Raw genomic sequence first — 143800 nt, forward strand, 5'->3', positions numbered from 1 at the left:
CAGGAGTATTTCATGTGGATTTAATTTCTGACGCAAACTGTTTTTTGAGCTGTGCAAAGGCAGTCATCAGCTACAGGACGGCCTGCATGTGTCATTTCTGCTCATGGAACAGGTATTTCCATTCCTTTCAATATTCAAAGGCCTGTGCATAGAAATAATAACCTTACAAGATTAAACATGTCCAGCATTTGATTCTGGGCTCAATGGGGAACAGTCCATGGGGAAAGATTCTTCTGCTTTTACATTGTAGAGGGATGCTGCTTTTGCCAACAGGGATGAAAGAGCTGACATTCCTGACTTATAGTACCGACTCAGGAAGAGCAGGAGCAAAGTGCTGAGTGAGGCAGCCTCCAGAGGGAAGTTGTTTTTGGGTGAACTATTGAAAATTAGAGTTTGACTGCAACCTTAGCTCCACAATAGACTCCCAAATCTCTGCTAGAGAGAGATGAGTTTTTATCTCTGTATGAATTTGGGACTGGCTTGCAGACACTGCAGCAGCAGATAATGTAACCAGCACACAATATAACCGCGCTCCTCCTGATTAACGATTTGGCTAATAAGGGTGAGATAATGGAAAATGCTAATGCACTGCCTTCGGAAAATCCAATTAGAATATAACCTCATTCAATGGGAGCTCCCAGCAGGTGACCAGCGCTGTGGGCAGAGCACCCCATGCTCAAAGCCGCCGGGAATCCCCGGAACAGACGCGCTCTGTGTGCTCGGTGTGGGGGCAGCCACCCCGCTCCATTCACTGCCGCTCTTTTCCCCAACCATCCGCGGAGGTTTGCGCCGGCCATTCGTGGCGCTTAACTCATTATCTGACAGCGTTAGCTGGCTCGAAAGAAAGATTCAACATGAGCTATTCACAGGGAGAAATTGGTGTTTGCAGGGCTATCTTTATAGTCACAGGCTTTTAATGTTTGTCAGGCTTGGGCACAAGACTGTAAACTTTGGCTCATGCAAATCCTAATCACGCCAAGCGTGGGGTATTCCTGGTGTTGTATGATAGAGACTTTGTATCTTTTAAAATGCACATAAAATGCCTGGAAGTTGCTTTTCCACTTGATTTTCTTGGAATGATGTATGTTCCCCCAGTGCAGGTGCTGTCATCTGTCTGAATTAGCTTTGCCAGGCTCAAATACCCCCAAAGGAAATGCTTTCTGCAGTGACCCAGACAACTCTGAGGGGGTGTTATTTTAGTTAAAATCAACCATAGTGTTCTTAATAGGGATTTTTTCCTTCCTCGAGCTGTGCCAAAACTGGATATCAACACTCCCAGTTCTCCCTTAAAAGCTTGGGGTCTTTTGGGAATTTTTATCCCTTTTTTTTTTTCCCTGTGGAAAAAAATTTGATTTTATACATAGTCTCATGAATTATTCCAGCCTCCTACAGTCACTGCTCAGTCATGACAGCAGTTTCTGGGGGGATCAGGATTATGGGGTACCCAGCATTTCTGGTCTTCATCCCCTCTCTCTCTTTCAGTAGTCTAGAATAGAATGAGGAAAAGCAGGTGGTGTATGACCATGCCATTTGGTCAAGTTAATCTCAGCTTCCCTCTATAATGGATGGGGAATATACCATGGAAATTCTACCTTGCCCATAGCACCCTGTGCTGAGATGAGAAGGTAATTCTAATCAGGTTCAAGTTCTCTTTCTTATTTTAAAAGAAAGTAATCCTGAAGTCTAAAAATGGTTTCTGTATTTTAACTGTTGTAAGAATGACAGAAGAATTTCTCTGATTTGTGCAGATGCAAGTTTAAAGGTCTGCAAGACACCATGGGGTGGAAAGCATTTTTCTGATTAATAAAACACTTTCCCCCCAGGAGCCAGGATGCTGGTTAATGCTGTGTTTTCATTTAGATCAGCAACAGCCCTGCTTCCACCTGCCCTATAAAAGGGCAGCACCCAGGTGCTTCCTGTCCAAGGGCTGCTTTTGTGAGAGCCCAAGGCCCATGCTGCCCATGGGCTGGCAGTGGTGAGAGCAGGGCTGGGGCAGCCAGGGAGGGGACCTGGTGGGTTCCTCACAGTCTGTTGATCAGTGCAGGAGTTAAGACCTCTCAGTGAGGTCTTAGTGAATCTATAGTGAGATTGTAGATTGCAGCTTTGGTCTAGTGGGAGATATCAGCCCAAGGAGGGGTCTGAGGCTCTTCCCAGGGCCGAGGGAAAGGATTTGGAGAAGGGAAGTCTTGTGGAGTGAAAGCAGGATGTGTGCTGCTAGTGTTTGTAGGACATGACCTGATGGATAGAGAAATGACAGCTCTGGTGAATGGTAAAGCTCCTTTGTTGGCCTTTTTGTCATTTAGGTGGTTCCTTTCATTTAGTTGCTTGGTTTAGCTGGGAGAAGAGAGAGAGGTGTTTTCATTTTCTTGGAGGAAGTTTTCCTGTTGTGCCTTCCTGTGTTCAGGCATCCTGTGTGTCAGCTGTTGGTCATGTTAATCCCATGTTAATCCACTTAAGACAAGGACATTACCCTGTAGGGCTGGCACATGCAGAGATGCTTTGCAAATCATTCACCAAAACAGCTCTCTCTTTGATTAAATGTAGCAGTCACTTAAAACTCTCACTTAAGGTTAGGCACAAAGCACCAGCCAGATTATTACCCTATGCTAAAAGTTAGGGAAAACTGCAGTTTTCTGAAGGTTAGAGTGAGAGATGCTCTCTTTTCAATTCCTATTCTTTTTCCCCCTCTTTCTCCTCAAGGCCAAAGTTGCAGTCTGTCCTTTATAGTCATACCCCAGCATGGAATCTGTAGAAATAATGTCAGGAAAAACAATCCTAATTATGGAATGGAGTGGATTAGCAATGATACCAGAAAAACACGGTCATTGACACCAGGATATTTCAAAGAAAATTATTTCTGTGTAAGTGACCTGTTCAGACATTAAAGCAGCTTTGGAGGGGCAATCAATCTCCCCATATTTCCAGCTTTCTTTTAGGAAAGAAAAGCTTAACAGCTGATCTCTTCTGAACTGGAATAACAGTACTCTCTTATGTTGGCAGTAGCAAGAGAGGGATTAGTTTATTCCCTGTTAAAATTCCCCTGTGGTCAAGAATTAACTGAGGGTGGGGATGCCAAAAAGGGGACTTGGAGCCTCCAATGATGTATCCAGAAGGGAAGGGAACTTGCTAAAATCAGGTTTGAGGCATAAATATTGCATTACAGTTAACTAAAAGCAGGCTTGACTCTGGCTTAGTAATGCCAGCAAAATTGGTTGCTCACAGGGTTCTTAATCCATAATAGTGATAATTAAAATTCAAAGCTTGTGTGTGATGTTGTTATCTCACTGCCCATGGCTTCTGAAGAGACATCTGACTTCCCTGAGGATTTGGGTGTGGTTGGGTCAGAGCACTGGAGCTGTTTTCTATTCCTGGGTAATAAAATAATAACACAGTACTTGGAAATACAGCTCAGAAAGAGCTGCAAAACCAGAAAACCTCCCCACCAAATCGAACCCACTGCATTACAAGATACCTGTTGGGCAACTGAAAAAAAAAAAATTAAAATCCTCAGAAAAAAAAAGGCAGTTAATCTCAATGTGCTGTTAATTTAATAGTATTCCCATGTGGAGTCTTAGTGCTACTGTCACAAGCTGGCCATAACTTCCTGCTGTTCCACAGATGCTTGTGACAAGTTCTGCTTTTCATGCTCATTTCTTTTCAGCCCTTCACTTTGCAGTCACAGCAGACCATCTATTTGTAATTTGTTTTCTTTTTTTTTTTTTTTGAGTCAAACGAGGTTTGCAGAAAGTAAAGTTCCCATTAGAAAAGAATTTAGAAAGGTGCTGCTTTACTACCAAGAACTTTTTTCCAAATAATTGAGTTCTTATTAATAGGCATTTTCACTTTGATGAATGCAAACAGTCAAGCTATGGCATGCTGTGTGGCTTTCTGTATCTGAAAGCACAGGTAAGAGATTTGGGAAATGCAAACAAAAAAACCTGAGTAGTACCAGGAAGGGGGAGGATATTAATAAGAAAGAAATATCCCTTATGAGTTCCTTGTTTGGTTTGTTCATATTCGTTCAGCCTATTCTGCCCAAATTTGTTTAGTTTCTATATGTAAACACCACTACTGTTTATGAGCAGTGTTTACTTCTGGTTTGGAGCAGCTTCAGCTTATGACAGCTGTCAGCCTTCCTCCTTCTGAGAAGAAAATGATGCAGGCATTGTACCTTGATTTGTGTGTGCTGGGAGGGTGTGACACTGGCAGGATGTTTCAATGGCACTCCTGAGCAGATGCCATTCATCTTAGTCAACTGCTCTCAAAAATACTACATTTCAGTTGCAGGCATCTAAATCCCCATTAAATTCTTCAGGCTACTTTAAACTCTGACATATTAGCCCCTGAAAATGTGCAGACATTGTGCCTCTGAAGTCCCCAGAGGGAGGGCTCTGCAGAGCCCAGACTGAGTCTGGCTTTGCTGAACTGCATGGATTTTCCTTGCTCCGTAGGAAAAATGTGTGTGGAAAACTCAGGTTCTTCCAGGTGGTCTAGGGTCTGTGTGTGCAGGTGATGGTGTTTGTGCACAGCCTGTGCTCCTGTGTGCATTTGCATATTTCTATTATATACATAGAAAACAAGTGTTCCCTTATGAAGTTTTGAGTGTAAGACCTGAATATATCTCTACATGTTCTCTTCCCTGCAGGAGAGGAAGCTCCTAGAGGTTTAGCAAGGTTGCTAAAACTTTTAATCTGGCCATATAACAAGAGTCAGTTTCCCCAGGGTAGAGTGTTGTAGTGAGAGAAAAGGTTTCTCTTCAGCTTGGAGTTCAAACTTCACCAGGGTCTGATTTTTAAAGTCTTCCCAGACTTAGCAGCTTTGCCAGTGGTAGTTGTTGGATGTGTTGCACTCAGGGCTGGCAGAGCCCCATCCCTACCACGCTGCTTGCTTCCTCAGTGCAGGCTTTATGTTTATCCTCTGCTGAGGGAGAAGTTGTGTTTCCATTGGGTTTTATTTACTCTTTTATAAGACTACTCCCAGTTTACTGCTAGAATTTAATTGGGCTCCAAAGCACTCTCTCCTGCTCACAAAACTTTGCTGTTGCTCTGCTCCTGGTTTTCCTTTGGTGATGAGGGGCCTCTGGAGCTAAACCACTGTCTCCTCCCTGCCTGCAGGCTGTGGAAAGGCTCGTGGTGCATCTCTGGAATGGGAATAGGTGTGGACACCTTTCCTCTCCTCAGCCTCTTCCACCCAGCAGTGTGTGGGGTTTCACCAGGATGGAGAAGGTCAGTGCCTCCCCAGCAGAGCTGTGCTCACAGCTGAAAGTAAGGATTTTTCCAAAATGATATGATTTTAGACCAGCCTGAAAAACCATTCCTGGCAATTTAAACACTCCTCTTTTTGCAGAGAGAAAGTACAGTACAAAAACTGCCTTCCCCAAAGGCTCCCTGGGCCATTTCCTCACCTCACAGAGCTGGTTTCCTTCTGCAAGGCACAAACTCTTCATTACAGGGAACAGAATACTTTTCGGAGCTCTGGGGAAGGGACCCAGGCAGGGCAGGTCTGTGCTTTTTGCCTGGTTTCCTACACTGTGTCTTTCAGGCCTTCCCAGTGACTTTGCATCATCTCTGAAATGTCAAATTCGATACAAAGCCAGCAGGTTCCAAGGGTGTTGGTTTCCTAGAGGTGGCAGGGGAAGATAGGGGAACCTTTTAGCTCAAGGAAATATCAGTGTGCTCTCTGGGCTTGGTGGACATCAGAGAATGAAGGTGGGAGGGGCAGGTGGGACTTGTCCCCAGAAGTCCCAGCTTCAGTGAACGAGGGCCACCTGTTTGATCTCCATCCCTGCCTCTGCAGGGTGCAGGCTGGGGAGGTTTTTCTGAGGGGAAAGGCAGGCCATAACACTGAAATGTGGGATGTGTGTTACACACTGACAAAGTGTCAGTGATACTACATGCACATGTGTGTATAAGTAATAATCAGGGTGTGTTCAGAAGATGGAATCCAACCTGGCCATTTTCATCAGTGGGAACATTGTCTGAATAAGGGTGTCAAAATACAGTCACTGCTGTACAAACTCATCTCTGCTTTGGAGACCTTTAAGTTCTTCAAACAACTGCATGTGTGATTTTGCACTGGGCAGGATCTTCTTTGACTCTAGAGGGAGCGAGCACGTAAATTGTGGGACATTTGTAATCCAGATCCAGGCCAATCCAGAGGAAATCTGCAAAGCTGTCAATAAAGCAGGAGAACATTACGAAGCAGGATAAATAAGCTGATGGGCTGGCAGCTGATCCCATCAATACATTGAAATGTCATTGCTGGTGCCAGGCTAAGTGCTTTGATGCTGGTCTTCCCTTGATTTGGCAAAGGGGTTTTTGTGGACATGGTCATTATCATCATCTTGATGGTTAAACAGAGGAACCACTCTACCTTCTCTGGAAAAGTGAGACATATTAAGGAAGCACCTGGTGCTAAAGCCACCTCTCTCTTTAGTGCTCCATCTTTCTTCTTTAAGAGGAGTAAACTGCAGTACATTTGAAAACAAATGTACTGCATATACCCTGCTTTCAAACATTGTGATTTGGAAAATTAGTGGCTTCTAAAATGTGTGTTTCCTATTTGGCTTTTGCCTGGTTTTAAAATGCTATTTCCTTTCCTTTTCTTGCTGGGCCAGCTCTGGCAAATCTTAGAAAGGAACCCTGGAAAACTCAGTTTTCTCAGCAACACTGGGGATATTGCCAGGTAGGGCACGGCCTTATTTTCTTGTCCTTGGACTTGTCCATGGATTTGTCCTTGGGGTAGATGTAACAGATTGTTGGGATGTTTACAGAAAATAAATGCCAGTTCTGTGTGGAGAAGGGGGAGAAGAAACTGGGGCTGGAAAATATTTCATCAACTTGTACGAAAAACCTTAAAGCTGGTGCTGAGAAAAATAATTATCTTTAAGCAAACAATTCCACTTGGAATAGTAACACCCAAAAGCATTTCCAGCCTTAGTTCAGGGGCGCTATTTCCATGCTCTCTGATTCAGTTGATTCCCTGTGTTCCTCCAGCTGGAGTTGTAAAAATGACAGGAAAGATTAATTAAATGTATCCCATCAATTCCTCCTTGGTCCTTTGGTAGTCTGCTTTTCTGTACAGATTTCTTGATGTCTTGAGGCAAGCCCCATGAGCTTTCTGGGGGACCACACACAGACACTCAGGTTCTTCTGGCATTTTTTTCTGCTAATTACCCACCTTCTAACAAGAAGCTTCTCCAGAGTGGCAAACAACTTCCTTTGAATAGCTTGGATGTGCTCGGCTACCGGGGAATGGCAAATCAATAGAAGCGTCTCTGTTGTGCCTTTTGCTCCTCACAACATGTGAATGCTGTGAAAAAAACAGACACACCAGTGGGGCTGGTTGCCTCCAGATGCATGTCTGAGGCTGTATCCATATGAATCCTGCTCCCCTGCCCAGTTTGAGGAGGCTCAGACCAGGAGTGAGTGCTTCCAAAGGCAAACCGGTTACGTGCGTTCCCACACGCCGTGTTCTTGAGGCAGAGACAAATCCCTGCAGTTACATAAGATGTTGGGCTTGAAGCTTTGCATAATGGCGTTCTCTATCATTTCAATCTCATGTGTTTTTAAATTTTGCTTTCCTGGCCAATGCAATTTATTACAATAAACTTGTAATCTGCTGCATTCGGCTTTATCATCTCCTCACTTGAGATGGGAAGCAATTATAGCTCTCTGAAAGAGATGTCCTACTTAGACACAGCAAAACGTCTTTCCCAGGACACCATGTTTTATAAGAGGGGATTTAAAACTGTGATAAAATCCTGGAATGCAAACTTAGGAACTTTGTCCTTCCTGAGCTGTTCTGTCTCCCATCAATGAAGCTCTGTGCAGTAGCTGGGGCAGGTGCTGAGGGGTTGGGGCTGCTCTCCCTGCTTGCCATGTGTCACACCTGGCTCATTTTGCCATCTAAAAACAGGCATCTGAGATGCCACTGGGTAGCCAAAACATCTGCAGACATGTTTTTGGCCATGGAGGTTTTACCCTTCGGTACAGGGAGCTGTGACCAAACAGGACCCCCAGAGATGTCTCAGAGGGTGTTGGGTGCTTTCTTCAGGAGACTGAAGCAGCTTTGATTTCCAAAGCAAGACCAACTCTGTGGCAAAGGGCTGATGCTGGATGGTCGGTCCTCTGAGTTCTCCTTGGAACTGTTTGTACCTCTGGGTTTGACCCCGAGGACCAAAATCAATCCCCTGAAGCAAGTAATGGCTGGAATTCCCATCCTGGGGCACGTGTATTTGGCCCCGGGGAGGGCTGGATAGATGCTCCGACTTTTTGGGAAAGCCCACCAGATGGAGCTCGTGTTTGAGGGATCAAGCTCTAGCGACGAGATGGGAAAATAGGGCATAGACCTGTTTTTTATTGGATTGTTTCTTTGGATTGTAACAGGGGTGAGTTGAGCAAGCCTGGCTTACTAAGCTCTTGCTTGTAACAGGAAACGTTCAGTGCTAACGATGTGGAAAAAGGAAATGTTTTTGCAGTTAGAAGTGCTTGGAGCTTTCACTGATGTTTTCATTTTCTTGTCACTGTCATATTTTGCAGAACTGTTTTAACACTCATTCCTTCAAATATATCTGTCCCTTAATGTGCTTCTCATATTTAATTATAATAACTACACCCCTTAGTTACTAAATCCATGTAAAATCAAAGCAGTGGAAAACTTCCTTAGTGGTCTAAAAGGAAAAAAGAACAAACATTGGGGAGTGGAAAGGAAAAGTATTCAGCCTTAAACTTAGTTACCTAAAAGACAGCTTATAAAACTTTGGAGTGTGGCAAAGAAAGCAGAATTAAGCATATCTTAGTCTGCAAAGGTGTAATCCACGAATTCAGAGGTCCAGCAACACATCATTCCTCTGCTAATTTTGGTGTGCACGTCACCTCTCAGCCTTGTGCTTCAAAAGATTTTAAAAACACATTTTTAGAAAAGCCCATTTGTTATTCATGTAATCAAACTGCTCCAGCAATACATCAGGGAGCAGTGTAAACACTCTGGCTATGAGGATGTGGTGCTTATCTTCAGCATGGGTGGTGCAGGCACCGGGGCTTCGGCCCCTGCTCCACGCACAGCCCGATGTGGCCACGAGTCACGTTCTGTGTGGAAAACACAGCAAATGGATGCCACTGATTTCACCTCCTGATGAGACAGACAAGCCCTTGCAGCACACCTCTGTTCCCTGCCACCCATCCTGGTGGCACTGGGGACATCCTGGGAGTAAGGTGAAGCTGAGTTAGACACGCTTGCTATCAGATTTATTTTAAGCTTCACCAACCAACCAAAAAACGCGTTCATACTGAACAGGCTTTAATTTCAACCAGCACCAAGTAGGGCCTCCTGCCTCATGCCATGGGATTTCTCGCTTTGTGAGACAAAAACCAGTCAGATGAGCTTTTATTCTAAATCATATAGGATAAGCTTGCCTTCAGTAATGCCTTTAGAAGAACCATTCTGTAGCTGGCCACCCCGCTCTGTCACTGCCTGGAGCTCTCCTCTGCTGTGTGCATGTGAATGCCAGCACACAAAACATCCCTGGTAATTGCTGAGTGCTGCTGGGTACACTTGGGTAGGAAAAAAGGAGCATATGTGCTTTAACAGAGCTGGATGTGTGCTCTGACTGCTGGCTGTAGTTCTGCAGTAGCCAGATGTGGCACCATGCTTAATTTAACCTCTCTTTGTGTTGTTACAGCCTGTAGTGCAGACCTTGAAAATGGGCAAAGTTGGAACCTGGAGCTCCCCAGAGAAGAAAGGTTTTTTCTCTCATTGCTCCCTGTCAGTAATGACAGAGCATCAAATCTTAGCTCTGCTGTGTTTCAGGTTCTCCCAGTAATGGCACCACTGGTCAATGAGTGATAATTTACCTTTTCTCTTTCTTTCTTTCTTTCTCAGTGTTTTCTGTCTATTCAGTAAATTGCATATTCTGGTTTCCTGAGAATCCTGGGTGCCACTGGTTAACCAAAAGGGAAGAAGCTGAGGATGTCCAAGGCTGGTCCTTACTTTGATGGAGGAAGGAGAATTAGAGGAGGTTGATGCTGTGGATTTCTCAGTGGCCTGGAAGGAATTAGGACATTTCAGACTTCCCTTGTCTGTCCTGAGTAAAGGTAAAACCTTCTTGATCAGTAGCCATCACATAAACCCAAAACCAGTTCTTCAAATCCATTCCAGTCTTCTAGGTTTTGCTGTCTTTTGCATTTCACAGACAACCATTTATGGAGTCCTCAAATTGGCCCTAAAAATTGCAATTACTGCTCTTGCACCAAGGATTTATGAGCAGCAGAACATCCTATTTGCCCACACACATGCACAGCTGAAGGTAAGGGCATGTGCAGCATTAAATAAAAAAAAAAAATTAAAATTTAGCATTTAGTTTCAAGTGCCATTTTTGAACAGCTGATTCTTGTTGCTCCATTGTGTGTGTGTGAATTGTGGTGAGAAAACAGTGACTTAAACCAACACTTTGCAGTGACATGTCTGAAACAATTCTTCTTTCAAGACAGGAATATAACAAGAATTTGGGTCTGGGCTGTGTCTGTGGAAACACCTTCACACAAGAATTAAAGCGTATGTGTTCTAGATCAAAGTAGCCTGTACTTCATAATAGGTCTAATTACCATACCAGTCATCTTTATTAAATTCACTTGTTTTAATTAAAAGAATAGAAATTTGGCATCAGAGTTTATGGGGTCTGTTGGGCACTTGAGATTAAATCAATGGTTTGTTAATAATTTTATCTGGAAAGTAGATTAGATTATTTAAATTATGCAAAGTAGCATCGTTTTTCTTTCTCAGTAGAATGAAGTTATGATTAAGAAATAACGCTTGGAGCATGAAAGCTCTGCTTGTCATTATTTTTCACATTCATGTTTGGGATTTTAGAGTGAAGTTGTTCATCTGCAAACTGGTTTATAATAATATATCAGATTTGGTAAAATAAAACAAGTGCTGCAGTAGTGTTTAACAGCAGGTGTTTTCCAATGGTGATATGGAAAAGCCAATACTGGATTCTTGATTCAATTGGACCATATTTTGGATTTGTATTGCATTTTTGTGCTGTTGAAGCAGTAAGTCTTGTTAATCAGTTCATAAAATAGTAGGATTAAAAAAATACACTGAAGGTGTAAAACAGTCAATGCCAGAAGAGTTTCAAGAGTAGCTTAATAAATAAAACATAATTGGATAAAATGGGCAAGTAATGAGTTGAAGGCAGCCCAAATGTGTAATTTCTTGGGGTCATTGGCAATGCATTAGCTTGCACTGCAGCTGGGTGCAGCCTGGAGGTGTTGTGGAGTTGTACTAATAGGGCAGTGCTGTTGGGGTGCCTCATTTTTTCCCACTCCTGCAGCACTTCCAGGAGGCAAGGCACAAAAGCTGGGTTCATTTGTGAGTGGTGCACCAAGGACTGCATGTGCTTTTCACTTCCCTCAGGAGAGAGGAAGGAAAATGCCTCTTATTAGGAAAAGAAAACAGGGTTAGGGCTAGCAGGGAGCCAGCCATGTCTGCTGGGCATGGTGCTCTGTGCCTGGCTGTGCTCATGGAGCAGCAGCACCCAAGGGAAGGTGTTGGCTCAGGCCCGTGCTCTGCCCAGCCCCACAAGGCTGTCACTTCTGTCACAGATCACTGCTTCAAGCAGAGCCCACGTTTTCCCAAAAGGGCAGAAAAAAAAAAACCCTCTTCTTCAGATGAAACCTGTAGGCAACATCAGTATTCCTACTGGAAGTAGGAGCATGGTCTCCATGTTCACAGCATTCGGTTTTAGCCCTTCCTGGGCACTGTTGCTGCTCAGGTTCCACCTGGGCACTCGTGTGTGTCTCCTCTGGGGAAGGCAGTGGCAGCTCCCAAGCCAGAGGCTTTCAAGATGCCTCTGGAGGCCCCTGCTGTCCTGCCCACCCCTCTTCTGGAAGAGTGAGCTCTGTGTGATGCTGCATAACTAAAACCCATCACAACCTGGGTTATCAGGCAGCATTGATCAGTAAGGCTGGGTTAGCACCTCAGTTTATGATGTTAAAAAATAACAATACCATCTCCCAAGTAATAAATGCTAATCAATGGGCTACTGATAACAGATCTTCAGATCTGCACCACAGTGAGAATCATATAATTGGGCAAAGAAATTGTATATATACAAAATTAAGCACACACACAAGCTCTCCCAGTGTCATCTGTCTTCCATACCAAATGTGCAGCAGTGCCGGCTCCTAAAACTTGCAATGAATTATTTATATGATGAATTATCCTTCTTTCTCCTCTCCTAGGATATCCAATTGCCCGTTTCCATTTTTGTTTGGGAAAGATTTATTATTCAGGATTTTTTTCACTGGATAGCTTATTAAACGTTTCCTGCTCTTTTTCTCCATCATATATAGCACGCATCTTGTTTCCTGGTAGCACCTATCCGTCCACTCTAACGGGGCCTCCCAGTGTGTGGAAACTGTGAAGAGTGCAGTTTTCACCCAGACAGTTTACAGCCCTCCTTGGGATCCAATTAGACATGTTCAAAATTTGGGATATTTATTTGCTCACTGGAATCTAAGCTGTTTCAGCCCCCAAGGAAGTGATGCATGGCTGCAGACAGAGGTTGAGACTGCATGTGGATGAGTAATTTGGTTACTCAGTTCCCTGGAAGCCTCTGAGAGGGTGGGAGGAGAAGGTGAGTGCCCAGAGAGAAATCATTTAGAGGTTTGCTGCTCTTCTGTCCCTTTAGTTTCTCAGTTTTACCCCAAAGACATAAGGAACAGCATTTTACACTTGAGGACTTCTTGCCTTGGGTGTTGTACATGACCATGCCTATTCCTGTAAATGATTGTGAATCAACTCTGGTTCCAGGGGGGAGTATTTCAATGCCAGTTTTCTGGGAGCTGGGATAGCAGCTGGGACTATCCCAGCTACTATTTAATGGATTTCAAAGGAATCACCTGCATGAGAGAATTTTCTGTGTTTGGTTTTCATGGCTTGGTTTCCATTTAGGAGGCTGCCCCATCACCTTCCAGACATTCCTGTAGTTTCCAGCATCTAAATCCCAAATCTGCTTCCTGTATCTGCATTGAATGTTTTTGTACCTTATAAATTTTGGGAGAGCTGAATCTTGTTATGGAAGTGCTTTGACTGTGCCTCTGGCTAGGAGTCTTACTCTGTGCTGGGCTTTAAATCACGATGGATTTTTACAGCGGCAATAGAGGTGGAACTGCAGGCATCCAAAACAAGAGTTATCTGTGCAGAAGAGCTATCTGTGCACACACCCCTGCAAATAACATCCCAGGGATGTCACATTGCTTCCCCTGGAATCACAGACAGTGATACCCCTTAAGAACAATAGCACTAAAACTGTCCTTGGCTTCAAAATAATCAGTTTGCCTGCATGTGAGGCGCACAGTCTCCAGAGCTCTTTGGCTGGGCAGCAATATTTTACCTCTAATGACCTCAAACCCGAGCCAGCCATCTTTGCAGCCTCTACAAAACCCTGTTGTGCCATGAATTGCACCCGGAGGTAGCTGCTGCCTTCACCTGAGCACATCCCTCCCTGCTGGCTCCTGCATGCTCCAAAGGCTTGGGGGAAAGCTTGTCAGAATGTACCAGGTTTTCCTCACTAATTTCAGCATTCTCATTTAGTCAGCTTCTCCCATTTTTGGATGATCAAATCTCTGCGTCTTCTGCATCAGAAGAGGAGCACATGTAGTTTGGTGAGATTTTCTTATTGAGGTGTTGCAGTTGGAAGCAAACGATCCTCTAGGAAGGGAAGAAGTTGGGAATGCTGTGTGCAAATACCAGGTATTTTTTGGTTCTCCTTAAACATGCATAAATTTATCTTAAACTTGTGTCTTTCTCCCTTCCCTAAACTCCTACCCTTAAAATCTATTTGAAAACGATGAATAGAGTTGTTAAATGTGTAAAAATAGGGACGTGAAAACAGAAGGATAACTGGATACGGGCTCCCACAGGGCTCTTTTTCTTAATCCTGGGTTTCTTTTGGTGAACTTATATTTCTGAGCAGACCCTTGGGCAGAATACTGGCTGGCTGGACCCTGCTGTTCTGTAAGTTGACAGTGCAGGAGGTAAGTGGCAGTAACTAATGGCAATTAGCAGAGGTCTGGACAGCTGCGTGTCCCTGAAGGCATGAGCTCTTCTGGGGGTTGTATCTTCACAGAGTGGAGCTGTTTGTCACCCTACATTGTCACCCTGCAGAATATAACAATTTGCATCCCTCCACTGAGGCTTTGCTGTCAGATTTGCTCAGCTATCTTGCAAGAAAAAAAAAAAAAAATAGAGTTTATTTAATTTTTGCTCCCCAAATATGTTGAAATAATAGGGCAGGAATGATTAGCTTCTGAGACTTACCCATTAGCTGCTATCAGTAATAACTTGTTTAATGCTTATGTAACACTTGACGTTTTCATGACTGATGTGCCAGAAAGGAAACAAAAAGAGATGAGTTTGTTTTTAAATGGCAAAGGATAGTTTTTGTCTTTTCATTGCAGCTCTCAGGTGATAGTAAGAAAATTGTCCCTCGGCCTCCAAACCTGAAAGTTGCCTCTGACCAAAACGTGATGAGGGACAAGGTGAGAGGTTGAAGCTTCGAGACCCGTTTGCTCAGTTGCAGGAGAGTTTAGTAAATCCCATTTCTCACGCATCCTTGACGGTCTCTCCTGCCTCCATCGCTGTTGGGATGTTCCGCAGCGTTCCCGCAGCCCCGATCGATTCAAGCAGCGGCCGCGTGAAAGAGAGGAGCGGGAGCGCCGCGTCCTCCGGGCCCCCCGCAATCCCCCGTCCTGGCTTTGCTTTCGGGCAGGATCCAACCCTCCAAGATGGATGTTGAATAGGCTCTGGCAGCGCAGCCGAGCGCGGCACAAAGCCGGGCGGGCCGGGCTCCCGGCGGTGCCGCGGGCTCCCCCCGGGCCCGCCCCTGCGGTGGCGGAGTGGTGGCGGGGCGGGGCGGCCGCGCCCGCAGGGCACCCCCTGCCCGCCCGCCCCGGCGGTAGCAGCGAGAAGCGCCGGGCGCCGCCGCTCCGCGCCCCCTCCGCCAAACTTTTGCCGGCGCTCGGCCGCCCCGCGGCTCCTCCCGGGAGGCGAAGCCGGAGCCGTGCCCTCGCCCCGGGCAGCGGCGGGTCCCCGGGGGGTTCCCGGCTTCTTTCCTCAGCTTTTTATTGTTTTTCCTTCTTTTGGGTTTGTTTGTTTTTTTTTTCCTTCCCCGCGGGGAGGGGTGGGGAAGGGGCTATAAAGCGCGAAGGGACGTGCGCGACACAGTCCCCGCTGCAGCCCGTCTCCACCGGAGAGGGGGCTAGGTCAATACCCGCCCCCCTAAAAAACAACCCAAGCCTCCCTCGCCGCGGGAGGGACAGCACGGAACGGGACGGGACCGGACACCGCAAGGTAAGGCACCGTCAGCGGGGTAGGGAGCGGAGCCGCCCGCGCAGCCCTCTCCGCTTGCCCCGGGGCGGGTGGGGGACGCGGTGCCCCGACCCGGCTGCGAGAACCTCGGCCGGAGTGGGGCCGGGGCCGCGGCCACCCTGGCGCCGTCCCTGCAGTCGCGCCTGCGGCGCTGAGCCCGCGTCCCGGCACCGATCCGCCGCGGCTTTTGCGGGATGCTGCCGGGAGAAACCTCGGCGCCCTCTCGGATCCCTCCCTCGCCTTCGAGGTTTATTTTTTCCTCAGCGATTTTGCCCTCTTGCAGCCCGCGGCGGCTGCCGGGAAGCCCGGCTCGTCCTCCGGCGCTGCCGCGGAGCCGGTGTGTGCCAGGCAGGCAGCGGCTCCGCCAGCATCATATGCCTTTCTCGGGGAAAAAAAGTGCCTACCAAAAAAAAAAAAAAAAAAGGCAGACAGAAAACTCTGCGGTGGGACGTAAGTGCTGAGGTTTGCTACCTGCAGCCTTGGTTCTGTTTTTATTTCGACAGTGCAGAGACAATGGCTACAAAACGCTGTTTAATCACTTGCAGATAGAACTTTTATGTATTTAAACCTTCGCAGTTAAAGGCTAGCGCAGATTTTGAAAAGCTGTGATTCTCTGAGCGTGTTTGTTCTGGGTGAATTTAACACTTGAGCGGTAGCATGCCCTGGTTCCCCGGACGCATTAGCGTGGTGCCCGGGATGAGCGTGATCATGTCTGTGCCATGCCGCCCGGGGCTGCTCTGGAAATCATCCCAGTGGAACCGACCTGGACTAGGCAGCCTCTGCAAGGCTGGCTTCAGGCAGAGGGTCCTGAAGCTTGTAGCTTCCCTTGGATTTGCCCTCCCCGCCAAAGGAGCTAGTTAGCATCTAGTTACAATGTTAATTGGAACAATTAAACAGTATCTCTGTTCTTGTGGCTCGACTGAACTGCAGGAGGCGAGCTCAGAGCGGAGGCAAGGTCCCTGCCGTAAATTCCCGGACCTCGGTGTCCCAGCTGGCTGTTTGTGAGCAGCCAGAGATAGCAGGAGATGTTCAGTAGCACTGTCTCCACTGGAGTATCCGGCAGTCAGGCTGCTCTGGCAGCCCATCCAGCACTGAGGCTGGGCTCAGCCTTGATGCACCCATTTCACGCTTGGTTGAGACAGTGGAGTTGTGCCTGTAAAAGTGGAAGGGGCGAGAGTGATGTGAGGGCAAATTCCTCCCTGGGCGGTTGGCAGCGAGTGATTTATGGTATCGGTGACCCTGGCCAGGCACCGCTGGCTTGGTCATAACCTGGTTTCCATAAAAACAGCACTGTGGTGTTGGACACCATCAGCACCCGTGAGGGAGCAGGGGGAAAAACTTTGTGTTTCTGCTCAGCCTACTTTGAAAATCGCTGAATGTGAACTATTTTAGGAATGGTATTTCGGATTGCTTCTCGTCAGGAATGCCTCATCCTCCTGGCCACGCTCTCCTGCCTCATAGCAAAACGCGTACCTGCAGGAGAGCTGCCCAGGTCAGCTTTCTAGTGCCACTACAACTCCCTGAAGTACTTAGAGCAATGTCTAGAATTTAAAACTTGCTGATATTTGAAGCAGAAGAAGACTTTTTAAAACACAGAGATTTTTACCTTCTAGTTTGACCATTAAGAATGTGGTGAGATGTGCAGTAGTGCACATATGGGTACCGTGTGGGTGTATCCAGGGTCCTGTGGCTGTGTTTGACCCTGTTTTGAGCACAGTGATACCTGTTCCTCGTGGGCTTTCTGTGTCAGCAGATAATGAGCCCTTCTTAATTTTGTGAGAGCTTTTTAATATGTCTGCAAAATTCCTTGTCACGTTTCCATGATGAGGACTGTAGGTGCATCCCACTCTCCTTGTCTCCATGCAGCCCTGAACAGAAATCCTATTGATTTCTGTGCTGTGGAGGGTGGGCACCACAGGGTATCATTGCAACCCTCCAGTGAAGTGACAAAATATGCATGTCCCACTCCTGAGTGGGGACATGCCAGGCTCTGCCAACAGCTGCCTGGTGCCAGCCACACCTGGCAGGCGGTGGCACATGTGTGTGATGTGCCACTGGTGTCATGGGCCAGCAGGTCACCTCATGCCCTGGCTGCCCTGGAGAAGGTCAGGATTTGGTGGTGAGGTGAGAGAGAATTTGAGCACTGTGTGGGATGCTGATCCCACCGAGATGACTCTGGGCCCCTTTATTTAGTTGTGAGAAGTTTGTCAGCGAGACGAGGCAGAGCTGTGTAGGATCGCCCTGCGCGCCTGTGTTGTTGTGGGTGAGCACTTCGGAGACGCGAAGGAAAAGCTCTGAGGTTTCCCCAATGTTTATAAATACAATCTGGTGCAAACTGTCAAGCAAGCTGTTCAAAATCACGTCACGCCTGCGCTGCCTTCCCCGCTCGGCTTAAATGCCTTCGCCACAGAGCCAGTGTTCATCTGTCGTTCGCAACTCCCGGCACGCAGCTCCAGCCCATCTGTGGGGCTTTCCCAGCACCCCTCTCCTCCTCCTGCGAGCCAGGCTGGGGATGCAGTGCTGTAGGCAGGGTCGGTGCCGTGGCTCCGTGTGCAGCACCATCCACTCATTGGAGCTTGAGCATCCTTCAGTGCTCCAAGAGCCCAGGCTGCCCCAAAGCAGCCCAGCTCACAGACCAGTCCTGCGTGCAGGGGCAGAAAGGGCATCTTCAAGTCCCCTTTGTCCTCCTTAGAAGGTGTGCCTACCTTAGATGCCCCCTAAAAATGAAGGGATAAACCCTTTCCTGAAAGCTCCACCTCTGCAGTGGCCTTCTGCTCCATCCCATGCCCTCAGTAGGGCTGGAATGGAGGCTGTTTGCTGGATGTTTCACTCTGAAGTGTGCCAGGGTCTTCTGCCTTAATATGTATAAAAAGATGAGATGTTTATTAAACTCAGACCCTACTTTTTCTTCTACGATTTATGTCCCGAGAGGCTGGCGTTAAACAGTTTATTAAAAAGAAATCCTGATTTATTTCTGCAAATGCTTACATTTCAAGCTAGTACCAAATGGTTTTGTAGGAGACCACCTTTTATGCTTCCCATGGCAGTTGAAAGGATTGCTAGAAAAACAGTCCAAAATCTAAGTAGGTTTGGATAAAGGCAAGCCAGGACTGTACATCAGGGTATGTGGTGCTTTTATGCAGCAAGGCAGTGGATTTTACCACGGAACATCTGGGCACTGGCTTCAGTTACAGCACAGATTTTAGTGGGATAACAAGTCTTGCTTGGCTTTGCGTTCATTTTGAAGTCACTAAACTTTATATGAATAATAAAACTGTAAGCCCATTACTTCACTGTTTGCAAGGGCTGTTTCAGTCCCCCTTTGGGGTCTCACATCTTTCTGGGGCTGGTTTTATTTTGCTGTGCTAAGTGGATATTTATCTTCTTAGTGCCTGGCTCGCTTTCGCTGGAGGCAGCTTTGCTAATTTGTAGCGATGGCCACTCCGGGAAGGGCGGCAGGTTTCCATTCGCCCCCGCCAAACACGCACGTTTTCTGCATTAGGGGCAGCCTGATGAAAGCTGCGCATTTCTCCTTCATGGCACTTGAAGGGGCTGAGGTTGGTAACCTGGAGGGCGATAGAGCTGCTCAGGGCTACCAGCTCAGCCACTGGTGATAGTTAAAGTAACAGGGAAGGGTTTGCTTTCTTTTTCTGTTTGATTATAAAATACAGAGGAGAATAGACTGGACTGAAGGAGGGAAGGGCCACCTCTTTTATAAAAGAAAACAAGTTTGAAAGCCCTTACGAAGGGTACACATACTGCTGGGAATGCCCCAGCATCAGGGAGGATAACCCCAGCAAATTTATAAATCAAGGAATACGTGTTTGGAATATATGTTCCATGTGACAGTGTAGAGACAGGACATGAGACCGATGTTTACGTTGATCATGGAGCACCTGGTGTGACACTGAGCACTGGTGAGCTCTGTATTTTGGTGTCACTGACTGTATGGGCAGTAAACCAGAAGAAATCAGAATTACATCCAAGGAAGGAGAATATCCCAGATAAGACTAGTGAGAAGGGACTTAAGTACTGCTTGAGTTCTGCTAACTCATGAGTGGAGCAGTGAGTGAGCGAGCATTGCTTTGGGGAAAAGGCAGAGTGCAGAAACTGTTGTGTTTCACATAATGAAACTTTTTGCCACTTCTGTGGCAAAAATCCTCATTAGATCAAACAGGGATAGTTTCTGCCTGAGAAGATGACTCGAGCTCGTGGACGGATGGAAGGAACTTTGAAGGCTGAGGAGATGTTATGTTTGAAAACTTTAACAAGATATCATTAGGAGAGGAAATATTTGCCCTTAGATTGGGAAACAGGTCAGGATAATAAATCATAACTCCAGGAGAATGTGCTAAAAGCTGGAAATACATTCAGATGGGAGAGAAAAGCAGTAAATATTAGAAAGAAGTTTGTTCTCTCAGAATTAATTTTTTCATTTGCTGCATGCAGGGACACCCATTGAAAAGGAGAAGGATAAATGTTAACACAGAGCTGTAACAGGAACCAGCTGAAAATCTCATGACTGCGTGGATGGCTTTGATTGCTCCGCAGGGAGCACGTCAGTCATGTAGGACATGTCAGAAACAGGCAGTGTGTCATGTCACCTCATGTGTGAGGTAGCTGATAGTCCAGCTTCAGCAAAAACCTGATGGGGGGCATTTTACAGGATGGGTTTTAAATGACACTGGAGTAATCAGCCCCAGGAGCGGCCTGAGAAGCCAGCCCCACTGCACGACTGCTTCTCTAAACACAAGCATGCCTGAGTTACCAGAGGGGAGCAGCAGATCCTGCCCAGAGCATCTCACAGTGGGCTCTGCCCTCGCACCCAGGCAGGTACTTTCAGCATTTCTCATAGATTTCTCAGGGTTGTTCAGGTTTGGCCTGAACTGGGACTGCTCTGGCTTCAGGGTAATTAAAGTCAGGGGTTAGAGAGATGTTTGTTGCTTGTGTGACAGCTGAGATAGGAAGCAGTGGGTACTTGCTGCTAGCACCTGGAAAACTGAAAAGCAAAAGGCAATAATTTATCTCTCCTACCTCATTCCCTGCTCCACGGGTCCGGATATGAATGCCCCTCCAGTGTGACCCTTGCACGCTCCCAAGGTGACACAGCACCGAGGCCAACACTTCCCCTGTGATTTACAGGGGAAAAGCATTGTTTGCCTAATTGAGCCTATTTAATTTTTCTTTTTTTTCCCCCTGTATTATTTGAGAAAACACAACTTTGTTGAAACTTTATTAGGGGGTGAGAAAAACGATGCTTTTCATCTTTCTCACCTTTAACTTGTTCAGTACCAAGACAGAGCAGCACCAGAGCAGCCAAGGCACGGCGGGACCACAGGTTCCTCACGTACATTTGCAGGGATGGTTGAACAGGGAAGATGCTTGTACAAAGCAGCCAGAATAACGTGAAGAAGTGAGTGCTCCCTCTCTTTCTCTCTACTTTGTTTAGGTGCAGCAGATTTACTGCTAATTTGTTTTTAGTCAAACAGTCTAAACATGCCTCAGCATTCTGAAATCCAGAAACCTGATGGAAATTTAGCAGTTTACAGATCAGGATGATGATGGTGTGGGAAAGCCAAGTGTCTTGGAGCTGCCAGCTGGTCTCTGGATGCAAAGGAAAACGTCAGTGTGCAGCATTAACAGTTTCTAGTCCCCGTTCCTTTCCTTCCTTTGGCTGCTAAATCTGTGTTTAATTCCCTGGGGGTTTTCTCTCCTGGGTAAGAATTACTTACTTGAGTATGATTTGTATGACTAATAGGATCTTATCCTTATTTGGGGAAGACCCCGGGGGCTCTTTCAAACTGATTTTTCAGTAATGAGAAATAATGAATAAAAGTCTAATAGTCCTAGGGGGTATTAAAGTTACAATTTTGCAGGGAAGATTTAATATCAGTCAATTAAAATTTTTATAATCCTTTTATAGTACAATAGTCAGAAAAAAATAATAAGAGGAAAAATAAGTGGGTTTTAAGACCCTCTCACATCATGTGAATAAGTCTAAATTTAATGTTTGAATTAAACAGGTATTTTAAAGCAAGAGTCTAAGACATCTCTTGCAAGTGTGTGATAGCAGGGTGGCAGGCTCAGGGAAAGAAATGTGCTATGTTAATTTACGGAGCACATTCTAATTCCCAGTCATCTAAGAAAAAGCAGTTGCAAGGTGTTTATGAGAAAATCCAGGCAATTAGGGCTTAAACTAGAAAATGCAAAATTCATGGACCTCAGCACAGTGTGTTTCCAGTAGCTCAAAACATGCTCTGGCTCAGCCTGTTGCTCACAGGGTACGTGAGCCTCCCCACTGGGCACTGTGGGGTCGCTGTGGGTCTGCTCACCCTGGGACTGGGCAGACCCCAGCTCGTGGCCCTTGGTGAAAGGTGTGGGAGCAAAGAGGGACCCAGAAGCATCGTTCCCATGGGCAGAGCCCCCACATGGCCAAGCCGCTACTGAGATGCTTTGCGGGGACAAAGCACCAAGGGGCAGATACTGTTTTATGAATGTACAGCTTTTTGGGTTTAGCAATGATCAGCAGTGATGCTGGAATAATGCTTTGTCCTTTAGCAGTAGCTTTCATCCAAGAATGTTGTAGCCATTTCCAGTTGCTGGCAGAGGGACACCCCCAGAAGGCAGCACTGGATCCCATACCAGAGCTCTCACCACGTCTTCCCCCTTTGGGAAAAGGAACACCTTTGGTGTGCATTTCAGTCATCTCTGAATGCAGAAACCCCTCCCTTCTTCTCCCTCCTTTCCTGCTCTGTCAGCCTGGGATGTATGGTTGCCATAAAAAGGCCGGAGGTTTTGGGGCTGTTTGGATGTTCGCTCACCCATGACAGCCCAGCCTCCCCGCCTGCACGGGTTCCCTCCACTTTTGTTGGCAGCCAGCACATAAAGGGCTAACCTTTCCCCTGCCAGCCTGCACAAATAAACACTGGCCCAGCAGCAAAGTGGAGCTGAAACCAACCCTTGCAATAATCTGATTTTTCAGACCCTTTACCACAGCTCTGCAGGTGACCCTGGCAGGTTTGAACCTCTGGCGCCACATCCCTTTGGAGCACCCATCCCTTTTGTACTTGGGAAGGACCTTCCAGCTCGGAAATGCACAAATCCACTGCTTAGAAAACAGAAAAGTGCTGGAAGGAAGACTGAAGACTGGCAGCTCCTAAACGTGCTCCTGTCCTGCTTTGGTGTGATGGGCTGGTGCTGGTGAGCTGTGGCTGGACTCGTGGGCTCTTAAAGCCTCTCCAGAGAGGTAAGCGTGTGTCAGCTCACCAAGGCAATCTCCATGACTCTGCCTCACTGTCTCCCCATCATTTTGTCCTTTGAAGTCAAATCCTTGCTCTGTCATGTGGCTTCTTAGCACTGGAGGGGTTGAATGATGCTGGGTGAGCAGCTGGGGGAAGTTTGGATTTTCTCTGGAAGCAATGGGAAGTGTCAGGCACCATGGTGGGGACAGCGGGTAGCTGTGTTGAGAAATTTAGAGCAGCTCATGCCCTCCACTAACAATTTTCACTTATTTATTGAGCTAATTTCACTAATTTATCTGTAGAAATCTGTGTCTTTTTTAAAAAAGTAGGATGCTGGGGAGGTAAACACAAAATTTAGGCAGTGTGAGCATTCCTGCTGTTTCTCGTACCTACCCATGTCCTGTCTAAAAGCGAGCATGCAGAAAAGGGAATTTGCTGAGTGACACCCAGGATCAGTGCTGAGGCTGGTTGTGCTCCCTGGGATGTGGTTCATTCAGGATGAGCCATCCTGTGCTCTCAGCCACTGCAGCCCCTCAGGAACCAGTGCTGAGAAATGGTGTGTGCTACTTCCTGGGGATGGTGAGGATCCATGTGGGAGACAATATCCAGGCTGGATCTTGGAATCTTTGCTGCTGTAACCGTGGCTGAGATCTGCTAGGTCTAACACTAAGAGTTGCTGGTAGAAATATGTAAATATCAACACCTTCAGCACTACATTTGATACTTTCCATTTTCAAACACTTGACAAATGTTTACATATTTTCAGCAGCCCTTTTCCAGCCAGGGAAAATGAGACACAGCATCTGTGAATTACTCTGATATGCAACAAATCATTATGAGAGAGCACCTTGAGGGTTCATTAAGGACTTGGAGGGCCTTTGCATACTTTTAAAGCTGAAGGCAGAAAATACTACAACTGAATCCAGTTTTGGATAGTAAGTACAAGAAAGATTTGGAATCAGGGATTAGAAATTTTGAGGGATCAGCTATCATTATAACATGTACTACTGTGATTACAAGTAATATGTACTGGTCTCTACTCCCAAATAGAAGTGGAAACGGCCTCAAGCTGTGCCAGAGGAGGTTTAGGTTGGATATTAGAAAAAAAACTTCTTCGTGGAAAGGGTTGTCAAACACTGGAACAGGCTTTCTAGGGCAGTGGTGGAGTCACCATCCCTGGAGGTATCCAAAATATGTGTAGTTGTGGCACTTGGGGACATGGGTTACCAGTGGCCTTGGCAGTGCTGGGTTAGCAACTTCACTCAAAGGTCTTAGAGGGCTTTTCCAACCTAAACAATTCTCAAATGGGCCAAACTCTGAATTCAGTCGAAAACCTCATAATTTCTTTGGAGTCAGCACTGCTGCAGGACACCTTTCTGGTGGCAGAACAGGGATGCAGTCTCTTCCCCAGGTATTGCAGATAAGCCCCATGCATTGTTACTGCTGCTGTTTTGCTCCACTCTTCCAGCTTTCCGGAAAGCTGCTGCTGTTCTTCTGTGCCGTGGCAGGTGAGAAACCCTTGGTGGTAATAAGAGCGGTGTGATAACATGGCAAAGGAGAATTCCTGAGTCCCTGTTGTGGGAAAACTGTGTGTGTAGAGGAAGGGAAGTGAGTGGGAATAGCAATGCCTGTGGACTGGCTGCGGTTTGTAATCCTGTGTACATGTGTGGTGGTGTTCCTGATGCTGAGGGAAACTGCATGTCTGATGGAAGCTGTGGGAATCAGCCCCTCTGCACTTGACAGGTTTTCCAATCAATATTCCCTTTATTAATCACCATCCAAAAAGTAGAAGGGGAGAAGTGCATAAGGAATTCCAGTGTGCTCATGGCACAGCTTTCCCACAGAATGTGAGTGCTCAGGTTCTTCTTGGAGCTGCTGGAGATCAGCTTCCCCAGCTCCTGCTCTGGGAGTCACTCTGGTGACCTACAGCTCCCTGCCTGTCCCTACCTCTCCTGTGGCTCCCTGCTCTGTGCAGCCCCTTATGTTCTCCCCTTTAGCAAACACCTTGTTGGCCAGGAGCAGCTGCCATGCCAGCAGTATTCCATAAGAATGGCTCAATGGCTCAAGCGACCTTAACTCCTTTGGTAGTTAATGAAGTTAATGACTCTGGGTTTGTGTTGTAGCACCTTTTCAAGCCTTCCTGCCCTGGCGGTTTGAGGATGCGACAGCAGGATGCAGATCGTGGTTCTGTTCCTGCTCTGTATCATACCCCGACATTTCATCCCCATTCCTGGAGGATTTTGGCGAGGGTGCTCATTCATAATGTCATCCTGAAGTATTCCAGAGGAACAGTGGGAAACTCTGTAGCAAATACCAACATGCTGGTGTTGGTTGTAATTTGTAATTGTTCATGTGCTCCTCCCTGCTAATCCCCTTGCTGAAATTCATTACAGAGAGTGAGCAACCTACACCCAGAGAGCTGTGCTGAAGGCGGAATGTCTTGGCCAAGGAAAGTAGCTATTGTTTTATGATTAAAGGAAAGGATTATATTGGGATTTCCTTGAACAAGGAAAGTCTCTGCCCTACTTTTATTGCTTGTAACAAGGGGATAGTAATTACTTTCCATTATAAAACACCCCTAGCGCTTGTGCTGAAAGATTTGTGGTAGAGCTGCGTGGCATTCAGGACTGGTTATCTGAAATGGCTTGGAGTTGTGCAAACTGAGACTTCTCTGCCTTATTTCTCCTACTGGGGCTCAACCCCTGCTGAGATTATGGAAAAAATTCCTCTACTCTGAGTTGGGTCAGACTCTCTGCGTGTGACATATTTTCCTCTGCAGGAGCTGGTACCAGTCACCTATATCATGATGCCTACCCTCTCCAGGAGTGACATCCAGCCACCTGGAGGTTCTCTATGGGCTTTGGGAGGATGAGCAGGGACAGCAGCAGGGATCCAGCCGGTGCTGGAGTGGCCAGGGGAGGTAACATCTTTCTTGGGGGGAGGGCTGCCAGCTGGCTGCCGCCCCGTGCTCCAGCACATCCTTGCTTCCCGTGCCGCTGCCACCCCCTCATAAGGAGAGGCACAGAACAAACTGAGCATTGTAACAGGGGTCACCGGGGACGCGCTGTTTGTTTGGGTTTGACACTCGGCACTGAGTCTCGTGGGCAGAGGTGGCTGTGAAAGAGAGAAGCGCTGGTATGTGGTCTCTGATTGAAAAAAGGAAAACTATGAGGCATTTCCTTGAGTGTCCCAAATGGCATCTCCTGGCTCAGCTGGTTTTTGAAGTGTCCAGCTGCCACCAGCTCCAGGGTGACGATTTTGATGTGATCAGGGTTGAATCTGTTTCCACTAAAAGTGGAAAAATAAATAAGTCTCAGCTTAGAATCAAAATAGTCCATGTAAAATTTGATTTTTTTGATACCGTATGTCCCTGAGTATGTTTGCTTTTCAACATGTCTAATTTGAGACAGCTCTGCATTTTCTAATGGTGCCCCTTTGGAGTTAACCTCTCCTCCAAGCTGTAGCTCACTGCCACTGTTGTCCATTAAGATTTGGAAGAAATGTACCCTTATTTCTTCAAACCTTCCTATTTTTACATGGTTGTATTTTTTCCCTGTAATGCCATAGTGATTTTGCTTGGCTAAAGCAATAATTTTCCCAGCAAAGGAAAATTGTGTGTTGAATTGGAATTGCAAGAGGCGCTTGGTTAATCGACAGATTATTGACATGGTGGACCCTCCATGCTTCAAAGTCACCATTATAGTCCATCATATCCCTGCATACTTAGGGAGCTTTAATCCACGGATTACAGGTCCCTAAGAGCCCCTTCCCTCCCAGTTACAGCTGCTCCTGCCAACAGGAGCTGCCATGTGAAGCACTACACTAAAAATTGGTCTTTAAAATCCACGGAGACAGTGATACACCCTTGCATCCCCATCAGGGCTGCATTCCTTGTCCCAAGCCCATGGAGAAGGTCCCACAGCCGTGCCTGGCCCATGCTTTTCCCCAGGCACCAGGCAGGACCAGACAACACATTTTCAAAAGTGATGCTTTAAAAAAAAAAAGGAACCACAAAAAAGCCCATATGAAAAGCATACCAAGCGTTTTCCACATCCTTTAGGGAATAGTCAGCATTAAAGAGCAGGCCTTTACTTTTCCCCTCTGGTCTCCCCCTAAACAAACAAACTGAGCAGCTCCTAGTAAATGCTTAAATTGCAAAGGCATTATTTTTTCCTTGTTTGCACATTAAAAATAACTTGCATTACAATCCAAATTTATAAGTACTTTTAAACTCCTCTGTTGCTCAGGTGATAACTGTGTGTGCTGAGGTGCATGTATTTGTGGCATATATCTCAGGAAATGGAGCATATAATGGAAAAGCTCATGACCTCTTTACTTGCAGGATTCCTATAATAAGTCAAAGAAGTCACACAGTGCCCTTTTATTTCCAAAGCTGGACTTAAGTCACATTAATAAATCTGCAGACTTATTATGAGATGCAGCATGGGTAATGTAAGCAGAAAAAAACCCCACCCCCAGTACACCAGAGTTTAAAAATAGGATGTAAAGAGGAGAAAAAGTTAACTATCCATATAATAAAAAGAGATGCAACACAAGAGTGCTGTGTCAGGCAGTGCCTTGAAATTACCCTCATTAAATTACAGTCATGCTGTTCCAACTCTCTGTAATTAAAGGAGGGTTTGTTTATTCCAGACACATTTGCTCCAGGTAAACCCAGGTCTTTTTTGTTTTGCTATTGTAAGTCCTTCACAAGTCTCAGTGACCTGCAGACAGTTGAGGAGCAAAGCAAATTATTTCCGTAGATCAAGGAAGATGACTGTGAACAGGTACCAGTTTTGCATGTGGTGAATCCAGTACTTTGCTCCCTTTTTCCACAGCTTAGGCGTGTTTAGTGAGATTGAGCCTTCCTGTGAGTGTCTGTGTGAAATAAATGCACAGTGAAGCCCAAATAGGAGGACACAACTGTTTGGATCCCCAGCAGCCAAACAAAATGGATTCTTGGCTTGCTGGGTGGGATTTCTATGGTGGGATGTAGGCAGGGATCCTCTGATCCCTTAAAGAGCATACCCCACACAGCTGTGTTTCAGTGCTGGGAAAAAAGGTCAGTAAGAAAATACCGTAGGCTTGAGCAGGGAAATCAAGAATGGGGTAATTTCATTTGTCCCCAAGGCCACCTGTTTCTGGCTTGGGTTGAGGATGTGCCCACCCTGCTGAGCCTGTGGTAAAACCCCATGAGGTGCTGCCACAGCTTCAGCTAATTTGTCCCTTGACTCAGAACCTGAGCCAGCTGTAACTCCCATTATCCTCTCCATTTCTGGTTCTAATTGCAGTTTACCTGGACATTTGCAGATGGAGTTATTGTTACCCAGAGGTCTTAAAGGCAGGACAGAAGGCTGTATAGGGCTTTTGTAGGTGGGATTTTGGAAAGGTTTGGTAAGGAGATTATTAAAAAGATAGGAATGTAATTGTCATAAAACCCACAACCTGACTTAATGATTATTTGCATGTATGTGCTTATAACTCAAGTTTATAAAATGCCATTTATAAAATGGTTATTTCTACTTTGTGAAAGAAGGAAAAAGCCTCAAGCCTCTGGCAAGGTGGTGAATTATGAAGTGTTTAAAGTCATGTATCTCCCTCTCCAATGTACAGCATGTATTTTTAATCTGTTGATCTTTTCAGGTAAATACAGCTGGGTTCATTAAGCAAATGTCTTCTGAGGTGTGGCTCTTGCTACTGCAGTGTTTGGGTAGCCCGGGAGCTGCTCACCTGGGGACGGCACTGCCACATTCCAGGTTAAAATCCAAGGAAACACTGGCCACCTGCCCTGGCATCCCTCAGCCTGCTCAGGTTTAGTGTCCTGGTGCCTGGCAGGCAAAACTGAGTAGCCTTGTCCCCTGGGAGCAGCCCTGCCTGGGAGGAGATGGGACCCTCTGGATGCTCCATGCTCAGTCTGACTCCCCAGGTCAGTCAGCCAGCAGGACTTTTCCCTCTGTGTTTAAGGCTTAGTTGAGACAGTGTTTGGGGAAGAAGTGAAAGGTAAAGACGGGCCATTAGAGGGCACTTTTGCAATCCTGGAGAAGGAAAATGGTGCTTATTATTTCACTTAAGACTGTTTATTTTGGCACTTTCTTAAATTCAGTGATAAACAGCAGGAAAATCCCTCCAGTCAGCAGGAATATATCAATAAAATATTGACTCAGAGTTTAAAAGAAAAAAAAACAAGACAAACTTGTAGAGAATGGAATACAAGACATTTAAGGAGGCAGCACAGCCTAGAGAACAAAAAAATCACACAATGTATTTTATGTAATTTGTGTGGCTTAGCAGCACAGTGCTTAGGCCTCAGCTTGTACCTGGCTTCTAAAAATGAATCCGAGACAAGAAAACTGGGTTTTGGGAGTTTCTGAAGGCTGGGTGGCAGAGGACGAATTCACAGGCTCACATCTAGCAAGTGCATTTTCTGAGGGACTCTGTCAAAGTCACTGGTGAGCTTGCCCAGAAACAAACATGGGATGAATAAAAGGGCTTTTTGCTTTGCTCTTGATGTTTTGCATGAGTAAACTACAGAGGGTTTAGTTTGAAACCCTGCCAAACTATGAGTGCACTGAAAAAACTAAAATCTGTTTATTAACTGGTGTGAAAGGGTGGTGTAACACTGACAGCACAGCTTCCAAAAACTGTGAGCAACGTTTGGATGCCTCTTTGTTGTTGTCCCCTTTTTGGAAGTGTCGTGCATGAAAACTGGGCCCATTTTGAGCCTCTGAGGTGAGATACATGAAAATGAAAGCACCCAAAATTCTAACAATTTGTCAAAGAATAGAGATTATAAAAGTTTCCTTTTTCAGTAACAGTTGACAACTTTGTAAGGTATTTCATGTGTGGGACAGGCAGGGATATAGAACTAAATTGAATGCGTCTTTTTGGAGTTATTTTTAAGCCAAAATGCTTTTACAATTAGATAAAGAAATTGGAGACAAATCTGTACCTTGTCACTGCTCTGTAGCTGTTAAGGGGGGCAGAAACACTTTATGGGAGTTTTTAAAGTGCATTAGCTAGTGACATTATTTAAGAAGTGAAGCTTAGCCTATTATAATCAAAATGGTTTATTTTAGTAGAGGTTACATTGCACTAGAACTGACTATGGGAATACACAGGATTGCAGTTTCAGGGGGTTCATGTGGAGGACGCTGTCTACAGAAAGCGTCAAAGTTTCTTACCTAACCAAATAATCTGCTGTAACTGTTGGGATTAAGTTGGAAGGAATTTCATCCCTGTTGGCCAACAATAATACTCGAAAAATCAATAAACAGTGTGTTAGAGCACACAAAACTCATCGTGCTTTGTGTGAGAGGAGCTTTCTGCCGGCTTCAGTGACTCAAACCAGCAAGTATTTTGACTTATGATCTTTGCTCCAAAAGGTCAAATGTCTTTAACTTCGCTAATCAGACACTTCAGTCTGATTTTGAGGAACTATATCCACTGTCATCAAAAGCTAACTCAGGACCTGTTTGGGATAAATTTTGACAAAAGCTGGGAAAGCTAAATCAGGATTTACCTCTAGGCAGCAATTGCACGTGTTGGGTAAAGCCCTGGACTCTTTTCCCTTCTGTAGAGCAGAGCACTGTAGTAAGCTGTCATTAAACCATCACAAATGATAACAGAGCACATCATTTGAGACCTAAAATTGCATCCTGTGAGGGTGCACATCACTCCTGGTTCATGGATACTGCTGAGTTTGCCATGTGTTTTCCCTCTCCCATCACCAATTTCAATGGGAAAATAGAAAGATGAAGGAACTGAGCTGGACAGCAGGAGTTTTAGAAAACAGTAGAAAGGGGGGAGGGAACAAGCTGATATCGGGGGAGAGCAGAGAGGAGGGGTGAGTGGGGGGGACCTACATGCTGGTGGAAGGAATGATTAAATAAAAATGTCAGAGGCAGAGGAAGCAAAATGAAGGTGAAAATAGCCCTCCACAGCCTTGCTGATTTCAGAAGCCCTGCTGTGCAGCATGTGGGTGGCTGTGTTTAGCTGTCCTGAGAGCAAAACAGGCACAAGGGTAGCTGGAGGCAGCAGGGAGGGGGTTTTAGGAAAAGCAGTTTTAGTATGGCTTGGACTACAGCGTGCCACTTCTCAAGGAGCTTTATATTTGCTACTTTTACATAAAATATTAGGGATGGTGGGAAAAAGAACTATCTCAGCAACAGATTTGATCTTAAAGTAAAAGAAAAGTTTGCTATAAAGTAGTAGCTGCTTCACAGTGCAGTACCCAGAGCAGTGCATGACTGCACACTCAGCCAAGGGACAAGATAAAACTGTTCCTGCCAGCTCAGCTTTTTACCATGTTTCTCCCCAAATCAGTGCTAACACAGTTTAGATAATGGCCTGAATTTTTTTCCCCTTCTCTGAATTTAAATTATTAAATGATAACCATTTTTAACTTGTACCAGATATACTTGTACCAGAAATGGGCTGTTTCCCCTTTCACCCCCATCCCAGAGCCATTATAGATGAGATCACCTACTGTACTGAAAGGAGATTTCCAGCCTGTTCCAGTGTATATGTTAGGGTAGTCATTTCTGACCTAGTTACAGACATAATAATGAAAGGCTGAGATTATGAATTATTATGCCTAATTTGTAAAGGATTCTCTGCTTTTGTGTTTTGCAATTCCCATCAGGCTTGAGGATTAAGCCCTGCTGAATTGCATGCTAATACCAATGTGCTTTGAATATGTGTGGGTTTGTATCACATGTTTTCCTAATTTGCTATTTTTGTCAAGAACAGTTTCACTGGAAATATTTGCTTTCCAGAGGATTGTTGGACACCGAACCAAAGTCTCCTAGGGGAAGCAAAGCCAATGTACCCTCCATCTGCTCTGTGCTTACTGTAGCTCCCAAGGCCAGTGAGCTCCGTTTCTGCTGTAGCAAAACATCAAAGTGTAACTCACCAAAGCACATGGAAGGCTTTTGCTCTTTAGTAGCAATTCCAGTCTGAAACCAGTGCCTGGGCTTGCTTCATTCAGTCACAGCTCAGGATGGGAAAATCTTGGTGCCACCCTTGATCCAAGCACTGTGACAGTGCAAGGTCGGTCTTTACAGCGAGTTCTCCTGCCATTTGTATGGCAGTGAAGGTGCCTGCAAAACACAAAGTGCATGCGAGGTTGTTGTAGGTGTGCCCACGTTCCAGCACAGATGAGCTGCACATGGTGCCCCTCATGAGGTGGGACTCCCTGTCGTTGCTGCAGAATGCTCCTGCTGCGCTGCCTGCTGCCGCTCCTCCTGCTGCTGCTGCTGCCGCTCGACTCCAGGCCCCAGAAATTGCCCACCAGGGATGAGGAGCTCTTCCAGATGCAGATCCGGGACAAGGCGTTCTTCCACGACTCGTCAGTCATCCCTGATGGAGCTGAAATCAGCAGCTACCTCTTCCGAGACACCCCCAAAAGGTATTTCTGTCTGGCCCAAGTGAGGAAGCTGAACTTTGAAGACAGTAGCTCTGGTTGCTGGGTGCTCTGAGATAAAAATTTGATCCCAAACAGAAAAATACAAATGCCAGTGTTCTGTTTGGTGAAGTAAACATATGAGCCTCCAGCCCAATCTGGCCTCCCCAGCTGAGGGTCTGTCCAATTTATTTGATTTCTGGGATAAACCCAGAGCTCCCCCAGACTGCAGAATTTCCCTGAAGTAAGGCCACAAACCATATCTAGAGGCAATGGGAGAGGGAAGGAAATTAGAAATTACAGGCTTGACTCACCATTCTTGTCCCTCTTCATTGTTCTCTACTGTGCTTTAAAGAAGCAGTGTTAAGCAGCCTGGTCTGAACTCCCCACTTCCCAAACTCCACCCTATGGGTCAGAAAATATTGAGGGTTAGATTAGGGATGAACCTGAGGCTCCAGAGAGTTTAGGGAAGAGCTGCATTGCCTCATATCACATACTCCCTCCAGCCTTCATTGGTGAGGAACATTTTACAATAGGTGATGTGTGGTGCCTGGAGAGATGTGGGAGGGCAGCTGGATGTGTGTGTATCTCTATGTGCTTACCAGGATACAATGTAAAATGTATGTCCTGCTTGGAAGAGCATATCCCTAAGTTCCAGGAGAGATCCTGTTTCCCTCATTTATATCTCTGTCATTATTTGTATCTAGGTAGTATAGGGATAGAAAGTAAAGCTGCTGGAGGGGAGAGCAGGAGGCCAGAAAGCCCTCTGCTCTGCTGTGACACAGAAGTGAACCCTGCTCCTTAGCTCTGGCCCACCAGCCTTTCCACACTCCCTCTGCCTGCTGGTAACACTTTCGGCTCTGTGGCCTCACCAAGACCATCCCTAATCATGTCAAGTCAATCTCTGCCAGCTGGCTGCCATCAGGAGTTCCTGACATGTGGGTATGTTAACCTCCCTCTAGGTACTTCTTCGTGGTTGAAGAGGACAACACTCCCTTAGCAGTGACAGTGACACCATGTGATGCCCCTCTGGAGTGGAAATTGAGTGTGCAGGAGCTCCCAGAGGAAGCCAGTGGGGAAGGATCAGGTAACAAAGCATCAGAGACTTCCCCTGTCCCCTTCTCTGCTTTTCTCCAGGATTTAAGGTTCCTCAAACACTGAGTCTCACAGCAGGGCCTGTCTTTAAGATCTCCTGCTGTTTTGGTCTTCCAGTGCAGGAGACTGACAACAGGCAGCAACATGAAAAGGACCGCAAAGAAGTAAAAGCTGAGGTTACTGTCACAGGGGTCTGGATGCTGCAAACTGTGTTTGCCCAGAGTGACTCAGTTTAATGGGGACTTTGCTGTGAGGTGTTTACACAAGATAAGAACTGGGGAGACAGGGCTGGCACTGCAGCAGGACTGAGCTCACCCCTTGGAGCGGCTTATCTCCACACACGGAGCCGTGTAGCTGCTGCTCAGGAGAGAAAAGGGCTGCCAGAGCCTCTGACACACGTGTTGGACTGTCACACACCCACATGTTATGGCAGACATACCTCTGGTCCCCACTGTGTTTAGCAACAAAATTTTAGTGCGGCTCAGACGGCCAAAGCCAAGGGTCCACATCCAGGAACAGGCAGGTGAATGAGTGTCCCCTGGAGAAAACTGCATGGCAAATCCAAGTGGGATGCCTGACACTCCAGTGGAAGGTGTTAGCTACCATTCATGAGATTCCATTAATGCTGTCAAGTGGAATTTCTTTTGTGTTTGGGTTTAACCTGAGCACCAAACCATCTTTCCTCTCTGTTTTGAGAGAAATGTTGATCAATTACATCTTTCTCAGAAGACAAAACCTTCCTTTTCCATCTCCCGTTTGTATTTTATGTCATAAAATGTGCCTGTTAGAGCTCTGTTTTTTCACATTTGCAGAGAGTGTCTGTACAAATGTTTTTTTCTGTATGTATTCTAGGCGATCCAGAGCCCCTTGAGCAACAGAAACAGCAGATTACCAGTGAGGAAGGCACGGATCTCTTCTCCTACAAAGGCAATGACGTGGAGTACTTTGTGTCCTCTAGTTCCCCGTCTGGGCTGTACCAGCTGGATCTGCTGTCGACAGAGAAAGACACCCATTTTAAAGTGTATGCAACCACGACTCCAGAGTCGGACCAGCCTTATCCTGAGTTACCTTACGATCCCAGAATCGATGTTACCTCTCTGGGACGTACAACGGTGACGCTGGCATGGAAACCGAGCCCCACGGCCTCCTTACTGAGACAGCCCATCCAGTACTGCATAGTCATCAACAAAGAGCATAACTTCAAAAGCCTCTGTGCTGTCGAAGCCAAACTCAGCTCTGACGATGCCTTCATGATGGCTCCAAAACCAGGTCTGGATTTCAGTCCCTTTGACTTTGCCCATTTTGGCTTCCCTGCAGACAACAACTCTGGCAAAGAACGTGGTTTCCTAAAATCATCCAAGTTTGGGCGGCAAACGTCCCCAAAGCCAAGAGTTGACCTGCATAGAGTTTGTATTGGGAACAAGAACATCTTCACTGTGTCTGACCTGAAGCCAGACACGCAGTACTACTTTGACATGTTTGCAGTGAACACCAACACCAACATGAGCACCGCCTATGTTGGAACCTTTGCCAGGACCAAGGAGGAGGCGAAGCAGAAAACAGTCGAGCTGAAGGATGGCAAAGTTACAGATGTGTTCATCAAAAGAAAGGGAGTCAAATTTCTACATTTTGCCCCTGTTTCATCTCACCAAAAAGTCACCTTTTCCATTCATTCCTGCCTGGATGCTGTTCAGATCCAAGTTAGGAGAGATGGAAAACTTCTCTTGTCTCAAAGCGTGGAGGGCGTGCGGCAGTTCCAGCACCGGGGGAAAGCAAAAGCAAAATACCTTATTAGGCTGAAGGGCAGCAAGAAAGGTGCTTCCATGCTGAAGATCCTGGCTACAACCAGGCCTAACAAGCAGTCATTCCCTTCCCTTCCCGAAGACACGCGGATCAAAGCCTTTGACAAGCTCCGCACGTGTTCCTCGGTCACTGTGGCATGGCTGGGCACGCAGGAGAGGAACAAATTCTGCATCTACAAGAGGGAAGTGGATGACAATTACAACGAAGAGCAGAAGAAAAGAGAGCAGAACCAGTGCTTGGGTCCAGACACGAGGAAGAAGTCGGAAAAGGTTCTGTGTAAATACTTCCACAGCCAGAACATCCAGAAAGCAGTGACCACAGAGACAATCAGAGGCCTGCAGCCTGGCAAGTCCTACCTGCTGGATGTTTACGTGATAGGGCATGGTGGGCACTCGGTGAAATACCAGAGCAAACTGGTGAAAACAAGGAAGTTCTGTTAGTGTCCCTGGACAGAGGAACACAGGGAACTCCAGACTGAGCATTATCCTCTTTCTGAGTATAGGGATTGACTACTTGCACAGCTGAGAAGTTGTGACCTGTGTTTGTACTGTGTTGAAAAGATACCAACTTGTATATTTGTTTACATAAGTCATTGTCTGGAGGAACTGAGGCTGGTACTGTCTGGTAGCACCTGGCAGCGGTGTTATCATGTGTCCAGTGACCCACATGTGATGCTCAGTAGATGTCCAAGGTAGCAGAAAACCTCGGAGGAACTGGCATGCCTTTGCTTTCATATTGCATGAATTGCTTCTAAATTATTTTATACTTTTAAGAGGCTGAGATATGTCATTTTTTCACCTTGTTACTCACATACACAACTCACAGACATATGCCCTTTCTCTCAGTGTAGATGGTAGGGTTTCTGTAAATTATTTTATAGAGTCTTGTTTTAAATGTTTATGTTTCTATGATTGTAAACTATTAAAATCTCCCCCCAATAAAATACAGATTTAAACTAAGTATTAACTGGGCTGCACATGAAGCAGTTTCATTGCTAATGTAAATTCCTACCTAGCTGATTTTCATGTTTAAATACTGTATGTATTTCATGTACAAAATTGCCATAACGTTATATTCCTGTACATAAAATTAAAAAATATTAGATTATATATTATTGACTTCTTGTTGGCTTTTTTTTTTTACATTCTAAGTGGGCAGACAGATGTGGGGACAGAAGAGACATGCTGAAACTTGAACTGAATTCAGTTTTCCTGTTTCATCGTGGCTTGGAGTCTGAGTTAGAGAGGCCATGCAGATCTTTTGTATGGTCATTTGTTATTTTTTTGTTAGATTATCGTTGGAAGCATTTGCTTTCTGGATGCTGCTGGGTTTGACCACAGTAGTAAGAAGCTGAAAAGATAGTATTTTTTGCATTGACAAGAATGGCAGTGCTACCAAAACCCCAGGTACTTTCATTTAATTTGCAATTATTTCCATGGTGTAGATTTCTTTAAGATATTATATTTCTAGATATCATATTTTCTAAATTGTCTTCTTTTTTTTTCCATGTCATCTGCATTGACTCAAAAGCCTGCCGAGAGCTGCTTAAGAGAAAACACTCATCAGAGAAGCAGCTTGGCCAGCCCCATTTCAAGCAGTGAAGGTAGGAGGGAAAGGGACCAAAATTCATATATAGACTGAAAGCAGGTTCCTCTTAGGCTGCTGACAGGGAAAACCAGACCTGTCCATTCCTGCAGAGGCGAGCTCCAGTTTTCCTTGGCCCCGCAGTGTTGAGCTCCTGATATTTTAATTTCTGCTGCCCCCAGCACTGGTGGGTGACAGGAGGGTTTTGTGGCTGTGCAAGCTCCTGTGCCATTCCACGTGCCAAGTTTGTTGTGATTCTACTCCCCCAAAAAAGTAGGTACCATATGAAGACTGATCAGAAGACACCTGCTGTGTTTAATGTGGTTATATAATAAATGGAATAATGGGAATTCAGATTTCTCTGGAGATGATCTCTCTGATTCCTTAAAGGAACTTACAAACACACACTTGGTGGATTACTGTGCCAGGGCACAGAGGAGCAATAGGTCACTCCAGCTGGAAATTCTCAAGAACAGGACAGTGGTAGCAAGGTTAGATCACCAGTTGCCAGAGAGATACTTTCTCTGTATTTCACAGTCTGGAAAGCTACTGAATCCTTAAGCTAAAGACAAATTTTTTAAGCATTTGTGTGGGGATCAGTACCCCTTCCACTGGCCTAGTATGGTGTTTACTTCAAAACATGTTTTATCACAATTCCAGCTCTGCTTGTTCCCTTTGGCCAGATTTCTCTGTTTGGATATTCACCCATCTCACTTGGCTTTTCTGCCTGCTAACTCCTTATGTTTGCAGCATGTCACAAAATCAAAAAACTCTCCAAGATGCATGCAGCTTCTATTTCTGAACACCCTGTTTTCAAAGAAAAATGTCACAACAGTTGTCTTTATTTCCCACTGGAATTCTCCCTTTCCTGAACAGCTAGCTCTATTTATTCTTCTGGATGAAATTGAGACCATATTGGTACCATATCTATTAATCATCACATTATTATTCATGTTTTAATGATCTGAAGCTGTTCTTTGAAGGATAGAGTTAAAACAAGGGCACTGTTTTATACAGTGCAAATATAAGTGAGCCTTTAACTGAGAGGTGACTGAAGCAGGTGTTAAAGTAGAATAGGACTCATCTGCTGGGAAAGCTCCAGAGTGAGTTTTTGTGAAAGTAGAGAGCCCATGTGAAAAGTCATAGCAGGAGCAACATCAAAATATATATCAAAAGAATTTATAAAGAAAGTAATAGGTGGATACCTGGTGTAAAAGGTCCAAAAAAAGCCAGTATATCATATATATATATAAATATACATACAAATATACATAAGGGCTTTTTTAAGCACAAAGCTGGCAAGCTAATTAAAATAGAAACCTAAGCTGGGAAATGGAAGGTTAAATGGAGTTCATACTGATGGTATGTGTCGCTTTGGGACAGAATGCCATGCTGAAACTTGCAGCTGAGGAACACACAGGGCTATAGGAAAGCAGCAGAGGTGGCTCACAGGGATGGCAGCACTTCCTTAAGGCTCATCCATTGAAGGACTGTAACAGAGAAATTCTCTACAGATGAGGATTGTTTCAAAGCTGCTAAAGAGTCACTGAGCCATTGTGAACCACAGCAAGATAATCTTCAACATCTTCATCAGTGAAAGGGGGCTTACTTAGTTTTACTGCTTTACGCACTGACAAATGTGGCAGCTGCCTTACCACGGAAGCTTCAGGGAGCCCAGAATGGTCCATGAGTTATGGAACAAAAGGTTATGATGGTGGCAAAGCTGCAGACTAAATCCATCAGTGGTACACACAAAATTTTCAAGAACTCCACTTGTAGCAACAACAGATGGGTCTCAGAGCCATATTTCTTTGGGTTTTATGTAGCAATTTTAAGACTGGTAACATAACGGGGATAGCAAATCCTTATTTTCAACAGCAAACCTTAGCTTAGCACTTGGCAAAAAAATGCAATGGTTGTGGTTTCTCAAAGTTCTTTGACTACTTAGGGTTAGGGTTACCATGTTTGGGTACACTCAGTTAAATGGGATGTGAAAATACATTTTATTTAATTCAGTACATAAGCCGTGCTGGGGAACTATGTACCAGGAACCCTGAACTCTTCTTCCTTTCTTTGCCTGGAAACCTATTCAGAAACCTTTGTGCTAGCAGAGATCAGCCCTCAATTTTGTGGCAATACATGAATCTGGTCTGACTGAGATTGTCCCAGTGCAGAGCACAGCTGGTAACTCATGCTCTCAGCTCTGCAACTATTCAAATTCCCATTTTCCTTGATGTCCTCTTCCATTTGATACTGTTTGCTATTACTTAAGAGGTGTCCTGGCATTCCAGTGATGTTAGGAGGCTAGAGGAATATGATTTTTTTATTCTTGACTATTACATGATTTTTTTTGTCTCTTACTTCTTGCTCCTGGTTTTCTTTCAAACACTTCTGTGTAAAAGGTGCAGGAGAATAAGATGCACAGTTTTGCCCAATAAACAAATTCAGAGCAATTTCCCTTCCACTTCTGGGAGGCAAGTAAAACCAATTGTGTTAAAAACCATGGGGCTGTGGCACAAAGGCAACTGAGGCCATAGAAATCTGAGGAAAACCTTGCAAAAATGCCTTTCCTTGCTGGTTTTCCCTCTTACATGGACATTTTTTATGGCAATATGGCTGAAAAATAAAACTGCTCCAAAGGTGGCTTTTTCCATCTGCTTTTACCCCACTTCCACTGACTTGAGCAGTGACACAAAGTGCAAGCCCATTCTCCAGGCAATCATCACCCGGAGCCCTGGAGGATGTAGTTGGGCTTCATTAGCAGCCCCACCAGTGGAGCCAGATGACCCTGCTTCCTTTAAGGAGCCTTTGCACAGCAACTCTGAAGATGCCTTACCTTCCCCTGCCGTAGGAGGACAGCAGTGTGTTCTTAGAGGTAGGTAGGTAGTCAGTCTTTGCTTTTTTTAAAGTCTGTTTCTAAATAAAAGGAGAATGCTCAGACCTTCCGAGGATTTGTATTTCTATTTTAACTCTGCCAGAGAGGGTTACTTGGTTTTGTATTGTGATACTGGTATTTCAGACAGTTGTTTGTGAGGGGTTAGTAAGCATGGCACTATTAAAATATATTTTTCCCTCTTTTTCTCTCTTTGTCTGAAAAGTGTGAAAAAAGCCTGTTTCCTTGTATGAGGTCTCCTGAAACTGCTAATCTTGTGCATAAGATGTTTTAACTTAAGCTATGATGTCTTACTTCAGAGAGCAAACAAAAGAATTATTTTTTCTCTTCTCTGAGCAAACAGCGAATAAATTCTTTGTATCCCAAATGCATGTGGATAATATAATGGCAAAGCTGCTGAAAGGCTGATAGAGAGGAAATAATTAATTGCTGGCTTTTGAGGGTTTTATTGCTGTATTGACACACACTATGGCTGTGTCTCAATTCTGGGTTTGGATATTCATGTAGGGGTAACACCTGCTAGAGGTAAGCAGTAACATGTTTAATTGTTTCCCTTGATTTAGAGAAATGTGTGCTTGTAGCAACAGGCAGCTAAAATGATTGTAAATTTCTGCTCCAATGCTTTAGCTTAAATGAATGCTGACAGGATTATTAAATATTAGTCTTATAATGCATACCTTGCAAAGAGACGTGAATTCTTGTTTTAACTGTGTTAAAATCCTTTTTCTAAGTCTAGCAAGTGTGGTAGTGAAGAGTTTGTCTGACTGTGTGAAATTTGGTTGTAAGGTGGGAGTAACACCACAAAGGGGCCAGACACAGTGTTGTAGCTTACTTTGCTTCTAGAATGGAAGGTAAGAAATTATCTTGCTGATTCTCAAAGTATAGATTTTTTTGGTTGAGGGAGAAAGATCAGAGTCTGGATTATAAAATTATATGATTCTGGTACTCAGGAGTTAAATTTAATTCCTAATTAATACTGGTTTTACCTGTGCTGTTCTACACTCAGAATTGCACATTATTTCAGGTGAAAGAGGGATAGAATATTTTGTGAAGTAAATTATTTTAGTCCCCTCCCCATTCTGCCTCCTGATTTCTTTAACTGTTAAGTAGAAATGAGTGTGTTGTAAATATTGACTTCCCCACTCCCTGCCTTTTTGAGCCACTGTTTTTCAAATATTGGATTTTCTCGTTGAGCTCCAGCAGCTGTTTCTGGCTGTGTAATTTAATCCTATATGTAGAGGAGAAGCTGAGCTTTTCACATCATTTCCATATTAAACCCTTTCCCCAGTAGCTCTGTGTTGGTGAGGAGAGCCTTTCTTCGGTTGTCTTGAGGAGCTTCCATGGATTTCAGAGTCCCTTCAGAGTTTCAGTGAATCCATGAAAGGCTACGGCAGCAACTGACACAATTCAGGGATGGTTTAGTCTTCTAAATAAGTGTTTAGACTGGTTTATAAACTTGTGGTATTAATCCTGTCAGGGAGACAAATTCTTACTTCATTTCATGTGTTTGATGGTTCCAAACCCTACTTTGGAAGAAGGCTTTTATCTCTTCTCTGGAGTCCACATCACTAGCTATAATAATCATAATCCTCAGCTTGCCTAGACAGCCACTGCTGATACCAGGCTGTAGGGAGCACCCTCCTTTCCCTCTTTTTTAGACCATTTCTTTTAAAGAGAACTGTTTATAAATGAAAGCTTAAGTGACCCAGTAACACTGATAGGTTTTGTGAATGCAGCTAGTTGTTACTTTCCAGCACAATTTGTCTAACAAAAAAAGGAACTTATCTATCTCAAAATAGGCACAAGTGAATAGTGAATGTACAGCTGGCATCTAATCCTGCAGTCATTGTGTATTTTGGAAAGTCAACTGATTGACAATTTGATTTCTGCCACTGAAAACTGTAGAGTTGAGGTACCCTTTGATGAACTGTAAGATAAATGTTTATCGTTCACTTTACAAAGAGAGACTCTTTTCCTCCTCCTCCCTCCCTCCCTAATCCCATTTACAGCAAAGGAAACTGAAAAGGAGCAGGTGGAAGTGTTGTTACTCAAATATTTGCTCTTTATGGACATCAAATAGCATGGCTGTTAAAAAGGCTGTTACATCTCAAAGGCAGATAGCATGAGGTAGGGATGATGGTGGGAGGGTGTCTCAGGCAGTTAACTACGGTCCTTATTTTGCTCCTTAGTGGAATCAGGACTTACCTCCTGTGTCCTGGGAAATGAGTTAATTCTTTGAGGACACAAAGAATGGCATGAGGACCCCTGCTGAGCACAGGCAGGGCTCACACAAGGCTGTGGGCACTCTTGATGTTTTTCCTCCCATGCACCCATGCCTGTGCCAGCTGCAGTCCTGCCTCATCATTATTACTGTGCTCATTCTCCTCCATTTCCCATGGCACAACTGGGGAGCTCAATGTGAAATAAACACAAATACATTTACTTTTATTTGCTTGGCATGGTGGTATAATTAAAAGATAGAACAAACTCTCTCCATTTATTCAACAGGGATGCATTGTTCCTCCTCCTGGTTTTTGTTTTCCCAAGTACTGTCTCTTCATGGTTACTCTCTCACAGACTGTAAGTTTTTGTTTTGTTTTTTTTTTAATGTTCAACACATTTAAAAGTAATGGGCAGGTACACTGAGCTAATGCAGAGATTGTGTTGTTCTGGAGAGCTGGTCTGGCCTGTGCTGAGAGCAGAGCAGCTGCAGACCGCCTGCAGATGTGGGCTGGACAGACAGTTGCTCATGAGTGATTCCATTATATTTCCTCAGATCCCTCTTTGAGCCACGATGGGCAACTGCTCCCAACCTCTAATGGCTTCCTTATGTTCTTTCCCATTCTCGTTCAAGCTGTGCAGCTGGCTGCCGGGGGGACAGCACGGTGACAAAGGCTGCTGCAGCACGCTTGGCAGACAGATGCTGCCTGACAGGGCATGGACAATGCAGGGGCTCTGCTCTCTCTGTAATTGGTGGCTGCTGAGTGCCGGGTAATTGGGCTCATGGCCTCTCCAGAGCGGGTGGAACAGGCTACAGGACACGGAGAAAAGGCTGCTTTGGTGGGAGCAGTGGGTTAAAGCAAGACACAACTGTTTCTGGATTCTGGGTAGTCATGGTTCCCTGTTGGTACTGACAAAGGCCCTTTTCTCATTGTGTTTTGGAGCTGTTTGATCACTGTCCTCTGGTCCCGCCCGAGAGGCATCACAGCTGATTGTATAATAACTCAGTCTAGTGTTCAGGACAGGCTTTGTAGGAGGCCTGCCCAGAGCTTTTGATCAGCAGCTCCTCGTTCGGATGGAGCACAGGAGAAGTGGAGGAAGACTGGAAAGTTATGAAATCTTTTTAACCAGAACTTAGTGCTGCCTTTATTTCCAAGTGTGCAGGAATTGCTTCTGAGATCCTGGTTGTTCCTGAGCTCAGACTGTGCCGTAGTGCACAGTTTGTGGTGCTGGCACCCACTCACCCTTCTCTAAGAGGTGAAACTTGACAAAGCCACTACTTCTGTGCTGCACATAGCAGCCAAGCCTTTTTCAGCATAATGAAATGAAACACCAAAATACCTCTGTCATTAAAGAATACAAATCTTTGACACAAGCACTGAGGTAGGTCTATCCAGAGCTCTTCCCTCAAAGAGCTTTTCAACTCAAACCTCAGGTTTTCTTTGAACAAAGCTTACATCAGACAAACCTCTTGCAACAGAGATGAGAGAGAGAAAAGACAGACTAGACATGGGGAAGGGTTTATAAACAAATCCCCTGCTGCTCACTTTGTCCCTGCTTCCAGTCTTGCTTTCAGTCAGCTCTGTGGCTTTCTGGGCTGAAGCAGACTGCAAGCTCACTGTGGTCCCTAGGGAACTTTTCCCATTGTCACTGGGGCTGGTTTCTGGCTTGTCCTGCTGCTCTCAGCTATCTCCTGAGCCTGAGCTGTGTGCCTGTGTCTCCTTGATGTTTGCTTCCCCCCTCTTAAGCACACCAAGTAGCTCACACATGAAGATATCATATCTTTTCCCCTGCAGAAAGGCCCACTTGGCTGTGTTGTCCCCTTTAAAAGAATATGATATACCAAGAGAAACAATTCAATTGGATACTCTGTCCTAGCCCCTAACCCAGATATTTTTCTGGAAAAGGAATAGTTTGTTGTGATAAATGTGAAATGTGCAATATAAATACTTTGCTACTTTTAACTCATCTGTTAATGTTTCCTGCTATCTTTTCAAAGTTGTTTGTGTGCTTCTTTGTATGATGGAAACATCATGCAATACTGTTCTTTCCCATCTCAAAATAAAAACCATCTTTTTAAGTTCTCATATAATGGAGAAAAAGAGCAGTTGCTCACACCTCCAGTTTGTGCAAGGTTAATAATTGGGTGATCTATGTGACTGTCTTGTATTTCAGCTGAAATTTGTGCTTTCAGATCCTTAGTTGGTTATTTTTGGTGGCCTGGGCTGCTTATTTCTGCCAGTTCAGGAGATGTGCTTATAATGAAGAAATTGGTTTAGTATTTGGTGTATTTTCGTCATGGGATGGATAATTCTGCTCCCATTTTCTGCTGTTGTAGACCTGTGTGAATGCAAGTACAGGGGCTTTGATTAAGAGGAATGTTCTGATAGGTGATGATCTGATGAGGAGTTTCTGGGAACTGCAACAAGCCTTCATTTGCTAAAGTAATGGAGCTTTGCATGAATGAATATGGTTCCTTTTTCCCTGCTCCAGACTAAATCTTCCCAGCAAGTTTAGAGAAGTGGCTATGGTGGAAACACCCATCTGTAAATGAACCACCAGTGTAGTGAGAAGTTACACAAATCCATAACAACTTCCCAATCCCATGGCACCGGAACAGCAAGACACTTCACAGGACAGGGAAAAACAATGATACCAAGGAGGAGGAACGGACACGAAAGAAACAAACAATAATAACAAGAATAGAGGCACATTGTCATTAAATGAAAACATCTTAAACGGTGACCTTTCTGACAAACCACAGAAATAGCAAACATGAAGCCTTTTTAATAACTGTTCCATACTGGAGTTTTGTACACATACCCCCTGGAAGCTTAATGCAATCCAAATGTCTGTCCCTTGGACAAGACCTGGAGGTAAATGCTCTTTGATGCCTGAAGGAACAAGTGAAAGGTTGCAGGTTAGTCAAACCTGCAAAAAACCCATGCTCCTGACTATGCCTCTCTCCATTTCAATATGAATTTTAAACATTTGATGTTTTCTTCATCTTTTTCATTGTTTCTATGGGAGGGAAGTGAGGGGAGAAGGGGAAGAAGATTTTTGGTAAATGTTTTGTCATAAAAGGTATGCTTAGTGTCTATGCTAAAAATAACTTGTGTGGAATTTTAGTTAGCACTGATGTTGGGCTGCTGCAGCCCTCAGCAGTGTCATACTGCATTTGAAGTGGATAAATTTCTCCATTTATATCATGATAGGGGTTTTGGATGAGTTGTCCTATTAGGCAAATACTACAAGCTGAAGGGATGGACAAAATACCATATGGGATGATACCAAAATCAGTATCTGTTCCCTCCTAGACCTCTCAAAACAGTAGATTTCTTACGTAGAAAGTATTCGATTTTTTTTTTTGGTGTATTGAAGACTTTTAAATTTTCACTTCTTTCTAACAGCTTTAAATAGTGGGACCTATCACATCCAATAACCATCTGGCTCTTAAATTAGGGGTCATTATGTGACTTTAATTTTTCGTACCAGTATCTACTAAAAATTTTCAAAAGCCAACTGAAGAGCATTAGATATTAATTGGGTTCAACTAAACAGATTTAAAATAACCATGATGGACAAATGTTCACCTGTTTCTATTTAATGTTTTATTACAAGCCTTTTAGATTGTTGTATCTTTTTCCTATGTCTTTTATCACAATTCACTGTTAGGTTATTATAAATATTCTCCAACCTTCAGAATTTCATTAGGAGTAATGGTTATGCTCACAGCCTCCAAGTCTGTAGAGTGGTGAAACAAAGTAAAATTAAACTACTGCCAATCTTATTTTATGGTGTTTTACCAGAATTAAAATGTGTTGTATATAACCCAATAACTCTTATTGCAGTTTGTAAACTAAATGGAAGTAATGTAGTGTCAAGAACTATTGCACAAATAATGGAATTCAGAAACTCCAACGTGTCAAAAAATGGTTTCTCACTATATAAAATGAGAAGGGAAATGAAGACTCTGCCCCTGTTTTCTGCTGGGGGGGTGTGTGTATAGATTTGCCTATGGGAGGACCAGGTTGGTGGTGGGTTCAAAAATTCACTGGTTAGACAGGCAGGATGCTACCAGAAACTGCATATTGAGTGCGCTGCATCCACTGCTTCCTCCCCTGCCAGTTCTCCCAGGGCTCCCTTGGTGCTGTACGGATAATGTCGCTCAGGCATGGATCAGGCACAAGCATGTCAGCTGTGATGTATCCTGTGACTCCATGCAGGTTAATGCTTTTCATCCCCAGTGACAGACCAGGGAAGTGTGCTTGGCTGCAGGTTGGGCACAGACACGTTGTACAGGGACTAACTGTGGCTGCTCTTGGAGTGCAGACAGGGCTTATTCCAGACTTTCTGTGATGACTTATTACAGTTCGGGCAGACTTTCATATAATTTCCAAAAGGGCATATTAATGTCTTGTACCTCTTGAAAGACACACTTTTAAATAAGATGCAGCTGCCCTGTACTTGCAGCCTGTTCCCTTGCTACCTTATGAGAAAAGATGACTAACTCATTTATGGCAATCCTGAGCAGTAATAACTTCAAATTTATGGTGCACCCAGTGTCCAGATGCCTCAGGGTGCCTGACAGGCTATAACTTAAACTGTAACTTTAAAAAAATCCCGTGTGATTGGACACAATGGAGCCGAGGGAGGAACAGAAACCCTATTGTGTGACAAATAGAAAGGCGTCCCACAAACAATCTCCAACCCAAACTCGCTGCAGCCCGGCCCAGGGGGGTGCAGTTGTGCTCTCTGAAATGCCAGAGAGGAGCACTCACTGCAGCTAAGGGGAAACATTTGGACAGGTAGGCTTGGCACAGGGAAAAGCAGACCCAGCTGCAGCTTCAGTCCAAGGAGTTGTGGGTTTTGTTAACCAAGGGTGAATACTTCAAAAAAGGAAGTAGCAAGCATCTTACAGATATCTTTTATAGCTATTGCTGTTCTTCAAAAAGCCTGCTTTTCAGAGTACACTTACACTCTTATTAATCTAATGATTGCTCTGTACATATAGACACAAACATTCTTCCATTGGTCCTACTCTAATTTCAGATACTTACAGAACTTCCTGTGACTTTAATCTGCTCTCAAAATCAACTTCTGCCCCAAAGTGCAGGTGTATCAAGGGTTTGAATCAGCTGCTGCTCTTAGTGAACAGTGAAGCTGTTCACTAAGACAGGGGGGACATGTGAGATCCTCTCCCCAGTTACTTCAGTCTCCAGACATCTCTGCTTTGTGAAGCTGAGTAGACCTGTAAAGTTTAAACAGAAGGCTCTGAGTGAAAGAGGGAACTTATTTGAATCATGTTATTGTTGCTTGTAAGCAAAGACACATTTCTAATTTTTGTCTTTATTTTGAAAACATAATAATGAAGGGAATAAAGAAAAATCATATTCCTGTCTTTAATCCTTCTATTGCTTTCAAAACTGAGTAATTTCACTATGAAGTATTTGTAACAACACAACCTTTGAAATAGCTATTGGTTTTCTTCATTTTTCCTTTTTTGTTTGTTTTTCTAAGTACTGCATAAATAAATTTACAGTTCATCCTTGCAAACCTTGGCAATAATATCCAAAAATCATTTGAGCCAGAGTCATCATACTTGATGAGTCTTATTTTTTTTTTAAGAGTCTAGTCTGACATATTGATGTTTGGTACAGAGCTGCTGAGTACCCCCAGTGTCAGATGGAATATAATGAGGATGAGAGTTTTTAAATTGAAGCATTCAACAGAAAAGCCTTTTTCAAACACTCATCCTATATGGTTTAATGAGAACTTAATTCCTGACAAATGTTGGTGGTTTGAAATTTTTTTGTGGTTTTTTATGTGTTTTTTTGTTGTTTGTTTGTTTGTTTGTTTTTTGTTTTTGTTAGGCTCAGTTAATTCTAAATGTGCATGTGGTGTCCCTGATTATGCAAGCCCTTAAGCTTTATAAAGCAGCTCATACCCAAAAGTATTATTGAAGATGGCTCTGTTGAGACCTCTAGGTGGAAAACTCCCCAGATTTGTTTAAAATTTTCACATTCAGAACAGAATATGTATTTGTAGTAATATTTCTCTTTCTGAGAACAAAACATGTCTTTGGATGGAGTGGAGCAAAGACCCACAGAGCAATTTAAGTGTCTGTCCTCTATGCATGGGTTAAAGCAGTTAGAATTTCCTATTCTTCCAGAGGAATTTCTTACAGCACTAGGAAGGAAGTATTTCCTTAGGGAAAATATTAACTGAGAAAGTGACTTCAGTGGAAGGCAGGTAGGCAGGAGAGTGAGAACCAAGGGAAGCATTAAGGTGTGTTCAGCATAGCTGCTGCCCATTCGTAAGTCAGTGGCTCTCACTTTGGTGTGTGCTATTCTCTCTTAGGTCATGGATGTCAAATTACATGGTGTGTTGATTTTAGCTGTTCTAAAAATAACTAAAACCCTTCAAAGAAAAATAAATCCAACAGCATTACAAACCATATCCCAGTTCCCAGATCCCTGGTGTCAGTGGGAATTCCCCTCGCATTTCAAATCTACTGTGTCCAGCCCTAATGGTTTGGGCTTTTATAGGCCTTAAAGCAAAGTGTTCTCTTCTAGGACCAGGTTTCCTGAGAAGGGGAATTAAGTTGCTCCAGCTCACAGTGCAGAATGAAATGAGCACATCTGTAGTGTGGAGAACTGGGGGATTTAAGCCCTCCACTGGTGGGTCAAGCACAGCTGAATACTGAAAGATAAGAAGGTAGTGGACACTCACCCTGTTGTAAAGAGGGTGACTCAAATGCTGTTTTTCTGAGAATGGGAAGAAGATAGTGAGGCAAAAGTGCATAAAAATTATGTGAAAGATGACCTGAGACAACTCTCTGAGCAAAGGACAGCACAGATTGTGAAAATGCGTGCTCAGAACGGCAAAATGAATTTTCCATAGCTGGCACTTCTGAGAAATACCTTCTGTGTGTATATAGCCATTCTCCAATGATTTAAAAACATTCTGTCAAGCTGCTTAATGATACTCCATGTTGTGGAGACTCATGGAGAAGTGAAAATAGGACTATCCAACAGCACCTGGCAGACATGAAAGGCAGAGGTCAGTTATGAGAGTTGTCATCCATATGCTAAAATAATATCAGCAAACCACCAAGAGTTCATAGTAGTCAGCTGTCTTCCTGCTACAGGAAACCCAATATGGTGTTCCAGCTTTATGTCCTGTTGAGGAATGGTGGAAAAATACTTCACAGCATCAAAGCTCTTTCAAGGTTTTAGAAATAATTTGTTGGATGGTTGGACTGCCAAACACGATGAGTTAAATGACTGGCACAGAGCAGGTAGTGAAAGAGAGCCTAATTTCCAGGTTTTTTTCAGCAAATAAAAATAGCACAGCGTGGGAATTAGCTTGGTGATGAACCTCATGTCCCATGAAGATCCCTCTCATGATTAGGTAGCAAGTAGAAAAGGAAGCAGGTAAGTTTAAGGCTTATTGCTCCCAGAAGGAGCACAAGATCAGCTCCACAGCAGGCTGTAATGGGAATTGGGAAGGTATAACCTTTATGCACCAGGGCATATATGGGAATGGTTAGGACTGAAGGAAGTAGCTCACCAGGGAGAGGCTGGATCTGGGAAGTCACTTTCCATTAATGAAGGAAAGGCTGAGTCGATCCTGAAGGGGCTGACAGGAAAAACAGGGCAGGTGACACCAATTAGGGAAGTCACTCCTAATCTGAAATAAGATATTCCTGAGCTGAAGAAACCAATTCTGGGATGTGTAAGGATGTGGCTCAGTTCATGTGCTACTGCATAGAGTGTTTCTGTCACTTGCTGTCTCTGAAGAAATTAATGGAAATGATTTACACTGAATGTTTAAAATATTTTTAACCATTCTCTAATTGCTTTTTAGACTTCTTTCCTATATCACTTATGTGAAGCTTTCATGTGAGACAGCAAAAAAAAAATCTACTACAGTCCCATTATATTGTGCTCCTTTTAGGTCCATCACTATGAAACTTGAATTTCTAGCTTAATCTCCTACTTACTCAAAATTTAGTCTTTTCTTTTTTTTTTTACCCCTAGTTTTGAATCCTCTCAAACAATTGATGTGAACACTTAATATGCCATCAGCTGGGGAATGTAAGTACAAATGCATGTCTGAATTTTAGTACATTCAAAAGGGAAGGAGAAAAATTTTAATTCTGAAATCCTGGCAGCAACTTCTAGGACTTCAAATATCTGAGAGAGATATTTTGACAGCAACTACTTTGTGCCTATAAGCAAAGAAAGATACAAGTTTAAAACAAATCTTATAATTTACAGCTTTTCATGACCTTGAATATCACAACACAAGGATTCTGTATTAGTTTACAGAAAACCCAAACAGCCAACTGTGCATTGATTAGAAGAGAGATTTTGGTAGGGAAATAATTTATTCGTTGCAATGTTTGCTGAATTCAAAAAGCTTCAAAAGAATCAGTGTAGGGAAACAAAAAAGAAACAACTCACCACATACACAAAAAAGGCAATCCTTAAAAATAGCTGAAAAGAATTTTGCTCAGCAAATCAAAGTGCATTAGGGAAAGAACAACTTAAGCTTTTCAGAGCACCAATAAACACAGACAAAACAAACACTGTTAGAGCTGGGAAAGGCCCCGAGACATTCAGTAGATAGGACTTTTTGTCATATTTTAAACAGGCACATTTAATTGTTTCAGAAAGTAGATGGTTTTACATGAAAGAGATTGGGTTTTGAGTGGGTAGTTTGACATCCAGTTTAAGTTGACTCCATGTCAACACAATCTGTTCCAGGTACTTAAGAGCCCCTGTGCCTGGTGATTACTGGTGGCAAGGGTGCCATTGTCCCCAAAGCAGGGCAGGCTCTAAAGGTAGTTGGGTTTTTTTGTTTGGTTGGTTTTGTTTTGTTTTGTTTTGTTTTTTTAAAGTGGAACTCTGTACAACTGAGGAAAGGAAAAAAAACCCAACCCTGAGAGGTCTTTATGCTATTCCTCTTCCCATCTTTCACTCAGACTCTGCCATGAGGCGAGCTGGAACCTTTTCTTCCTGAAAACTTTCAGGGCAAAATGAGTCAGTGCAAACCCCGTTTCCATCCTGGTCCAGGCACTGCAGTGGGGAAGGTCTGGGAAGTCACCATGAAAAAAGAACAACGGTCCCAGATGAAGTTCAGGACTTTGTACCTAGGCAGAGAAAGGGGCTTGGCAAATTCCAGGGAAATACCTGACTGAAACCTTTACATTCCTGGTCAAAGCTAAGCATTATTTGCACACCTGAAACGTGCAGGTACACATCAGCTAAGAAGGAACAGTCTGACAATACTGTACATGTCCTGCACGTGAGGTACAATCCAGATAAGACCAAGATTTGCTTTAAAAGAGCTGGTCCTGATCATACCAGGTTAAGAGGAAGTAGATGGGATTAGAGAGGAGATCCATAGATTCAGGGAGGAAGTTTTCAAAATATGCCTGCAAGCTTGGTTAAACTGCAGTGCAGAAACGTTTTGTGGACCAGTACAAATTGGGAAGGAGGAGCCATTATCATGAATAACACCCTGTCTCAGGTGTGTCAGCTTCCAGAATCTAATTCTGGCATTGCTAGGGATGCTGCAAAAGTTAATATTTTAATACTGCTCGATGCAAGGAACTCTTGAAAGGATTAAAAAGCCATTTACCTCAGACTCCAGTCCAACTGCCTGCAGAGCAGGAGGAGGGAGGATAGAAATGTCAGGTCCCTGAAAAATTCTAGAGATGATAGCACACCATCTAAACAAGGGATTACAGTGAAAAGCCACCTTTTTTTCTTGGAGAACACATTTTCCTTCTAAGCTGCTGGACACTTCAGGGGCTGGCATGTTTATTTCTGGCATCTTGAAGAGGATTTTGGTCTTAGATCCTTTTGTTTGTTAGAATGTGACATATTAAGTATGACACACTTAATTAGCTGTTCCTCGAGTGGAGGGCCTAACATACTATGCCTCTGGTATGGTGTAAGTACTGTAACTCCAGAAAAAGCTCTTGTAATTATTCTGTTTGTCACCACAGGTGGATTCCTGCCATGGAATTTCATGTGGGCCACAGCAGCTTTCATGACTAAGTAAGAGCCTCCATCTGAAAATACCTTGTTCCTTTTCCAAGGAAGTTATGTAAATGAATTTTGACAGTGTAAGGCTTTAAATTTGAAGGCTACTGGATTCCCTTGTGTTTCTCCTCAGCGTTCTGTATAGAGCAACACAGAAGCGGAGGGTCTACATGTTCAGTTTCTTTGTGCTTGCACTGCAAGTGAGTCGCAGCTGTAAGATTAATGGCTGATTAAATGGGGAAAAAAGGGTATTTTGCTACAGGTGGACAGGCAGTTGTGAATTTGTGATCAGTGTCACACCACCAATACACCATGAAAGGAAAGACTGGTGACAGTTTTGTCCAGGGATACAGCATTTTTTTCTAATTTGCTTAAACAGAATAAGACACAGGTAACGGCATTCCACGTTGGAGCAATAATAGCTGAAATTTACCAAGTAAGACAGTTGTTCTTTTGTACTGAAAGAGCTTAAAACCAAGACAGAAATGCATCCAAACTGTAATATTATCTTTAACTTCCCATAGAAGAAATATTTTAAGGTCCAAAATGAAGACTCCCCAGTGGATTTTTTTTTCTCTCTTCTGCAAAGAAAAATATTGAGGCCTTCATATAGTGTAAAATGATTTTTAGAATATTCATGACCTTTGGAAAAGGTCAGAGACAGGGGAAATTAAGTCAGCATTTTAATCTGATATACATTAAGAAAGACTGGCATCCAGTCAAGGAAGTGTTCAGGTCTCCAAAAATATTAAGTACGTTCAATTATGCATGGGGAAGCTTTACACCTAGATCTTAATTAAAAGAATAGTTAAATTTTGCTCTTCGTCGTAAAACTGAAGCAATTGCCCCAGCAACTTATTTCCTCTCAGTTCAATTTATTTGTTTTTGAGATGGCAGAATTCTTACTTATACCGATTTAGATGCTCCATTTTTATTACTAAATTAGTAGCCAGTGACCAGGTTATCAGTCAGGGTGTGAAATCTGTGGGTCTGGTGTGCTTCCATTTCCAGAATTATTCTTTCAACCATGTTGTTGGAGTCTTTCATCTTTTTTCTTGTCAAATTAAGGGGCTCATGAAATTTACTAGACCATTTGTTCATATATTGACTATCATGCAATATTATATAAAATTTTCTGTATAAACATGTGTGTTGGTGGAAATATACATCACCTTTGTAAAGATTTTTGTCTTATAAAACTTTATGACAGCTAAACTATGACACTGCAGATGCTAAGCACAAAAAGCCATTGTGTGGAAATAGATAAGGGAACAAAAAATAGTCAGACCTGATTTTTTAAATTTAATTTTTCCCTAAATGTCCATCTATGGATGGGCAGGAATCCAACTGATGTAAAGCACTTTCATGATTATTTGTTCCCTGGCATGTGGTAACTAAAATTCAGGACATTTGTTTCACTCCTTCCAAATGACACCAACATAGAACTTTTCTAATACTTTGCTGGAAAACTACGAGCTTTTAATATTTAACTTCTACTGTTTATACATCTGTTAGTGCAAAAACAGGTAGAGAGAAAAGAGGTTGTTACGCTCCAGTGGTTTAATTATTATCATTAGCATCACAATTTTACAATAGGTCTATAAATAGTTTTTTTTTTTCCTTTTTTTCCTTTTCCTTCTGCTTGCCTCACATGCCTTCATATTTATTTTTAATTCCTTAATCAGATATGATTACAAATCCCTTTTCTAGCTACACCACCACTTCAGTTTAGGGAGCAACAATGAGTATGGCGTCAATGAAAATCCCAAAAATCCCCAAGAAAGCTATTCAGCTTTCTAGAAGGTCAATGTATATCGTGCATATATAAAATATATATTTATAATGTATATTGTAGTTTTGTGGAAGAGTACTGGTGTGATGTTAGCAACATGTTGAAGTCGAACTTCTCCCTGTTCAACTACATTGTGTGTAGTTTTAGTCAGAAAACCATGCCTTTGCTGGGTATGTCGTAAGAATATACAGAATGTTTCTTTATTTTCTAGACAAAAAGCGTCATGTTTGAGTGTTCATAAGGATGCCCAATTTCTGCCTTTAGGTCCGCGCTCCCTCAAAACCAACCCCCGAAAGCGAAGGATTACTTGGTTTCGAAGCGAAGCTGCGTCTGCCTTCACGCATTGGTGGAACACGACAGAAGAGGTGGGATAAACCCGAGCGGGGCATAAACCCGAGCGGGACGCCGCTGTCCACTCACGAGGGCGCCGTCCCTCCCCGGCGCCGTTCCCGCCGCTGCCCCGCCGGGCGCGCGCGCCCCCTGCGGCCGCCCCGCCCCGCCCCGCCGCGCGCGCTAGCCCCTCCCCTCAGGGGCCGGGAGAGCCCCCGCATCCAGCCCCTCTTCCTGCCCCCTCCCCCGGACTCCCGCTCGCCGTTCCCGGTGGGATGGGAGTCCCCACGTAAGCCTCTTCCTTCTCCCCGGTAGCAGGCGGCGGGCCCCGAGTTCGGTGCAAAAATGCTGGGCATGTATGTGCCGGATAGGTTCGCCCTCAAGTCGTCCCGGGTGCAGGACGGGATGGGGCTCTACACGGCCCGCAGAGTGAAGAAGGTGGGTGATGGCGGGGGAACGGCCTGGCCCGGCCCGGCGGGGAGCGGCTGCCACGTATCACCGGGGAGTTGGGCGGCTCTCCAAGTTCGCCTGAGCCGCGCTGTGCCCGCCCGGGCTCCCTCTGCTCACGGGAGGCGCCCCCCGCCCGCTCCCCCCTCCCGGTAGAAGGAGCCTCCCGGGGCGCCGCCGCGTCAGGCGGGAAGGGGCGCGGGGGCCGGCGGAGGGTTTGCTCTGAGGAATTTTATTTTCCCCGTATTGTGATTTTTTTTTTCTTTTTCTTTTTCTTTTTTTTTTTTTTTTTATTTTATTTGGTTTGTGTGTCTGGTACAGTTTTGAGGGCAGAGCTCCCCCGGGCGGGACCACCTCCCCGAGGGTCCGCGCTCTGAGGGCAGGGGGAGCCCGGAGTTCTCGGGCTCCCGTCGCCTCCCTCACGGCTCTCCCGGTTCGGCGGGACCGTGGTTTCATTCCTTCTTTCGGCGTAATAAAGCCGGGCCCTTGAACGATGTCATTCAGCTGAACCGAGTCTCGTACTCCAACCAGGTGATTCCTCTTCACACTTCATAATTGAAAGTATCTTAATCATGTGAAATTCCAGCTGAGACTGTCCAGGTGGCTTGTTAGGACACATAAAGGCATACCAAAACTATGAACCCATCATTAGTATACACTTTTCTGTGTTTTGTATGTTTTGCCTTCCATGTTTGTCCACGTTTTGGCTCTGTTTTTTTTTTTTTCCTAATTTTTCACTGGTTTCATCAACAGGACTTAGACTCGATGGGGTGGAGGTCTCACATTTTTAAGGTGTCCCTGAGTGTTAAGGGGACCAGAACAATTTTATTTAGTTTGCTTTAATTTTTTAAAACTTTTCTGCTGAGGTTCTGAAGTTTCATTTCAAAACATTTTGGGTTCACACAAGGTGAAGGTTGTACACTTCCTCACGCAAGGAAGGTTGTACACTATTAGCATTTGTTAATCTCTGGACTCTGAAATAGAGTGAAACACATGGGAATCAGCATCCCCAATTCAGAGCTGGGGGTCTGAGCTTCCGTCCTTTACACTGTTGACAACTGAGCCATTAGAGCTGCATGCTGAGACAAATACAGCGTTTTCCTGCCTGAATTATTCTACCTTACTTAGGAACTTCATACAGGCAAAGTGTGTGAGGTCAGAGCTGTGCAAGCACCTAGAAAAAGTGTTGGAAGTACACTGTGTACTTCATGTGGACTGCAAAAGGCAGAGGCAGCTGCAGTAGGATCTGTTTGTATTAGGAGTGTCTGGTGACAGTGTTTGTTACAGACCTGTCCTTTGACACTGAGTCCTCTGTGCTGGTAGCACAGGCAGCTGTGGTCTGCAAAGCCCTGGTCAGAAGAACAGGCAGAGGAACCAGCTCTTGAGTTGCTCTGTTTTTTATTAAAACATTCTCCTGAAATTTGTTGGAGACCTAAGTCCCGTGTTCTCTGTTGGGAGAAGGATGTGTAAATAACACAGGTGGTACACTGGACACAGCCAGACTCCATGTTGCTCTTTTCCATGGAAAGAAAATTCACACCTGGAGTGCTCTTAACTTGTTCCACTGTCTAGTAATGAGGCAGAAGTACCACACTTTGTGGCTGTGATAAAGAGTAGCTTATAGCTGTTAAATAATTTCCATGGAGTTTTGGGATTGGGAGGAGGTGTTGAATGTGACACTTTGTTGTGAAGTAAGGCCTAAGTTTCTGAGTAGGAAATACTGCACTGTTTTCTCTCTGTGGCTGTCACACAATTGCAGTTGTCTGAACTGAAAATAAAAAAAATTAGGTGATCTTATAATCAGAAATTGCAGTACCAGCTCTCCAAGTGTTGTGGAGGCCTCTGAAAATTCTGCTATTAGCAAAGTTTTGGTAATAATACATTCTGAGCTGCTGCTGGCTGCCATCTGCTTGTGCACCTTCAGGCGTCCGGGGCTTTCAAGATTTTGTTTGTAACCATAAAAGGTGCAAACTTACTGTTTTGTTGCCTTAACAAAGCTGTGATTCCCTTCTGTTTTCCGTGAGCTGGCCTCAGGCTGCAGAGCACTCACATCCTGAGGCTCTCGGTGTAATCGTCAGAGAGGCATTGCATTTCTCAGTGTTTTGCTGCAACTGGAAGATTAGTCACTGCTGCTTTTTTGAAAGCAACTGTTGAAAATAGCTTTTTCAGCGCTGGAAAAATGTGCTTTTATATACTGAATAATTTCTCTGCCTTCAGACTGTGTTGTATGCCTCGCTTTTATTGAGCAGAGGGAAAGTTGAAGTCTTGAGTGTGTTTTTGATCAATGTCTGCTGGCATATAACAACACGTTTATTAACCAGAAATAATATATATATATATATGAAGAAAATGGTCTGAAAGGCTAAACATGAAAAGCTAAACAAATAATTGCACTTATCCCCATGGACCAAGACATCAGGTTTTGCTTACCCCCCCCCCCCCCCCCAAATTTGAGAAGCCATAAAAAGTGCTTAGAAATCTGCATCACTTGCAGCTTATGTTATGTTTACTCTGTGTTCAGAGGTGGACATGTTGCTTTTGCTGTTGTTCTGAGCTTCCAGAAGGTCTTGAATACTTGAATATTGCAGTAGAGATTTCCTGGTTTGGAGTGCTGAGGTGGGAATGGTGTGTGGTGTTTCTTGTTCTGAGATGTTCCTGTGCTTCAGCGATGGGTGAAATGAACACTGTAGGTGCCGTACACATACAGCTGTATTTACCTATTTCCACCTTTCTTGCCAATGAGGTAAGAGAAGGAGGAAGTTTCAGCCTCAGTCCCAGGATTTGAAAAACTGGCAGGGGAGAAGCTCTGACATTATTGATCATCAAAACGATGAAGGGTGGTGTGGAAATCAATGAGAAGAAAGGATAGGAAGCCCCAGAGTGCCAGTTTTTACTGTCATTGCCCCTATCTGGCTCCTTTGCTGCTCTGGGCTCCAGTTACTGACTTCTGCTTTTGTGTTTTTACCTTCTGCTTTGCTGTTCCTTGTAGTGAAATGTTCTTTGTGCACATTTAAAAATTTGTCCCTCAGTTCTGTTGCCTTATTCTGCAATGTCAATTTCCTTTTCCTTTGTTTATTACCACTTCAGGTTTAATTTTAAATACAAGTTGTTTGTTTTTATGAAAAATTTTGATTTCCTGTTTCTAAGAGCAGCAGTCCTGGATTTTCCATTCCACTTTTTTCTCTTTACTCTACCTGTAGGCAATCTGTAAAAACTAAGAAGGAAAGCACGTAGCAGGCTATTGCTGGGAATACGGAATGTGCCTGGAGGAAGGGATAAGTGGACAAGATCAATTTTTTTTTTAACCAAAATACTGTTGTTTTTAAAAGAAACACCAAAGTTGCTTTTCAATATACACTTAAAATCTCTAATGCTTGAAAGTATAAGTGCTTTTGGATCTGAATGCTGCCTGAAGGAACACAGCATCCTACATTCCAGGTGTTAGGGCCTGTCTTTGCAAATGGGGACAAGTTGGGCCTGTGGAAGAAGAAAGTCCTATTAAATTACTTTGCCCCACTGCTCCTGTGACGTCTGTGCAGGAAAAAAACCCTGACGCCACATACTTTTGGAAGAACATATCAATGGATGCTTTCACGGAGGGTGTTATGACTAGCAGGTGGTAGAACATTTTAATTTTGTTTATGAAGGCTCAAATTAATTCATAAGCATGTGCATATTCCCTTACATTTTTAAACAAATCTCTCTGTATGATCAAGCCCTCAGTTATTCAGTCTTTTGATTTGTGGCACTTCAAAAAGTAGCATTGCAAATAATCTTGCAAATAAATCTAATGTAAACTTGGTGCATGTCAAGTTCTTTGTTTTAGTTGGACACCTGTTGCAAGGTGCTTCCTGAAAATTTTGTAAGAAATGTAAAAAATTTGACTTGTAAATTTCAGCCCTATTTAAGATAAAGAAAAGTCCTGCTTCCCAAAGGAGAAATAAGCATGCAGAGGGAAGGTATGGTTGTATGAGATTCTTCAAAGTATGAGAAGAATGGGAAGGGGCTTCAAGTTGAACCGTCAAGGATGTGCACCTTCTTGGCATGTAGTAGGGCAATAAAGGAAAACTCTCCTTTCCTGTTTGAGGCTAAAAATTACTCCTCTGCTGGAGTTTGGTGATTGACTTGCCTTTTTCTTTTTTCTCCCTACTGATTCTTTTTCTTTCATAATTATTCCTTAGGGTGAGAAGTTTGGCCCCTTTGCAGGGGAGAAGCGAATGCCGCAGGAACTGGATGAGAGCACAGACTGCAGGCTCATGTGGGAAGTGAGTAAAGCGATGTCATCGCACCTCTCACAAAGTGTTCTCACAATTAAGTTTTACTGTAACAAATCCTTCCTGTTTTGTTTCATAGCTTAAAGATCCTCTAGTGAGATTTAGTACTTCTAAATTACGCCTGGGTGGAAGAGGACTGACTTCTTTAAAACTAAAGAACAAACAAGTGATAGTTTCTAATTAATGAAGTGTGAAAAAACATCATGTCAAGCCAAATACAAATATAATAACACTGTGAAAAATCATTAAAACATGTGAAAATAATTAGAAAAATTAAAATAATTTGAATTGAGGAAGCGGATTATAAGTTACAGAGATACTGATTTATGCTCATCAACAGGTACCAGCTTATGGCTTCCTTCTGCTGTAATATGAAACATTTCCTGGTGTGACACTTGTGTTGGGATTTGGCAAACTATATAAGTGAAGTTTTAAAATTTTAGCAGATTTTAATGCAATGAGTAGGTGTGAGGTTTTCAGCAAAATAGAAGCCTGGTGCTGTGGGCAACTTTTTATTTTCTATATGCGTTGTGGTTTGACATGGAAGTGAATTTTTTTTCCAGGAAGTTGGGTCAAACCAATCAGTGGTCAGGTTTGGATATTGGCACCTGGAGTGACCACTGAAAGTATGGACACGCCTCTGAGAACACAGGGGGTTAAAAGCAAGAACTCCCAGGGGAACTGTCTCTTTGGTTCCGGTCTTCAGAGAGTGCAGACTCTCCCCTGCCCAGCCGTGGGTTGGGTGGGGGAGGGGAAGCCACATGGCCTTGTCCACGTAGGCCGAGGGCTGAAGGTCTGGAACTGAGCCAGATCCTGGACGGAAGGGTGGAGAGAAGTGGAGATGCTTTTGTTCCCCACCCCCCCCCAGAGAGAAAGAAACAGAAAGCCTGACGGCAGCTGGAAATTTTGCTGGCAGAGGAGATGCAGAAAGCGGGGGGGGGGGATGATGCCCAGCATGGGAGACAGGAATGCTGGACAGAGATTTCAGCCGTCCAGGGAGTCTGAATTTTTAACCCTTTCCGGGAAATGAGGGCTTTGTAAAATATTACTCCTCCTTGATTTGTAGTGGAAGAGAGACAGTCCGGGACCTGAGATGTTAGAAGAAGAAATATTTAGGTGGGAGGAGATGATGGAGTAGTTTTTGGCTGGACTTTTCTTGTTAGCCATAGACTGAACCAAATTCTCCTGCAACAGAGACTGCATTTTAGGGGGATGCAGTGGTGACCCAAGGAGACCTGCTTCAGCAACCACCAGTGAAGGAATGGCAAGAACAGAGGAAAGCTGAGGAGGGAATGGTGATGCCCTCTGTCTTTGGGAAGAAGATGATCTCTGTTCTTGGACCCTTGGCCCCAGGGGAAAATGGGGGGGACTGTAGTCCCAGGATGAGAAGCTCAACTGTTGTATCTTTGGGTCCATGGCAAAGCATCCTTAAAGGAGCCCTATGAGCAGTCTGTCCATGCATGGTGGTGAGAGCACTGTGACCTGGAGAGTGTGACACTGGCAGATTTTTTCCGAGCAGTTGCCATGTGTGACATGGAAGCACAGGAGGTGGCAACTGTATTTCCTGGGGGGTCTGTGGTGCAAGAGAGACTTCTCTCTCCCTAGATAGACTGAGTATTGATTATCTGAAGGGTGGCAATTTGATCAGGAATCCCGGGTGATGCTTCATGGTGGTTGTTTTGGAATTTGGGAGGAGGAGGGGTTGTTTTATAAGGTCTTCATCCTGGATTTAGTCTGTGTTTCTTGTGTAGTAGTAGTTTAATAAAGTTTTTTTTTTTTCCTTTGTTATTAAGCTTGGGCCTGCTCTGCTCTGTTCCTGATAACATCTCACAGCATTTATTTGGGAAGGTGTATTTTCATGGGGGCGCTGGCATTGCGCCAGTGTCAAACCATGACAATATGCATTAGTCAGGAACAGCAGTTTATGCACTAGTTCTTGTAGTTAGGTACATAACCTATCCTAGTTCCTGTTGTACCTGTGTGTGCCTGAAGTAAAATCTGAATTTACCAGTTGAGGAGATTACACTGACTGAAAAATACTGGCAGAAACAATATTTCCAAATTGTTAAAAATGCTTGCTTTCTGGTCCTTCTTTTCTGTCTTTGTAAGCTTTATTTACTGCTGTAGTTTTTTGAGCAGAATTTCTTTTTTCTTCTTTTTTCCCCCTCAGCCAAGCAGTTTCTATTGAATGCACATTTAATCCTCTTTTATACTGAGGAGAGGACTCATTTCTTACTTTTTTACCTTTCTGTGGTTAGAGGTGGAAGAACTGTTACTGCATGGTACAAAAAAAACCTATGTTTGACATCTGGCTTAAAGCACTATCAGTGCATTTACCACAAAATACATGTTTATTTGAAAAATCTCTGGCATTAACATCACTGAGCAGCTTATGAAGAGAGCAGAGTATTGATGCAGCCTTAGTAGAGCTACAGATAGATTCCATACACTAGAGTGATGACTGAGAGAATGTTAAAAGCCCATCTTTTTTTTACCCAAACTCGGTATAAATATTGTGAGTGGTGAAATATTCCTAGGTAAGTGCTAACTCCAGCCTGTGAAGTTCTGTTTTCTCCCTTTCCCGTTCTTTTGTCTATTTTAATCTAGGGGTGTGCCCCAAATGCCCTTTCCCAGAGAAGAGGTGTGGACTATTGTTCCCTTTCCCTTTTGGGTTATGTACTCAGTTTCATCCTCTTTATTTCCAGCTGAAACCAGAGCAAAACACTGTGCTTTTATTACAGATGTTTGCTGAGTACAGTTAATGTGCCCTGGCATACTTGGCTCTTCCTGATGTTTCTGCAAGTTGTTTTAAATCAGTAAAATGCTTGTGCTAGAACAAGGTTTTCAGAAAAGACAGTGAGTAGATGACAGCAATGAGAAGGCCTTTAGGTTTGTTGGAAAGTTTTATGATTTTCCAGATTTCTCATTTCTCATACTTAAATAGATTTATCTGTTTCTGCACGACAGGATAGAAAAGGCAAATACATTTATTTATTGGTGACACTAATGTGACCCCGTTGACAGCAAATCAGAAAATGAGGTTTTCATGAGCTGTTTTAAAATCATTTCATAATATCTTACTGTAACCTAGTTTTGAGAGCCTTGAAAAGATTCCTGCATACCAAATTTTATGACTTCCTGAATGTTTTAACCCGAGTTGTTCATGTTTACTGAAGTTGATCTGAACGTGAGCTTTATAATATAATTTAAGTCATGCTGGGAGTAGTCTGAAGTTGAAAATTGAGACCAGGAATGCAGAAAGTAAGACTTGAACAGCCCAAGTAGATGGTTATTCCAGAGTCTGTGGGAAGCATGCACAGAAACTGGCCACGTTTGTGTGTAGTCAGCTGTACCAAAGATATTAAAAATAATTAATTTGAAGGCTACTGGCAGGAGGCACACTAAAGCTTGACTTCACAGTCCGATGGCAGTCAAAGAAAAAGTTTTCAGAGAGAACACCTTCAGAAAGAAGTCTTAAGCAGTAGAGGCTTTTTGTAAGTCAAGGAAAAAAATGGGCATTAGTGCAACATTTCTTTCCTTGGCATGTGATGCCTGGGATCCAGGCTTCAGTTTTATGGAATATTTTTCTGTGAGGAAGTTTGCCACATGCATTTCTAGTTGTGCAGAGTAGTGCTCTGTGATGTGGTCTGTGTTGATCACGCCATTCCTTTTTCTCCGAGACCGGCATTGTGGGGTGGCATCTTTAAGGCATCACGTTGAGGCAGAATTGCACGCATTATATTTTCTTTTGGTCTCAGGGAGAACGTGGCACCCAGAACATTTATTGAGCCCAGTGATTTTGTTCAGTAAAATTCTGAAGGTATTAGAGTTTCTATTTAAATTAAATATAGCAGAATGCCATTACTCTGTCTGTAACATGCATAGTTGTGAAGAAATCAAAGGTTTATACTTGCTCATTCAACAGATTCCTGGGAAGTGGAAGATTCCAGCAGGTGGGAAGCATCCTTGATCTTGCTGTTATCTTTGTAAAGAGCTACAGGCTGAAATGTTTTACTTATGAGTGGTGTGAAAGGAAAAAAAACCCTCAAACAAACCTCTGGTAACCATTTAGTTAAGAGTGATGATAAAAAACCAAGAAAATGTCCAAATGGCTCTGTGCTTTCTCTTTCTTTCTGTTAAGAAAACACCTCTGTGTTATCCCCCAGCTCTCTAGATATTGTGCTGGTGAAGGACACGGCTTGTTGCTGGTGATGAATTGAGAGTTTTGTTCTTACACCTTGATTAAATACTTCTTTGTGTGTTAGTAAACTTGGCACAGCAGCTTTGAACTGTGTGTATTTGCTGGAGAAGCAAGTTCTTAAAGGCAAGCAGAAAATAATCTTCAGGTATTAAAAGTTCACAGACATTTTTGCTCTGGAGGCTCAGATAGGCCTTTGTGAAGAGAAGATATAAATTCGTTTATGTATGTTCAGTTCCTTTTCTTCATTATCCTTAACCAAGAAGGGGGAGTTCACTCCTATTGGATTGTGGCAGGCATATACTTCTGATGATGACTTTGGCAAATGTTGAAACAGGGAGGGCTGGAAAGATTTCGTCCTTCAAATACTCTGACATACCACGCAGAAATGTTGGTCAGGGTTGGATGGAACATAATATGACCTGTAATGCTGAATGTAACATATTTCAGGTTGGGTTTCTGTCTATCTGCCAGGATCATGTTTTCTTCATTGTTACATTAAAACCAAAGAGATCAGAAAATAGTCTTTTAATGGAAGCCAATGTTTGTGCTTATTTATATAAGAAAATGAAATGAACTTACATTTCTACTGCTTAACTAGCATCACTTTTGCTGTGACAGTTGTTTTCAGTTAAATAAGCCTGCCTGAAAACTAGTGAAGGCAACAGAAAATCTGCTATTGGCTGCAGCCAGCTTCAGATCGGAGCTGTGGTGTTTAGGATTGACATATAAGAAGTCAAGCATATTAAGCTTGCTGTGTTTTGGTGGCATTTCTTTTTCCTTCTTTCTTTGATATTTTGCCTATAAAATGTGCTTCTGGCATAGGAAGGCTCTTACACACAAGACATTAAGTCAAATAATGTCCACAGATTCATGATAAAATAAATCTTAATTAGATTAATTCTATGTTTGCTGTCAAGGTGAATGTAATACTATAAATCTAATTCTGAAAATATAGGCTTTATTTTTTAATGAACAATATAGTCTTGGTATGAAGACTACCATCCCCGTCATTGTTCCTTAAATACTGTTTACATTGAAAACTGTTTGCTTTTAAATGTTTTTGGGTGAATCTTTGTTTAATTTTCAGAAATGCTTTTGTTTTTTTCATTTCTTAAATGATCTGGGCTTTTACAGTAGTCAGAAATCGGTGCACTATCTCAGCTGCAAGTCTATGTCCCAGAATTTCAATTTTAGTAAATTATTCTCAAATGGGATAGATAGTTGTCTGGAGTAGTTATTAATATTGTTATAATCAACTCTGTTAAAACTTGTTTTAGTCATCTTTTTTCCATGTTAAATGTATGACTTTGTATTAATTTTAGTGACTTTTGGACCAGGCCCATTAATGATCTTTTGGTTTTGGTGATGAGGAGGATCTACTCCTGAAAGTAGCTAAGAGTGTTAACTTCCCATCTTCAGTTATGGGATATATTTAAGATGCTGGAAAGCACGTGCTGCTAGGCTGAGGTGTTTGAATTCCAGTCTGAACTTACTGTAGAAGATGACACACAGTTTGCTTAGGGAGATTTGGGTATCATTCCAGAGAAAGGGAAGTGCAGCCCTACTCCTGAAAGCTCCACAGAATGTTTGCAGGAGTCTAGGAATACCCTTCTGTCCCTGGCAGGGTCAGGTAATGTCATGCATGAGAAGGAGCTTCATTACCATGGAAAACTTGCTGTGTGTTTTGGCTGAAGGAAAATGTCACATGCTGTCTCTGTCCCAGACTTCTTACTGAGCAAGCAAATCAACAGTTGCTGCCTTAGGTTTCTTTTGCTGGAGTTATTTAAAATATCTCCAACAATGTTAAAATGTGAGTTTCTACTCTGCAATGAGCTCTGTGATGGTCTGAACTCAGGATGCAGAAGTACTGCATCTAGCTGTTTTATGCTACAGCAATAAAGATCATATTTTCAGCTAATCAAAAAAGAAGCAATGCAGAAACCAGTACTTTTCTCTACATGATTGTTTGATGAACGTAGGTTTTTTGATTTAGAAATGTTTAGGAAATTGTTTCCAGAAAGCAGCTTAGGTGTTGGGCCTGTGTAGGGTTTCATATGGGGAGCTTATATGTTGACAAGGGACACCTCTTTTCCTGAACTCTTCTGTTCCTGAATTCTTCTGGTGCTTGTTAATGGTGTCAAATTGTCCTGATTTGCTTTGAGGTGGAACCTCACCCTGTGTGACAGTGAATGTCACGTGTTTCATCTTACATTGAAGGCACTTGACTGAATTTGTTCAGTGACACCTGTTGTGTTGATTCTCAGGAAGATAGTTCCACAGTTTGAGGTACATAATGTGGATATGTGTATGCATTTTACATGTTGGTTTTAAGTGCTAGGTTTGGGATCCACTACCATCAGTTCATTTAGGAACCTTCCTATTCATGCAACCAGGGAAGGACTGGTTCATGTCACCAGTCTAGTCTATGCGCAGTGTGGTGTTTTTCCACTTTTTCTTGACTTTTCATGCTCACATCTGTATATTCAATGCAGCATTATTTCTTTATGAGGTGAAAAAAGCAGTGGAAAATACAGAATGTTTTGAAGGGATTTATCATATTCCTTTATCGATAGTTTCCTTATGTGTTAAAGCTCTGCTTCGTGTTTGGTATCTCTCTGTGGATTGGCAGAGACTCTGAAAGCATAACTGAGATGACTGTGTATCACTGAAGCAAATATAAATTATAGAATTTAAGGATCAAGCAAATAGAGAAAAATCAATGAAAGTTTAGATAGTGTAATGTATAGTTTTTATAATAGTACCTGGATTGCTTCTCATTCTAACTCAAGATCTGATGGAAGCCTTTATAGGATCTACATGGTGGGCTCCTATAACTTGTGGTTTGGTAGCTAAAGCACAAAGCCTCTGTAGAACTCGGTGATTATTACAGTATCACAGAATAGTTTGACCGTCCTTAAAGACCTTAAAGACCGTCCAGTTCCAGCCCCCCTGCCAGGGACAGGGATGCCACTCATTAGATCAGGTTGCTCAGGGCCCCATCCCATCTGGCCTTGAACACTCTCAGGGCTGGGACATCCAGGGCCTCTCTGGGAAACCATTAGTGCTTAGTGTCAGATAATATTGTTTCCAGATGCATTTCAATGTGTAGGTTTGACACTTTTCACTGTGGTTAATCCATGTGTTGGAAAGTAAGAGCTTTTAAAATTTGAATGTTGGCACCTTTTCATGATGTGTTCTTTTTCCTTCAGAAGAGCAGTAATGAGTTTTGAAGATCCTTATTTGTTTGCAGAACTGCAGTAATTCTTTTTTTGCTTAATCTGAGAATGACGTGCTGTCACCAGCTATTATTATAATGGAATACAGTTTTTGTCTTTTTAATGATACCATAAATGTTTAGGTAATTGAAGCAGTCATCCTGAAGAAATATGATATTGCATTCTATTAGAAACAAATATATCAAGAATGTGAGCAATTTATAGCAAGAATGTGAGCAACCTGCCCTGGATACTTCTTGTTGACAGATGGAAAATAAAATCCATTCATTATATAAATAAATCACATGGAATAATAGTGCGGCTGTATGACCTTTTTGCATGGCTTTGTTGTCTGGATCAGTGGAGATTCAAGTGATCTATTATTTAAAATGAAACAAACAGGTTTTTTTTGGCAATGACAGATGTATTTTTACACCAGTATGTCTTTGTGTTTTGAGAGGGAAGAGTGACTTAGCTAATATTAAGTTTTTATTTCTATTATCTTCTTTTTTCCAATGTGAGCTGGAATTCTGTCAAAACTGTAGAAATCATACTAATTATATGGACCGGTAATGGTAGCCAAAAGGTCTAGATATGGAGATGGATGTATCTTGTGTGCACAATGCTTTTTTTTAAGGTGTTTTTTTCACTGAGTGGACAAAACCTGGACATACTTGGTTTTTTAATTTAAATTTTGCTTGGGGAATTTTTGAATGTTTCAGGTTCGTGGGAGCAAGGGTGAGGTCCTTTATATCCTGGATGCCAGCAACCCACGCCATTCGAACTGGCTGCGCTTTGTCCATGAAGCTCCATCCCAGGAACAGAAGAACCTGGCAGCCATCCAGGTAGATTTGGTGGATTCCTACCATTTGCTTCCTGTTACTGATTTACTAATTTGATTGCCTCTTTGGCCTTCCTGTCTTGTAATAAAATTGCAAGATCTGAGGAAAGAAGTGAACTGTTTTTATTTTTCTGCCTTTCTTTTTAGAAGAGAATTCTTCTGCTTAAGGTAATACCACAAATAATAAGAGCGGTAGGATGAAAGACTAGGAAAGTCCTTGGAATCTGATGCTATTTGAAAGGTTTAAGGACTAATTATTTAGAGACCTGTGTGTGTTTCATGCCAAACTTGGGTATGGGGTTACTTGTAATGTAAAGCATGCATTTACATTATTGTTCAATAAAATTAGTAATATCATATAATACAGATAACATATAATTAATTATGAAAGTGTGACAAGCTTGAAAAGAGGCATGGTGCTGAATATATTTAAGTAGAAAACAGAAAACTGAACAATCAAATTATCTGATAGGATGATTATATAGTGCCTGAGGATAAATTAATAAAAAAGATAATTTTCTTGCCTTTGCTGTTGATCTGAATTTATCCAGCTTATTTTTTCATTTTTGTAGTTGTCATCTGCAGCACTATGCGGTAATGAGTTCCACTGCTTTAATTATGTTGAAATATGCTTCTGTTTTTCTTCTAGACACTCCTTAATTTCACTTGATTTCGTAGTTCTGGTATAATAGTGAATAGTTACTTTATTTTTCTATGCCATCTTTGATTTTATGGAATTCTGTTATATCCTTTCACTCTTATTTGACAGCTCTTCTCTCAAGCTGAAGAGTCTTATTCTGTTTAATTGCTCATTTTTGGAAGTGTTCCGTGAATTTAGAGGATACAACAGAGACAGGGATACTTTTGCTGTTCCAGCTGTTGCTCTTTTGGAGGTTATTAAAGAAATTAGCTCTCTGCTTTTTTTTTAAACAGCTCAGTTTCACAGTAAATTAATTTCCACTCCCACATACAAAAGTATTACATGACTCTGTGATTTTTTTTTCTCAAAATGTATAATTTACAAAATGTTGTTTCAGGCTAACTTAAGGTATTTGCTGATGTAATCCAAAACATTGGAAAACAATCAGGAAAAGGAGAATTATTTATCAGCATTTCTTAAAATGACTGTTCTGCTTTTTCATCATGACATGACTTTCTTCCCCAAGGATTAGTCTGTGTGTCCCTGACAAAAGAATTATAGTTTATTTTGAGGCTAGAAAAAAAAATTGGGTTTTCTGTGTCAGGAAAACAAAGGTTTGTTTCTGATGAAATTTGTTGTCCTCCTTATGGTAGCAGATGTGAGCGGCTCTCATACAGGAGGTGCGATTCACACCTCATCAGTGCACAGTCATTGTTAGCAAAGGCAAAGTAAAGCTTACAAGAGAGAGCAGTGGGAACAATTAATGTTCATTATCTTTCCAGTAAATGACCTGAACTTCTGAATAGATGTTTTAATGGAATATCCAGTGCATACCAGTGGGTTTCTTTATAAGGAAAATGATAGAAACAAATAAAAATTTGCTAAATTATCTCAAAGGGTTTTTTAGGACCTTAAAGCCTATCCTAACACACAGTATTCAGATGGAAAAATATTCTAGCCTTCATAAGGAGCTATTACTGAAAACTGGAGTATGGAGAAATGCCAGAATTGCTGTAGTACTTTAGCCTTGTGTTCTGTTTAGTCTCACATTTGTGTCTCAGAGGTTTTCTGCCTTGCCATGCAATGTAGCACCATAGGAATAGATCAGGAGAGAGAGCTGAGGCTTCTGGATCTTGTGTGTGTGGTTCAGGTGCTGTATTTTAGATGTGGTGTAATCTGAATTCTGGGCTGTGTGTGGGGGTGTGTGAAATCATCTCCATGCATTTCCTGGATTGCAGTTTCTGCCCTCAGACATTGCCTGTGTTGGTTTTACCTCTGCCAAACTTGACATCCTGGAGCTGCAGGGAAAGACTGGAAGAGGCATTGTGCTTGTTTAGAGAGGCAGACAGGGAGAACTGGCAGAAACGGTAGGCTGAAGAGCTGGTTTTCTGCCAGGGAATCAGATACAGAGGGTAGTCAGGTAACACTGTGGGCACAAAGTGGGTAAGGATTTGGAAGGCTGGGTTGGAGCCAGCTGTTCAGGCTCTGAACGGTGGAAAAGCCCTACACTACCTCAGATAACACAAGATTGTGCTGCTTCCTCCTCCTGTGTTCTAAACTTTCAAGAGTGATGACATTAGTGTTTTATGCTTTTGCATCAAAGTTCGATGGGCTGTCAGTGGTCCTGTGTTCCCTCTTACAAAGCAGATATGAAGGTGTGCAACAGTATGGAAAAGCCAAGAATCTGCATGGAAGAGGTACCTGTAGTGGACCAAAAAGGAGATAGCAAGGGCTGTTGGAACTGGAAAACTGTGTTTGCTGAGCAGGTCTGTGTGGCTTGTAGTGTAAAGGGTGACAGTGAAGGCAGAGGTGAGAAAAACATAATTGAATAATAAACCAGGAATAACATGAAGGGAGGTTGTAGTGCCACCATGATGAGCAAGCACTTGGAATCTTCTCCCAAGGACCGTTGTGGTCTGCTGCAGATGAGTGTTAGGAAAACAGCCAGCATGGTCTAAGCACATGGGCAGGTGGAATGGCTGCAGATGTGTTCTTAGAAACAGAGGGGTTAGTAAAATAATTTAAAAGACTGTTTACTGTGTCTGCATGCACGTAGATTAATGTGATTCATACAGGTGCTGCTGGTGGGGGGAGAGATGTAAATTGTTTTGTGGTTTCTGGAGAGCTTCCATTGCTTTCACTCAAAATGCTGCCTTGAGGAGCTACTACAGCTAGTGGGTATATCTTGATTAATTAGTGCTCTGAATACCTGGCTATTAGCATTTGTTTGGATGGAAAAGCCAAACAAATTAACCTTGGAGGAGAAATGAGTTTACATTGGGCTGGCACCAAAGCTAATTTCTTTCTAATGCAAATGTAACCCAGAGCACTCAAACATTGAAAGCTTCTAGTACTTGGGACTTTATTTTTGCCTGAGATACATGACTTTTTATTCTTTTCTTTTTATTTCTAGATTTTCAAAATCTTTAATTTTTAAAGTATTTCCATTATTATTTTTGGTAATCCAGTAACAGAGATGTGCTTCCCTTCATGAAGTTGTCTTGCTTTTTGAATAAGGTTGTCTTAAACAGTGATGTATTAGAGATTTCCTCCAATGGTTTTATCCTGTCTATGTGGAGACTGAGTGTAGAAAGACCTTCTACTTTTCCTCATGTCAAGAGGATTTGTTTTGACTTCAGACTGTACTAAATTAAAGGTTTGTGCAACTTGACAGAGACATATGAAACCTAGCAAATTGTAGTTGTGTACAGAGGTTAGGTTGTTGTGCTGATAGATATCTGGACTGCAGAATAGATCTTGAGAAAAAGAAAACATAATTTTTTGTTTTCCAATGCTGTTGTTGAGATAAGGACAGAAAAGTGGCGCATCCTTGAAAGTAGCAACTCTATCAAGTCTGCTGAATTAAGTAGGTTTCACTCCTGTGTGACAGTATCTTGTGTAAAATATAACAGACCTTCTGCAGCTCAGGGAATGCTACATCCCTGTTGACAGTTTAATCTTAGTGTATTACAAAAATTAAAAATCATTATCTTGTCCTTGCTCAAGGAAGCATGTTACAAAATGTGTGGCTAGATGCAGGGCAAAGAAGCTTCAGTTAACTTTTCTGGGTGTTAATCAGATAAACTTTAAGATTTATGATAGAACTGGGAGTCTTCATTGCATAGAAATGAGACTTCTTCAGTGCTTTGGGCAGTACCTAAAGCAGTTGGCTCACATCTAGAAAGAAAAAAGGTATCTCTGTCTTACAGAATATCAGTTTAGGGGACAGATGTACAGATTGCTCTCCACACCCCATAGTGCTAGCCTTGGTAAGTTTATTCAGTATTGTCAAGGCCCGAAGTTTTTAGCTGATGTAGCTATTTGGAAGCTTGTCTAGGCATTATCAAGAAACTTTTGGAACTAATAGTGATGCAGTTTGTGCTGTCGTGCAGAATGGGGGCTGGATCCTTTGGCCTTTTGTGGATCTACACTGATTTAAACTAGCACAGGGTTTAAAGTGCATTTTCCAGATGTGCGTCTAATTTGATAGTGAAGATAACTGACCAGGGGTGAAAGCCTGTTGGAGAAGGCTGGGAATCTTAAGGAGAGAGAGAGAGAAAATAACACTATGTAAACATTCTGCTGAAAGTTGTGTTAGAATTCCTGCAGTCAGCTGGAGAGAGAGATAAAGCTGTGTTGGTTATCTAAATTTTGCTGGTTTTCTAATCTTCAAATACTTCCTTTTCAAACCCTGAAGTTCTTGTCAAGTAGAGTGTGGCAGGAGAGGACTTCAATGCCATCTCCACCTTGGTCTAAGCTACAGGGCATAGTGGAAAAGCCTCACAGGTGAGGCAGGGGAATATTCCCAAAACAGCAGAATACAAATGCACCCTATCCATGCAGCCACACTGGAAAAGAAGTATTTAGCAAGGCTGTTGTAGCATTGTGCTTCCTGAGGAATGGAGCCAACCCTTCCATGGATGAGGGATAATATTAGTTTAGGGTCTCATACTTGTCTAGATATTTGTTTTTCTGACGTAATTATTTGTTGCTTCTACTTCCTGTTTGTGACAGGAGGGGGAAAATATTTTCTATCTGGCGGTGGAAGATATTGAAACAGACACAGAACTTCTGATTGGGTACTTGGACAGTGACATGGAAGAAGAGGAGGAGGAGGAGGAGGAAGAAGTAACTGTTATCCAGGAAGATGAAGACAGTGGCAGCAGTAAAGAAGTGCAGACAGCTGGTGAAAAAATTGCAGGTGAGCAATATGTAAAATACAGGGTAACTTGAGAGCTTCAAAAGTGGTGATGAAGGAAAAAAACACTGACAGTGTAGGACTGGGGAACTGGAAGGTTCTGGGGGTTGAATCTGAGTTCTTGCATTATTTTTATCTCTTTTTTTGGGTGTTAGTTGAGCTTCTTTTCTTTATAAGGAGCAGCAAGTCTTTTGAATTACTGAGTGAATGAGTGAGCCTGAATTTCTTAAGTAGTAACCATTAATTTTTGAACTAAAGACAGTTTGTTTCACCTGAAACACAAGCTTAGGAACACTGAGCTTTTGCTCTAAGAGGGGTAATGTCCTTCTTACTTAGGTGTGAGAGAAATAAACCTTCCCATAAACCTATTCAGCCAATCCTAAGGTAAGATGTGTAGGAAACGGAAGGTGAGCTGAGCTGTGTGGGGAATTCTCAGCATCTCTGTCAAAGATGAAGATGAATTTACGAACGACTAATTGCATTGAAGTTCTAGTTGAGTTGAATGACTAATTTGGGCCAACAGTCTAAGTCATACCCATCTTAATACTTTCCATCCATTTTCAGTAATGCTGATGGTAATCCACTTAAGATAGGCTGTCTATAATCCCTTCAGATGCATTGTTTTTTGTGAGTTTCGTGCCACCATTTTGCATAATCTGTTTCTGGCAGAGAGTCTCTCTTAATGTAACCAAAAGCTACTCCTTGACATTGGTTTTGCTTCCAATCATGCAGATCCCCTCATCTGTAAACAGGACCATGCATGCCCAAACTGTGAATCCAGTTTTGCCAGCCAGGAGATCCTAGCTGAGCATCTGCAGACTTTGCACCAAAAACCCAGTGAGGAAAAGGAATTTAAGTGCCGAAATTGTGGAAAGAAATTCCCTGTTAAACAAGCTCTACAAAGACAGTGAGTATAAACAGGCATGTTTTTTAGGGATCATTTAAATAAATTTCATTCAATCCTTTGTTTCTCTTGACCTAATCACAAGCTAAACTTTAATTTTTATGCATCTGTATTTATACCCTTACCCTCTGCTTTAATCTTTTAATGTCTTAATTTCTCATATTTGTTGTAGAATTCAATGGGAATTGGAAAAATATTGACAATTTTTTATGTGCTAAAGTCATACACTGGAGACCAGACCAGAGCAGCAGTTTCGTGCAGCATTACTGGGCTCCATCAGTGGAATATTTAGTAGTTTAGGAGGTGTGATTTTCAAGCTGTGGATACTGGTACAGAACTAAAGTAAGATTTAAGGAAAAAAAAAAGGACAACCAGTGCTTTATGTTCACTTAATTAAATATTTGGGTGGTGGAAAAACAGAATAGAAATATGAAAGATATGGGATTTAAGAACACGTCTGTATTGTCCTTGAGAGTATAAATAGTTTTATCACTAAAGTTATCTATCTTAGAATTATGCTTCTGCACAGAAACATAACTGGTTTTATTTTGTTGTTTCTATATATATTTTCTTACAATTAGATGTATTACTTTTATTACACATTTAATTACAGATTGTTAACCTACTTTTTGCAAAGCTGTATATAGTTTATAGCTACTGCAAGCCTGTGTGGGCTGTAGAATATTGCCCTTACTTCATTTTTTTCCTTTTTTTGTCTCTTAGTGTCCTTCAGTGCACAGAGAATATCAGCCCAGGAGACTCCTCAAGAAATTTCCAGTGCTCTGTTTGCAATAGTGCCTTCAGCTCAGAATCGAGGTTTTGTGTCCGAGTTACAGGACTGCTGTCATGTCCTTGCTGGCCTCCCTTTGCATGTTAGCTTTTCAAAAGCTTGGTAGTGTTTGGGAATCCTAACAGGGCAAGGACGCAAATGCTTTCATTCTTCTCTGCTGTAAGTAATGCATGAGGTGGCCTTGGAACTCTGCAGTGCAGCATGTGTTCGGCTCTGAGTACTTGCTACAGCTCTGGTTTCTGGAGACACTGCCTGATGTGGGGTTTTTTTTCCCCTCTCTTTGTTATCCCATGTAGTTATGAGCAGCACAAGGAGGCGTGCAGAGGGGATGCCAGGTTCATATGCAAGGCAGATAGCTGTGGGAAGAGGTTCAAGAGCAAGGATGCCCTGAAAAAGCACAAAGAAAATGTTCACAGTGGTAAGAAAGAGTTTAATGTTCCTTCAGAAAAAATTCCCTCTGACATGTTCCTAGGCTTAAATTTGCAAATCAGAGTAAACATTGTCTTTGATTTCTTTTTTAATGGATTCATTTGTATCAAATAGAAAATTAAGAAGTAACTTAATTGCAAGAGTTACTATTCCTCCTCAACCCCCCGGAAGAAATTACTGTAGGCCACATGAATCATTAGTCTCCTGCAGAAAAGGTAATAGGCATCTTGAGAAGTTTAAACTACGCAAAGAGCAGATGAAGCAAAATGTTTCAGGAGTGAGGAAAATCAACCACTGGCACAAACTGCTGCAGGAAATTATGAGTTCTTGTTTTTTTTTGTATTTTCAGGACGCAATGGGATGTCTTTTCTTTGCCTAATTAAACAATTAAGCTTGATGAGGGTTGCATAAAATCCTGTAGTATCTGTTGTGCAGGAAGCCAGACCAGACCATCCTCTGGTCCTCTTAGGCCCTGATGTTTTCATATCTGTGTGCTGTGAATAGTTTTCACTCAAACTTCACTCTCTTCTCATGGAAGGGCAAAACACTGCTCTCAGGTTCACAGCACAGATCTCAATTCTGGCATTCTGCACTCTTTCTGTGTGTCCCCTCTCTGTGTCAAAGGAATATCATTGTGTGGAGGCAGAAGAATTCCAGTGTGCACATAAAACAGTTGATGGTGACAGCACCGAGATGCTTTTTAAGATTTTCGATCTCTTTCTGCTGCCAAACTCTTGCAGCATAGAGAAATTACCTTTCTGTAATAATTCTTACAAAAAATATCTCCTTTTTTGGTATCAGTAATTTTTTTTTTTTAATCTATGAGCACTGTTATGTTTAGGCTTAGTTTTTGTCAGTTATGTAGTGGTATATGAATTCCACATTGAAGGACTAAGTGTATTCCTGTATTATGTGTCCATTTGTGTATATTAATACTTCTCATAAATTTTGTAAGTTTTTACTTTTATAATTTTCTGCTGTTCAATGTAGCATGGATGTGTTTTACCTCAGCTAGGAACTACCTTGCATGGGCATCTTAAATTATAAACAAAGAATTAGGTTTATGGTGGCTTTGTGGGGTACTAAAAAGAATCTCTAAAGGTAAGGATCAACTCAGTTAAGTGGTCTGTGACTTTTTAAAGCAGCTGTGAAAAGGGAAGGAAAATGTATGGTAGCTGACCTATAGCTTGTTTTGTAATTTGCATTTTAGACAAGATTTGAATTAATGATCTGGTGCTAATATGATTTCCCTGTTTCGTTCAGTTAAAGACCATTAATGATATTTTATATAGTAGGATGTTTAATGCTTCCCAAATAAACAAAAATGGGAAATGGTTTTGACTTAAGTTTGAGATTTTTTTGTCACTGCTGCACTAACTCCTGTATTGATTTCTGGATGAAATGAACTGTTCAGTTGCCAAGTGAGCTGTTCTCAGTTGTGAACTGTACTCTTCATGTGGGATTGGTGGTGTATGATAACATCTATTTGAAAGGTTTTTTTCTTTATTGTTTTGGTTTTCTTAATTTACATTCCACCAGTGACTGGTTGGTTGGACACCCACAGAGAGCTACTGATACGGAGCACTTTGAAGATGAGATACAAGTGTAAAAATCTTATGTCAGTCAAATGACCTGTGAAATGTCACAGGTTCTGTGGAAATATTTAGGTTCTTTCTTAGCACTTCCTCTTTAAGATGTTGGTAGTATTTTGTTTCTGTTTCAGGAAATTCTAGGAAGAAGCTGATGTGTTCAGTGTGCAATAAGAAATGTTTCTCAGCAGCAAATCTCCAGGAGCATCGAAAGGTCAGTGAGATGAAGGCTGACTCACAGCAGGCACTGGCTTCTCTGAGATGTGAGGCTGTGCTGCTCACGTCACTTGAAAGCTGCAGTAATGCAAGCCTTTGGGTGATCTCTTTCATGGTTAAAAAGCTAACCTGGTTTAATGTGGATATTTACTTTTGTAGTCACACTTGCTCAAGCCAAATATCTCCCTGAAGTTTCCATGTATCTCTTACCAAATGCTAATTTGTTTGTGCACTCCAGCATTAAGTCAGAGTTGCCTGCTGTTCTTCAGCATTCTTAAACACTAAGTGTGTTATGTAATCATAGCATACATACAGACCATAAAATAGGTTCATGAGCCTTCAGTTTTTGTACAAAACACAGTAATTTTCTTATTGCTTTTTGAAATACCACTTAGGGGAGTTATTTCTATTGTAGTTATGTAGTAGTAGAAAAATTCTTCCTCAAACCCAAAATTTAATGTCTTTTTTTTATGCACATAATCTTTTATAACCAGAACAGGAGGGGTTAACAGTTGGAAAAGCATCTATTGGAAATAAGGGTGTTCATGTAGAAATACAGATGGACCATGAATATGAGATTCTGAATCCATTATACCCAAAGGAAGTCCCTGCAAGATTAATTTGATAAATCACTAAAACCCAGGAGAATCTGTTTTTGCAAAAAGCTGCATTGTACTGTTTATCAGATTAACTGTAAGTCTTTAATAATACCCTGGTTATAACCTGAATCCATTGAGGATATAAATGATATCAATTAAAATATGTTGCTGCAAAGGAAATGGTGGGGCCCCTCCTTTTTAATTTGTTTTTCTCCTTGCTTGTGTTAGTATGCCCTGTACTTCTTGTCTAATAGGGCTTTATTTTGTTATTGTGGTGTTCCTTGCCACATATTATTACAAGTTTTATGCATTGGCACAGGTCTTGTACACTAGGCCTTTAAAATGCAAAATGTACTGGTTAGTGTGTCCATTTTATTAAATGTTTGTTCTGTTTCAGTAGTTGTAATTTTGGGCAGACATTGTGACACACAAGTTTCTCAAATATGATTTATCATGTCAGTTGAGCACTTACTTAAGAATCACCATAAAGATTTTGTGCATAAAACTTCCTTTGCTCTTCTTGATTGGCTTTTAAAACATGCAGAAAATGGGTATTCCAGACTTACACACTTATATCAGATAGTGAAGGAGATTGCACATAGTAGTACTCATGCTGTTTCTTTGCTTGAATTAATTTCCTTTTGTAGGAAGTGGGGCAGGATCATCAGCATTGGCAAAAACATTTGTACAGGCAATAAAACCAGTATGAAAATAATAGGTAAAACCAGGAGAAAAAGACAAATTTTTCCCCTCCACCCATTTCAATGTAAAGAAATAAAAGCGGAGAATAAAAAGGTAAAATATAACAGAAAACAAGCCCAAACAACAGAAAAAGTTGGACAAACACAGAGAAGGGAGGTAAAGAGGGTCGCTATAGGGGATTGATAGATGTTTACTTTCTGAAGACATGGTCATTATTCATATCTGTAGCGTTCATGTCACATTTAAACTCCTTTTTAGCTTCATATGTCTTGTGCACTGCTTGTGCGTTAACTGTCTAACTGTATTCTGATACTGAGTTCTGAATTTTGAGTAAAATGCAAAGTTCAATCACTCAGCAGTGATAATAATGAGGAGGAAAGCGAGGGGACTGTTCATCTTTACTGATGCAGATTCCTGCTAAATGATTCCTTTCAATATAAGGATCTCATGTTTTGGATTTGAACTGTTCACAGGAACTCAAATTTCAAAGTGAGCAGGTACATGTGAGTAGCACAGGCTGCCAGGCCTCTCCACTGATGCTCCACTGTTCTATAATGGAAAGGGAAGAAACATTCCAATAAATCCCAGGGTTGCTGGTTTCTTTTCCCAGTCAGAGTTGATAGTGCTGCACTTCCAGTGTTTGTAGCTGGGCTGGGGGAGTCTCTTCCTGGCTGTACAGATGTGGACTGAGCTTCTGACTCTTACTGTACACACATGTTTCCATGGTAAAGCGGCTCATTCTTCTTTTAAGAGAAGATTAAAGACACCTTGGAGTGTAGGGCAGTCAGGCTTTTTTGGCTTTGGAAATGCAGGTTTTGTGTGTTACCGGTAGGACTGGTTTGAGCTGGTGCCTTTCTGGATATCTCAGCAGATTTCTTACATGGACAGTTCCATTCAGCTGTAGTGCTGTCTGCTAAGGTATCAAACCAAGGTAGATCCTATAGGTACAAAGTTTGTGGTGATTGGGAATGGGGCTGCAGCCCAGCCTCATCCCTAATGGGCGACAGCTGTGCAGGACAGGTGACCAGTATTGAAGGTAATGGGACATGGAGTGCCTAGGTGCACTGACCAATCACCAAAGGGAGCAGAGGGCACACAGGTGCAATGCATGAACGTGAGGGGTATAAAAGGTACTGAAGAACAATAAAGTGCTGGTGCTTGAAGCCTTCTTTGGTGTCAGCTGTATCTCCACCATCAAGATTCTGCTTTGGTCAGAGTTTGAGTGTGTGTATGAAGAGTCCTTGAGACTTTCTGAATTTCTTAAACTTTATAGAGCTAGACTTCCTACAAAATTGGCGTGAGTAGAGTCACTCTTAAAAATCTTCTCTACTTCCCAACCCCTGACCCCCCTTTTTTTACCTGCCAGTTGTACGCATCTCTTTTGGGTTAATTTCTGACCTTTCTGTTTAATACTGAACAGTGTTTTATTCTACTGGACAATTGTTATTTTTTATTTACCAGAAGTTGCTCTTAACTGCCTCCTGTTTTCTCCAGCATTTAGTCCTAAATGCTGTAATGTGCTATGATGCTGAAAAAAACTGTATTTGTAGTTTGAGACAATGCTACCCCTCCACTGTCTGGCCTCTAAAAGCTTTTAAGAGAAACAATCCTGCAAGAATGTGACAGTACTTGTTTTTTAAAATTCTGACACAAGCTATGAAGTGGTTTCTGTGTTATTTTTACATGTGTCTTGACTAGAAGAAAATGTCCTGACAAGTTAGTCTGCATTTGTTTTTTTAACGCTTTCCTAATAATGTTATTTTAAATGGATCTGGTAGATAGAAACAGAGGTTATACAAATTTGCTGTATAGTTGTAATGATGTTTTTTTGTTGGCAGTTAGGAGTTTTTACTTTTTGGGTGATGATGTTTTTCAGCAAGGGACAAGCAAGGGTGAAATCACAGAGTATTCTGGAGTATTAGTATAGCTACTGGCTAATAAGTAGCTACATTCTGTTAGAGAATTTATGTCTGTGTAAGAGATACACATTTAATTATCGTAAAACATTTTGCAGGTCCATGAAATCTTTGAATGTCAAGAATGTGACAAGAAATTCATTTCAGCGAACCAACTGAAGCGCCATATGATAACTCATTCAGGTAATGTACAGAAATGACACAGAGCTCTGTGTGTGTGGATGTGTATTTCATGTATGTGGAGTTTTACCTGGATTAATTTCTTATGGAAGGCTTAACGAAACCTGTGTTGTCCTGAGTTGGGCAAGCCAATCTCAGGTTCCAAGGAAACTGTCTAAGGCAGCCTTTCCAAGCCTTCCAAAATGCCAAGTGACATGGTGTAGTCTTCTTCCTACTGCTGCTTTGTCAAACTGTTCTGTTGTGCTAGCTGGGCTAGATGAGGTCAGTGAGCTGGGGTGGGCCAAAAGGTTGTTCTGTGGCTTAGAGAGGAGGTGAAAAACCAGTGCCTGAGGTTTTCTGCTGAGAAGAGGCTGGGAGCAGGATGTGCTGTCAGTGATCTGTGCTATACACTGCGTTTTCCTGTTTATCTGTGTATGTGTTAGTGGGCTCACAGCTTCTGGTCAGAGGAGAGCAGCTCATGGGCCATGCTATCCACAGACCAGCCACAAAGGTTCCCTTGTGCCAGTATCTATTGTGGGCAGGGAGTGTCCCATCTTTCGGTTTGGCAGCGTGGCACCAGCTGGCTCTGCCAGGATTTCTGGTCACTGCAAATCCAGCATTTTCTGTGTCCCTCATCAGTGATTAGAAACATCAAGCAACACTATAGAAACACAGACATTGTTCTGTCAAATGCATTAGCATTTAAACAAATGCAGATTTTTACAGCTGCACAGGCTTAGAGTTGGACTGTTTTCTTGGTATCAGTCCACAGCAAAAGCTCATTTCTTGTAATATAATCTGTATCTCAGAGGCTCCTGGCTTTCTTTTGACACTTTTGAATGAGCAGTAGTGCAGTTAAGTTGCAGTCACCAGTTGAAGCATGAAGGCTTTTTGCATAGGAACTTTGGGTTTGGAAGCTAATATGTATATTGTTAATTAAGTTTTAAAACATTTAAACTGTCATGGCGTCTTTCACATTTGTAATCTGGAGACACGGTTTTCCTCTTTGAAGTCATTCTCTTTTGATTTAAGCTAATTAATCAGAGTTTAGTTTTAGCAATGAGTATTGCAAAGAATGTGCCAATTTCTTGAGATACACCATGGCTCAACTTTTGTGAAGTGCCTTAACTAACATAAAGGGCATTAGGTGTCTTTCTAATTGGTTTAACCTTAATTGGGTTGACTTAATTGCAGAAATCTCTCTGAGGAGATGATTGTCTCTGCCTTTCATCTTCTCCCCCTGCATAAACAGGAGATTAAATGTCCCCCACTCATTTTCTGCAGAAAAACGCCCCTACACCTGCGAGGTTTGCAATAAGTCCTTCAAACGACTTGATCAAGTGACTGCACACAAAATAATACACAGTGAAGATAAACCTTATAAATGCAAGCTTTGTGGAAAGGGATTTGCTCACAGAAATGTTTACAAGAATCACAAGAAGGTAAAGCCACTCTGCTGTTGTTGTTTACAGGTCTGCCAGCCTCAGATTTGCAGATTTTTTTTCCTTTTAAGTGGTTCATCGTCAAGGTCTGCCATGCTTATAAACATGGGATTAAAGTATTGGAGAATGTAGTTTTACTGTTCTTTGTTACACCCAAAATTTCAAAAGGCTGAACCAATTATAGTAAACAAAAAAGTTAATTAAGGAGAAGTAAAGCATAGTTGCTTGGTTAAAAGCATCAAATAAATCCCATTTTGACTTTTTTGGTTTTTTTTATTTTTTTGCTTTGTTTTGGTTGTGGTATTTTGGTTTTTTTTATTTTTTAGTACTAGGTTACCAAGTTAATGTCACTGATTTAAAGATATCTTCAAATACTTTTTTTTTAATAGTGTAATTAAATAAAACTATGTATAGTCCTCTTGCAGTCATTGTTGGACTTAGCAGCAGATGCTTTCAAACTACGCTAAATTTGAACTTGGTGCAGTGTTAACATATTAAAACAACATCAGAAGAAACATTACCTGAAAAATAGACTCACAAAGGGATGTTCTGCCTCTGTTGAAGCTGTAATCTGCTTGGCCTAATTTCTGTAATGCCTGTCATTAGTTTTAACCTGGGCTTACATTTCTAATGGCAAAGCGCTATCCAGGACTGCTGTTTCAGAATTACAACTCTGTTAAAAAAAAAAAAGGAAAAAAACCCAACCATGATATAGCCGTACTGCCAAGTCTTTTGCAGTGTGGCTCATGTTATAGTCCATCTGGGAATTTGGCACAGGATCTTTGCACCATCTCTTGCACTTGAAGCCATAAATCATGTAAGAGAAATAATAATGCCTCTCACTGGATGAAACGGTGATGACTGTCTAAAACAAGAAAGCATGCAGCAGCCTGCTGAAGGACAAGATTTTCCCATACATTATATTTTATGGTCTAGACTTTAAGAAAATTGGACAGAACCTTGCAGATTGGATATATTCTAAGAAAAATGTATAAAATATTGTCTAGAAAGATAGCTTCATTTTTTAAATGAATACTTTTTACATGTTTCCTGATGTTAGCTAGCCATTGATGACTGGTAGGGAGTTTGGGTTGAAAATGGACTTCAGGGTTAAGTATGAAGGAGTAAACACTTTGACCCAATTCTGCGTTTAAAGCAGCAGTACCACCAGCATTAACAAGGATTAGAGGTTCCACTTAATGGGAAAAAATGTTAAAGCTTAGCTTTAGTGGGTACCAAATTTTGATGGAATTCCTTAAAGCATGTTGGAATGCTGGTTGTCTGGACCTGTTTGCCCATAATACTGCCTGTAAATCAGCTATGCTCTGTATTGAGAGAAACTTGTTCATGTGTTTGCATAAAGATTACCCAAACAGCTGTGACTGTTCACCCATCCACATATAGGTCTCTAAATTCACTTGCTGAGTGAGGAGGTGAATAGGAGAGACAGGAGACTCACATGGATGGCCTGAGTTGCTTTTTTAGACGCACCTCTCTCCACTGAGGAAACAACAGTAGGAGAGGGAGCAGACAGCACAGGGGAGTCTGGATATATGTGCACAAAAGCCAGTTGTACCATACAACTCAAGGATGTGGTGGTTTGGGAGGCCAAAATAGTTTTGAGTGCCGCAGCTTTGGGAAGGCTATGCCTAGGGAAAGAGGACGGTGATTCTCTTGTTCACAGGAATGCTGATCCTACAGGAACAGTGTAAATGTAAAACTTAATTGTGTATTATACTTCTATGTATTTCTTCAGCTTATGATGATTTTTAGATGTGTGTTTCCTGTAAGATATCTTCCTAGGTTTATTTTCTTTTGGAGGAAGAGAGTTGAATTCTAAATAATTTCAGGGTACTTTTCTGAGTTCCAGGATTAGGTTACTGGACTAGTAGCAAGGAGTATAGATATCTGCAGTAGGAATGATGGGCATAGGAGTTAAAACGACTTAAATCAACAGCATTTAACAGAAAATATACCTTTAAGTTTAATAGCAACATGCTTAAAAAACCTTTGGATTTTACAGCAGGCTTACATCCTTTTTTATGTAAGAGAGTACTGATACGTTTTCTGCCTTTGAATTCTTGATTTGTGTTTTGGATGGAAACTTTTTGCTTTTGTTTCTGTAATTCCTCTGTGGGTTTTTTTTAAACCTGATTTCATGTTGGAAGTCTCAGAATAAAAATGGCTCCCACAACATGTGTTTTTAAATGTCTTTCGGATGTGGGTGTCTGTTGGGTCATTTCAAAAGTGCAGGAGATTAGTTCCTCACATTTCACAAGATTTCATTGGGAGATACAGTGGAGTTGCCAAGAGCTTGGAGCTTGTCTGCTCTATTCAGTGGAGCACTGGGATGTGAACCTTAACTTAGCACTTGTTATGCTCTTAGAGCTGCACATCTGAGGCAGGAACTGTGGTACTCTGTGATCTGCTGCTCCTGCAAATAGGTGCATGTGCAAGCTGGCTTTGCCACTTGCTTGGAGATGTCAAGGTTGGGAAGTGTTCTGGGATATGGAACCTCTGTGAGAGCTCGGGCTGTGACTTGAATGATCTTAAATGGTGTGACTTAAATACACTTCCATTTCTGCGACAAGGCAAGAGAGCAGTATCTGAAATGAGGCAAAAAGGGATTGTGCTACAGACAGAAGTAGTCACCTTTCATTCAGGTTAGACTGGAGGAGGGTGCATGTTCTGAGCCATGTAATGCAGATTAACTCCATGCAGGAGATGTTTGCTCCATCTGCTCCTTTGTTGCTGTGTACAAGAGGATGAGTTCAGAGAACAAAATATGAGGACATGACAGTCGGCAGAAATAGGTCATCAGATGCAGGATTTTAAAGGGTTTATGGCTAATCCGGGGTTGTTTGGTCCTGGGGAGTGTAATGATTTAAAACAACTGTATTCCATCAGTTTATCTGTTGGGAATAAGTAGTCTTAGGCTGGGCTTAAGCCTCCACAGATGCTGTGGTAGGAAAGACTGCCATGAAATGGTGCATAAGAGCCCATCCTCAGTTGCTGGAATGATCTGTGTACCCTTGCATGTGGGTATGCCTAGTTACGTGATTTTTTTTGTAGGGAAGTTAAGACGTGCAGATCCATCTGTGTATTTTGATCAAAAGGTGAGGAGAGTATAAAGGAGATACTGAGGAGTTCTGTACAAATCACTTACTCTTCAGAACTGTCACTCACGTGGTGATTGTTCCAAACCAGGGCATTTTTTTAAAAAGCAGCATGACTTTTGCGCTCGTGAAAGGTGCCAGATTGACAGTTCTGGAGACTGAACCCTTCTATTTATCCACAGAACAGGTACAACACAGGCAGCAGCACTGCGAGCTTCCCCACAGTGTCTCGTCCATGTGTCCCAAGCCTGTTCTGGAGGAACCCCCTGTTGAGGTGAGAAGGCAGTTCAGTCTCTTCATGTCCTGTCAATCCTTGGCCTCACTGCCAGGGAGACTGAGCAGGGTGTCAGCTAATGCCAGCTGTCATGGGAACCTGTAGAGTTTGGGCTGGAACACGCAGCAGATTTCAAGGAACATGAAATATATTTCACACTTGTGACGGTCTTCTAGGAGCCTTTTTGCTTTCAGTGACTTAGGCTGAGGTCAAGGAATTGATTTTGAGCCCACTGCAGGACATTCAGGTTTTGGTGTTGTGTTTATGTGAGAGGCCATTGATGTTAAAATCAAAGTGGGTTCAAGGCCCTCAGCCAGCCGCTCAAGAATTTCGCTGTCTACCCATAGCCCTCTGTTTTCTCCCAGTTGAAGGGGTAGAATAACAGTTGTGTGGATTCTGGATAGCAGAAATAGATAATATAAATATGTACTATGCTAATATTTGCCCTTAGTCTACCAGATTGACTCATTTACCTAATTTCCTGCATATTATAAAACACTTACTGTCCATCCTGTTTTCCTCTGGGTGCTCCAGCTTGGAATAAGGTCCTTGTGAGCTAATAAAGTATTTGGATGCTGATGCTTTAAAAACCTGCTTTCCTTTGGAAAAATAGTAGGAAATTGGGCAGATAGTAAATTAACCAATACAACTTATTATCTACAGTGGGACAGCTGTTAAAAACACTAGGAAACAAGGAAAGTGCTTTGTAATATTTAAAAGTAAGATAAAGCTGGATGTTTCCCAAGCTTCAGAAGAGAAATTTGCTTCAACAACTCTGTGGTCTGGGAGATTCATCCAAGCTTAGCCTTTTATTTTATTCATAGCTTTGAGGCTGTTTTTCAGTTACAATGAATTTTTCTGCAGACAACAAAAAACTCAGTACTGTTGCTTCCATGGCTTTGGTTTTTTTTTTTTGGTGTTTTTTTTTTTTTTTTTTTTTGTTTTGGTTTTTTTGGTTTTTTTTTGTTTTTTTTTTTTTGTTTTTTTTTTTGTTTGTTTGTTTTTTGTGGTTTTTGTTTTTTGGTACATTTTAAAAGAAAAGAATCTATATATAAAAGTAGTCTCACGATTTGAGGGATTTTCTTTGCCAAATTTTAGGTGCTGTCTTGAAAATCAGATTGGTTTTACCTTAAAACTTTAATGAAAAGAAAGGGGTTTGTGTGCGTTCAACTTGAAAGGATTTATTCATATTAATAAGTATTCCAGGCCAGTGTTAGTGCAGCTGAAGCAATGCAGCTGAGCTTTTAGTTTTTTTCTCTGGTTATTCTATGTTTCTGTTTATGTGCACACCTCATGTGACACTTGTGAGGATGGGGGCGGTGTAGTTACTGAGTAACTGCTGTGCGGGCTTTCAGGATCCTGAGTAATGGCAGAATAATTATTTTAATTCTCTGTCCTCTGATGCTTCCAACTGTGATATCCTCTCCTGAGTCCCATCTAGAAAATGAACTGTAGTTACTGCAATGACAACTCATGGATTTCCATGAGCTTTTCCTCTGACATTTTGTCTTTCATCCACAGACCCATTCTGAAGAGAGACCGTTCCAGTGTGAGGAATGCAAAGCCTTGTTCCGAACCCCCTTCTCTCTACAAAGACATCTGTTAATCCATAACAGTAAGTGCAAAGTCAGAGGAAGAACAGCTTTCTTCATTCTCATATGTGACTGACAAAAACCAGCGTGTGGCACCTTGCTCCAATATACAACTTGCTATGTTATATTGGTACTAGGACTCAACTCTGTATCCAGGGAGTTAAAAAACTCAGAGCCAAATTCAAACCTTGCCTTCAGATTCACTTAAATGCAAATCCAAATATGCTGTAGAAAATCCAGCAGTGATTTGAGGTCTGATGGCAAGAAATTTATTTCTACATTAAGTGTGATAGTGTTACCCCATTTTAAGAAAGGACAAATGGAAACAGAGAAGTTGGTGACTCGCTCAGCTTTTGTAGGTAATCTGGTTTAGAGCTTGACACTGAGCTTGTCTCTCCTGTGCCAGCCCAGGCTCATGTTTGCTGCCTCTGGCACAGAACTGGAGCAGCTCAGAGAAATGCTGTGGCTATTTTCGCACATGAGTAACTTTCCTTGGCATTCTGTCCTTTTTTTTTAGTTGACTGTGTTATGATTTATTTTTGGTGGGATTTTCTCCATCTTTAATACTTGCAGAGCCCTAGACTATCATTCAACCCTTTGAAAATCAACAGTTTAAATTTTAGAAAATGCTCATGATCTAAAATCCATAGCTTAGAAGACAGTACTTGGTTTTGGGGAATATTCACACTGGCATAACTAAGAAAACCACAAATCTTTCCTTTTTTAATCCTGCATAACAGTGTTTCTGTTAGAGAAATTACTGGATTGGCATGTTCAGTTTCTTCTTTTACAATAATCTTTAGAAGCTTCTGCAATTTTTTAAAGCATTGGATGTCATAAATTATTTTCCCAGCGTTAAAAAGGATGGGGGAGAATGTTAAAAACCCATTCAGTAATGTGTCTTCTAATGAACAAGCATTTGCAGAATATTCAAAATATGCAATTCACAGTGTGCAGAATTGTAGGTTTTCCTGACAATTTCTCTAAAAACATACACTGTGACCTTTTCTAAGAGGGTGGTAGCTCAGGAATACCTATTTTTCTCTGTTAGGTGAGAGGACCTTCAAGTGTGATCACTGTGATGCCACTTTCAAAAGAAAGGACACATTAAATGTTCATATTCAAGTTGTACATGATGGACATAAGAAATACAAGTGTGACCTGTGTGACAAAGCTTTTGTGACACCCTCAGTTCTGAAGAGCCATAAGAAAGTGAGTAGAATCAACTGATCATTTCTTCTGTGTCCTTATGTTGTCATTCAGTGTAGAATCCCCAGAGCTGCTTCTGCCTTTCTGGCTTTTCAGTAGATTGTCCTTACCTAAAATGCTGATTGCAGTAGTAGGGTTATTGGGGTGCCCAGCTGAATCCACAGCTGGTGCTTGTGTATAAATTCAGAGGAGGTGCTCCAGCATCAGGTGTGTGGCAGGATGGGCCTGACTGCACTGCTCTTACCACCCTCCTTTGCACCAAACTCTGCCATGTAGTTGGGGTAAACTTCAGGAAGAGGCTTGCTCATTAGTTTGGCCTGAGGTAAGATTGATGCAAAGAAAATAATTGAATCAAGAAAAATCAGCTGAGAAAGGTCAGTTTAAATGTTGCCATCTAATTCAGATTGTGAGAATTTATTTAAAAACATCATGTGTGTATTGCTTGCTATATAGTATGTGCTTTGTATATATGTGTAAAATGGGAATTGCTTTTGCTTTGTGTTCCTGTCAGACTAGGACTGGCTGTGTTGTAGTTTTACTGTATTGTTCCCAGAAATCCTTTTGGTATTTGGGTGTTTGGAATGAATTAGTAGCTGCCTGTCTGGTATATCCCAATGTTCCTGCTAGAGATACAAATGATCCCCAAATAACTGTATCCTAATCAAGAGGAGTTTAGCATTTATATCTTTCATGTCAGGGAATGAAAACAGTGCAAGTCCATCCAGTACTGAAATGAGATCTCATTTACCCTTGCTTCAGCTGCAGCATAAAATGTACTATGTGAGAAATATCTTGTTATGATGTAATGAAGAATTTTATATCATTATGGTGTCTTTTCATCAACATAAGAATTCATTTTGCTATCTGAAGAGGGTCATGTGCTAGCTGGAAACCAAAATAGTCAGCTGCTCATATAATTGAATATGTTATCTTTCCTATCTCATTTAAATCAACACTTCTAAATGAAGTCATCAGAAATTCTCTACTAAAAGAACAGCCACAGTGATAAGGAAAAATAATTCAATAGACTGATAAATCTTTAGTTCAGAGTTGTGTGTTGAAAGTACAGTGTGAAAAATGGTGACCTTGTGTGTAATTGATTTCAGGGTGATCTTGCTGTTGACATGCAGGTTGGCTGGGAGAGTTTGTAATACTTTTTTTTCTATTTTGAAATAGTTCTTATATCAGTTCCAGCCCAAAAAGCTTGATTTCAAAAGACAAACTCAGTGATTTAGTGCTGGTGATAGTTACAATGTTCTTTTTGTGATCAATTCTTTAACACCTAGAGCTAATTAGAATCTTTGCCTGGTGTGATGGTGAAATAGATAATAGAGGTAATAGCAGTCAGTGTCAATACAGTTAAATACTCCATATTTCACTTTTTTATGTAATGCTGTCATTCTTGTCTTTGCCCTCCCCATATAGACTCACACAGGAGAAAAAGAGAAGATTTGCCCATATTGTGGACAGAAGTTTGCAAGCAATGGAACACTGAGAGTTCATATCCGAAGCCATACAGGTATTTATTATGATGAACAGAGAAGACTTTCTGAATCTGTAACAAGGTATCTCTATGTCTACAGTTTATCTATCTACAAACAGGCAAATTTACAGGTAGGCTTAACACAGCATCTTTGTCAGACATTTGACCTGCTTAGTGTGTAAAAGCTGTTGTCAGGTTTCATTTTGCAAGTTTACACTTTCATTCAAATAAGTGGCATCCAGTGGCTGAAAGAGGTTTCTTTGTGATAATTTGTTTACAACATAAAATGGTGTCGATTTGCCTTTGGCGTGACATTTTCTTCCCTCTGCGTAACAAAGTTTGGCTTGCAGGGAGATGACAGTAATTTCTGTGTACTGCTTGCTGATGTTACCCATCAGTTTGCATGGATCAGAAAGCCCCAGTTTTTCAGCTCATGGTGTAGATAGCTCTTGGGAAGATGCTCTGGAGATGTCCAAGTAAAAATGCTTTTCACATGTGTGCTGCTACCAGTTAGATTTCAACTCTCTCAAGCAGGCTTTCCTAAATTTAGGAGTTGGACTAACGTGAGTTTCATGAAACCACACAGCAGGGACCTCTAACCCTGAGTATAGAGCCCTGAAAAATTTGTAACCTCTGTTATAGGAGTCTGTGACATTTTGAACTTACTTGAAGCAGAAAGGCACAGAAGATTTCTAGTACCTTTGTAAATTAAATGCAGGGGGAGAAACTGCCTTGCCAGGAGATGATATAGGTTGGAATTACAGCAATATGGACTGTGGAAACAATTTATGAATGAATAATGCTGCAGGAAGGAAACTCTCAAGGCCTCTTTTTAGCCTAAGAAGCTAGAAGCAGTCATTGTACAGTGACTAATTCAGGAAAAATGCCTTGCTAAATTTATTTATAATGACCTGCGATAAATAAACTCTGATTCTTTCCTCTTCCAGTCTTGCTGCTAGTCCAGCGTCAATTACATTTTTGGTGGTTTGCATCCGTTACTGTGAGAATTAACCAAAATAGATGTTTATGGTTATTTTTGTCACTCTGTTATGATTCCTGGTCAATTTTTGATGATCCTGATGAATATTGGGGGGAGGTTGCTCCTAAGTTGTGACTTTGGGTTTAAAAATAATATTTTTATTACATGGCAAAATGCCTCATGTAGGGTTGAGTGAGAAAATGCCATAGTTGGATTCTTGTTGGAAATCTGGAGAGATGGTTTTGTTTGGTGCTGTACCTGAAGCCTTCAGCCATGTTGTTCTTGGACATAACACAAGCCCGCTGATCACGAGAGGAAGTTGTCCAGTGTTCAGTGAGCCTCAGGAAACATGGCTTTCTGAGGAATGGCTTGCATCATTCCCAAAGAATGTAAGGGGAGCTGCTGAAGGAAATCCAGGTTATCTGCAAAACAGGGTAAAAAAAAGTTGAGCACTCTTAAGTTCCCTACAGTGTGAAAATCCTTGACAACTTTTCAGGGAATTTCTGAGCAGTAAGAAATTTTCAGTTCATCAAATAATGGAGCCATGAACTTACTTTATTCAGAGATGAATGTTTGGTTTCTAAATGTTGCAGTGATTAATACTTCATGGTATTTGTATCTGTTAAATTCTTTTTATTTGAATTAATCGTTTCAAAACTATGCCATCCTTTTTCTCTTTGGTCAGACTTGAAAGTATCACTTTTCATTCTGAGCTTGAAGTGAAACAAGCAGCCACTATCTGTTTTCAGTAGATGATTCATCCTTCTGAATAAGCTTTGAGCTTTTGGTGCAACTCAGCACTCCACCATAAGTGTAAATATTGCAAAGACTTCTTGTCTTAGTGATTACAAGTGATGAGGTTTGAGGTCTCTGTCCAGACATTTGCATTATCCTATTTTCTTTTTGTGGTCAACTAGACTTTGTTTTATTGTCTACTTTGTGTGAGAGGTTTTGTTCTGTATTTACAAAACAGATTCAGATAGAGGTTATTTTAAAGAGAGTTGTGCATCACTTTTTGTCCTCCTTATATTTATGAAGTTATTCTTTACAAAAGCTGAGGTTCTAGGGTACCTCTCTGGTTCTGCTTTGAAATAGTATTTTTGACATGCTTAATAATCCATATACAGAAAGAGAAGCTCAGTGGGGTTTTGTCTTTTATTTAATATGCAGCATGTGCTCTTAAATGTTGTTGCACACCAACATGAATGCTTCCTGGATAAGCAGTTTTCTTACCTCTTCTGTGTAGAATAAGACTCTGTAAATGAGCCCAAACAGTACTTGGCCTTTTGCAGCAGCTGAGCTGGTTTGGGGTGAGTGAATATGTCTGTATGTGCATGTACAGAGGGAAGGGGGTGATTTTCGCCTCTGAACCTGGGGTGTTGCTCTGTAATTCAGTAATTCATCATCTGGGTTTCAGCGTTGGCATGACACAGACAGCACTCTGCAGGTCAGCTGAAACACTAGAGCACATTCTCCCTCTCCTGTATCCTGTTGGTTTATGACTTCTTAGGGTCACAGGGAGCTGGGGTTAATTCAGCAAAATAATCTTTTGACTGTGGTATAAATTCCTTGGCTTGTTCATAAATTGTAAAAGATCCTATGGTCTGCTCCATGAGCTTGAAACTCAGGGGCTGGGAGGTTAATTGCTTCCCTGAAGTTTTAAGCAACTGTCAGTGTTAGCAGTTTCTGGCTGCGGTTTGTGCAACTTCTCAGTTGCCTTATGCATATCTTTTTAAAGGTGTTAATTGCTGTAGGGTGTGTGTATGGATTTGTGTGTGCCTGTGTGATCTGGGTATAAACACACACATTTTATCTGTCTGCTGTTTATACTGTTACCTTCCTAATTAGTTGTGTCCTAATCCCTTCTATCCTTGGGATGTAGCACATCAAGCTGTGCAACAGTGAAAGTTATTCTGAAGTGGTTTGTATTTGCAGGTAAATTTCTTTTAGAGTTAGGAGAATTAAGGGATTTAGCTGTAGTTCTGTCCTTTCTACGCTGTCCTTTCCCTACTGTACTTAAAGACTGATGAGGAGCAACAAATGAGCATAAATGTCTTCCAGAAAAATATGTACAAATATTGGTTAAAATATAAACATATTTTGCTTTAACCATCACAGTTAGTCCAAGTCACGATAATAAGTCAGTAAGAGAACATCTGTCCTAAATGTTCTCTGAAAAGATGAATTTTTCAATGCTATGTCACTTAAAAGCCATTACTTACTGTATCTTTGTTACATGCTCTGCTAGGTGCAAAAAGCAGGTTTGTTTTTTAAGCATGAGTTGAGAAGGTTCTTTGCAAATTTACTTCCATGTGGATGAGTAAAAGGTAATACCAAGAAATGGCATTAAAACAGCAAAAAGCATTTGGACCATAGACTTCTATATCCTTTGTGCCAACACAATATTTTTCAATTTATGTAAGAAGAGATTGCTTTATAAGCTTTCAAAAATATTTTAACTTTAGCTGCTGATTGCCTTCTTGAAATGCCTCCTGTACTGAGACCCTGATGTTATACACCTAATTTTGCCATTGTAGTTCCATTTCTACACCTTAACTAAGCTTTTGAGCATATTTGTAATCCTACTTACGTCCCAGCTAGATAAATGTCTAAGTTCAAATTTTGCACTTCTAAGACAAAATTCCTGGGCAAGCAAAATATTAGTGGTGCAGTTATAATAATAAAGATCTTTGGTTTTTAACAGTAGTTCAGTCATCTCTGAATACAGAAGACTTCAAAGTAGTTGAAGGAAGTAATGAGTTCAAGTACAGGATAACTTTTATTTATTATGGTGTAAAATATATCACCAAAGGTTTAATAGCTAAACGAGCAACTGTTTGTTCATGTATATAATAATGTATAGCCAGGATCCTCATTCCAGCAGATCTTCTGCTAAATTATCTTACAAGTAATTTATATTTTCTTACATAGTGAAAAAGATAAAAGGCAAGCTTGAAGGACCTTCCTCTCATATGCCAATGAAGTATGTGAAAGAATGTATCTGTATCTAGTCAGTGAACAGCTTGCAAATGTCTACAGATAGGTTCTTTCTATTAATAACTTATAAATTATCCCCCTTTTATCTACCCAGTTTAAAAAGGAGCTTGCAGAAGGCTTCAAAGGTAAGGATTCTGCATTTCTAAACCTTTCAGTTTATACATCATTGCCTTGTTTGTCTCCAGACAACAGCTAAATCTTCAAAAATACCTGTAAAGTTTCATGCAGCTGTCAGCTTCTTGTTGTCTGTACCCATGAATGAGGAAATGTTCTCTTGAGGGGTAGATTATTTGAATGAGACATCTTTAGATCAAATGAGTTACTGATGGATTAATGCATGTTCTTTAAAAGACTTAGTTGACCATTGGGTTCACTGAAGTAATAGATGTTACATTTTCCATTCATAGAGAAATCAGATTGTTTAATTCCAGTGATAGCTGCAAAGAGTGGAACTGGTTTATTCTTTAAAGTTGTGTCTGTTTTTTATTTATTCCTTAAAATTACTTAAAATCTTGATATCATGGTAGAACTGATGAGAGCCTGTAAGTAAGTAATAATGGTAGTTCATGCTTTACTGCATGGATTCAGATAGTCTTCTTATTTTGTAGGGTTTTTTAACTAGTCTTTATGATTGATTTAGTGGCAAATTGCCAATATCTCAGTTATATCATCATAATTTTGGTGGACCAGATAGGGCAAACATTTTATTGGTCTTAACTAGAAATAATCTGAATTCTTTGAATAAACCCTAAACTTTGCAGAAAACAAAACCACCTCAACTGTGAAAATACCACTTCTATATCTCAAAAATTAAAGCATGGCTAAATACTTAGAAAAAGTTAAGTAATAGAAAAAAATGTTTCAAGCCTTCTTGTTTTCCCTTATTTTGAAAGAATAGGATTTGACTGTTTTCAGTGGATGGGAAATGCACGTTGTTGATTTATATGAAACCAATTCTAGTTCTCCTTGGTGGCTGGAAAATGAGTGTTGGAGTTTGGTTATTCACAAATACACAAACTTAGAGTTATTCATCATCAGTGAGGAAACCAACCACCTGAAAAGACAGAGGCATTTAATCTCTTATCTTCAGAGTCTGCCAGATTTGAATGTTGGTTAAAATGAAGTAAGAAATGTCTCTAATTGCCCCATACCTGAGGAGTGTTTCTCAGAGCACAGGACTGTTCTCAGAGCAGTCAGACCAATCCCTTTCCTTATCTGGCCCATGATGAGTATAAAATTACCTGTGCTTTTGGTGTTTCTGGGTCTTGTCTCAGCTGATGTCCTCAAGTATTTTATCTTTCAGTTCACAAAGTTACTTAGCTCTTGGCATGAGAGAGCTGTTCCTGTGTGGGGACTTCTGTATCTTCTCAAGTGCTAAATTTTGAGTGTTTAGTGGCTAAAAAGGAGGCGGGCCAGGCCAGATCACTTTTTATTGTCTAGTCTGGATTAAGACTAGTCCAGATGTCATAAGGAAATCAACTCACTGCTGCAGTTGGCCGAGCTTCTTGATTACTCTTCCGTTCTTTTCCCTCCCTGGAATCCCTGGTCAAAATTACAGAAATGCCTGAGAGATGCAGGGTGTTAAATGCTTTTGAAGATGCTACTCAGGATGTAGAAAATTGCCACCTCTACATGAGAGGAAGTTCATTATTTTAAAGAGGTGCTGGTTTTCTCACAGGACTGCAACACCAAAGTGGTGAAATATACTGAATATTTTCTTGACCTGTGAATTTTTAATCTTTGCTCAGTGATTTGTTTCCAGCCTTTTCTAATTGAAGTTCTGCTGGAATCACTGGGTTCACTGAATTCCTGTTTAATTTAGTTTTGATTCCTAATGAAGTCCCCTTCCATGTAGGAGAAATTAAAATCTGTGTATTTTAGGTTTATTTATGTTTGTGTGTACATATTTGCATAGTGCATTAACTGAATAATGTTTAGTTAAGGACACAAAGTTTTCAGTTGAATGGGAACACTGTTTAAGGGCAAGAGCAGCTGAGGATAAATGTATGAAGCTGTCAGGTGCCCTCTCTGAGCAGTGTTCTAAAGCAGATGTCACAGTTTATAATTTTGTTACATCCGTTAACCTTTTGCCCATCCTTACTTGCTGTTGAATGCTGTCATCACCACAGATTATCTCTGACTAAAAAAGCCCCCTTGGAATTCCCATTCTGGACTGCCCTGTGGATCATCTGGTAAGGAGTGTTAAATGTGTGATCCAGATGGCCTCCAAATTCCTCCCCAGGTGAGCTGTGCTCATTCCACTGCAGTTGGGCAATGGTAGAGGCTCCCTTCTAACCCTCTCCCCTACCCCAGGCTTGAGTTAGGACTTCAAAAAGGATTGTTAGTTTGCTGTAACTGTTCCGAAAGCTGGTATTTTGAAATAATGCACATATATATGTTTATACAGAAAAACATAATAATTTTTATTTAAGAAACAATCTTCTAATCTCAATAATTAATAGTTCACTGTCTGAAAGAGAGATATGGGAAATGGTCTGTGGAACAGTCTGAGGGACCACATTGCCATAACTATATTTGTTCATTTTAATAAAGAAAACTGAAGAGAGAAATTCCTTAAGGCTGCTTGTGCTGCACATGATCTGATGTTCAGTGCAGTTTGTTGTAGTTCTTTTTCTGATGTTCGTGGGTGTTGACCAAAACCATTGATGCTGAATACCCCAACTTAGCAGAGACATATTAAAAAGTGTATTAAAAAAAACCCACCTTGATAATTTCACTGCATAATTCAAATTCTTCATTCCTTAACTGAGCAGTTGAGTTCCAGTAAAGACAGCAAGCCAGTGAATCCTGCTTGAAGGCTAACATGACTACCTGAGTGTTGTATTTGGGTGTCTAAGCAAGCTGCAGGGGAACAGGGACAGTAAACAGGACTGGAAATTTCACAGATGAAATAGAATTAATGCCTGGGTATGGCTTGGAAGAACAGTGAGACTGTTTCTTTGGTTTGCTGGGCTCTTCAGATTAGGACTTTCTCAGTTGGATATTTCCTTTTTCGTTTTTTTCATTGGATGTGAATGCATTTCTCACCTGTAAAATACATATTTGCTTAATCTTATTTGAGGTCATTGTTCTGAAGTAATCACTAACATTGGTGGTTCTAATCAGGTTTCCACCTAACTTGAGAAACCGCTTTATTTTTGTGGCTCAGCTGACTCCAGGGAATGCAAAATACAGTGTGAAAATAGCAATTCATATGACCAGTTTGATTAACTGTCTCAAAGTTCTTATTAAATGTCTAGCTGTAGCCACTGAAATCTTGAAATCTTCAAAAACTAATGTATATATGGATTTGCTTCTTAATTGTTTTGTGTTTGAGTTTGGGAGATCTATGTGCTAAACTCTCTGTAAATCCTGCCTTAGAGCACCTCTGATTGCAGATGTCTCATGGGAAGCTGTCCTGAGTCCAACCGGAATGGGAGAATCTGGTATTTAACTTCTTAAGCTATGTTAAATTGCACTCGGTATTGTGATCTCAAGCTAGAGATGAAGAGGAGAAAAAAAATATGTCAATTCTGTCATGATGTGGTTTCAGCTCAAAATCCCATATGTTTTTCAATCATGGAATAGTTTTTCATAATCCTTGTATTAAGGTTAAATTTATTTTTATTGTGTTAAAAGCTCTGATTTTTTTTTTTTTTTTTTTTTTTGTTCATACAAAATCTGGAAGTAGAATGTCTAGACTTTGAATTATGCTAAATCCACTGCAATTTATCCCAGGATTATTTGTTTGGGGTTATTTGTACAGAAGTGCCATTAATGTGTTGAGCAGTTTGTTCTGGAACAGCAGGGACATGACAGTCAGCTGTAACTTAGGGGTGAACTTAACATTTGTTATCTTTGACTTGCTTGACTGTTCTGTTATTTTAATGAAAACAAAGTTTTGTTCAGAAAACAGATTTTAAAAACACCCAACCATAAAAATGCTTCTATATTTTATATAAATCACTATATATAAAAATGCGTTTATATAAAAATGCAGGGTGAAAATGGCATTGTTGTTAATTGACATTGACTTTACCTGAAACTTACCCCCTCTTAGTATGGTGTTACCACAAATTGAAACCATCTCATGAATGTTCTTCTAGAGGCAAATCTAAGAAGAAATTGTGGTTTATCTAGGCAAAATTGCTTTCTTTCACTTTGATTCTTAGTAACTCCTTCTTGTAAAGACAAGAGAATAGAGGTTCATGACTTGCCAGGTATTTAATTTGCTTTTCTTAGTAACTTTTGCTCTTAATCTCCTTGTTAGCGATCCATTCATTTTCTGATCAGAGGAGTTTTGCATCTGGAAATCTCCACAATTTCTTGTGAACAACCTGAAGTTTATTACTGCAATGTTTATAATGGGGTTTTGGTAGTCCTTGTCTGGCTGTAGATGGATGTGAGAGCCCTGCTGGATAATGTCACTTTCCCAGGAGCTTGTATCACATGGCCCTTGCTCTCCAGTTTGTTTCAGTGACAATTCTAAACTTCGTGCAAGCACAAACCCCTCTCCTTTGTGGACGCTGGCAGTAGTTTTCTATTAAATGTTGCACTTCAGCAAGCCTTCACGTGTGGGAGGAATATTTCTAGCATTCATTCTTTCAAATCTGTCTTTTCCTTTGTTGCCATCTTATTCCACTTGCTTGTCACAGGATGAGAGAAAGTTAAACTGTTCCTGTTTATCTTACAGGATTTAGAGTGGGACAGAGTGTGTAAGACTTCTCTTGGGGAACGCCTGCTTCCCAATAGTCTCCTTGAATGTGGAATCATTCTGATGAGAAACTGACTGGTAGCATGAATAATGTTTGCCTAGGCCGGCTCAGAAGCAAGGAAGGAAGTTAATTCTTACCAGAGATAGAGAAGGTAATATGTAGAGTTGTAATGAATGATCTTGCCAGATTTGCTGTCCGCAAGATCAGATATTTAATCTAAGTTAGTTACCTGGGCTCCTGAGACAGTAAATAGCAAAAGATGCATTGTCGGGGGCAGTTTATTCACTTCTGAGACAGATAGCAGAGGCCCTTTCCAGAGAGCAATTAGTAAGAAGTTTGTCCTAAGAAACTTGGTTGTTGCTAGCACATATGTGTTTTAAGTTGCCCACTGTTAATTTTGTGAAATCCTAAAACCTTTTGAGGTAGAAGATAAGTTACACGTCTAAAAGGTGTTCATGCTCCGAGTAGACGCTTGTGTAAGCACCTGGGCACTTGAATAATTTCTAAGCATGCAGGCTCCAAAGTTGAAAGAAAATAACAAAAAATAAGAGCAACAGTAACATTACTTAGGAACGTCTTTTAAGTAGTTTTACTGGAAATTGACACAAGTGCGTGAGAAATTTATATAATTTAGAAAAACAAGATGGTTCCTAGTTTGAATGTCATGTCAGAGCTGGCAGACTGTGTGAGGTAGTAAGCTTGATTTTTGGAGCAGTGAAGATTTTTGATAGTGGACAGTTTATAACAGCATCTCCAAGCCCGACTTTTTCAGGTGTGACACGTTGATGTGGAGTCATTGTTGCCCTCTGCTGGCATCTGCTGAAAGCTCCTAAGGCTTTCCTCATCGAGCACCATGGTGTCTGTGGTTGATTTCAGAGGGACACTGTTAATCTGTTTCAGACAAACTCAAGCCCATCCTTTGAAGGCAAAAGTCTTTTTCTTTAAAAAGACATGAGGGTGGGGGAGAGAGGGAGGAGGGTACAACTCCTACCTGTCATAGCTCATCTGCTTACAAACTGCTGAAAGCTTTAAATTCTCCATTCAAAAGCCCCCAGACATAAAAATGTCAGCTGAATTAATTCAATATTTGAGTACTGACAACTGTTAGAGTGTTTGAATTTTGGGGGCATGAATTAAAGGCATCGAGGGTCAGGAGAGAGAGGATCATATATCAAACTGCTCAGTGAAAACACAGCTCTAACACAGAGATTGTTGTCATCGTCCTAGAAAGAGTCCCAAAACGCCAGTTCACAAGAGAAAGAGTCCCAAAACCCCAGTTCACACAGCTGAGCTTTCTGAGAGATGACAGAACACCAGATAGAAAAATATTTGTGTTTACAAGTGCCTTGCTGGCCAATCTTCTGCTTCTGTCATTCACAGTTACCTATACAGAAATAAAAGACAAAAGAACAAAATAATCTGTCTACAAAGTAGAGGAGGGTGGCCATCATCTTCCCTAAATAATCATCTCACCTCAGGTGCCCTTGAATCTCTACACAATGCGTGGAAATGGAGATTTCATGTCCAGCAGTGCCTCTTTGTCAATATCTTTGGGATATCAGTGAAATAGTTTGGTTCGGGGTTTTTTTTTAAACTGTGAAATGTAGTTCGTCTTGCTTGCCTATTTTAGAAGATTGAGTATGAGTGTTAATAAGTGCTTGACATTTGGTCTGTATTAAATCTATATGTGCAGAAATACCTTTGTGAGCAGAAAGCTGTGCACTGACTTCATAAAACAGGCTTTGCTTAACTTGTGACAAACCTTTATTTGAAAAGACACCTTCAGCATTATGGTTGTGTAGAACAAAATCCATTTTGTTAACAGAAAATTTTCTATTACAATTTTTTCTACTGTGTTTTGTAATGGAAGCAGCCTGATCTTTGCTTTTAAAGTGTTGTATACAGGAACAGGAGGCAGTACACTCAGATTCCGGTGCACTGCCTGAAGAGTTAAAAATTCAAGTACATTTCTTCCAAATGACGGTGCTCAGAAACTCTTTACTGTTTGTCTCTGAACAGTTCAGTATCCACATTACACTAATGTGAGTTTGGGAAAATCGATGCCAAATGACACCAGTGTAATGGAGCATTAAACAAATACCTTTCAGATATGGGATGTTGCAAGGGTGATGCTAAGATTGTTCTGTTTCTACTTCAGTCATAAATTGGGACACAAATATTGCAGAAACTTTTGATTAACCAACTTCTAACACAGATCCAGCATTATAAAAGAGTGGATTTTATATTGTCTTGGATTCTGACACCCAGAGGCCTCTAATAACGACCAGATGTGAAATAGAAAAAATATTTGGGAGCAGTTAATGCCTAACCATAAAAGTGACCATGTGTAAATCACTGTAGAATGTGGTTTGAGCAAGGGCATTAGGTGTTTTCCTTTTGGTTTTATTTCCCCCAAGGCTGTCTGTGTGTGTTCATATATTGTAGTGCAAAATGAGTCAGCAAAGAGAAATATTTTGATCCAGCACTCCATCCCACTCAGGCAGGAATATTTGTAATTTTTCTAAAGTTTAAATCTGCTCTTTGAAGAGAAAAGCAGTTCAGTTTGAAAAAGAGCTGTGCTGCAAGGCCTTCATCCTCTGAGGGCACATTTCTGGGTCCTGATGCTTCTCTTGTTCGCAGGTGAGCGTCCTTACCAGTGTCCTTACTGTGACAAAGCTTTCAGCAAGAACGATGGCTTGAAGATGCACATTCGCACCCACACCAGAGTAAGTCCTGCACAAGGAGGAGTTTTTATGGTTGCTTGAGGATTATTTGTGACTTGTGTGGTGAAAAGTAATTAATTCCTGTTTGTGTAGAGCTTAGGCTCTGCCAACCAAGGTATTTTATGCCTATCAAAATAAGAGGCAAAGATTCAAGTCATTAACTTACAAATTCTAATTAGAACTCCACTACCTTCTATTTTTTTCTGTGTTTGAGTTCTTTTATGTTGAAATAATAGCTGTACTAACCTCTTCATTTAACCCATGGTTATTTATAGATATAAATTAATGTTGTTTACTGAGTAAACAGTTCTGTAAAGGCTTCACTGAGACTGAAACTTAAATATTGATTTGATTCTTACTGTGCCTGTAAAGTCCAGTCACTGTGAGCTTCTCTGGAGGCTGTACTTCATTAACTGATGGCAATTTTTTTATTTAACTTTTATTTAACTGGGAGCTGTTACAGCTCCCAGAGATCAGTGCAGCCTTGAGGCCAAACCAAGAAAATTCTGCATCTACTGGGAAACAGGAAAGGTGACATTTAACTTAGTAGTCTCCATATGCAAATAAACACACCGAATTGCTTTCTATATAAGTAAAATTTAAAACTATTTAAAATTCTACTGTTCTGTGTGGGTCTTGAGCATATTAACTATGAGGTCCTAGGTAAACTTGTTGCTTTTGTACCCCAAACTATACAAGTAATGAGTAATTTGTGCAATACTCTTGGTAGTTCATTGAGAACAGGCTAGTCCCATGTTGTTACTTGTTTCTCCCTTTTTTCTAGCTGTTAAATCACTTTAAGAAGTGCTATAAATTATTTTCTGTTGTTACTGTCCCCTCTTAACTGTGTTTGCACTAGGAGAAATTTCATGACCCATCTAAGTTCTGCATGACTGTGAGAGGTAAACAAGCTCTGAAACAATGCCAAATTCAGTTTTTTTTCCCTGATTTTTCATACAGTTTGAGTAAAAACAGCAAACACTCCCCAGCCTCTGTAGAAGAAAAATAGAGGAAAAAATAATAATATTAGGCTTTTAAAGTCTACAGTGATTTACACCAAGTGATGTTTTCTTCTAAGCATTTTTTAGCTGATAGGAAAGGGAGGAGTTAGGAAGATAACTTAGGAAGGTTTTAAGGAGTGGATATTTCTTTTTAATATATGTAGACACTGTAATTAGAGAGGCTTTATGTTGCACTAAGAACATAATAAAATTTGTTTTAAAATGTCTCAGGAAATGCTCTACTGTACCGTGGAGGCCAAATACCATCCTTAGAGGTACAAAGAACTTGATTCACACCAGATGTGATCCAAGTACTTCTAACACTTGAGATGTGTTGATCATCTACATTTGAAAGGTCACATTTCAGGTTTTTTTATTTTGGTGTGTGAAGGTGCTAAGAAGACTGCTGGTCATCCCCACAGCTACGCTGTAGGATTAAAATGTGCATGGTTGTTTAGACATGATTAGATTTTGGTTCTTTTTGTGGTGATGCTGCTCCTATCCCAAAACTTGACAGTGAGGCTCATTCATATTTGACTGCCATTACATGTTCATTTATTTCCACGTAAATATTTTTTTTTTACTTTGAAGTAACAAGAATAAGTACTGATAACATTTACATTAATAGTAATTTCTGAATTGAAGCCTATAATTGTTCCTATAATCTTGCATGTCCCAACTTCCCCTCTTCCTCACAGTTCACCTTATTTAATATTTAAGTAGAACTGGACAGCTAAAAAATCAAAGGTCATCTTAGGAGGAGGAGGAAAAAAATAGGTTGAAATTATTAATAAAAACAAGAGAAGAGAAAACAAAGTTTATCCCATGGATTTTCAAGCTAGAGGAAGGAATTATGCCTGAGTCTGTTCTGCAGAACAGAATTACTGATCCATGAAGTACTACAGGATAATAAGCTATTCTTATTTTATTGTTCAGGTGAGTAGATATTAGTGCAGGTACAAGGGAATAAATATGTATTTTAGCTGATGTGGAAGAACAGCGTGGTGAAGGGAATTGGAAAGGGAAGTGGGGGAGCAACAATGCTGAGAGGTAAATGGGGAAGACAACATTTGTGTCTTGGCAACTATGTGCAGATATATTTAATGTTAGTAGTAGGTTGATGCTTGTCAGGAATGCAGGGTACAGGAACCAAGCTAATTCCCCTTCAGCATAGAAAACAGCTGGTGGGCTGTTCAAGTGTGTCTTTCTTGAGGTGAAGGCTCGTGATCTGAATCCTGACTCTGAAGGAGATGTGTTTGAACTGCACCATGTAAGGACTTCTCCAGGGAAGAAAGAAACCTGTGCAGAAAGAGTTTGAGACCTCTGAGCACAATGCTAATACACTAGGACTTGTTCTGTGTTCCTAGGCTGTTTAAACAAAGATGAACTAAAGATTATGAAATAAAAAATGCACTGTTTGCCAAAGGTTTGGGTCCTTCTGTCAGTTCTAGGAATAAGAAAAACCACAAGTCACACTTGAAATTTCTCTTGTCAGTCATCCCCTGTTTTGACTTTTCAAAATGGTGTAAGGTTGTAGGCTTTTCCTTTTTTTACTGTTTCCTACACATACATTTTACTTGAAATTTTTTCTTGCATGCAGCATCATTATTGAAAGAAGAAATAGCAAGATATATAAATCCTGAAGGTATTTTTGTATCAGCTGAGCCTAGCAATGTGGAAATAAATACAACCATTATATGCTTCTGCAGTGATAAAATATTTTTTATTCATAAATATCTTGGAAAAAAAAAAAGAATCTGGTCTTTTGGCCAGAAAGTTTGTGAAGTAGCTTAAAAGTAATACTATTGCATTCACCAAAGATAGTAGAGATTAAATGTCAGTGTATTTTACCAGTGGGCTTAAATGGCGGACCTGAGGCTGGGGATCAGGGAGGGCTGCTGGAAAAATCATTGTAGAAAGTTGATTAAGGTCTGGCAGCTGCTAAAGTGAGCACAGCCTGGGTGGCCACAGGTGTCAGCTCCAGCTCTGGAGTAAACAGAGAAAGTAAGGCCAAACCCCTGCTGGCCAGGGCAGGGGAGAAAACACCACCCACCTGATACTAAAATGTCACCTGTGTATTGATTTGTTTCTATGAAAGTAAATGTGTTTGATTTATGGTTTGATGGGTTTGGGTTTTTTTTTTCCTTAAGGAGAAATATAACAGCCTAGGAAAACGTAAATGAGGAACTTCCTCAAGTTGTTGATGAAATGAGATTACAGACCATATCAGCTTTGACGGAGTTCCATGCACATTTCCAACCCTCACACTTCAGGAAACTTCAGCTCTTTCCTAAGGCTTTATTCAGTGCCTGACTAACATTGCAATGTTTAAGCTTAAACATGTGGAAAAATTATTCTATGTTGCAGCAATAGAATTGCTAGTACATGGAAATATGGCCATTGATAGGTGCCCAGAGTTGTTGTCATGTTGAATTGATGTTTTCATTACTTCTGTGAATGGTGATTTTATTACAGTTGGATTCAGTGATGGAAAACAGAAAGAGTCAAAGCTATTTGAAAATGACTTTTCATCACTTGATTTGAATATTTAATATTTACATATAACAGCTATATTTAATTTTTCTAACGTCTTTAAGAATCTGAGTTCCAGTGGGTGGAAGCTGCCAGCCTGTGCTTAAATGAGGTACATTTCTGAGATAATTTAAAAATTAGAGACATTTCAGTGTATAATTTTTGTTTCATGCATAAGTGCCTACTATTTTAAAACACATTAATATTTAAATACTTTTAACTTCCACAATATGTATGGAAGTTAACCAACCTTGAAATAATTTTGAGTTTTATTTATGAATTTCATGGGAATAGGGATAAATCATGGTATGGAAGTGAGGCAGTCTCCTCTAGAGGACTCTTGCAGGCAGTGTTTTTGTTCCCTGAACAAGAAGAGGTCCTGAGTTAAACAGGCTTTCCAAGGCACTCATTTGGAACTTTACACTGCCCCCTCTTTTTTTAACTCAGAGGAGTATTAAAATAGTAGTAAATGAGAAATAATTCAAGGACAATATTGACATAATTTCACTTCTGTGTTTCCCAGGAAATATTTGAACTTAAAGTTTGAGAAAGTATTGTGTGTTTTAGAAGCACCATAGAATGGTATTGTCAAAAAAAAGATTTTTTTGTGTACTAAATATAGACTTCTGTGCACATGACAGTGAGTAATGAAATCATATGATGTGTTGATTGAATTTGGAAGGGGTTTTCCATCTTGGATTTTATCTATATTTCCCTGTTGGTGAGATAGGGGTGAGTTCCCAAACATCTGCCTGAGGATGATGTCTTTGCCAGGGCTGTGGTTTCCTTGCTTCTGGAATCTGTGTTTGCACATAGAATGTGGAAGGTTTGAATCCCACTGCACCTATATTTTCACACTTCTTTATGTAATGTTGACTGATGATCACCCCTTCCTTGTAGAGTGAAAATGTACTTTTTCTATATTGATACTGTTATTTTCCAGGAGCAGGTGAACATCTATTGAATTTTCATCAATGCTGGTTAAATAAGCCCTCCTTCACTAAATTTTAGGGCCAGAAATAACCTCAGCAGTTCAAAAAATGGCAAAGAAATGAGAACTTTTCAGTTTATGGGCAGCAAATAGGCAGGACTGCCATGGAAAATGGGAAGTTAATGATATGGTAAGGCTCACTGAATTGCATATACTGGATCTTTTTAAAAAATGCACTTTTTTTTTTTTTTCTGGCAGGCATTTCAGAGAAGATGCATGCTTTTGTTTTAATTATAAATTTTATGGCAAAAAAAAAATTTAATATTCCTAAAACTGAAGTAATTGAGACCCGTTCTAAAAAAAACATCAGTCATTTAGAATAAAAGTCACATTTTGTTTAAATCTGCCAGAATTATTTCACAGTTATTTTAACAGGAAAATTTTTTGGCCTGTTCTAGTTGTTGGAAATATTTTTTTAAAGGATTTTAATTTTCAATGTGTTCTTGTAAAGTGATTTTTAATTGAGGCTTAATATTATAAGTTTCAAATCCCTACTGTTTCTGTAGAGTTGTAAATTCTTATCACCCTTTGTCTTCCAGTGTCAATGTTATATTAGTAATTTAAGTAGGCCTCTGTCTCTGGGTCAGCCACTTGCTGTAACCTGCAGAAACTTTCAGGTTCTAAGAGATCATTTTGTTAGTTCTTGAATTTTTTTCAGACTTAGAGACAAAACTGAAGTCTGTTAACTTGGGTTGTCTGTGATTTTAAGTGTAAGCAGATTTCCTGCATTTTCAGGTTGGCAGAGCTGAAGGATTTCCAGATTTCTCTTTGAGAGTAGCGAGCTCCTGGTAGCTGCAGACATGACTGGTGTATTTTAATGTTATCTGGCTGGTCATGTTTGTTCATTCTAGGCCACATTTTTCCATTTGCCTGATTTTTTTTCAAACCAATCTTTTTATTAACCCGCTGTTCAGGTGATAATGCAAGCATATAAATCATATTTAGTAACAGTAATACTGATATTTTCAAAATTTTCACATAAAACACCTTTTGAAAGAGGATAGTGTTACTGTATCAGTATCTCATGAAAAGACATTTTAAGATTTTTCTGTGAACAAGGAGGGCTTTGTTTTAGAATAATGGAAAGAAAAGAATTATTTATTTTAATTTTTTTGTGTTCTCTAGCATCACCATTATTCCTGTCTGTCAGTTTTCACATTTATATCACAAGTGTAAATATTTACTGTAATACAAGACCTGATAAGCTTTTACTTTTTTCTCTGAGCTTCTCTCAAGCTTCAGGTTTCAGCACGTTGAAAATACAGGCCCATCAACTTGGTAGTTCTTTTCTTATCTTGAGATATGTTTATTTGGTAATAATAGTGTTTAAATTATGTTTGTCTTGCTGTAACAGCTGAGCTGATGGAATAGTTCTAAATTCAGATTTAGAAAGTAAGTTGGCGAGACTCCTACCAAAGTCATTCACATTTCACCTGTGTAACCAATATTACCAGGTTTACAGAAACAAACAATACTACCAGGTTTACAGTGCACAAGTGCCAGCTTAGTGTACATAATGCATTTATATTTCCTAAGGGACATACAGGCAACTGCAGCAGCAGCTAGCAGTTCAAATATTCTGCATTTGAGTATTTTCATGTGCTGTGCTTGCAGGACAGTCTGAGCACACTTTGTGTCAAGCTGTTGAAGGTGCATCAAGTGTCCTTGAGATTTGTCATGTTCTGAGTGAGGTCTTTCTAGTGCAAAGCACAACTTGCTTAGAATTCAAGGTGTGATTTGTGATTCAGCCATCCACAGACAGAGGAGTGTGTACTGCAGGCACTGCTTTATTTGATGGGTTTTTAAAAATGTTTAATTTCTCTCAGTTTTAATGGTGGAACCCACCAGACATGGGAGCTTTTAGGTCAGCATGTGTCAGTGTTACAGCAAAGCACCTTCCGGAGTACCATTGGGCTCTGCTTGGCCTTTCCTTGTTCAGGGATAAGAAGGTTGTAAATCCTGATCTACATATTTCTATTCATACCTGGCATGCTTAAAACTGTGATGTTAAATGACTGCAGTATTGGCCACATCCTGTCTCTCTTGCTCTCCCTGCTCCCTTCCTCATTTAGATGGTCAATAAAAGAAAACACATAGAATCCTTCAGTTTGGCTACCACCATAGCCATGGCCTGGCAGATGCTTCTTCAGCAGAGGACAGATTTATAGTACCAGCACTTGCTAACTCCACTGAAGTCAGCTTGGATCCTCTTCCCAATGAGCTCCTGTTTTGCTGATAGCAGGTTTTTCCCTTTTTTTGATGTTTTAAATTTGTCCAGCTTTTTTCTCATCTCAGCCTTGGCCCCGTTTGTCTTCTCGTGATGGCATTAACTTTTTCAGACCTCTTACCATGGTTTTTATCTTTTTTTTTCCTCTGCTCACATTTAAAGCAGTGATTATGCTAAGCAATCACATTTTCCATGTTACAAGTGTTGCTTTCTCCAAGCATTGTGCAGTGGAAATTTTACACGAGGGGGAGAGGGAGCAGAGAGAAAAGGAGAAGCGCAGAATGTTTTGTTTTGAAGAAATTGATCTGTGAGGATGATGTCTTCTTCAAAATCAACAACAAAAAAAGTCTTTTTCTCTGGAGATTAACTGAGGGCCAGGTTTTGCTCTGGACAGCACTACTGGTTTTCCTGAAACAGATAAAGATGTGAATGGAGGGCAGCTTCACTCAGCAGAGAGGAGGCTGATGTGAATCAGTCATGTCTGCTGAAGTCACTGGAATATACAGATGGAAGGGATCTAAAATTAGATCAAAGACAGCTTTGGATGTGTTTCATGCACTACAGATGTGAATTTCAATACAAATGCCAAGGGGGTGTTAGATACACCATTTTTGCCACAGAGAATAATACAAATATAAAATATAGAACAGCCAGACATAACCTGGGAGAAGATAATACAGCCCAGGTTTGTGACTCCAGCTTCTCAGAGTTTAAAATGGTTCTTTGTTCAAAATAGAATCCTGAAATCCATTTAGCACTGGAATGATTATCAAGTCAATTCTTCAGATAGCTGAAGACTAAGATAATAAAAAGGGAGTGAGTCCACCTGGTGCAGTTTGCAGTAGTGAATGCTTTTGTAGGTGTTTAAGATGTGCACATCGTATAGTTCACTTTGCACTTTCTGGGGAACAATCTCTACAGAGAAAGGCTGCTTTTGGAGAACTCACAGAAATGTGGTTTGTGTTAACCACAATGCAAAACCAATTAAGGGGTTGCTGCAGAAACCTGCTTTTCACATGGTTTATTTGTACATTTCCCTTAAAAATGCAGACTCTGCTCCATGAAGCCTTTAGTCAGGTTAGCAAAGCTCCCTGTGACATGAACTTTTTGGTCTAGATGATAATTTTTTTTTTCTTTCACAGATTGATACAGATCTTTTTTAGGTAATTTGTTAAGTTTTCCTGTCTACTGAAGAATCATGGAAATAACACTGCCTTTTCTAGGAATCTTGATGGGAGGAGACAGCAAAATGGAAGAACCCCATCTTTGCCCCACTGTGGTCTCTGGACCTGCCCTAAAGAGAGAGACTAGGACATACTCAGCACTGATTGATAGTGCACTGTGTTAGGTGTATGGTGAATGCTGGTGAATCCTGGCAGGATTCAGCAATATATGGAGACCTGATGGTTCTCAGAGGCTGAGAGTAGGAGTTCAATAACCAGACAGCTTTGTTGCTTCAATGCCTCAGTTGTTCCATCTTGCTTATCCTTGGATCCCACATCATCTCCCCAAAGAACTTGATTACTGCCTATTATTTGTTAATTCATAGATCTAGCTGCTTTTTTTTGCCTATTGATTTATAGTCATTGCTTTCAATTTAATTTAATAAAAAGTGTTTACTTTTCTTAAAATACTTTTCTTCAGAACTTAAGCAGTACAGAATTAGAGACCAAGGAAAAAGTAGAACAAGAGTGAAGGAAGTCTAGTTGGTGCAAAAATAAGGGTGCCTCTAGAAGATGAAAATATTAATGAGGTCATGTGTAGTGCCATAATGCTAATTCTTGCATTTAATTGATTTGTTGTTTTTATTTTTTTTTTTGGTTTTGCATTGTAATTGATTTCTATATAGTTCTTTTGTAACTTTAGTGGAATCAAGGCGGAATTCCACCTCTATAAATTTCTATATGAAGGAAGACCATCAAAGAAAAAATCTTTACATAAGTGGGTTTCCTTATTTATCTCTAATTATTTGTTTCAGGTCAGTGAGATTGCAACTTTTCTAACATCATGTTTTACAGTAGCTGCTAACCAATAGTTCTAATAAAAATACAGATGGTTTGGTTGCCATCTGCACTTCTTTTGAGGTTCTGCAATGAGTATGTGATTAACCTTCTGTCACCACTTTTCAAAGTAAGTTTTTCTGCTACCACAAGCTTTCCTTGTACCTCCTCTTCCTCCCTATACCTCTTCCCCTGCTTAGAAACCTCCAAACAAACTTGAAATTTTTGTGGATAATCTTACTTGTCTGTATGCTTTAAGCATTTGTGGAGGATAAAGGAAAGAACATTGGAATTTTATGTTTCTGTACCTTTCACGTGACAAAAAGCAGACTCCCCAAATGGCTGGGTTTGAAAGACTGGAACAGATAATTAATTCAAAAGTGGGTGCTGAAGTGGAAACTGTCAGGCCACAGCTTTCCCAGCTTTCACTTAATAATTTGAAAGTTGTTTTCTGTTGTTTTCACTGACTGTAATACCTTGGAGAGAATATAAAACTTGCACCATCCAGCATAGAATTCCGCTCCTTTAATGACCTGGGCTCTGTGTTGACTTACTTTCGCTCGCTGTTGTCATTGCATGCAGGAAAAGCCGTACCAGTGCTCGGAGTGTAACAAGGCTTTCAGTCAGAAGAGAGGCCTGGACGAACACATGAGGACCCACACCGGGGAGAAGCCCTTCCAATGTGATGTGAGTTCCTCTCCTCCTTTCCCTTTGTCTTTTCAGCCTCAGTGCGGCAGCAGGATTTAATTGCAGGGATATTGTGGCCTTGCGCTTTCTGCTTGTGGCATAGTTATACTTCACAGGGCTTGGATTGCCCAAGGAATGAAACACCATTCAGGGAATTTCATGTACCCTCTTTGCTTGCCAAGAGCCACACACACACGTTCATTTTATGGTTTTGGACCCCATGAGAGTTATTTTCACCATTAGTAATGCAATTTGGATTGTACCATTTACAAATTCATGCTGCTTGCATTCCTGTATAAATTGTATGACAGGTTAATAGTTGGAGATTAGCTTGTGTGGGAAAAGGGATTTCATTTATTACATGGAATCTCAATGCTTCTGATGTTGAATCATATGAGTATGAATTCAGAATTGCTTGTTTCTGGTGAAATCTGGTCTGATATTTTCAACATCAGCTCACAGCCTCCTGTTTCTCAGTGAGGAAATCCGGGATGCTGTGCACGCTCGCAGGGCTAAAATGCATCGTATCCTGTGACAGTTCATAGATCACTGTCAGATACCCTTCATGCAGCCTTGCCCCCTTGTATGCAACATCTCTCAGCTTTTGGGAGATAGGTGAGAAGGCTGAATGTGCAGAAACTGTTGGGGAATAATGTCTTTCAGATGCTGAAATTGTTGCTCAAGGATTCAGAGGAAGGCATCAGAATGGGTGTAGAATTAGTGTAGGTGTTTTGTTTTGTGATACTGACTCTTCATGAGGCAGTCACAGGGGAGTGCCAGCTCTCAGTTATATCCTAGATGGCTCAGTCAGAGCAGCTGTAAATTTGCTCAGAAATTTATATAATTAGATGCAAAATTAGAATAACAGCTTGGCAGGAAAGTTTCAAGGGTCTGTTAACTGTTATGGTTTTTAATGAATGATCTGATGTCATTTCATTGAGAATAAAATATATTAATTTCATGAAGAAGTTCAACTAAGACATTTTGCTGATGTCTACAAGTTAGGAGATTTGCTGTATTCTTTTGGGAGAATCTCAGCCTGGTTCTGGATAGTACCTTGAGGATTTCTCTAACTCCAAATCATTGTCAATAACTTTTTCAGCTTTCAGATTGTTATACTGTTTATCTGCTCTTGGCCAGCTTGCAGTGTAAATGCAGTTTTTCCCACACTGTGGATCCAAGATTCACTGCTCTTGGATTCAGAGTGTGCTTTTGCAGTCTAAGTTGGTATGGTGGTTCTATTTTATTATTTTTCCTTGCTTTAATTGGAAATAGGAGCTGTATGAAAGCATACTTCCCTGTTTCAGCTTTTCCTTCAGTTTTCCTCATGAATCAAGTAGAGCTGTACTTTCTCAAACCATAGCATTTCTAGAAGAAGCTGTAATCCGTGTCTAGTCCTAGTCCTTGAGAATTGAGAATCAAGAATTGCTTGAGAATTTTTCAGAGTGTACCTTCACTTATGGGTCATATTTTTTGCACTTCAAGTTTCTGCCTTTTTTCACCAAAATCACTTTTCAGAAGAAGCCTTTTGCTGGCTGCACACTGCCAGAGGCAGCTGATCTTTTGGGGTTTGGACATAACAGCAGTTGCCTCCACTGTTCATTCCTGCATGCTCCACTCACCCAAGTGCCCACCATGGTCTGTTGCTTAATGCATGCTTGGAGAGGGTTAAAATTTATGTTTTCAATAATTTCTCCTTATTTCACCTGGTCTCCTGTTCTGCACATGCTGGGGACACAGTAAATGTCGCCCAGGGCAGCCCATTCCTCCAGAGCTGTCTTGCACATTGCATGATTCCAGATGTTTATGTAGAAGTTACAGGAAAACCAGTAGTGGACAATTACAGACAAATGTCCCTGTGGGGGACATTTATTGTGGGCTACCCAATACTAAGTTTCCTTTTTACACGTGAGTATTTTCACCTACAATTTTTTATTCTGCTCAAGGTAGCTGTAGATGCTGTCATTATTTTTCATATAATGACTTGAGTGGTAATTTATGACCACAACTTCCACGAGTTCTTATCTCTGGAATACCACATACCAATTCTTTTAGTCTGTATTTTTGCTTTAAATAGATTTTTTTTTTCCAGAGTCAGAAATAAAAATCATGTCTTCTCTTCCTGTCTCACTCTCCTCTCTCTTAGGCACACAGAACAGAGTCATTACGTTGCAGGATTGAGTTACATGTGAAACTAATCCTTGTACTCTGTTTGAGGAAGGTGCTACAGTTTATTTATGTGTCTGTTACTGTGTCTTATCAGTCAGCAAAAGCATTTTCAGACCTTAATGTCTCAAAGCTCTCACATCCCACAGATCATAGTGGAAATTGAATATTCCCATTTTAAGATGGCAATTCTAATACATGTCACCTAGAAAAGTGAAAATAACTGAAATATGGAAGTAGAAATGCAATTTTTCATAGAAAATTAGATGTCTGTCCTCTTCAGACCAGCCTGTTTTTTACTGAAAGGCCAATTGAACTTCAGTTTCTCAGAGACAATAGATTATTTTTGGGGGGCAGAAAGGTCAAGTACTGCTGGTCCTGGTTTCTTTCCAGTACAGTATTTCCTTCCACTCTGCCCCTAGTTGACCTTACACTTTCTTTCAAATGTCAGTCTTTCCGTCCTCCCTACCTGGTCAAAACTTTGATAATTTTGAAGAGATTGATTAGAGCTCAAGTGCACATTAGCAAGAGTGGTTGTAAATCTGTAAAATATCAGTCTTGCTTACGAAATTGATATATGAAGCAAACTCTTAAAAAAAAATCCCCAAAACTTTTCTGCGTAAAAACAGTGCAGAATGTGCCATACCTTTAAAAATCCTGTGCATTCCGCATGTATTTTTGAAGAAGGAAAGTAGCACAATGTCTTAGAGCCTTGGGGGAACAGGAGGACACATTACATTGGTCATATGAGCAGAATGAATGAAAAAATGTATTTTGAGGCTGTGTTATAAGCTGTTTATTTTAGAAATGAAGAGATGTGTGTAAGATACACAGAACACACACACATCTTGTAAATGTGTATATCCCTGATTGGCCTCCTGACTCTCAAGAAACATGGAGTATTTACGAGTGTGTGACACTTCTGACACACTAGAATTTCTGGCTGCGATTAGATAAATGTTATGGGTTCCCTTTGTGTGCTCTGTGGACAGGAAACAGAAACCTGGGTTTGGCAAAAGCAGTACTCAGAGCTGACCAGTGGGTGCTGTAATCGAGGTTCACTGTCAGTAACAAAGGGGTGGCTGTTGCTTGGGTCTCAAAGAGGTTTATTCAGAGATTATTCACTGGGGGAAAAGCTGGAGAGATGCAGTTGCTCTATGAAGGTCTTCAGCATTACGTCATGTTTTATGGCACACAGTGTGGGGAGAAATTATTTTGGGTACAAAACTTGCCTCTGGCCGTTGCTGTTTTATGGTCATTTAATGGTTTAGCCTTAATTGGCGTAAAATCCATATGCTGGAGGTCGAGATGATCTACTTGGATAGTGAGTTCTTGTTGTTGTGGTTTCAAAAGGAATCAGTCATCATTCAGCATTTGCAGTAGTTGGGTGCCAATATAAATTTAAAGCTTTGTTTTTCTCCAGAGGGATTGTCCTGGGTTCTTTGAGTTTTTTTCTGCATGAAAGAGATATTGTCTGGAATGAAGATGGAATTTTAAGAGTGCAAGTGTATAGATGTTCATTCTTGTTTAATTATATGACTCTTATCTCTTTCATTTGTCAAATCAGCATCTGTTTCCTTTTTTTCTCCATTTCCCTGTCAAATTCATATTACAATATTTCTTTCCGTGGTATGCAAGTGTGACAGTGTAACTGCACAGTTTCAGTTGAGTTGGTGTCTTGTCTTAACTTTTAATTCTAACTTTCCTTTGCTGAACTTGTTCTTTTAACCTTTTGTGTTTTTCATTTTAACTTCAGTACAGGGGTTTTAATAAAGGAGTGGCTTTAGTATGGGCAGAGTCCCTTGTGCCTCTATCCATCTATTCCCACGGCAGAATGAACTGGACTGCTTGGAGTACAGTGGAGGAAGGAAAGCAGCACACCAGATAATAATGCAAAGGAATTACACCTTCATTTACCAGATGTCTGCCATTTTCTTGGCCAGGCAGAGAAAGGCTGGAACAACGAGCTTTCCTTTACATTAGTAATTAACCTTTCTTGCAGTCTTCAGAACTTCTTCATTCTCACTCCTCCCTCCTTGTAACTGAGCAATTGGAACTGATTCTTTTGGAAGCTGCAGGTGTCATTCTGGAGGTCAGGAAGGAAATATTTCATTTGAACTGATGGATGGATGCTCGTGATGTTTTGTCACAATTTTTGCTGCATCCCAGATGGAACAATAGCTTTAAAAAAACCTGAACAAAGCACCACAATGTTACCAGGACACCTCAATGTGTTGGTATTTTGAAGATTGAGTATTTTTTAGACAGACGGCATCCTTGTGCCTGTGGTACCACTCCTAATATACAACATAAAAAGATAACCAGGCAGAGGAAAAATCTTTCAGGTACTCTCTGAAGGGATTTTTCTTCCAAAGACCAGCTCATTTAAGTACTGCAGGTATGTGTGGCTGTGGCCTCAGTGATGTAACCTTAGGAGTGTTATACATGCTTGAGATTCTAATACTTGCTTTGACTTTGTCTTGTCTTCACTGCCTCAGGTTTGTGACCTGTCCTTCAGCCTGAAGAAGATGCTGATCCGACACAAGCTGACTCACAACCCCAACCGCCCCATGGCAGAGTGTCAGCTCTGCCACAAGAAGTTTACGAGGAATGACTACCTCAAAGTGCACATGGAAAATGTCCATGGAGAAACTGACAGCTAAATATGGCCTCAGTGAGAAAGGTGGATCCAAAGTGGTGCATTTGTACGTGTACAAACTCCAGACTTTCCACCTGGCCAGTAAGCACAATCAGGAGAAACAATTGTAATGCCTTCATGTGTTATTTTCCCAATTTTGTTGAAAATACGTTAGTAGGAAAAAAATCCCCAAGACATTCTGATGTAAACCAGCTTGAAAATAAAAAAAATGAAGATACAAGAACTTTGGAAAAATCTTATCCTCATTTAAACAGAGAAGCTTTAAGCAAACTTTTCTTTGCTAATGACATCCTTAGAAACTTAGATATTAGTAGCATTGCCTGGAAATCCTGGACACTTGCAACCAAACTCTTGGCTGTCTGCAACTGTATTTCTGTATCTAACTACAAGGCTCCATTAAAATTATTTAATTTGAAACCTCACAGAATTGGTCATTCTAATTGACTGCTGATTATATCCAGGCTTGCTTTATTCATATCCGCATTTTGTTGTAACACAATTTTGTCTTATTTTATTTGCAGCTTTCTCATTACTGTATGAAACTCATTAACTTGAATTGAGTCTTGAGATGCCAAAGTGTGTGGGTAGAGAACCGTGGAAATCTGTCAGTGTTCAGTATTCCTGTATGAGATTGAGGAGGATTTATTTCATCTGGTTACACGAAACAAGGCTGAAGTGAAAATTTTGAGCAATTTAGTTTTAAATACTGTATCCATAGTCATCACTGTGGCTGGCAAGGCAAGCGGAAAGACATCTGAACAGGGTGGCTTGAGCAGCTAGAATTGTTGAATTTACATGTGTTTGATTTCCTGGTGAATAGCTGGTTCCCACAGTGTTTCTTCCTGCTGAATCAGATGCCCTGGATTTCTTCATATCACTTTCGTATCACTTAAATACCTTTTTTTTTTTTTTCTTAATACTGTTCATGAGCATTGGGAAAAATACTGCTTTAAAACCAAGTAACAATCAAATACTTCATGATATGCAGAGTGAGTTGTTTGCTACAGAAAACTCTTCAAAAGAGTTCCCACAGGCCCTCTTGTACAGCCAGATAACCAAGAAATTCTTATCTACAAGGATGGTAAAACTGTAACATCAGAGGCTGATTGCATGTGGAATTCCTGAGTTATCAGCAGTTAATATTAAGGCTGTGTCATTAGCAGACTGTTCAGATTCCTTTTGGACCTGTCAGTGTTTTGCAAAATGAACTGGGACATCTTTATAGAGTTCCTGCAGATTTTGGAGAAGCGTAATTCTCTTGTTTGTGGCAACCTGCTATGTGTAAAAGCATCCTAAGCCTTCATGCACTTTTTGCTTCCTGAGAGGTAGGAGAAACTTGGAGACTTTGCCAGTTCCATTCCACAAATAATTTTTTCATATAAATCAAGTATATTCTAAGTGTCTAAGACAAATGTAGTTGAAATCAGCATTATAAAGTTGAGTAAAGTTGAGTCCTCTCCTTGTTTGTAGAGATTTTGTTACAATTTATCAGAACAGTTTATTTCTAGGTCCAAAAAACTTTAATTTACTGGTAGCTACTATAAAAATAATATAATTTTAAATGTTAGATAGCAAAAACAATCAGTATCAATACTGACTTGTGTGATGGTTTTTTAGCAAGATGTTCTTAAGTATCTCCAAGAAGAATTAGATTGGTCACTTTTTAGCATGTCTGGGATGGGTTACTTTTTTTGTTGCTGTTGTTTGCCTTTTTGACATCAGTGAAAAGAATTGAGTCATAGGAAAACCAAGATTCCAGTTGTTTGTTTTTCAGCCTTTTATATTTTTCCTTCTTCAATTTGGTCAGTACAAACTCAGGCAAAAAGACTAGAAGGAAAATAAAACACTTAAAAAACCAAAACAAAAAACCAAAACGAAGGTTTTCTAAGGAATTCTTGAGGAACAAGTCTGTTAAAATACAAAGACGAAAATCCTTTTTGGGGGAAAAAAAGATGATAATTTAACATATTTACATGTTTTGCATAGGATTTTTGCCAGAAATCTGTACTGCAAAGTTGCTACATGTTTAGGGTTAATACCTGCTTTTGAGAAGAACACCTAATTGTGAAAGTCACAAAGTAGAGAGGAGAATGTCCTGGTTTTGTAAAATTATTTCTAGGTAAGCTACAATATATAAGGATTAATCTTGCTGTATGTAATCAGTAACAGCAGTTAAGCAGCTGAAGCTTTGATCTTGTTAATGGTGTCAACAGAGAGATTGACAGGATCAGTGGGGGAATTCAAACCTTCCTGGCAAAGACAAGAAGCAGGTGCAGGAGGTTGAAGCCCAGCTCCAGGTGAGCATCTTTTCTCTCTTGTCCTCTAGGAACTTTCCCTTAGGGCTAAAATGGCTGCAGACCCGAGCTGCTGCAGAGCCAGCACCTGGCTTGGCAGCTCCAGGTCTTACCACAGCAGGAGCTGCCTCTTCTTTCCATGGGGGCTTGAATTTCTCCCAGTCAGAGGTAATATGTTTCCCATTACTGGATTCATGAACTGTGTAATTGATTTTATATGCAAGGCAGACTTACCAGTATGCTACATATTTTTATTTGATTATAACTTTCTTAAAGAAAAAAAAAAAAGGAGAAAATCAAAACAAAGAGAAAGGAAAAAAAAAAAGCAAACCAGCAAACCCTTCTTCTTTGAGTAAAAATTTCCATTGACAGTATCCCACTTGGTATTACCTGGAAAAAATAGAGAAAGTTTCCTTCACCTGGTTTTGAGAAGTAATAAAGTGAAACCTGTTGCTCTAAAGGTAATTGTAAATTTTTTAGTGTTGTGTTTGTATATTTGTTCTTTAATCATCATTGTTAAAATACTGACTTTTCCACAGTAAGTGGTGCTTTTCAGAATAATACGAAAATCCTGAGATATTCCTGTAAGAGTATGTAGTCACTGCAATTTTAGAAGGTTGTGATTTTCCCCCTTGTTCTGTAATTTTCTGCAGATACCATTCTATTTGTTCTCCTAATTTTTCATTACTATTGGCCCCTCTTGGAGAAAGCTTCATCTCTGATGTTAGGAACAGCAGCACTCTCTCTAGTTGCTTTTGCTTTTCATTCTGATGAGCTGTGTGGCCTAAAGGTGATACAAATAATTAAATATCCTTTCATTTCCTAATGTTAAATTTCTGGTCTGTCTGTATGACTGTGAAGGTTTTAATGTGTTCTTTAAACTATCAAGCCCTAAGTAGAAATCGGAGGGGATAGTATAAGTTAACATCTGCTGGGCATTTTGTGTTGGTTTAGGTTGCAGCATTTAGTGCTCTGCATTTTTGTCAATAAGTACGAGTGCTTTTATTCTTCCAAGACATCTGACTCTGCATTTGTTTTAATTTTTCAGTTCAAAAAGTAGCATAACAGTCCCTCTAAAGCACCACTGAGCGGAGGAGCTCAGTGTGCTGCTGTCAGAGTGTGGTCAGGGTACAGTAAAATGTTCTCAGTTCAGTTACATACTTACTGCACAGAAGTGTTGGGATTTTCTTTACAGTGAGATTTAAAATCTACTTATTTGGATTTTTTAGGCAAGTGTGAGCTCAGAATACAGGAGCAGTTACAGCTGTAAAGCTGTGTTCTTCAAAATGAATTCTGACAGCTGTATGTTCTGTGGTACATCAAGAAAATGGGAGAAATTTAAGTCACAGGTGAAGAGTTGTCATAGATAAAGTTTCCTTGACCTGGAAAATTATTAATTGAACATTTCAACATGGGATAGCCTGTCTTTTATTTAATAGTTATTGCCTATTTAGTCACTTTTATCTCCTGTCCCCTTCTCTTTGTAAGCTGTTCCTGACTCTGTGCAATGCTGTGGGTGCAGGGGCAGACAGTGAATTGGCAGAGCTCAGTGTTTGCAAAGTGTTTGCTGCTCACTTCCCTGAGCCCTGTTTGTTATGCTCAAGTAGCAGCAATGTCTTGTAGTTTGCTAACATCAGCTGCCTCTCACATTACAGCAGCAGAGGGATCAGAGCTGGCCATGATATCCAAGCTGTCATCACCCTCCAGTGACAAGGGAAACGAGGGGAAAACACCCACCTGTGTCACAAGTGCAGGAGAGACTTGGTGGTCCGTTTGTCTCCATGGTCTCCAGCTGAGGTAGGCAACAGGAAAATATTCCTGGATGTCCATCACTGCACATGTCCTGGGCTTGGTACATCAGAAAAATCTAGGTAAGTGAGATGAAGAAAATAAAACAAAGCCACTTAGTGTTTGACTCCTGGTGTTACTGTGTAAAACCATGAGGTCTTTCCAACAACTGTCCCAAGGAAATTTGGATTTAAGAATTATTGTTCAATTTAAGAAAGAGAAAAATATTAAGAGTTGCCACTTAGGTTTTTGAAATGGTGTGATCCCACAAGGCTTTCACCAAAAGTGTTATATAGGTCAGATATATAAAAGGCTAGAATGGGAAGGTGAGATCACAGTTTCATAGGGCTCTGGAAGTCTGATTGTGTGTGTGCTCCTGGAAATTAGTAGTCTAACTAAATTTTGGCCTTTGACTCCATTGTCTAGGTTTTCACTAGCAGGGTGTCCTGATAAGCAAGAACTTGGTTCTATATAAATAAAACCAGAAAATGTCCGAGTTTAAATTTGATATTTTGTTCAAAAAAATTTAGAGCAACAATGAGACAAAATTGCACCCTTTGATTATTAAGTTATGTTTTTTGTATATAAATTTCCCATAAGACATCTTGCATCACAAACAGATATGATCAGCTGTCCTCCAAAGATCATTGATCATGTGTTCATAGCCTTTATCTTTCAAAGCTCTGAAGCAATGGGAAGTGTCTCAGCACGTTTGTACAGTAGCGGCATCGGGTAGATGTAGCACGTAGTGAACTGGGAATAACTGGTTGTCAATTTCTAATTCCATTTGTTGCATGGTGAAGCAGCATGTTCTTGACTGCTCAATAATTGAAGAGCTGTTGTTTTCATTTCTGTTTTTCTCTGAGAAGGGCAAATTCAGCAAAAAGGAACAAATAATAAAAGTTGGGTTGGGTTTGAGGATTCAAGGGTTTTTTTGGTTATCCTTCTACAGGGAAAAGACTATAAGCCGTTAAACCCACAAGTTCATTTCCAATTTACCAGCTGTTCAAACAAAACTGGGAGGCAGTGCTACAACAAGTAAGGTTGCTGCTGGAGGAGAAACCTCCACTATAGCATTAGCCAGGCTTGCTCTTTGGTACTAATGTTGTGATCATTCTCTGTGTCATGCCTCAGACTTGAAAATATTCTTTAACGAACTTGATCTGCCAAATACAAGGTAGATCATAAATCCATTTAACAAGACAAGAAACACCAAAGTTGTTTCACAAAATTACATCTTGTTCTAAATGTTTTAAAGCATTAGAGTCCTTTTGTCTGGCATGTTCTGACTTTTTAGCCTAGGTGACCTATACTGTGCTAAAATTCTGTGGGTTTGGTCACTACATTGCCTTCTGCATCTGTATGCAATTTGTTCAGTTTCATAGTAGGAAAAGTGGGGATTAGATCTGCTGAGATGAAATAATGAAAGCCCTTTTGAGCATGGAAGAAAAAAATTGTGATTACAGATCTCACTTTATTTTCTTCCTTTATCACTTAGAACAAAATCATTGAAAACGTAGAATAATAAAACTGGATGAAAATAGCTATTTAATCAGATTCTGTCTAGAAAATGCAGGAGGAGGATGAATTATTAAGAGTACACTAATCTTTACAAGTTGCACTTTTTTCCTGTGTTTATGGGAGTTTGCTGTTTCAACCAGGGCAGGTTGCTGCCTTCCCTTCTGGTATTAAGCACAGACTTTAGCTTGTAACTCAATTTTGCCAGGTGACACTGACAGCTTATGCAGTGGACATTTTCTACTGTTTGGCTTTTGCAGAAGGAGAAGGTGGTTGTATTACTGGGTTTTCTGGGCAGAGGGTGGCAAGGCCTGAGCTTTCCTATCCTTCCTTGGAATTTGAACAGCCTTTAGCCATATAAAGACACCTTCTTAAAATCTCTTAAATCTCTTTCTATATTTTTGTTTGCTAAACTCACTTTGTATGTCTGAGAGAAAATCCTGCAGTTTTGAGTAACCTGACCCAGTTGGTTTCCTCAAATGAGTGCAGTGGAAAGTTTCCTCTGCAGTATTGGGCAGTTGTTGGTAAGCCAAGCAGGTGAGGTTATCTCTTTCTAAACCATTTCCTCAGCCATGTCCAAAATACTTGTGTGGCATGACAGGTCTGGGCTTAGCATTTCAATATAGAAAAAGACTCTCAGATCAGTTCTGTTGGAGCTACAAATGAGGCCACATATACTAAACCTGCAAACCAAACTCCTGTAAATTCTTCTGCCCCTGCCTTTACAGTGCAGCAAAGGTGGCTGGAAGCAGTGATTCTTCTTGCTTTGATACTTTTCATTAGCCTAGCAATTATAGTAAGGGTTGAAGGTGGCCATAGAATTCAGATGAGAATTGGAATAGAAAAAGCTGTGAAATCAATTATTTGAACTTTGCTTGCTTTTTTGTTTGTTTTCTCTGTTCTAAACATCAGTCTGTAGAAAGCCACCACAAAACTGGACATGACTCAGCCAATCACTGTAGGTGTGGCAAAGGGGTTAAATTTAGCTGTTCTCAGTCAGAGGGACAAATTGCTGATTGGTATGCAAGTTAAATTTCTTTTTAAACTTAGACAATTAATAGCCTATTAGAAGTAAAAGAAAAAAAAAGATGGTTTTCCCTGGTATAAATTAGTGCATTTGCTTTGTACCAGAATGTACCTTCCTGCTGTATATTTCAGTAGCACTAGGAATTATCCCTTCAGCTGCAATTGTCTAATTCATCTTTTTTTTTAATTGACAGGTCTTACAAAGAATCATCCTACTTCGATTTCAGGCTAACAGCTACCAGCCATGTGATTGCCCAGTGTGGATGGTGGACAAAGTTATATTTTCTGAGTTGCATTAAATGTTGCAAGGCAAGATTTTTCCAGAAACAGAAAATTAATAGTCAGTTTTGGAGCCCTTAGTTGTGATTGTAAATTACTATTCTTGAGCATAGTACTGATCAGGTGTCAAGTTTTTAGTCAGGTGAATAAATTTATTGAACCTAAGAAAGCCCAACCACATGTGTGTTCCCTAGCAGACTTATTTCATAATTGCTGGTAACTTCCCTTGTGAATATAAAAACCCAGTCAGTAGCTAATCCCGTAATTAAAAATTTCCTATGATTAGCTGTGCTGTTTCCTAAATTAGAGTCTGGCAAGGTCTGCTCAGGATATGGGTGACTGTCATGTTGTCTATGTTAGCCACAGTTCACCTCTCTGTCAGTAGAGGATAAACATGTAAATATTTTGCTTCAAACGGTATTTTCAGAAATATAAAAACAACTTCTGAATGTGCTTACTCTGAAAGAATCTGGAGCTGCATAGTTGCTGTGCACTCAAAGTGGCTGTGGCATTTGCTTTTTCTGAAAGCAGATTCTGGCTGGATAAACTGCCTTCACCATCTCTTTTTCTGCTTGGTGTTCCTTAGGCCATGTTTTGAGAAGCCCCAGACATAAAGAACAATATTTTCTAGAAACCAAGCAAAATAGGTCACAGATGAATCCTTGGGTCTCTGTTTCACTTCAGAATTACATTAGGTGAATCCACAGCTGCTGTAGATTTTGGCAATACATCCTCTGAGAAAATGAAGAATGTTTTCTTGTTCTCATCTTGTACTTGCTTAACTTTGCTTTGGGAAGTTGATTTATGTTCATGTTGGAAGAAGAAATTATTACAGTAAGTACATGTGCCAGAGTATGGTTATGGAGTTCACTGTTTACAGTAGGCACAAGCAGTGTATTAAAGTTAAAAAGTTTACATGTGTAGCATGCATGCACATACACAGATCAAACCATGTACACTGTAGGGAAGAGTTGCTGTGAATGTGAATTAATTTTTAATAATGACTGAACAAGGCAAATCATGTTGTCATTATAATTATCTGTGGAACCCAAGCCCATTTCAGAACAAATGAAGAATTGCCTGAACCTGGTTAATGGGATTCATATTTTCAGCATATGGCAAGGTTACATTTTTAAGTAAAGGCAATCAGGAGTCTAAATGCATTATTAATAAAATTCCCCCTATCAAATGGTCAAATTCTTCTTAAACCACAGAACCAAGACAAACCCAACCACACGTACTTCAGAACATGGGGCAGGGTTTTGAGGCTTCTTTTGATCTGTTGTCTTTGTGTGTCTTCAGTTTACCTCTGTGTCTGCCCTCTTGTGGATTTTATATGCATTAAATACTGTAGATTTAAATTTTCCAGATTTTAAGACAACAGGTCTTTGTGGTGATCTGGTGACGAATTTGCATACTCTAGAATGGAAAGGGGTGTATGTGTTCTAGGATTCTTCTGCATTTTTTCTGAATGCATTATTTGACTAAAAGAATTGTTCTGCCTACTCTCTGATTTAGGAAGTTCTTTTGTTCTGTTTTTGAACCATAATTGTCAAGCATTTGTTGTCATTTCTCACCCCCTACTGTCACACAATTGCTCTTCAAATCTGTCTCAGGGACCCATGAATTGAAACATAATGACAAGGCATATGAAATACCACTGATACTGTCAAAGCTTTGGGAACTTCTTCTAACGTCATAAGGTAGACAGGCAAGAGCCGTCTACAACATAACACTTTTCCAATCCCACCTATAATTTCTATCTGAAATATTGCTGTGCGTGCAGTAGTAGTAAATTGCTTTAAAGTTAGAGGCCAAGGATCACTCCTGTGCTGAATACATCCAAGAGGATTAGTGTAGGTGAGCCTGCAAGGTAGAATATAATAAATAATGCATTATGTTGTTAATGTTTTTAAGCCAATGCAGCTTTGAATTTTGCTACAGAAATAGGAGAAAGCGATGTTTGATGTTCATGGTGTGCAACAGAGAAACTCAGCTAATGTAAAATGAATGACCTATCAGGCAGTATCATTGTGTCAACACAAAATATTTTAGAGAGCCTCTTAGATTATATCTTATAAAGGATAACAGCCTAAGGACAAGAAAGGAGAAATGTACACTATGGGGCCAAAGTCAGGAATTGAAAAATAAGTATGAAAAATGAGTTCTTGAGCAGAAATTGGAAATAGTTGCTGTTTTCTCACTGTCCAAGGTGCTGATGGCACCTGAGAGACAGAGACAAGCTCTGCACCACAAAGGTGCGTACCAGTCTTCTGGGACCAGTAAATCCCAGATCAAGGGCAGATCTCACAGGCAGGTTTTGTTCTGTTCTGCACAATGCATGGGATGAGGAGCTGTCAGAACCTGTCCTACTGACAGTGCTGATACTGTGGTAGCCACCATGGAGTCATGGTTAGAGCCATCACAGAAGCATGGCCAGCTGCATTTTAGCATGAATGTTCTCCTGTATTAACATTATTCCTCTGTGTTTGCATTTGAATATTTTGTATGATGTTCCATATTTTTTTCCTATTTAATTTTGAGAAAGTAGTAAAAATATTCAAAGTGTATGAAAATTCATTTCTGGATGGTTACTGATCTTTAATGTGCCATATGGTACCTCACGGAGACCTGGTTTGTAATCTCTGTGATTTTGTTGCTTTCTCTGTGTTTACTTTGGTGTTGCAGAATTGCACTAGAGGCTTTAGAGGTTGCTTTGGTGAAGGTGGTGCTGTTACAAATGGTGCAACAACAGATAGAAACTGAGAGAGATAAAGGCATTGAAGTAAATTTATGCAATTTCTTTGGCAGAGATCACATGGACCACAGCTCCTGAAGCCAGTAAGATGCTGTTGTCATACTGTAACATGTATTGAAATAAAATTTCAAAGCACATCCACCTCATCCATCTCTACACATGAAAATGATCACATAAATGATAAATGGCATTTTGATAATTAATCCTTTGTTATAGTTATAACCATGTTTGTGTGTTACCCAATACTGTCTTGCTGTTCTGTGCTCTAGTATGTGTATGGAATTATTTATTCCCTACCCAGCATGTACATGTGTGTTTGTGTTTGCTAAGACTCCAAGGAAACATTTAAATGCATGTTAGACTTCTGTGGAAATCCATAGAATGCACATGTTTTTTAGAAAATAAGGCAGAAGTGTTCAAATGCCTTGATAAATAGGAAAGTAAGGATGTGAGGAGTTTAAGGCTCTTTTTGATTGCAAAGTAACAACTTACTTTGTAAATATCTTGGGTTTTTTTTGTAAAGTGCTATTTATTCGGAATTAGTGATAAAAGCTGTTCCACATATTTTATTACTGACAACAAATTCCGTTATTCTGCCAACATGACATTCTCATTTTGCTGAAGAAACAGCCTGTTGCTGTTTTTTGTACCTCAGCTTTCAGTTCTACTAAATCTTTCAGTCACTTCTCTTTACATCTCTATTTTCAGCACATTTAGGTAATCTGTAGGGTTTTAAGTTGTTTTAGGTCGGGTCCATTGTGAGACATTAATACAGCCTTGACAAGGTCTGTGGTGTGGAACGTTTTGGTCTCTAGCACCAGTAAGAACAGATGGGGGAGCAGAGCCGTGTCTGACGTAAGGCACGCAAAAATGTGGGTCTCGCCAATTAATCACTGCACGCTGCTGACAAATAAGTGACAGTAATTGATGCAGCCCTTTGAGAGACAATCTGGAACTACTGCAGCCTGGGAAAGCTCATTCATTTCTTTTCCTTTCCTGAGTTAGTGGTGAATAACTGCCCTTCCTTAATTGCTGCCCAGCTTTGCTTTATAGGGTGACAGTGTCAGTGACAAGCCAGGAAGTCAGAGTCTCATTGGAGCATTATCTGGCTAAGTCTTGTCTGCGTTCTGCTTCTGCAACTATTGATGTTTTCTCTTCACTGTATTGGCTGCCAAAGGGCTTATGCACATACATCTAAAGTGCATTTGAGTACTTAGAAGTGTTCTGTTAGGTTTTCTGCTTGACAGTCTCACTGTCAAAATGTTTTCATTATTTATGTTACACTCCTAGGCTGGAGTGTCAGGGTTTCTAAGATGCCCAGTATATTCCTGTAATAAAATCTCTAGATCTGATTTGCACTCTGTGCTTTGTTTTAGGTGAATTTATCTGACTTAGAGGAAAGCCAGAAAGTCTTATGGCTGTAAGAAGATGTGTAACTGTTTTAACAGGCAGTGTGCCAGACCAAGGCAAATATATTCAAACCACTGTCTGCTGCTAAGGTCCTGCTTGCAGAGTATTCCTTTTCTCGACAGCAGGGCGGGAAGTCCAGGCTCAGTCCAGAATACCAGAACAAAGAGAGATTTCTACTGAGTTTTCTCTCCAGTAAGCAGTGGCTGCTTCCATCACATTGAGCAAACTTTTCTTCCAGAACAATTGCCTGCCTTGGTTATTACTGGAGTGAGGCCAAAATATTTCACTTTGGTGCAATAATATTGTTACAGCAAAAAGATCTGCTGAGCAGAACCTGCTAGGACTGTCACATTTTTGGGTAGGGCCACCTCCCACCCGGTCATGATTTAGATCTGCTGCCATTTCCTTGTAATTATCGGGATGGCTCAGATAGTTTCATGTACCTGTTACTCCTAAAGAAGTCCTCTGACTGTTTCCTTGTCTTGCTTTCTCACCTCTCCACTACTGCAGAAGAACAGGTGTCCCCATCTGAGAAAAGGAGGAGGTAAATTGCTGTCACTTTCTGGACTGGGGAACTAAAGCACAAGGCAGTTAATTGCCCTGATTGCCAATAATCCAAACACTGGCATCTTGCATTGAATGAAACAGGAGCTGCAGAAACTTAGGGTCTCTGTGAGCCAAGCTGGTTACATCTGATTTGCCCAAACCTCTGTAGTGATTCAGTGTCAGAACAGAATAGATAACTAAGTGTAGAAGTGAGGAGGTGAAAAGAGAAGAGCTGCTAATGGATCATGTGTTTCCTTTCACAAGAATCCCTTGCAGTGGCTCTGACAATTTAGATCTTTCTAGCCAAGAACTGCACTTCCTCTGTGGCCACAAATGACAGATTTTTCTTTCATACTTTCATTTAGCCATATTTGTTTTCTGAACACAAATTTGCCTCTTTTGAGGAGGCTGAATTGTTTCCTCACAGCACTCTTGTTGCTGATGTGTTGCTGGAATAACTGGTGAGAGTGTGCTAGCAGCAGACTGCAAGAATGTTATTGTTTTCTAGTGGAAATAGCTATAATGTGGGGCTTTGCCGGGTAGGGTGTGTAAACTGAGGAGAGCATATCTCAGAGTCTATGTCTATGGCAAATGAGATGCAGAATGAGCTATACTTTCATCTAAGTTGAGGTGTTTTTTCATGTGAAATAGAGAAAAATGGAATTTTAGCCATTGCAAAAGTCCTGGCAAATGTCAGATGTGTTTCCTTGGAATATTTTACCATTGTATTCTCAATTCCAATGAATCTTTTATTTTAGTAGAATTCTTGGAGTACATTAGGTCTGATACAAAATCTGTTTTCCCTCTTAGCTTTTTTCCCTCTTTGCCTTTTCCCTGCAGGTTGTTGTTGCTGTTCCATGTCACCTTCTCAACCTTTCCTTTCCTGCTCATCTTTCTCTGTGTTTAGATCTTTTTCCAAGAAATCTGGAAAGATGTATGCATCTTCTTGCAGAACAGCAAATGTGCAAAATGAGTGGTGTATACCCTACTGATTTTACAACTTAAACAATACTTTTCCCAGTGTTTCCTCAACTTTTTTTCCATAGGCACCTGCCAGATCTTGATCCCTGCTCAAACTCTCACAGCAGTGGCTATGCACTGCTGTGGATTTCTAGGATAAAATGGGACCTAGTAAAATGCATCTGCAAGTGGTAGAAGCAGGAATGGGGTTTTTTCTAACATGACTAGTTATGCAGAGTTAAAGATACCTAGAAAAGCTGTGTTCTGGTATGTTTGACACAACCTGCAATGTGTTTTTAACTTTGATGCAATGTAGCTGTTCCTATCACCTGCAGTAAAATATACCTATTTTACTGAGCTGTTCAATTAGGAGGTGTTTACTCACTTTTTTCTAACCTTTTCAAAGATGTCTGAATAGAGGGCAGCCAGCATGTTAGGTTCTTTCAGAAGAGCACTTGAGACTGGCTGCTTATGATCATGTGTCGAAGCAGGAACTGGGAAGATCAATACCAGGATACTTGGTTCCTTACCACACTTGTAGTTATCCAGTATTTTAGTATTTCCAAAAGAAGGAGCCAACTGAGACCCACAAGTGTTGGTGAGAGAAGCAGGCATTGTGTTGAATGAGAAGGTGTCATATCCCTCTGGAATTGCTTCCCTGCTGGCCGCTTTACCCAGCCAAGAGGAGCCCACTGTGTGACAATCTCTATGGAAAATTTATTGAAGGTTAGTAAGGTTGTGGTTTCTTTGTAGTTTTTTCCTCAGAAGAAAAAAAAAAAAAAACAACAAAACAAACCCAAACTTAATTGCTTATTACCGTTACTTTATTGATTCTGTCTTGTGCTGGATTTTCCCTTAAAACATCTCCAGTTTGCATAAATGGTGTTTGTCTGAGTGTCAGAATCTGTATGTGAGAGGGACGTGGGGTGGATTTTTGGATTTGGTAAAGTTAGTACATAAGCTGTAATAAAAAAATTGGTCTGAAAACCCTGTTTTCAGCTTGGAAGAGTGTTTGGGTATTACATGTGTTGTCAGCATTTTCTTGCTAGTTTGTGCCTAAAACTGTGACTCTGCATAAGATGTGAATTTTTTTTTTCTTAATATTAAAAGATTTTCTTTTGAGAAAATGTATTTGCTGAGAGATTTGTGAAATGAAATCTCACTGGCCAATTGAAAATGTTACTCTAAGAATTACAGTTTTATTTAATGTGTGCACTGTGGTCTTCTGCTTGTTGTTTCTCACAGCCTGGGATGCTATGTCACTTTCTAGTGTAACTAGTTAGTTATTCCTAACAAGTGAGCATACAGTTTAGATAAATAGTTAAGAGAAATGAAGGCAAATACTATTTCCAGTTCATGGTTGATAAAATTATGAATGAAATAATGAATTGGACTGGCCATGCTCTGAAGTCTGTGGCAAAGTCAGAATTTGCAACTCTTCTGAGTCAGCTGTTAGATTGGACTCTTTGACTGGGAAGAGTTTCAGCTGCACAAAATGGGGATTTTTAAGGAGTAGTTTGAATGTCATCTAACAAACCAAGTTCTCTTCTTGTTTTGACATGAACAACTGAGATTTCCTCTTTTGCTGCAGACTTCATTAACTATGTGGCTTTTTTAATCACCAGGCACTCACCCAAAATAGCCTGTACATTGTTGGAGTGTCCTTAGTGGTAGGAAGCATGACCTGCTCTCTGATACTGGGCCATCCAAAAGAATGTAGTAAATTTTAATGTGGTTGTAACTTGGCCAGCATTTACATAAAAGACAACAATGATCTTCTTGTTATGGAGATCATTAATGAAACATCAGCACTGGTCTGCAAATGTGCTACCATGTTGTGATCCAGCTGAAAAAACAGCCTTGTGTAACTTGAATACATTGCATAACACAGGAAGAGGAAAAACAAACTAAATTTCCAATGGTTGTTTACATTTTAACTAGATCCCAGTGAAAAGTCTACACTGAGTAGCTTTTTGAGTCATTTGACTTCTGTGTCCTCTGAAGGAGTATCTGGGAGGCTGAATGTATTCTGTTCAGGGCTGGTATTTGTGGTTGCATTTCTCAATGTGTTAATCTGATGTTAGAAATCCAAACACTGCGTTCCACATAAGTCATGTGGCACCATTTGTGTTTCTGAGTGGAGAAGGGGATGAGTGCTCTGCTCTGGGGCTTGTGGGTGATTCAAAATCCATCTTCCTTCTGCAGTCAGGCATGTAAGTTGGAAATTTTCTTACCAGTTGGTATCTGGAAAGATCAAAGCAGTAAGTTACATCTTGTGATAGGCAAACTCGTATTCCAGTAAACAAATGGTAATCATTTGCAAAACTTGCTTATTATTTTTTATCAAACTATTGTTTCAATGCCAGTACATTCAAGACAAACTCCTTTCCCTTCAATTGTATTCTCATTCAGTTTTATCTCACTGTAGAAAGGCAAAAGTTGCAAAACTCAGCAAGATTTCAGGAGCACGCAGCCAGTCAGGAAACTCTGCAGCTAGTTCTGCCATTTTCAAGTTTTAAATTCCCCTGAGGATTGTGAGTGATTTGATCAAAGTCTGAAATGTTTGTTAACTATTTTAAAAGTCGTCCTCTGCTCTTTTTAAACTGAGATTTCTTGAGGAAGTTTATCTTGTTAGAAAGTTTTTGAAATTGCATCCAGGTAAAAATTGAATTTAGAAAACTGAACTGCAAAATGAAACTCTCAGCTCTTGCTATGGATGGTGTGCAAACTAACATATGAATGGAGTTCAAGAGACTTATTTTAACTTTTTAGTAGCAGGAGATCTGTTTCTGTGACCCAGCAAAAGGGACACAGACATTGCTGACCCAAAAAAGATTGCTCAGCATCACCCAGCAGATTGATATTGCTTTACATGTGAATTATTTATGGATGGAACAGCCAAACTATAATTTGTATTTTGTGTTATTAGCTGAAGAGGAAGGGAGGGTGCTGTGCTGGCTTGTTTCAGTAAATACTGTGCAGATGGAAACATTAAATTTCTTATGAACTGAACAGAATTGCAGGGCGCACACTCATTACAGTTTCTTGTGTTACCATTAAAATTAATGGCCCTATTATCTTCAGTGGAGTTGTTCTTTAGTTTGGTGACCCTTCAGTGGGTGAGTGAGAGGTCCAGAGGATCTGAATCCTTTCAGACACGGCTTGGCCTGAAGTATTTTGTGCCAGCAGAACCTCAGGGTAGATGGTGAGAAAGCACTTGACAATGGATATAACTGCTGTATACCACAAGGCTAATGCAACACTCTCAGCTTATAATATCAGCTCAACTAAACTATGTAGTATTAAATTTGCAGCAAGTATTGTGGCTTATTAGATCAATAGAGCTCTCCTATCTCTCCCATCTCTGTCCCCTAAGCCACAGATGCAGCAGTGGCTTTTCAATTGACTGAGGACACCACATAATGAATGGTTGCCTGGAGATTATTATTTGGATTTGGTTTAACTTAGGCTCTGGTGATATTTTTGTAATTATTTTTCCTTTATTTTATTTTCCCCGTATAAGAATAATCTGCTTTTGATATATATTTTTACCCTTAGATTTAAAATATGTGACAATATGCAAACTGTATTTCAAGTGGTGCAGCAGTGGCCATTTTCCAGCCTGGATTAGATTTATAGGATAACAGTATATTGTATTGTTTTCTGTCAGATTCTTGGAGTGACATGACAGTTAATTTTCACACCACCACCACCCATCTTTCTATATATAAAACAAAAGTTACAAAACTCAGCTAATACGTGAAAGCTGCATGCTTCTTTTAAAGGGCTGATTGTTTCAGGGAAGATACTTGATATAGAGATTTGCTGAGATTGACCCTGAGAGTGTGTGTGTTCCATTATCTTACTCGTCTTCTGCATTTCAGTAAAGCCTGGAAGTCCTTGCCAGCTGAGCTAAGGGCTGTACACACATAATAAGACAAGTAGTCTTCTCTGCAGTTCAAGAAGAGAGAAGCAAGAGCTGGAAACTAAGAACAATTGTATAAAGCACAGCATGTGCTTGGTGAAGGTACATTTTCTGGTGTTATTTTTTAACTTGTATAACTTGTACATATATTAACTTATATAACATACACATTATATAGACTGAGCTTTGCCCTCTGGTTGTCCTATTTTGCAGAGCAATGGCCTGGAGTAAAAAGGTTGGTTACTGTTTGGGATGTGCCACTCTGAGGAGAGAGGAAAGAAGGCAGATGTATCACTTGCTTTAAAGTGTGTTTTGTGGTTGTCCATCCCTGAAAAAGCTGGTTTTATAACCCAAGGCTCTGAATCCCAAAGTGGCAAAGGAAGGACCTTTGGGTTTCTTTATGAACCTCTGTTTCTGACATTACAGCAAAGACTGTCTTAACAATCAGATGGGACAATTTTCAGGTTAAAAAGAGATATTTGTTTTGTGCTGCACTTTTTGTTTTGTTTGGTTTTTGTCTGCTCCTCAGTTCATTCTTCTTAGAGTTTTCTGTTTCCAAATCTGAACAATAAAACAAAATATCAAATGATTGCTACAGTGGGAAGTAACACATCATAATTCTAAAACAAAAAAAGGCAGCATGGTTTGTTTATCCTCTAATTAAAGGTAGATTTTTCTTTAAAATAGAAAAAAAATCTTGTTTGTAGACTGCTAAATACCCTAAATCCTGAAGTTCAGTGGGAATACTTTGGAAACAGCTATGATCTAGAACTCTGAATAATTTACTGTGGCTACTTGATTCTGTGACCTGTCAAAGCCACACTGCAGTAATTGAAGCTGAAGCTACTCAGCCACTGGAATTGCATAAGACAATAGGGGTCAATGTATTTCAACAGATAAAAGGGGTTTGATCAAAGTTCTGTGCGTTATCAGAAGTAATTCCCTCTTGTAACAAGAGGCTTCCTGCTGATACACGTTTTTAACAGATACCAAAGCCTATTTTCTATTATTTTTGCAGGAGGATGTACTTCTATTCAACAGCCTATCCTTTAGTAGAAGTAAGTTCAAAGAAATGTCGTTCAAATGTCGCTAATCCTTTTGAATTAGCGGTGCAAGTTCATGAGGTCACTTGTTACAGTGAGGTAATACACAGAAAACCTCTAACAACTGAACATGTGTTGCATGTAAAGCCAGAAGCAAAGAGAACTGGAACCCTCTTGTGAGATTGAGCAGCATGTAGTCTGCATCCACATCAAAGCTCTTACATGCCTTCTGCCCAGACAAGGACGTGGAGTTAGTAATGTCTCTCTTTTTCTGGCTGTAGCCTCTAACATCAGGCTCTTGGAATCAACATACTCAACTTGAGCCTCTGAGAGTGGGTCCAGACTTGAGGAGATTTAGCATTAATGGCACTTTTGCAAATAACTGGATGAATTTACTTTCTGGTTTACTTCCTTTATCAAATTTGTTACATTTGTGCACATGGTGGTAGACATTTAATGAAATCATGTTTGGAATGCCATTCAGAATTTTTTCTGGTTTTTACCTCCTGAATGGTATCAGGGGTTGCATGCAAGAATTCTGATGCCATTTGCAGTTATATTAAAATGCACAAAGTCATTCTACATTAGTTAAAACTACTAGAGATCAGCATGCTCTGAGTTTGTCATCTCTTCTCTTGAAGAAAGCAGACTGCCTACTCATTGAGCCTTGCTGCTTGATGACATTCACCCCTCTACATTTGCTGCTTTGGTTTCTTAATAGGCCTGCACTCAAAAGTTAGGACAAAAGTAGGTAGAAAAGGAGTGCAAAGACCTCTGAGTTTGCTCTGGATTGGAACAACCATAATGTGCAACTTAGTACTGTGTAGGTAAACTAGCACTGATCCCTGGAGCATCAGAGCCCAGCTCTTGGCCTGAGTTAGCAATCCCACTACTCAGACCTTAAACTGGGAACAGGCTGTGCAGTTTAAACTGCTGTGATTTTCAGGTTTGAAGGTAATTCAGTGCATCATCACTTTGGGTGTTTGCTTTGGAGTCCATTCTGGAACATAAATCCCTCTGGGATTTCCTTGGAGAGGGGACAAAACATTATCCTCTCCTCAAAATGAAATGAGATTCCCTTGACTGTCGGATAGCTCCTGTTGCCTGAGCGCCAGTGCAGCATGGAACGACTGATTCACTGCTTGCCTGTGCTGGATGTAACTGTTTTATACTGCTGCAAAATGAGCGTAAAACTCATGGCTTACACTGGGAGGTGTTTAATTGCACCTCACTGCTGTATTTATGGCTCTGTCTAGGTTCCTGTGTTTAGTGGAGCTTCCACGCTAAAGCAGCAATGGAAAACTTTTGGGAATTTTTGGCATATAGATATGTAATACCTGTTTTCTTAGATGCAACTGGCAGTTTAACTGAGGACCTTTGTACAACATTGTTTGCAGTTTGATTTATTTTGACTATCAGCTGTGGTGAGCTCTTAGAAAATCATTCTGAACTAACTTAGGAGCTAAGTCTTTTGATATCTTCAAGACATTAGCATTGTTCTTTGTCCTTGAAAAGAACAAAGAGAGAAATCCTTTGTGTTCACTGGAATGACTTTTTTCCAAGTGCAGGAAGAGCACAGTGCCTCCAAAATGGCTGAGCATTGCTGTAATAGAACATGTATTCTATTACAGGAGAGCAGAGCGTCAGCTGCCCCTAAGTACATCAGCTGGAATTTGGTGGCTGTGGAGTCAGTAAGATTAAAATTCAGAGGCAGATGCCAGCATTGGCATAGGATGATTTCTGGTCTTGGAGCCTTCATGCAAAGTGCACAATATTCTTCCCCTCTAATTAGAAGCAGATCTTCCCCACCCAGCTGTCCTCCTTACTCTTGCGCATTCTTCCATGAGTAGCGTGGGCCAGGCAATGAAAGCTTCATTTCCCATAATATCTTGAAGGAAATCTGTGGGATTATCACTGCCTGTTACCACTGTACAGCACTCGGATACTGCTCCATGCTGCAAGGTGAGACAGAAAGTAAATGCAAATGTGAATGACAATAGGAGGAGCAGATGCCTGGGAAGGGGAGCCTTGCCAGCAGGATTGCTTTTGCCTCGGGATCCCTGTCTGGATATTTCAGGACTGTACACTTCAGTCTATATTCTCTGTCTATTTTCCTCCTTCATCTTTTTGTACCTGCTCTGGTCAGATTGTTCCCATAACAAAAACCAGCCAGCAGATAAGATGAATTGCTTGTAACAGACCCAATGCTGCAGGCCCTGATACTGCCGAGTAGTGCACTGTGGGTGGGATTAGGTTTCCTGAGCATTTATCCCTGATGTGCTCTGGAAGATGCCCCAGGACAACTCACTTGGGCCTGCATTTACCCAGAAGGACACAAGGTCCTGGCTCATTTGTCAGCCTCATGGAGACAAGAGACGTGGCTCGGGGCAGCCGAAATGCCACTGCACCCTTCTGTTTACACAACTGAGTGCTGCCCACAGTGAGCCCTTGCACTCTGTGCAAAGGTTGAGAGAAAGTTTCCTGATGAGGTTTGGTTTTGGACAGAAAATTGAGGTTTTATTTATTCTTTTGTGTGATATGTGCCTTTGCTGCAGGCAGAATTCCCAATTCAAACTTGGTTGTTCAGCTCACAGCATGAACACAGCCTGCCAGAGGGGAAAGAAATGTTTTCCAAGCAATTCCACAGCAGCAGCAGCTTACACTAGTGACTCCCATGCTCTGTTGTACATTATCACCACTTAGGAAGCCTTGCTTTTCTAATGGAATATTGTGCTGTTTGGAGGATGATTTCCACTGTTTGTGTGAATCCTTTTTTTTTTTAACAATCCCTTTTACTCACACTGTTTGTGTGCTTTTTTTGCCAGAAAAAAATGAAAATCAGAACAATTAGCAGAAAAACAGGCAATAGCAGGAAAGTTTGTCTTTCTGTCATAACACTAAATTCTTGTAATATGAGTTCATCTGCAGATGTAATAATTGTGTCTTGTTTGGTTATCTGAGAGCAAGTAATGAGAAGGTAAAGAAGACTTGAATGTTCTCAAACAAAAGAGAATGTATTCCTGGAAGAATATGGAACAAAGTGCTGTTGTGGCTCCTTTTTGTTCTGTGCACTGCCTTGTGCAGTCTTGGTGGAGGGCGCATAAGGATTTATTTAGAGATGCTGCCCTCACTCCTGTGATCATCCATATGGGGCAGAGGTCGGTCTCTCTATCATTTTTGCTGGGTGTGGGTCTTAATTTCGAAAAGACCTGGCTAACAGACTGTTTATGTGTTTCTGATCTTTCTTAATTTGATTATGGTGGCTTGTGCTTCCCTCCTGTTGCTGAGGAGGGGATTTTCAAAAGTGCTCTGTTGGCCAGAACCTGTTCCTATGAAAGATGTCAGGGAGACTCTCCTGGGTGTAATGGAGGTTGATATTGGGCAATAATAATAATAATAATAATAATAATAATAATAATAATAATAATAATTATTGGGTCTTTAAAATATTTTTGTTGGTGGTAATTTTGTAAACAGCAGGTGGAACAGTTGAAATTAATTACTTGGTACACAGGCAGCCTGTCAGGAACTGCTAAGGAAATGTGTGTGCAGGAATTCCACATGGAGAAATGTGCATGCTGACCAAAAATATTGGTGCATGCTGACCAAAAGCATTGCTTGACAATTGGTGTTGCAAGAATGGAGGGAAAAGGGAAAATAAGGATAAAATACATGGTGAGAACATAGATGCTGATCTCCAAAAAACAGAAAATTACTGTTTTTTTTTACCTGTCTGCAGGTATTCTTGATTTCAGTACTCTCTTGTCATTATCCTGTTATAACCCCACATCTTTTGCTATGATTTAGTCCACAGTATGCTTTATCAGCATTGTGCATGATTGAAAATATTGGTATAGTTTATACAATATATGAATGAAGAATGTTTACCAAAGTTAACTAGAACAGATAAAGTACATAAAAGTCATGAAAGCATATTTATGATTCCTCTCAATCGTATCATGTTAGCTATGACATTGGTTGTAGCTGTTCTGCTTACCTGAAGATCACACTAGCAATATTTTATCTGTAGCATAAAATAGAATATGGACATAATATGCATAAGTAGTGCCTGTCTCCATGGAGAAGTTAAAAGAAGAGGAAGCAGACATCCTTGAGGCACTCATGGTTTTGCTGAAAGGGACAGGATTTATGTCCCTTCTTCTACCAGGGCACTGTATTTCAAGCTTTATGGATGCTGTCAGTCCCAGGCAGTATTTGTTGGAGAACTACTACAAGATGTTATATGGACTGTTCAGTGATTTTATGCAAACCTGTGAGAGGATTCGGAAGAGTATTCAGATGATCAGAGCTAAGGCATTAACTGCATTATTCCTTGAACAATGCTTTTAGCAACCGTCTTACAAAAACCCTTTTGACCTTCCTATACCTGGGTTGAAATCAGTGGTGCAGTCTGATAGCCCTGAGTTTTTGCTACCTTTTCTGTTTCAGTTAGGAAACCTATTAGCTGGAAATCCCTGATATGGTTTCCTATTCTGGGGATTAGTGCAATCAGATGAGTTTCCTAATTGGCTTGGACAGTGCCAGTGTTGAACTATTTCTCCTACAGCTTTCCAGTATCATCAGTATTTATCAACCATAATTCCTCATTAACACAGTATTACATTTCTAGATTATCTGAGTTTTTTACTAGGTTCTCTGCATACATAACAATGCATATCTGAGCTGTTTCCTTCATGTTACTTTGTTAGAAAAATGGGACGTTTATCAGTTTATAGTGATACAGTTCCTAGTAAAAGGATCAAAGGAGGAGTTTTGCTTTTTTTCAGCACTGAACCTGCAGATGTTTTCATTAATCAAATTAATCTTCCAGTAGCATTTTTTGTCTTTATCTGCTGTCTTGAAAGGGAAGAAAAAGTGATACTGAGTTTCAGATTTGCTCAGTCACATCTATCTTGTATAATGTTTCTGTGCTTGACTGGAAGTTGCTGTGACAAATATGAATAAAAGAGGGAGAAATAATAACTACTTTTCCATACTGAAAAATGTAATTGCAGAGTCAGTGCTACTGTCTAAATAAGCTGGAAGAGAGCCAAAAACTCTGCTAGTGTTGCAGAGTTTGGCTCTGGATGCCAAAGTTGAATTTGATCTTCTCTGTTGGTATTCTAGTGTAATTTTCTAATCCTTTCTTATTCTAGAGAGAGCTGTGGCATTTTGATATATTTTTCATCTACAATCTACATTGCCCTAAGCTAAGCAGAGGGTTTCTGGAGAAAGAATGTAAGACCCTTGTCACAGGGCAGTGTTCCAAAGTCCCAAACTGGTGCTCTGCTTGTTCACTAAAGTGAACAAGGCATGCTCTGGCATCTGGGTCTTTTTTTGTTAGCCTCTGTGGCAGTGAAATACTACCTTTTTTAGGAAAAAGAAATGAAATAAATCCAAAATCCACCTCTGACCATCTCTAGGTCCTTGATGAGACTTACTAAGCCAGTTGTATGTATCTGAAGCTTGGAACTGTTTAATGCAAAAACTGTCAGGATTATCTTCCCCACAGTGTGGCTAAGCTGGCAGGTGGGCAGCTAGTTCATCATCTGTCTCCTGGATGAGGGGGTTTGGGGAATTCCTGGGCTCCTTGCTGGGGATTTAAGTCTCACTTGCTTTGGTGACAGCTCTGCTCCATCTGTTAACAGTGGTGACAGTCTCAGGGAATCATTCCTTCATGCTCACATAGGCTGTCTCTTCCCTGTGCTTAATTCTAAAGTAGAGTTCAGCAGGGAGACACACACCTTTTAAAAATGGACAGCACAGTCTGCACTGATCTGTGGTGAAAATAAATTAAAGTAAAAAACCTAGTATCTTAGAACCGTGCAGCTCCTGGCTCTCATGATGAGGTGTGGGCATGGACTGTGTTTGGGATGGGACTGTGAGAGCTGTGACTTGCAAGGCCACATTGTGACCAACATTTGGGAAAAGGGATTTTTGTGTTCGTTGACCCTGAGCTAATTTACATGCTTCCAGGGACTGCAGGCCTGCTGGTGCTGACAGCAGATGGCTCAGAATATTCTCACAGGAGAGTGTGAAGTAACTGGAGAGATTGGATAATTGCATTTGTGCTGTTGGCCCTGAAGTCCAGAGCTGTTACAGGCTGTGAAGGAGCGCAAAGAAAAGAGTTGACCACGATGTACGTGCAGCAGTAACAAGGTGAAATTGCATTGCCCTTTCCACAGAACTGATAACCTGTTAAATATTCCACTGTAAACAGGAGTAAATGAACAGGCAGAGATTCCTCAGATGTCTGGCAAAAATGTTGTTAATTCAGTTGTGTAGCTGGGTTTGAACAAGTGGCGCAAAGCTGAGAACTGTCTTGCACTCCATTTGTTTATTTTTAAAAGTTTGTGCTTCCTCCCATTTGTCTTGGCCATTCTGTTGAATATATTCAACAAAGAAATAGGAACTGTGTACAACTGGAAGCATTTCCAGATGGATTCTGTGCTACAAGAGGGAATACAATCTGTGGGACATACATAACAATATATGGAAACAAAGGCTATACACCTTGAAAGTACATTTAGCTTAATGAATCATCAGAGTACACCTGAAGGAGTGGAATGCACTCATCATCAGCACATATTGCTGCTAGTGCCTCCCTCAAATAAAATTTTCAAGGTGGCAGGATATAGGAGTGTCAGTAAACTAATAAATGCCTTGCTATGTCTCAAGTAGCAAAATTTCTGCTGGAGAATTGAGTTGTGTTGCTTCTTATGTTACATATGTAGAGCTGGAAACACATATAAGAACACAACATCAGAACCAAACCCCAGACCTGATGTGTTGGCTCTATAAGCTTCCTCCAGGGGATTTTACAGAAACCATGGCTTCATGTCACATGTCTAAATAAATAGTAAAGACAAGCATTTTGCATTAGAGATGGTACAGTACAACAGCAACGTTATTAATTTATTTGCCTCTGGCAAAAGCATTTCATGGCTGTAGCCATCAACTCAGATTATTTGTTACAGTGTCTCAACTTCTTTGAGTATTGTTTACTCAACAGTATTTACACAGAAGCTCATTTGTGAGAGGTTTAAACATCTTTACAGGGTGAAGTTGGTATGTGTTTAACATAAATACAAGTTATTTTAGAAAATGAGGGCAAGACACAGACCAAAACTGCCTTTAAACTGCTGCTGAATTCACAACAGGGAGCTGGACTTACATGGGTTTTAATACTTCAGATTCCTCCCCAATCCTTTTATTTTCTCTAAAGCAATTTCCAGCAAAACCATGCCTTATTTCCCCTTGCTGAGATAGACCTAAGCATCCCCCATTCTTTGAGGATATCCAAATTCCCTTAGGCAGACACCCAGGAATGTGTAATTTAAAAACAACAACAAGAAAAGGAAATAAATGAGAAGAAAAATATGACACCTGCAAGGGTAATACTGCACTCATAACCAACTAAAAAAAATAGACAAATATAAAATGTCCTCTTGAGTGTAAAACCTTAGCAGGTAGATATTAGCACTTGATTTATATTTGTGCATATTTGATAGGTAAAAATTTGATTTGCATTTCATATGCATACTACTGCTATATTTGCATCGCATCTTACAACAGATACTGCTCTGTAGAGATGACAGGTGGATAAGTCTCTGATTCTTTCATCAGAATGAAAAGTGTCTGGAAGTTTTTCTCCTCCTTCAAGAAAAAATGAAGCATTCTCATTCCTGCCTTGACGATCATGGGAAAGGAAAATGTAATGTTTCTAAGGTGTTTAAGTTTTCATTTTGTTGTAGGAAATGTTGTGGGCCTTGTTCTATCCTGAGCTACCTTTATTCTGCCAGCAGATTCCAGAAACTCCCTGTGATGTTCTCAGAAATTAACTTCATGGCTAAGTTATATATGAATAAGAGAGTGTGCAGAAAGACAAAAAATAGGGAAAACATTAAACCAACAAGATTGCCATTTTGTATTTTTTTTCAGAAAGAACTAAGGCGACTCTTTCTCAGAGTTCTTTGCCTGCTCATGTTTTTAGGGAGGGTTGCTTTTTCCATCAATTCATCTGTGACCTGGAGGAGTCATGGTGACAGATTCTCAGATTGTCCCCAGAGTCATTCAAGCCCTGGGGTGATGTTTGTTGTGCCTCTAACAAAGGCCAAGATTATAGGCTGGATTATAGCATAGTCCCTGCCATAAATTTAGTATTTCCTCTCTTTAAAACCATCAATTTAGGTCGTACTGTCATTATGTTCCTTCAAAATTCTTTGCAACTGAAACCTTTCCAGAAGGTGAAAAATTAAATTTCCTGCCTGAGAAGTAGACAGATAAAATCTGTCTGGGTTCCTGTTTCTCTACACAAGTCCTGCCATTGAATGAAATACGCCAACCTCTTTTGGTATTATTGGCATCATGAATTGTTACATAGAACTTTTGGTTCTGCAGCCTTTGGTGAATTCTTTTGGTGATGTGTCCGTTATTTTAGAAATGGTTTTGTATATGACACAAAAAAGAGAAGTTGCTGTGCTAATGGCGAGTGCATGTGCAATATCCCTGTAAGCAGTTCAGACTTTATAACTCAAGATTTATTCCTGATGCTTGGTCATTCCCTGTGTTACATTGTTCCTTTTATGATGTGAAGAACAAACACTGAGAGAAAGGAAGCTGTGTCCTGTTTTGTGAAGCCTTATGCAAGCTAAAAGCCACTGCTATGACTTTGTGGGCAGTCTCACACCTTGTTTTTTTATTGCCCTGTGCTGCTGGAATTGTAGTTCCTGGATATGTGTCTAATTTCTCCATTATGTAAGACACATAGCATGAAAGTGATGTTCTCCTTCCAGAAGTTCTCAGCTTGAAATGATACAGCAGAAGATGGGAAGTAGTATCACAAAATCAGTTGAAAATGATAAAAAGATCCAGTTACTCAGGCTGCTGTGGACTTGCAGGCAAAGTGAAAAGTGTGGGTTTTTTCCCGCAGAAAGATTTGCAGGATTTTATAAAAATAGCCCTTTAGCTGTGATTTTTTTGAAGCAGACAAGTAAAGCAGATTAAATTAATACTTAAAACAATCATGATGCTTAAAACAAACATGATGTTCTGCGGGCACAACGGTGGGACAAAGAAGCAATTTTTCTGTGTCAGTGATATTCCTGAAATATGGTCAGTGCAGTTAATTTCAGATTTGATGGTTATTAACATTTCTGAAGTGTCTGAAACATCAGCTTGGCTCTACTGTCATTTTTGAACTGTACTTTTTGAACTGATAGTGTTTTGTAATCCTGTTGTATCGTGACGAATATTTGCACATTTTCTTGGTCTTGTGCCCATAATTTACAAGGAGATGCTTTGTAGACTGCAGAAAACCCCAGAAAATTTCTTTCCTGGGTATACTCAGACAAACTAAATAAACCTTCAACTCCAAGATATGATACATGCTATTCCTGCTTTGAACACTGTACCTTCATCACATGTGACCTTGGTGTTTGATGATTTGGCATAGTGCCACAGCAGAATTCAATGATCCACTGGAAATCGTGATTCTTTCATGTGGAAAACAATAAAAAGCACATGGTATCAATTATACTTCACTATTTCTTTGAGAATTCAAGCACCAGAAATAAAAAACAGTCTGAAGACTTTGAATTTCCATTAACTGGAAACAGTTGGTATAAATTATTTTTCCTGAAACTGCTCTACTGGCCCTGGGTAACAAAAGCAAAAATAACATTGGCATTTGATTAACTTCATAGGTGCAAGATATGTCATGCTCAGAGGGAGCATAAAATTCCAGGCTGGGCAGTCGAATAATTTTATTAAATACCGTATTTGTCATGGAGAAACTCTTGGAAAAATCAGTGTCCTCTTACCTTAATTTCTACTGCATCTCTGCTGAGCTTGGCAATTTGCTGATCAAATACAATGGGCAGTGAACATGGTTCTCACTCAGTGTAGGGAGGTAAGAAGAGAGGCTTCTAGAGTAATAAGAATTTTGGTGAAAATCAAAGCTGGGTTCTTCAAAGGAACAGTTTTGCTGGCAGTGTATTTCTAAAGCATGGCTTGGATCTGGGTTTTGGAAATTTCAGAGCTGTGTATGTTGTGGTGCTTTACTCTCCCAGGGAGCACATTCATTAGAACTAACCCCACTGAAGTCGGTAACTACTATGCAAAGAGTTTCTTTTGTTTCTTTGTTCTTTTGGTCAAGATTGAATTACTCTGCTGAATTTAGAGTAATTCTGAGTGGTAGCATCTCCAGTCAATTTCAATCAAACTTATATTACACTGTGTTTATCTTAAGGCCCAAGGTTTCTCTTCAGTGCTCATTACCACATTTGGTAAGCAGCCTTTTTTCTATGGTTTCTGTAATAGAAGCAACTCTATAGAAATAGTAGCTTGTACTCAAATAGAAACTTAAACCCAGCTGATAGCAGCTCTGAGATAGAAATTTGAACAGAATGCATCTGCATTTGTTGTGGGAAGGCAATTAACAAATCAAGAAAATGTTAGGTAACCAGGAACTAAAACAGGAAAGTGAGGTAATTTTCAGATTTCTAAATTTTGTCTGTGAGGAATAGACCCTTACCCCTGTTAAATATGAGTAAAATCACTGGGGTTGCTTGTGTAATTAAATACCACCTGGTATTCAGAGGTTATGCTTACAGAGTTACAGTGTAGGTTTATTAGGCAATTAAAAGGGGCAGGGATAACTCACTTGAGAGCAGCCCCTGTCCATGCTGTTCCTTATGTGGGTATGTTGGTGATAGGGAAATGTCACAAAATTCACTGTAAATTACTCCTATTTTTTCCATAGTTTTAGCTCCAGTCCTGATGGCTCCATATACAAATGGGACCAACAGATCCCAAGTTTAATAATGTTAAGAACATCATATGTACTTGAAAAACATTAACATTTATTTTTATGAAATGGCATCTGATAGTTAAACTGCCATATTTTTTCCAGACTTCTTTCATTAGAGAGACTGATGACTATTACTACAAATATCCCACGGAGTATTCAATTATGCTGGAAGGAGGGTGAAAATGATATGCCAGAAGCTATGCAAGAGAGATGATGCACATTATTTTAATTTTATGAGGTTGTAGATCTTGAGAAAAGCAGAGATTTATAATGCCACTCCCTGAAATAATTAAGAAAGTGTGTGTCTGATCTATGTATATGTGGTGGGAAGCTGGAGAAATTGGCTGAAAATATCATGGAAAACAGAATCTCTGGCAAAATGATCTGCCCAAAACTCCAAATTTAAGTTTATTCTTAAAATTAAAAAAAGGCTTTCTGTGCTTTGGTTGTTAGGCATTGTTTTCTCTTTTGCTCACAGTGGTTTGAAGTTAGCTAAAAAGAAGTGTAGTCAGTGAAAAGAACCCTGATAAGCCAATAAAATGATGTTTTGTAAATCTTGCTTCTGAATGAGAACAGAAATCAAGTCATGTTTCTTTACTTCAGACTAAAGATTAGCATGATTCAGCAGGTAAGTTAAGTGTATGTGTGCAGTTGAAATAACTTTTTTGATAAATAAGCCATCTTTGTCTTTGGAGGAATTCCTATTTTTATGGCTCAGGGGCAGAGAACAGTAGCAGGTTTATGTACAGCATTGACTTGAAGTCAAGGACAGCTGTGTGTTTGCAGATCTTGAGGTAGAGTTTGGTAAGGCCAAGTTACTTTTCAAGATCTTTCTTTTTCCTCCCTTTCAGTGCAGCTCAGGATTCAGTCTTCAAATGACTGTAGACAGTGAAATTGCTCAAGTCATTTGAATGGAGTATATCTTTTTTATTTAGTGACTTGCTTTTTTTGCAAATTTGCTTTGCACTTCTTCCAAGAGCACATAGGGGAAACAGGCTCTCAGTTTCTAGGGGAAATCACAGATAATTTTTTTCTGTTTGCCACTGAAAGTGCAGGGACAGTAAATTAATACTCCTTATCCTCATAACTGTTAATTAACATGTCAGGCTGTGTTGCAGGATTGATGAGACTGTTTCACCTGACAGTGTTTTCAAGGGAAAAACAAGTCTAAAGACTCTGGGTTTTTCCCTCAAGTCTTCTCCGTTTTCCCCAGCAAATTCTGGATTTGACTCTGATCTCACTTCCAGTTGTTTTAGATGTTGAATAATAATATTTTTTCATAATACAGGATTCAGTTGGCGAATTAAAAGTGGAACTATTGTGTATCTCATATTTCCCATTGTTTGTGTTCAGTGTAAGTATTAGGATCTGGTTTGAGCATCTTTCTATGCAGTGTTAATCAACTTTTTATTAATTTAAACTTCGTAACAAATGTGGAAACTGGCTTCATTGCCTGATTCATAGTTCATTGAAACCAGTGGTGGGATTCCCATTAATGGCAGTGGTAATTAGATAATAATAATTGTTAATTAAATAGCCTGGGCTTGAAGTGTGGAAGTAACATAACAATTTGGAGTGTTTGATGGTTTTTGTTGTTGAGCTTTTTTGGTTTTCCCCCGACAAGATGAAGGAAAAGAAACATCAGAAAGTTTTTGTTTATTAGCTACAAGAAAGTAGAGGAATGAAAACTGTGTGTATTGGTATCTATATATAAAAATGAAAACACAATATCTGTAGAGTCA

At 40.8% G+C, this 143800-nt stretch overlaps 2 protein-coding genes across 5 annotated transcripts; both read left to right on the top strand.

Moving 5' to 3' along the window:
• The first annotated feature begins 14971 nt into the window (after positions 1-14971).
• NDNF (neuron derived neurotrophic factor) lies at positions 14972-36023 on the top strand. Of its 2 annotated transcripts, none has more exons than XM_053976744.1 (4): positions 14972-15357; positions 31825-32022; positions 32979-33103; positions 33964-36023. In XM_053976744.1, the coding sequence occupies exons 2-4, from the start codon at positions 31826-31828 to the stop codon at positions 35352-35354; spliced, it is 1713 nt and encodes a 570-aa protein (XP_053832719.1). In that variant the 5' UTR covers positions 14972-15357; position 31825; the 3' UTR covers positions 35355-36023. The 2 variants fall into 2 exon arrangements, with proteins under 2 accessions (XP_053832719.1, XP_053832720.1); XM_053976745.1 differs by lacking the exon at positions 14972-15357 and adding an exon at positions 22400-22621.
• Positions 36024-54073: 18050 nt separating this feature from the next.
• PRDM5 (PR/SET domain 5) lies at positions 54074-114128 on the top strand. Of its 3 annotated transcripts, none has more exons than XR_008436908.1 (16): positions 54074-54226; positions 58417-58500; positions 66648-66770; positions 71421-71607; positions 72337-72511; positions 73232-73324; positions 73595-73716; positions 75451-75530; positions 78848-78932; positions 80193-80350; positions 85262-85355; positions 86384-86544; positions 87967-88060; positions 92095-92125; positions 94130-94242; positions 99356-99399. XR_008436908.1 is itself a non-coding variant. In XM_053976460.1 (16 exons), the coding sequence occupies exons 1-16, from the start codon at positions 54134-54136 to the stop codon at positions 113703-113705; spliced, it is 1905 nt and encodes a 634-aa protein (XP_053832435.1). In that variant the 5' UTR covers positions 54074-54133; the 3' UTR covers positions 113706-114128. The 3 variants fall into 3 exon arrangements, 2 of the variants coding, with proteins under 2 accessions (XP_053832435.1, XP_053832436.1); XM_053976460.1 differs by lacking the exons at positions 92095-92125; positions 94130-94242 and adding exons at positions 108772-108876; positions 113541-114128 and having other exon boundaries at positions 99356-99441; XM_053976461.1 differs by lacking the exons at positions 80193-80350; positions 92095-92125; positions 94130-94242 and adding exons at positions 83649-83740; positions 108772-108876; positions 113541-114128 and having other exon boundaries at positions 99356-99441.
• Positions 114129-143800: the final 29672 nt, after the last annotated feature.

This window comes from Vidua macroura, chromosome 4, assembly GCF_024509145.1.
Source record: "Vidua macroura isolate BioBank_ID:100142 chromosome 4, ASM2450914v1, whole genome shotgun sequence".
Lineage (NCBI taxonomy): Eukaryota > Metazoa > Chordata > Aves > Passeriformes > Viduidae > Vidua > Vidua macroura.

What these genes read in the sequence shown, in the direction of transcription:
- NDNF (XM_053976744.1), top strand. Translation starts at nt 31,826, where the DNA reads ATGCTCCTGCTGCGCTGCCTGCTGCCGCTCCTCCTGCTGCTGCTGCTG. An exon ending in TTCCGAGACACCCCCAAAAG is followed by an intron (nt 32,023 to 32,978) that starts GTATTTCTGTCT and finishes ACCTCCCTCTAG; the next exon opens with GTACTTCTTCGTGGTTGAAG. An exon ending in AGCCAGTGGGGAAGGATCAG is followed by an intron (nt 33,104 to 33,963) that starts GTAACAAAGCAT and finishes TATGTATTCTAG; the next exon opens with GCGATCCAGAGCCCCTTGAG.
- PRDM5 (XM_053976460.1), top strand. Translation starts at nt 54,134, where the DNA reads ATGCTGGGCATGTATGTGCCGGATAGGTTCGCCCTCAAGTCGTCCCGG. An exon ending in CAAAGAAAATGTTCACAGTG is followed by an intron (nt 73,717 to 75,450) that starts GTAAGAAAGAGT and finishes TTTCTGTTTCAG; the next exon opens with GAAATTCTAGGAAGAAGCTG. An exon ending in AGAAGCCCTTCCAATGTGAT is followed by an intron (nt 108,877 to 113,540) that starts GTGAGTTCCTCT and finishes TCACTGCCTCAG; the next exon opens with GTTTGTGACCTGTCCTTCAG.